The 121,896-nt window shown below is 45.7% G+C and overlaps 6 protein-coding genes and 1 long non-coding RNA gene across 9 annotated transcripts; 4 read left to right on the top strand and 3 right to left on the bottom strand.

Moving 5' to 3' along the window:
* Window positions 1–3,277: 3,277 nt before the first annotated feature.
* LOC139048474 (uncharacterized) lies at window positions 3,278–4,961 on the top strand. Its single transcript, XR_011507724.1, has 3 exons — window positions 3,278–3,483; window positions 4,321–4,432; window positions 4,615–4,961. It is a non-coding gene; the product is annotated as an uncharacterized lncRNA (long non-coding RNA).
* Window positions 4,962–8,640: 3,679 nt separating this feature from the next.
* Window positions 8,641–13,616, top strand: LOC135898656 (nucleolar complex protein 4 homolog B). The gene has a single exon (XM_065427730.2). The coding sequence runs from the start codon at window positions 8,790–8,792 to the stop codon at window positions 10,647–10,649; it is 1,860 nt and encodes a 619-aa protein (XP_065283802.1). The 5' UTR covers window positions 8,641–8,789; the 3' UTR covers window positions 10,650–13,616.
* A 3,493-nt stretch (window positions 13,617–17,109) lies between these two features.
* LOC135898658 (trichohyalin-like) lies at window positions 17,110–50,586 on the bottom strand. Of its 2 annotated transcripts, none has more exons than XM_065427732.2 (11): window positions 50,162–50,586; window positions 45,179–45,310; window positions 44,374–44,643; window positions 42,439–42,905; window positions 41,286–41,340; window positions 34,847–34,930; window positions 31,805–32,031; window positions 26,776–26,928; window positions 21,857–21,990; window positions 20,112–20,196; window positions 17,110–17,459 (listed from the first exon to the last, which is right to left on the bottom strand). In XM_065427732.2, exons 1-11 carry the CDS (start codon window positions 50,184–50,186, stop codon window positions 17,316–17,318), a joined length of 1,776 nt encoding a protein of 591 aa, XP_065283804.1. In that variant the 5' UTR covers window positions 50,187–50,586; the 3' UTR covers window positions 17,110–17,315. The 2 variants fall into 2 exon arrangements, with proteins under 2 accessions (XP_065283804.1, XP_065283803.1); XM_065427731.2 differs by having other exon boundaries at window positions 31,805–32,034; window positions 50,162–50,585.
* A 269-nt stretch (window positions 50,587–50,855) lies between these two features.
* Amun (protein amun) lies at window positions 50,856–67,805 on the top strand. The gene is made up of 4 exons (XM_065427733.2): window positions 50,856–51,091; window positions 58,087–58,180; window positions 59,335–59,650; window positions 64,749–67,805. The coding sequence occupies exons 1-4, from the start codon at window positions 50,934–50,936 to the stop codon at window positions 65,234–65,236; spliced, it is 1,056 nt and encodes a 351-aa protein (XP_065283805.1). The 5' UTR covers window positions 50,856–50,933; the 3' UTR covers window positions 65,237–67,805.
* A 5,718-nt stretch (window positions 67,806–73,523) lies between these two features.
* Window positions 73,524–80,740, bottom strand: Lamtor2 (Late endosomal/lysosomal adaptor, MAPK and MTOR activator 2). 2 transcript variants are annotated; one of them, XM_065427734.2, is made up of 3 exons: window positions 80,531–80,740; window positions 78,535–78,697; window positions 73,524–76,947 (listed from the first exon to the last, which is right to left on the bottom strand). In XM_065427734.2, exons 1-3 carry the CDS (start codon window positions 80,596–80,598, stop codon window positions 76,798–76,800), a joined length of 381 nt encoding a protein of 126 aa, XP_065283806.1. In that variant the 5' UTR covers window positions 80,599–80,740; the 3' UTR covers window positions 73,524–76,797. The 2 variants fall into 2 exon arrangements, with proteins under 2 accessions (XP_065283806.1, XP_065283807.1); XM_065427735.2 differs by having other exon boundaries at window positions 73,524–76,944; window positions 80,531–80,737.
* A 194-nt stretch (window positions 80,741–80,934) lies between these two features.
* ecd (ecdysoneless cell cycle regulator) lies at window positions 80,935–111,946 on the top strand. The gene is made up of 13 exons (XM_065427736.2): window positions 80,935–81,152; window positions 81,244–81,361; window positions 83,304–83,391; window positions 84,862–84,986; window positions 86,874–87,077; window positions 90,259–90,421; window positions 95,855–95,989; window positions 96,307–96,514; window positions 98,311–98,407; window positions 100,461–100,675; window positions 101,300–101,374; window positions 106,824–107,062; window positions 109,750–111,946. Exons 1-13 carry the CDS (start codon window positions 80,960–80,962, stop codon window positions 109,969–109,971), a joined length of 2,082 nt encoding a protein of 693 aa, XP_065283808.1. The 5' UTR covers window positions 80,935–80,959; the 3' UTR covers window positions 109,972–111,946.
* A 3,575-nt stretch (window positions 111,947–115,521) lies between these two features.
* On the bottom strand, window positions 115,522–118,237 carry LOC135898662 (ankyrin repeat and LEM domain-containing protein 1-like). Its single transcript, XM_065427737.1, has one exon. It carries the CDS (start codon window positions 118,045–118,047, stop codon window positions 116,023–116,025), a length of 2,025 nt encoding a protein of 674 aa, XP_065283809.1. The 5' UTR covers window positions 118,048–118,237; the 3' UTR covers window positions 115,522–116,022.
* Window positions 118,238–121,896: the final 3,659 nt, after the last annotated feature.

Genomic DNA, 121,896 nt, shown 5'->3' with positions numbered 1-121,896 from the left:
TCCGTGTAGCGCAAAGGTGTCACTGAACTAATCGAATTTTTCAAAGTAAATTAAGTAGGAAAAATTGTGAATACGGCTTACACAGAACCTACCGACATGATGGCGTCGGATTGTAATTTGAATATACGAGAAAACATAACTCTGTTACGCGGAAACTCAAACACGAACCCCCTTTTCCAGCGTTTGTACCATTCACACAGCTTCGCGCCCGGTTCCTTGCAACAGCATCCAGATGGCGCTCGTCTCCGCTCATCCGCGGCCCAAGCAAGAGGCCGCGTTTCTACCAGAAAGCTCGCCTTCTTGCATAGCGTTTGCAGCCAGCGTTTCCCGGTAAACATTACGTTTACATAAGCTGCAGTTGGCGCGAATCGTGAAAAGAATACACAGATATATTTTAATGCTATCGCGTTGCACTCTTAAAGGCGAAGCTTAAGCGTCCTCCAAATTTTTACTCTTAATTGTTGCGAACAGCCTTGCATATACGTCTGTGTGGCTTGCTGGCGCACAAAAAAAAAAAAACTCGCAGTTCACGCTTCACACGTGACAGCGACCTTGAAGCATTATGAGATCCTATCGTTTAATGACTATGCCTATATCGATGTCGGCGTGACTTCTACCTCGTCGCCATCTTGCGAATGTGACATCATGATCTTAGGGCACATTCACATCGGCGACTTGAGGAGGTCGCGCGACCAAGTTGGTCGCTTTGCGACCAGTCGCAAATGGTCGCACACGGTCGCCTTTCTCGAAAAGCGACCATTTTGGGCGAGTCGCTCTCTGCGCGATTTTTCAGTCGCGCGACCGTGGTCGCAAAACTGATAAACCAATCAGCGGCGCACCGGAAGTGATCTTTCGTGTGTCTACATACGACCTCCTCCGGCGTCGCATTCAAATTCCGCGTAGATTCCGAGAGTTCTCGCTGAGAATGATAATCTCCGGGATTGCGACTTGCGGGTCGCGCTCAGCCGGGCTTTTCAGTCGCCTTCGGTCGCTTCTTGATTGCGAGTCGCAAATGGTCGCGCGACCTCCTCAAGTCGCCGGTGTGAATGTGCCCTTACTCTTACTCAAGATCTTACTCTTACTCTTATCTACCAGCCTACAACGTGACCTATCACCAGCATAAGCAATACGGCAATAAAGGCTATTTTTTATTGTCCCTAAACATAATACATATAGGCCACAGCTACCGCTATATTTCAGAATCACCATGCACTAGCCATACACATCGTTAAGTAACCACGCACATTTGCATTTGGAACAAGCAGCGAGAATGCCACGTCCATGTGGTGTGGGATGCGCGAACGGGCCGCCGAACTTGTCCAATGGCTGTTGCAGTGGCGAATCCAACGTTACTTATCACTGTGTGCCAACGAGTGAACCTCTCCGTTCGAAGTGGTTAAGTGCCGTACCTCTGCCACAGAGCGTTGGCAAAGAGCCGAAAAATCGCATAGTGTGCTCGCTGCACTTTCGTCCACAGGATTACGTTCAACGCCGACTTAATGAAGTCGTGTGGAGTGCCTTTCAAAGCAATGCTTTCCCGTAGCGCTGTTCCGTCGGTCTTGCCTGCATTCTCCGAGGCGCAAGAACAACTGCAAGTCGAAGACGGGGCGGTGAGTGCGGCATTTGGTTTCCACGAAGGGAAAGCTACAAATGTGCAAATATGTACAGCCATGATATACAGTTGCCGTCGTAGTAGTACGCGACGACGCCGGCAGCGCGAGCCCTCAGCAGCAGGTCACGTTCATCAGTGCTTAAACCGCAGAAGTCGAACCTAACATCGCGAGCCAATGTATCGTTGTCAGGGTCGTCCATTGCAACGAGCGTCAAAGTTGGCGTCATAAAATAAAGAACCAGCTTATCGTCGCACGCTTTCCTTTCCGCTAGCCACCATAGTTCCGCTTTCGCGCTGCTGTCGACTCTGTTTCTGGCCGCGCGTTTGCGTTTTGCGCAGAAAAGCCGTAGCGCCGTCTGCGGGCGCCGTTTTGCTCACCGACGGCTCAACGTCACTATGATACCATGACGTCACCACTCCTCGATCGGAAGGCGGGCGACTTGAACTGCGCTAGAGGTACGCGGACGCTTCAGAAAGCATTTTCTCTTAAAATAAGTCTCTTCGCACGAAACAAGCGTTTCGAGGTTTCTGGGATGGTTTTTCAACAGTCCACGTTGACCTAATGTTAACCGTTAGTGTCCCTTTAACGAACCCCAGGTGGCCAAAAATTAATCCGGAGTCCCCCACTGCGTCGTGCCTCATAATCAGATCGTGGTTTTGGCACGTAAAACCCCGTAATTAATATGCTTTAAATGTGCCTGAATGAGTTGGATCACCCGAGGTTTTTCAAGGCCCATGCAAAATTTGATAAAAGTGCGCTTTTAGATTCCATCGCCATCGCGATGCGGCCGCCGCCGCTAGGAATCTAATCCGCGACTTTGTAACCTTGTGCTCACCAGCAGAACGGCCGTAGTCACTCCGGCAACGGAGCTGGGGCACATAACGCATGGTTACGTTTCCTTACTCCATGCAATGTGCAAAAGTTTGCAGAAACACACTTGTCCGCACTAGTCTTTTGTTCCTCTTCAACGAAACGCTGCTGAAAGTGCTGCCATGGTGCGGCTAGCCCACGGAGCGAGGGCGAGCGTCACCGGCCCCATTGAGAGCAGACGACAAGTGCGAAACCAGTGAAACAACATGACGTAGCGTCACAAAAGCGGCGTTGCAGCGCAATAAGCTACCCACTAAAGTATAATTATCAAATCAAATTTAATAAATGTATTAACCTTTAGATGGTTAGTGTTGCGTTAATTTTTTGCTTTTGGTTATTTCAAAAAACAAAAGTTGAAAAACTCGAGTTTGTTTTACGCACTAGAGGACGCCACGCAAGCAACAAACATGGCTGCCTCCACCAGGCCCCGTACACTCTCAAGTTCAACTAATGGCCACAGAGGGCGAAAAAATCGACCGCGCGTCGCTGCTAACAAAGCCGACCTAGTAGCATCACCTCGGGATTCGTTCGTTAGTTCCAACATTTCCCGGTAGAGGCGTCGTAATAAGCGCAATTTTATCTTACAAACTTTCTCTTACAATTACCGAAGCATTTTCTTTTACATAAAAACAGGGCAAAATTATCATTGCTAATTAGATATTGTACTCTTTGTTAGTAAGTTTATTGTTTCTTCGCCATTATGAACGCAAATAGCGTTCAGCATCATCGATCTTTCACGTGACCTCTGGCCTGGATTTAAAATTTTTACCGGTATTTCCGAGTGCACGGCGGCACGGATTCATTCGTTCGTACACTCAAGACTGGTTGCTTCTTTGTTTCTAAAACTAGTTTCTTGCGCTTCTATGTAACTTGGGGTGAAGTTACGTGTTTGCAAGCGGACATGTAAGCCCGGCAGTTGGTTTTCGGTCGTGAGCCATTCGGAACAGGTCTGCATCGAAACGGGAGCTGGATTTTGCTGCGGCTGACAACGGCAATAACGGTGAGTCGTTTAACACCGCTGCTTCAATCGTTATATAATATCTGTCTCATTACCTTCCAGGCGGGCACAAGTTAACGAACTAGATCCTGCATTACATATGGGCAGTGAGGATCTCAGTTGCTGTTTCCTAAATAAACCTTTACTTGCGAGGCTGTCGTTTGGTTTACACACACAACCAGGAAAGAAAGAGCGATATCGGAACGCGCGTCTCATTTTTCATGTTATTGTAGCCGTGGTTGTAGGTGACTGAGTAGCCTTATCAATATACAGATTAAACTTTTTTTCGAGTCGGCCGGCAACGTCTTTCGTCCACAAAACCGAATAATCCTTTGGTAAAATGAAGTGAAAGTACAGAATTTAATGTATTAAGCAGTTGCAAGCATGATACCCATATTTCGTACTTGTTGGTTCCAAATGTTCTTGCTGTTCAGATTGGTTTACCGTAGGGCATTTATTTTTGCAGTAGTGAAGCGGTGCATCACGTTCGTGGAGAAAAATAATGCATCAGTTCTAATAGCTTCATGACTTTCATGCATTTGCTTGAGTAACTAGCAGTGTGATCACTTCTAGAGCATAAATGAACCCACAAATGTTCTCATTTGTGATCTTAATAGTACTTGCGCTGTTGACATGCATTGTAGTTAGGCAGACATCAATTTTATGGGCAATAGCAATATTTATTTAACATGCTGCTTAAGCACCCTAGAATAGACAGTGTACATTTGCATGTGTTCTGTAGTCGCAAATCATTACAACATATATGTCACACCTTTTTTCATTTCATATTGCAAAACTTTGCTTTTTCAATTTCTGATTCAGTCAAAATTTCTGTTCCAGACATGCAGTAATGACGACGGCACCAGTATAAAGCAACACACTCCACGCACTAAACAGAAGCTGCTGCCTGCTACGACAAGGTCATTGTGTGGACATTGGCTACTACTACAAGGTAAACAACATATGGTTCAGAAATAAATATGTTTGATCTATGCTGTATTGGCTTGCCGTTTGCAGCAGATATGAATGTTTGTTCATATATATGGTTCAGTATAATTGGTTCGAACATATAAAACCCACATAAATTTGGCTAATCTGTGCTATATCTCACGTGTCACCGTTTTGCCCCAACAGAGTCTATGCCAAGCACATCTTGGTCATCACAGGAGCTCCTATCTGCACCAACAGGAAGGGGCTGGAGCCGAATTTGCAAGGCTTTTACACCAAGAACAAAGAAGAACATGCACAAGAATATGGATGAGATATCAAGTCTGCAAAGGACTGTGTTAAGACTGCAAAGAGCTTCAGCCACCATTCCACCAGCACGGACATTTGGCTGAGTCATCCAAGTAACTCAAAAAGGACTTTCTAGAAATTCTTCGTCTTCAGATGCACCTGCAACATCTGACCAAGCACGGACGACGCTGGCCAAAAGATTGAGTTTCATCAGTTCGTCCTTAATCAGCTTCCAAGCCATGTTAATTCCGTTTGTGCGAAGTGTAATTTTTCTTCTATAAATGCAAGCTTTCTCATTGCCCATTTTTGTTAGAGGTTATTCATCCTCATCCAAATATAAAGGTCAACCTTTATATTTGGATATTTCGCTGATACTTAATACCAGTCACTGTCTAGCAGCCTAACATATCTGTAGCAGTATCTTCTAGTGTATGTTGTCATGCGCAATTACTCTCCTGAAATAGCTGATGCAGCATCGGCATGCGTCTTGCATTAACCTATGCACATGTGCTATGCACCATTTTACTTTTCTTGGTGTTTTTAGCCTTCAATGCTTGCAGAGCAGAGTGGCTTCTCTCTTGAATGCAAGCTTTCTCATTTTCCATATTCCTAGTCTCGTTGATGATTGCTCCTCTTCCTTGATAGCCTGGGTCTTTGTGCAAGCTACAGTGAAGTGATTGATTGCAGAATCTGGTTTTGCTGCCACACTTGGTTGTGGTAACTGTGTTACAGATGTGGGGGCCTGGTCAGTTGCATTGGTAAGCAGTCCCTCGAGGTAAGCATTTGCTCCTGCAGTCCGCAAAGCGACATAGACTCCCAGTATACACACACCGTAACTGGTGCGCCCCGTTCGTTCTGGCCTGCTGCAGCCATGGGCAAATTGTGCTTGTGGCCTACCTCGGCCATGATTTGCTCAAAACGGAGACCAGCATATGTGCTTACATGGTTCGAAGTGTATGAAGTTGATAGCCGTATGGGTGGAAAGGCCCGCAAGAATGGCTGCCGAAGGTGATGCCCACAAAAGCGACTTGTCCACATTGCGACAAAGTGGGACACAAAGTGTGAGCCACACATAGCGGCCCCCGAAAGAAAATAAATGTGCAGGTTGGAAAGGAGTTAACGCTAAAATGCCGGGTAGTCCATGTCGCTGTGTTGGTTGCGGCAGCAGATGCCTGCGTCACCTGATTGCTTCGCAATGGAAGTTGCTCATCTTCAACGGCAACTGTTGGTTCAAACAGGTGCAAGGCTCTGTCCAATCTGTTTGTACCGCAGGTTGTCGCTCGTTACCAGACCACCACATGTGACAAAGGCAAGCATTATGCCTGTAAGATGGTTCGTAGCCAATGTATAATGTATTGTCAACCTCAAGCGGTGACTGATTGCCGTTTAATTTTGCTGTTATGTCACTTGGTTACGGTCGCAGTTTTATGTTTTTCGAATATTGCTGCCTGGTCGGTTGCACTGGGAAGCAGCCTCTCGAAGTAAGAATTTGGTCCTGCAGTCTGCACAGCGACATAGACTCCCAATTTACGCACACCGTGATTCGTGCTCCCCGTTCACCCTTTCCTGCTGCAGCCATGGGCAAATTGTGCCTCTGGCCTTTCTCGGCCGCGATTAGGCATGAACGGAGACCAGCATAAGTGCTTACATGGTCGGACGTGTATGAAGTTGGGTGGAAAGGCCCGCAAAAGTGGCCGATGAAGGTGATGCCCACGAAAGCGACTTGTCCATATTGAGACAATGTGGGACACCAAGTGTGAGCCACACATTAGCGGCCTCCAAAAGAAAAGAAACATGCAGGCTGGAAAGGAGTCAATGCTAAAATGATGGGTAGTCCATGTCGCTGTGTAGGCTGCGGCAGCAGATGCCTGCGTCACCCGACTGCTTTGCACTGCAAGTTGCTCATCTTTAACAGCGACTGTCGCCGCAAACAGGTGGGACACTCTGTCCAATCTGTTTCTGCTGCTGGTTGTTGCTCGTTAGTAGACCACCACGTGCGACGAAGTCGGGCACTACGCCTGTAGGTAGGCAGCTCAATGTACCCTAAGAGACCCGTGTATGTGAATGCTCACTGTTGCCATATGGTTCGTCACCAATGTATGATGTATTGTCTGAACCTCATGCGGTGACTGATTGCTGTTTAATTTTGCTGTTATGTCACTTGGTTATGGTCGCAGTGTTATGTTTTTCGAATATTGCGGCCTGGTCGGTTGAACTGGGAAGCAGCCTCTCGAAGTAAGAATTTGATCCTGCAGTCTGCACAGCGACATAGACTCCCAATTTACGCACACCGTGATTCGTGCTCCCCATTCACCCTTTCCTGCTGCAGCCATGGGCAAATTGTGCCTCTGGCCTTTCTCGGCCGCGATTAGGCATGAACGGAGACCAGCATAAGTGCTTACATGGTTGGACCTGTATGAAGTTGGGTGGAAAGGCCCGCAAAAGTGGCTGATGAAGGTGATGCCCACGAAAGCGACTTGTCCATGTTGAGACAATGTGGGACACCAAGTGTGAGCCACACATTAGCGGCCTCCAAAAGAAAGAAACATGCAGGCTGGAAAGGTGTCAATGGTAAAATGATGGGTAGTCCATGTCACTGTGTAGGCTGCGGCAGCAGATGCCTGCGTCACCCGACTGCTTTGCACTGCAAATTGCTCATCTTTAACAGCGACTGTCGCCGCAAACAGGTGGGACACTCTGTCCAATCTGTTTCTGCTGCTGGTTGTTGCTCGTTAGTAGACCACCACGTGCGACGAAGTCGGGCACTACGCCTGTAGGTAGGCAGCTCAATGTACCCTAAGAGACCCGTGTATGTGAATGCTCACTGTTGCCATATAGTTCGTCGCCAATGTATAACGTATTGTCTGAACCTCATGCGGTGACTGATTGCTGTTTAATTTTGCTGTTATGTCACTTGGTTATGGTCGCACTGTTATGTTTTTAGAATATTGCGGCCTGGTCGGTTGCACTGGGAAGCAGTTTCTCGAAGTAAGCATTCGCTCCTGCAGCCTGCACAGCGACATAGACTCCCAATTTTCATGCACCGTGATTCGTGCTCCCCGTTCGCGCTTTCCTGCTGCAGCAATGGGCATATTGTGCCTCTGGCCTTTCTCGGCCGCGATTAGGCATGAACGGAGACCAGCATACGTGCTTACATAGTCCGATGCGTATGAAGTTGATAGCTACATGGGTGGAAAGGCCCGCAAAAGTAGCTGATGGAGGCGATGCCCACGAAAGCGACTTGTCCATAGCGAGACAATGTGAGACACCAAGTGTGAGCCACACATTAGCGGCCCCCGAAAGAAAAGAAACGTGCAGGTTGGAAAGGAGTGAACGGCTAAAATCTGGGGTAGCCCATGTCGCTGTGTAGGCTGCGGCAGCAGATGCCTGCGTCTCCCGATTGCTTCGCAATGCAATTTGGGCATTTTTAACGGCGACTGTCGCTGCAAATAAGTGGCACACTCTGTCCAATATGTTTCCGCTGCTGGTTCTTGCTCGTTAACCTGACCACCACGTGCGACGACGACGGTGAGCCGTTTACGAGCTCGCGTCAATGATTCCAGCGTATCTCGACATGCAAGTTTTATTTCTGCTATTGCACGAGGATGTACACTGCTTGTCTTCTGCCAATAAAGTCGCGCGTTCTGTTCACTCACTTGTGGCTTGTTTGTATGGGCGTCAGTAGAGGCTCTTGGCAATTAGAACGCACCAGCTAAGCGGCAGCGAAGGCATTGAGGCATGCCGCATAGCCTGCAGGGCAAGCACGGCACGTACCAGCGTACGCGACCGGCAAAAAACGGCCATATTGAATTTTGCGCTAAAAAAAAAAGTTTGCACTTCCGCTTCCGGATTGAGCAACGTCATCTGGCGTCCCCGAAAGTTAGTTCCATGCGCTGCCGCTGCTTATTTTCGAACCACTGCCAAAGGTACAGTTTCCCTTCTCTAAAGTTGTTCTTTATTCTATGCCTCCACTCGAAAACCAAAACGGCGTGCAGTTCCGCGTGTGCTTTCCCGTTAGTGGTTCATTAGCCTGTTTTTGTGCTCTCAAATAGCCTCCACTGAGCTGAGGGACCATGGCTAGGCGGAAGAGAGGCAAGAATAGTCGGAGTGCGGCCAGCAAGGTCAATAATGGCTCCTATACCGAAGATGCATACATTTCCGATGCTGTCGAACATCCGTCACGAAGTGAAGATACGTTAGCAGACTGTAAGACGATGGATGACTCGGTCGGCAAAACTGACCTAAACAGTGTCGTCGAAGACGAGAGAAATTCGGACGCACCTGAGCAACCGCGAATCGTTCAACAAACCGTGGCGAACCGCAAGCGTGCGGATCTGTCGGCCAGCGAAATCAAGAAAAACGCCGCGCTGATCGTCCAAGACAGAAAGAACGTCAACCTCCTCCTCGACGTCGTCGACTGCCTGTCTTCCGAATCTGAGGACGTCGTGGTCGCTGCCGCCCAGGCGGCCAACAAGGTGTTCTGTCACTTCCTCAAGACGAGCGCGGCCCTGTACGAGAGCGAAGCCGCAAAACCCGCCGAATCGCAAAACGCGCTCGAAAAGTTCAACGCTTGGCTTCGGCAGCGGTACGCCGACGCGTGGCGTAGCGTCGTCGCGACGATTTCGGGCGCCTCGTCCTCCGGCCGCGTGCAGAGCCTCGCGCTCCAGGTCGCCATGAAGTGGATCGAGGTGGAGACGCTGCACAAGAAGCAGGGAGAGCACCACGTCCCCAGCGCCAAAGTAGCAGCCGTCGTCGAAGCGCTGCTGGACCCCGAGCGCGACATGAAAAGCGTCATCTCCAAGTTCAACCAGTTCCTCGACCTGGCCGACGTCAAGACGTACGCGCTCCGCGCGCTGGGCAAAGTGGCTCGGACCTGGAGGAGGATCGACGCGCAGACGGCTACGAAACAAGATGGCGATGAGGACAAGGCGACGTCGAAAGAGGAAGAAGAGGAGGAGGTGAAAGAGTCGCAGTCGACGAAGAAGCCGGAAATGACCGATCGATACCTGTCGAACCTCTACCACCTTCTCCTGGGTTTCGACATGACTGCGGAACCGCACAAGCCGGGAGAGCCCGTTCCCGTTTTGGGAGGCGAGAGCACGAACTACATCGTCAACCGCGAACAAGAGGTCAAGCGCCTGTCGGCGGTGTGGATCACTTTCTTGCGACAGAAGCTTCCCGTGAAGCTGTACCGCGAGCTGCTCATCCTGCTCCCCGAGAAAGTGGTGCCGTACATGCACAACCCTCTCCTGGTCACCGACTTCTTCATCGAGTCGTACAACCGGGGCGGCTCCTACAGTCTGCTGGCCCTTAATGGTCTCTTCCTACTCATCCACCGGTACCACCTGGACTACCCCAACTTCTACGAGAAGCTGTACGCCCTGCTGGAGCCGAGCGTCTTCTACGAGAAGTACCGGGCCCGGTTCTTCTTCCTCACTGATCTGTTCTTGTCGTCGTCCCACCTTCCAGCATACCTTGTAGCCTCGTTTGCCAAGAAGCTGGCCCGCATGGCTCTAGCAGCGCCCCCTTACGCCCTTCTTTATGTCATCCCGTTCATCGGCAACCTCCTGATAAGGCATCGCAGTCTAGTCACCATGATCAACGACTCCTCGGACCGCGACGCTTCTATAGACCCGTATGAAGCGGAACAGACAGACCCAAGCAAGTCGCAGGCTGTGGACAGCTCCCTCTGGGAGCTGAAGACGCTGCAGAGTCATTGGTACCCCACTGTGGCTAAGAAGGCAAAGTTCATCGACGACAACCTGCCACGAATGGAGTGGGACTTCTCCGAACGACTCGAGGAGGGATATGCTGAAATGATGAAGCGCGCCAAGTCTGCTAAGCACAAGGAGGCACCGACAAACTTCCACAAGGTTGAAGGACTCTTGAAGCAAAAGGAAGAGCTTCTGAGTGAGTTGTGGACTTTGGAGTGAGAACAATCCTCAGGCTTTCATGAACTTGGCATGAGGAAGACCATTCCATTGTGCGTAGATGACAATGTTGGCACAGTGTGTGTCCAAAATCTGTCCTCGCATGTGTCCTTGAAGAGTGGTGGTGCCTATGGGCCATCGCTGTGCCTTTTCATCCTGTGAAACCATGGATGTCTCGGGACATTTTGTCATGTAACATTATTTGGAGATCTGGAATGTTTCACTGTTCCTGCAACTCAAATACACCTGCACATCAGGAGGTCTGCTGTACCTACTCAGCTACAAAGTGCTTGCATTAAACATTACAGAAAAAATTGCCAAATTACAAAATTTCTTGTGCTAGAAATACCCTCAAGCTGCGTTAGAAATTACTCAAGTGGAAGTGATGTTTGTAAAAATCCTGCAAACATTATCAGTAGGCTACAAGGAACTGTAACCTGCTCAGTCATTCTGACACATTGAATTTAGTATGGATAGTTACTGAAATAATGCAACTGTGTGCTCATCTAAGGTTATTGCATATCAGCGCAGCAACACAAGTAAATTTCCTTGCTATGCAATGACATTAGCTGATCATTTTTTTTAGTGCTTAAGTGGCACTACGAAGGTGTGGCAAGATGAAACCTGCAAGAGCATGTTCTTTGGTCATTATTGTTCACTTATTCTCAAAACAAACTTTGCTTTGTGTCTTGCACATTTGGGGTGAAGTTGAAGTTTTGCTCAATGACCAAGTCAAACATGAAAAAGTAGAGAGATTTCAAAGCCTGTACGGGTCCTCGCTGAAAATTTTGTCAAACCCTTGATCCAACCTTTATAGTGCCTTGAGACCACCAGTTGAAGAGGCCATAAGCGTGTGACTTATGGCATCTTTGAGAGCAACGCTATAGCTAATTAGTGGAACTTATGCACAATATAGATATTCTCCTAATTTCGGATATGATTTTAGTTTCTAAATATCTTATTCGCCAATTTTTCTGTGCTCCCTGGAAGTAGGAAAAGTAGGGTCTCTTGTACAAGTTTTGAGCTTCATACCAGCCATGGGAAAATAGCCTGTGCTGCTCCTCATAGACAAATAATTGCGAATAAGTTCAAAAAGTATTTCTTTTACTTTACCATTTAAAAAATACATTGTAATCTCATTTATATTTATTAAGGACACTGGTGATTAGTTTCCTAAAACACATATGACCAGAATTGCTGCAGATTACAATAACGCCTGCATACTTTCATTCTACACATCCTTGTACAAACAAAGTTCCCCTACTAGCTGTTCATGATGTCATAGATTCGGACAGCACCTGCTCCAGGCTAAGTGATGCTTTGTCGACAAACAAAAAAGTTCAACATTTCAATAATAAGTTCAACATTGCACTCAACCTAAGGGGTTCTGAGAAATTTGCACGCACAGAAATGAAAGACATAATGCAGATGTACCAGTGCTTTGGTTTGCCCATAAAATTCAGAGGAACTGTCACGATCAACCCGGGCTCGTGAACGACGGGGGGGGCTGCGTTTTCCCCACTAAGAAGCAATGTTTCCTCGCCACATAAATGAAAACAGTTGTGATAGAATACTTCACGATTCTAAACTGTTTTAGCGCTGCTCTTTAGTATCCCTTTAAAGAATTACCTCTAAAAACTTAGCAAAAATGCAAGCAAGCTTCGGAGCACCCTGAATAATTTACTGAGCTGCTTATTGCTACAAACCAGTTTCGGTTGCGGTACACGGGAAGTGGATGTGTCACAACCATATGTCAGCACACTCACTCGCAAGTACGCCGACTTAACTCACTCCAAACTCATTTCGCAAGCCTGAGTGAGTGCTAGTGACCTTGAGTGGACGCGAAACACGTAGGAGTGAGTACCGATTGGCGCGGCTTCAAACGAAAGTCACTGACTTTCATGGAAGCTTGAGTGAACGTTATGTAGCAATGGGGGGGACTGTCAGTGGGCATGGCGGAATTTTTCCTTGGCAAAAATTTCCAGGGTCGCACATCGCATTCAGAGTGGAACGCACCAGCTCCCACGATACATACAAGCCGCGTGGACTCCGGGGCACAAGTCCTTACATGGCAATCAACAGGCACACGCCTACATCCGAGCGCACCCACACTAGGAACCGCAAGAGGGTTATGCCGAACAATTCCACGCCGAGCGCATACCATTAACCTACTTGCACACCCTACAACACTATTGCCTTTCACGAAGAACACTACTGCCGCCTCGTAATGCTCCAACACGAGAGGAAACCGTAATGTGGCGGAAACTCCAAAGAAACATAACCACACTTGAGTCTCTACCATGCCATACACTCCGTGCTGTATTCCTATAAATGCCCGCACTGCGATTAATGCGCGGCACTTTACCACATGGTATCAGCTTACGCAAGCACGCGAGACCTCACCGCATGGCAATGGGAGGCCGTGCGGTGAGGTCACTGCACTGTCCAGCTCCAACTCAACGAACCAGCTCAACCTGGTCAACCAAGCAGGAAGGGCAGTAACTCTGTAGTAAAACTGTAGTAACTCTGCAGTATCTCAGTAACTCTGCAGTATCTCTGTAGTAAAAAAAAGAGGAGGGGGGAATAACCACGTGATTTCGAATGCTGGCACAGTAGCCATCTAAGAATTAAAACTATGCGGCAGTGCCGAGTTCATCCAAGTCGCTTTGAAAACTGGTTCATTGCCATTGATGAGCTGTGCTCGTCCAAAGCCAAATTAACCAGGATCACGTTGACGAGCTAACCTCCTCCAAAACATTTACGGTGTTAAAGTGCTACTTGAGCTACTTGCTCATAATGTCAGACAAGTGGTTGTCTTAAAACTGCCTTCTTTCATGTACACGCTATGTGCCATGTTTTCAGTACTGCTCTGCAGTACAAACTCTGAAGTTTCTCTTGTGTGCATTCTGCTTTGTTTCGTGTAAATTTGGCACCAGTAAATCATGTTCCCCAATACCTGCAACTCACTGACCCATGCTTCTTTCTGTCTGATACTCTTGCTGAATCCTGAAAACTGTATGTTTGTGAAAAGTAGTTTGCGCAACTCAACTAGCAAGTACTACCATAGACAAACGTGAGATACGAAAAAGTTGAAACTAGCTACAATGTGACCCGCCGTGGTTGCTCAGTGGCTATGGTGTTGGGCTGCTGAGCACGAGGTCGCGGGATCGAATCCTGGCCACGGCGGCCGCATTTCGATGGGGGCGAAATGCGAAAACACCCGTGTGCTTAGATTTAGGTGCACGTTAAAGAACCCCAGGTGGTCAAAATTTCCGGAGTCCTCCACTACGGCGTGCCTCATAATCAGAAAGTGGTTTTGGCACGTAAAACCCCAAATATAATAAAAATAATAATAATAGCTACAATGTGTTCGTGTATGCTTGTATGCTCAACCCGGTGCCTACACTGACTTTGGCCCAAACTGGATGCACGGCTGTCCAAACTCCTACATTCAATTTTTCTATTTGTATCTAGTCAACTAGGACAACACCACAGGAAACAAGACCCGTTAGCAAAAAAAAAGAAGAGATCTTCTTATAAGCACAATACAATTTGTAAAGTATGAACCAGCTAGCTTAGCAACGCGAATCATGAAGTCACCAACCCCAAGATAAATTTTGTATACATTTCCATTCAAATTTTATTTGTCCACAACTGCATGTTGTTTTATGGTGTTCTTGTAGAAATCTGGAGCTACAGTCTACAAAAGTTTCTTCAACAGGAATGACAGCAAGCACATGTATATGCCTAAACTTCATCGTTCTGACTTCAAGTTATCTTGTGCGTTCCTATTGGCCATTTTCGCGGAGCAGTTTGTTCAAGTGCAACGAGATGGCACTTTCGGCAGTGGGCCGCATGTCACCTCAGCAACAGCACACAAAAACAAAACCATTACCACTAATGCACTGTGCTCCAATCATGCTGGATTGAAGACGTGTGCAGTAATTGGCTGCAAAAATAGTAACTGGCATATTAAGGAAGGAAATGAATCTGTGTAGCCAGGTTCATGGACTGTTGCTGCAACAGTCCATACGTGTTACCGAATTTTCGAGATGTACGGCTTTCTTCGAGGATACAGAAATTTGCTCATTTGCCATCGTTGTATCGCTAACCTTCAAAGAAAGTGCTTCAGTGTTGGAACGTCGGCAAGAGTGAGTACCGCTCATTTAACCATGACAAAGGAAGGAGCGCCACTTCCTGTCATAGCAGGTTTCGTGCACAGTAGAGACTTTCTAATATCTACACAAATGTGCCCCAACTGGCACGAAATTTTATGCCTACTCTATCCCCAATGTGTCAATAAGTGAATGGGCGTACATTTGAATATATGCGCACCATAAACGCACAGTAAATGACTGTCTATAGCAATAGCTCATGGCGGCCACATATAGATGGGGGCAAAATGCGAAAACGCCCATGTACTTGTGTTTAGGTGCACGTTAAGGAACCCCAGGTGGTCCAAATTTCTGGAGTACCCCATTACAGCGTGCCTCATAATCAGATCGTGGGGTTGGCACGTAAAACCCCATAACTTTTTACACCAATAGCGCACGAATGGTTGAAGCTGAATGTTTCGTGACGGTCAACAAGAGTGAGTGAATTACTAGCGACAATACATCTTTGCTACAAGGTATTACAATGTACAAAATGGCTACGTTTCAAGCCTTCCACGCAGCAAGAACAATTCTCTCGGAGCTGAGCGCACCCAAGAGTGATTAGGCAGCAATTATCAGACAGTGATCGCACCAAGGAAATTTACTGAGTCGGAAATGTGACAAGCCGCTGCATCAAAATATTTGCCAAATAAAGAACAAAGAGCAAAGCACACTAATCCTGATTCAATTCATGAGCAGAAAGTTTAGATAGCTTGGTATACATATTTACCCTCGCTTTTAAAACGAGCACCATATACGCTGCTTGCGCCATTTGGACATAGCTTAATAAGCCTCCAAGTGCTTTTGCATGTTCTCTGAAGTTGTGGCCAAAGCTTCATGTCGTCCACCCAGTCACTGTCTACAATATCTCCGAAAACAGGTTTGCTAAGCCGCACCAGCACCATACACACCCAATGTACACACGGAGGCAGTTGAGGCAAACAATGGACGCATTACCAAGTGATCAAGCATGGCAACGCCCACGGGATCACCGCAAAAAGGGTCAATATTAAGCTTGTTACACTAGCTCATTTCTCATTACAAGATCATCTTATGACAATAACTAGAGTCACTTAGCCTCTAATTTCTACCATCTGGCAGGACTTTACAAACAAGAACAGTTATTTAGAACATAAAAAGAAAATCGGCAGGCATGGTGAGAGACTTGCCAAACATCAGCTACATCTTCGCGACACACATGGCTAAAAGTGCTGAATTTCATTTGTGCCAGAAATAATGCACAAAGGATGTCTATCATCAACGTAAAATATTTAACTGCTCTAAAGGCCCGGCCACATGATGCTCATTGTACGCATCTGTGAGGCTGTACATGCCTGCTCTACACATCTCACGAGGGGAGACATGCGGGCAGCACGAATATCGGGCCATGCCAAATATGAATGCATGCGCCTAAAGTGTCAAGCAGTGCACCGACGTCACGTGGCCAGCACGTAAACTACCGGCACGGGTGCTGAAACAAGTCAGTTTTGGTTTTGAGGACCTGCGCATACAAACAATGTGTGATGCTCAATTTGGAAACAATGTAGTACCTCTAATATTAATAAATAGAAAAAAAAGTGGAAAAATGAACTTTAGAATAACGTTTTCTCAACCACGAACGATTCTGCTGACGGTGATCTAGCAGCATTGTGCAATGTGCAGTGAAGCATGCATGATGGCTGAGTTATCGCACTCTAGTAATGAAACTCTGCAGTGTCAGGAAAAAACAAAAGATTCCAACTAAGCCTCCTATAGGGCAAGCCAGTCACTTTATCCCCTTCATGTGCTGTCTCCTTGCACGCCAAGATAGTGCGTCAAAAGCAAAAGCAATGATGAAAATAATATTTAAGTGTTATCGCAAACATCTTGAAGCGCTTCCTATTGGACCTGTACTGTAAGTTTGAGTACTATATGTGGGTGTTTCAGTAAAATGAGTTGAAAGGTCTTGGTGTTTGCTCTCAGTGTCAGTACATCATCATGGGACAGGTTCACTTCTTTCGTTTTTTTTTAACAATTTTACATCAGGCGTACACTACTTCAAGTAGCTGGACCGGTACTTTCCAGGTGTGCTAGACATGAAATAGTTGATGTTCTTACACCTGACATTTCTTTCAAAAGTTCCCGCATGGAGTCCACATTCTGTAAACTTGACAAAACCCACTGAAGAATGAAAGTTTCATGTGTTGTGCAGCAGGATGCCTTTCATGACTCTAAAAATGCAGAATATGTGGCGAACTTTCAAAGGCCAGAATTAAATAGTGCCTGAAGGGGTTGTTCAAAGGTAGCCTATGTAGAAGATGACAAACCAACAGAAATTAAATACCTTTATTTTCCTAAGTTTGGTCGAGTGATAAAAGCCGCGGAACTCAAGTTGAAAAAATTTTCTGACTGACGTCAACAGGGCCTGTTCAAGGCCAAGAATTGTGTAATGATGGCAGTGATGATGGCAGTGATGATGGCAGCAAAAGATGACTCGGAATGGAAAGAAGGGTCATGTAGTCTGGTGCTGTAAGCTTCAGACACGTCTGCTTCGCTTCTGGCTTGGCACGGCTTGGTTCGTGGACACCCAGCCCTCCTGTGGCTGGGCCACAAGACGGTACAGGTTTTGTGTCTCGGCTTCCAACTGTTCTTTGAAGTCGCGCCGCATTCTCTCGAGTACCTGGGATGAGATAAATGGAAAAGCTGTAAGAAAACTAGCTGCACCCAATAGTTTTGCAACGACTGCATCTTTTCCATACTGATGACAAGCTAAGGAAACATGGTTGACAGAAACAGCAGATAAGTACAGCAAGTGAACGGTGGGTAATTAAAGCAAAAAAGAAACTGCCAGACTCCAACGAACCCTCTGGCTATGAACTTGTTTACTGTGGTAGCAGAGGACTCTCACAGCGTACATTGCTATATTGTCAAGAACAACTTCTCTGCAATGCAGACATTCTCGTCTGCTACAGTACTGCCTGCTGTGGCTTCCAAGGTATGTGCACAATCGCCACCACCCTTAGAGTCTGCATGGAACACAAGTACTCGCACAAAGTGCCAGGGCTGTGAGGTAGCACAGTGGTTAGCACACCCAGCTACCAAGTGCACACTGCCGCAGAGCCAATCATCCAATCGTTGCCAATCATCATTGGCAGTGGCTGGCAAGGATCCACTTTTCTTCAATGTATGCTGAAAAAATTATCAGGCTTCACGTGCCAAAATCACAACCTGGTTATGAAGCACGCTATAGCAGACTAATTGGACCCCCTGGGGTTCCTTCAAATGCACCCAAATCCAAGTACAGGAGCATGTTTACATTTTTTCCCCATCAAAATGCGGCCAGCACTGAACCCACGACCTCAAGCCCAGGAGCACAACGCCATAGGCACAGGGTTAACACAGCAGGTCTTCGCATGATGAGGGTGAAGCTCAAGATGAGAAGGTGGCCTGACGAGAACTGCACAATGAAAAGGATGCATGGGCGGAAATGGCAAGCAGTTTCAAGCTTATAATGGTTGCCGCAGCAGAAAACGCCTCAAAACAACTTTGAACACATGTGACCAGCACTAAAGCATGACAGATGTAGCCAAATGCTCCACAGACACCTCTCTCTTTCTTTCCCGTCTTGTTTCAGCACCAGTCACTTGAATCCTAAATGAGATATCCAATTAAGCTGCAGCTGTATCTTATTATACGGCTGCCCATTAAAGCCCATCAAACAGAGACAACCACTTTTGCAACAAAATCCTTGGGACCTTCAAAATCTTTTGTTCCAAGGACAATTCACTGTAAAGATCAAGCACCATAACCAGGGCTTAAAGTCAGGGGGACTCGAAGGGGGAGGGGATGGCAGGCCCCCCAGCCCACAAGGAAAGTTTAATGGAGGGCCCAGCCATACCTTACACAGTGATCAGTAACATATGCACACGTACACACCCCTCTCCCGCCTACACACAAATACACATACGAGCATCCCATGTATAGCGTGGGAGACCCCCCCTCGAGCAAAGAGAAACTTTATGCACTCACTGCAACACCTCGCAATAAAGCTGTTGCACATTAACAGCAAAATAAAACTTTAATTCAACAGTGAAATATGTCACTAATTTACTTCTACACATTTCATCTGGCAAAACCTACAACTGCAGCCAACCTCATGACACAGAGGGTCATGTGCTATAGGTTTTGGTTCCAGTTTCAGTAGCAAGGCAGCTTCTATGCTTCTTTGACGCAGGTTTGACGAAACTTTCCACTAATATGGCATTTTGGAGCACAATGGCGCAAAGGTCTGCTCTTGGAACAACCTTCACTAGCTGTTCCACCACAGCAGTCTATAAGCACATTCAACACAAGAAAACCTTTATTTAACATGAATTAAGGTGAGACTAAGTGAATTAAGTCACTAATTTCTGAGCACAAACTTTGTCTGATGGAATTTGCTACTACAACCAACTTTATTGCATCAAAGTTCACAGCATCCTCTGCAGCAAAATGCAGGAGCTTCGCAAAGTAAAGCGGTAGGTTGGCGAATGCTGCTATCGCCTCTCTTGCCATCAAAATACTACACTTGGTTTGTTTACAGGATCTTTACCAATGTTGCCTTTGGACACATTCGCATTGTCTCTGCCATAGACGGCTTTGGAGATGTTGTCGGTCGTCAATTACGACTTCTTCACGTCATCTTCAACTGCATCGTATTCGTTGGCCTCCGCACCCGCGGATGCATCACAACAAGCAGCACACGAGTTTGGGAATTCCTGGAGCAGTGCAGCAGGGCTAGTTCTGTCATCGGTGCGTTCATCAAGTGTGTTGCCAGTGCTGCCGTTAGTACTAGTGCAGAACGTGCCTTGGTGATTTCTGCAGAGGGCAGCGGCAGCACAACCACATGTCGTTCGTTGTAAAGCAACAAATCAGCCATCGGGGACGCCTAAATTCCTTGAAGGTAAATTTGTTGTAGTGGTCTTCAGTGTAGAGGCATCAGGAAACTGAGCTGATGCATAACAGTATGCTCCGACGGAGAGAGTATTTGTGATGCACAGTCACTGCAGTTGGCCTCCCCCCAGCATTCATCGGTAGTGCAACAAGCTTTCACTGCCATGCGATCTGAGTATTGCATTTGAATCGCTGAGCATCGTACACATAAAACAAATATTGCATACTATAACGATGGTATTTTTGTGTTGGATGCAACCTCCTTTATGACAATGTTTGAACTATGAGTCCTTCGCAATTAGCCCCAAATCAACACACTACCAAACTTCAGTACACGCTGTCCAAGCAACAGTCCCCGATGCCAACCTTTCAGGCAAGGCGTTCCGTCAGTCTTACTCACCCTGCTCTGAGCTGCGGCTCGCTGCTTCATCTCCACCTTCTCCTTGGCCAGCGACTCCGTGAGCAGAGAGAGCTGCGTCTGGTAGCTATGGTGTGCGTGACATTACAGGTCAAGGAGGCACTCAATACATCGGCAACATCCTGTGGAGACCCCCAACAATATGCACATCTAATGAATACTTTAATTAATCCTACATAGGATTATAAAGGACAGTCACCGATCTTTGTTCTTGTTGCCCACACAGAACTTCCAGCAGGTTGATCCTGCAGGTGCAAACTCAGTGACAACTTTCACTGCCAATGAAGGGACATGTATTACTGTATTACTGTATCACTGCACATGTACTACTGCGCCAAGAACGCCGGAAGAGTTTTAAAGCGCTTTGAATTTCTTGAAACAGATACTGAGTCAGTGCAGCTTCCACAAGCAACGGTTTTGCATTTGCCCAAATGCAAAAAAAAAGAAGCAGAACAAGTAATATTTACCACTGAGTAGTGTGATTTGTCTTATTTTGTTCCTGTAAATGAGATGTTTATGTTTTCTCTTCCCCAGCTCAAGCTAACACGGACAGAACATGGGATTTCTTTTTAAGAGTTGTCTTACTTGTACGCGTTTTCTCTCCGTAGCTTTCCCTTCAATACCATGGAAAGTCGTCTGCAAGTATAGTTCACCGTACCTCTTCTCGTAAGTTTCAGTGCAACAGTAATATTGGATAGCTTGACAAGAGAATGAGCATTCGGGATAGGCAGTCGACCTTTAAAATCTGTGCAAGCATGCGTTTATCTAAGCCAATTGCTCAAAGGGAACCGGCACTATGAGGATGAGATTGGGTAGGAAATATGGGTTGGAGCACATATGGCAGGCCTGCCCAGGAAATGACCAGTGCCTTACTGCTGTCCTTGAAAAGTGTACAAACATTGCATTCCACCGGTGCCAACAGATGGGGCAGAAAACTCGGGGAGGTTTAACAAAGGAGCATTTGAAGAAGTTAAGGGCCGTGCCACGAACGATGGAACGAAAAATGTTAGGCATGACATTAGGAGACAGGAAGACTACACAGCAAAAAGTGGTAGCCAATATTCCAGTGGACACTAAGAGGAAGAAATGAAGCTGGACAGGCCATGTAATGCCTGAGGTTAGATAAATGCTGGTTCATTAGATTCGCAGAGTGGGTGCCAAGGGAAGGGAAGCGCAGTTGAGGAAGGCAGAGAGCTATGTGGTGTGATGAAATGAGGAAATCTGCAGGAACAACTTAGAATCACTCAGCACAAGACAAGGGTTGATGATCATCAAGTTTTAATGCAACGTACTGTGAACGACATCGTGTGGATATCGCCAATGATGCCCACACCTGATAAGCATTCTTAATTCAATAGAATTTCACAAGACAGCCCTCACTGGCCATATTCACGCAAAGCTCCCTATGAGCCAGTCCCAAAGGAAGTTTAATCAAAGGCATGGCTGAGGCTGATTCCGATACTGGTGCACAAAGTGTTTCCTCGAAGGGTTTTAATGCAACAGAGACACGAAGAAAAACAAAGTCTGGCATTTAATTGTGTACCATGCCCGTCAAACTGCAGTTGCCAAGCTGCTTTACACATTCAGCTGCCCAATATTTGCAGATTTCTAGGGAAAAAATATATATATATATATATATATATATATATATATATATATATATATAGAGAGAGAGAGAGAATGAATAAACTAACAAGCAAGCAAACACTTCACTGCACCAAGGATACAAGTTTTCGAGTGAAGCCAGGTAGACTTGGTGCCTGTCCTGCTCCCGGACCTGTCGCTCACGCACGGTGGCTTGGATGTCAACAAGGTCCTGTTTCCGTGCACGGATGCTCTCCTTGAACGTTTCTTGCAGCATCTACGAAACAGACAAGAAACAAAACAGGTGGGCAAGACAAAGCATCCGCTTTTATTAATGCTCTCCCAAAGTGCTCATCCTTGGTAAGTCAACACAAATGTCAACCAAAGTGCAGCACTGCAATCCATAATTGAAAGTTTATTACTCCCCGCAAAACACAGGAGGGGAAGAGACCTCAGAGCAAAAAGTTACAGATGCACTGAAGTCTCCTTAAGTGCACTGAATGCAAAAGCAGTATGACTCTGCAGTGCAAAACTTTTCATTCGGTCATGTGCTTGAATTGGGCATAGTCAATTTTCTGGGTGGGCTGCCCAAATTTTGGGGATGGACCAGCTCAATTTTGGGAGTGGACCAGGTCAGTAATGAACGTGGCTCAACTCAATTTTAGAATTGGGCAAGGTCTGCTTAGGAGGTGGGCCACCACAATTTCGGGAGTGGGTCAATTCAATTTTGGGAGTGGGCTGGGTGGTTTTTAATGTGGGTCAACTCAATTTTCAAATTGGGCAAAGGCAACTTTAGGGATGGGCCGCCGAAGTTTCAGGGGTGGGCCAGGTCTGTTTTGAACGTGATGCAACTCAATTTTCAAATTGGGCAAAGCAATTTTTTCGGTTGTGGGCCATGGCGTCTCTCCGACGCCGTGGCTGTTCACCATGGGATTTCGCAGTGCGAGCCGCAGCAGGTCCAGCGCCGGGAACGTGACGGCATCACTTGGTCACATGGATTTTGGTATCATCGGAAGTTTACGCCGGACGGACACCTGATTTTCTTCTTCATGAGGCATACATAATGCTTTCACATGAAAATGCTACAAAGCGTAAGCTTGAGAAGTGTTTGAGGACACTACTGAGGCTTCTACATGGTGACAGGTTTTGCGCACAGTCTAGGTGACAACATGCAATGACACAGAAGCATGAAATGTCTCTTTACACGTTATTGTTCCCTAGTTTATGCGCAATGCCTGCCGTCACAGAATACAGATACAAACTCTCTCAAACCAGTATACCCTATTTAGTCCTGCAAACACACATACATAGCAGTTGAGGGAGCAGGGCGTACTGTCTGGAGGCCATGCAACAGCTTTCAGCTCTGATCAGTTACTTTCTTGGAGTTCGAAAGTGGTTGCTTAAATTTTTTTGCAAGGGGCTCCTGAAGGACTCTAACGCAGACAGAAAAAAACTGTCAGAAGGCAAAAAGAGGACAGTGGTGTTGACTGCAGATGGATCTAGTCCAGCAAAGGCGTGCTAGCACTTGCATGACTGCCAACCCGCAAACATTAAGATTAATAAAAGTCCTGCAGGTACTACACCAAGATAACAGAAGAGGAATAGCACACATTTTTTTTTTGTAGTTTGCCCCTTTAATGGTCACTGCCATACATGTAAAATGACGGAAACAAATCGTATGCGCTCACAACATTGTTTATCTATGTACATATTCAACAATAAACTGCATAAAACTGCACACTTTAAAAAAAGTTTTGTCGCCTTATTGTCACATAAAGAAATTTCAGCTTTCTTTTTTTTTTTCTCAAAGTAGGTCACTGAAGAATTTCTATCTGCCATTAAAAAATGTGGCTCCTGGATGATGCATTTCTTGAAAAGAACATAACCCTCAAAGGGTTAACTGATGTGGGGCTGTGCGCAATGTCATAGAAATAAATGTGACGTAAGCATGTTGCAAATTGCTAAAGCTGCCAAAAGTGATAAACAAGGGGAAGAGAGAGAGCAACGGCAGGATGCCTACATTTAACGAGTGGTCCAACTGCATTAACTGTTTCCCTACTGTGTCCATTCAGCATTATCAGCCAGCTGACTATGCTTTCGAGCTCCATTTTCAAGACCTTCCGTGGCCCTCCCGATCCCATTGCGCCATCTAGCTTGTCGTATAAAAACTACAGTTTCGTTTTCGATACAGTTAGCTTTCTTTTCGCATGATGGCGATTTCCGAACACGCTTGAGAGACGTCGGAGTTTATCGAAAGTGCGAAGCCCTGCAAACAATGTGCACGCTCAGAGAAATTGCGAATCTTGCGCTTTTGCAGTGTCTGCAGTTGACTGGTTTTTTTTTTTTCAACGGCCTGAGCAGCAGCGAGTCAGAGGATGCTGCCATTTTATTTTGAATGAATTCAAAGCGCAATGACGTTGCACTGCAAGTTTGGGCTCTCCCACCATTTCAAGTTATTTAACATCGGCCAGTTAAATGAGCACTTACCAGAATTTCAAAAAATGCCAAGTCAATGAAACCATGCAAAAAATAACATTTACTGTAAGACCTGCAATGTTCCACTGTGCTTTACATTAAGGAACCACTTTGCAACATGGCACGCACAACTACAGGGCTTTCAGCAAATTTTTTGTAGCGAGAGTACTGTTCATGACGAAAATTTTGATTTCTTCACAGATACTGGCAATTGGATGGTGAAACATTTTGTGTATTTCACAATCTTTATAGCATTTTTTCTCTTTTCACGTACAAGCGTATTTTAAATTTTAGTCAACAATATTGTTTTTGGCAATTAATATATTATGTTACTGCATAGAACTCGTAAATAAAATTTCTATGCCTGGAAAGAACATTCTGCTTTCCATTCCTGTATTGCACACAATTTCGAGTTGAATAGTTCCTTCAGAAAAAAAAGAAATCTAGCCTAACGTTGAACAAGAGGTCATTTTCTCCACGGTAGGGAAACAGTTAAGCAAGTGACACAGATTATCAATTGGTGGTGTGAAGAAAACTGATGCAAAACAGGGGTAACTGGAAATCACTGGGCATGCAGAATGTTGTAAAAAACTTACTACAGGGAACTCTAGCAGTGCAATCGTCCAGCTACCATGGGAATAACAGCTGACATGCATGCATTTGCCTAACATTTGTGTTTATGGCATCGGAAGCTCTCGTGGAATTGCGCATTATACATTATCTTCCTTAATTTTCAAGCAAACACATTTTCCTAAATGTACGAAGGCAACGAGTTTCTGCGTGCATGTGTAATCCTTCCAAATTCTTGCTTTTGTAACACATATTGTTCAATGTGGACAACCTGAAAATTCGCAAAGTGGTTTGAAGTCAGTAGGATGAACTTTACACAAATCCAAGCACAGTAAAATATACATTTTGGGAAAAGCAACAAGAAAAATGTACTAACCGGGAAAACATACTATCCGAAGTAACTAAAAGAATTTGACAGACTCAACTATTGTTGACATCTATGTAATGCAAAGCGGCAAAAGACACCGACACACATGGAGCCAGTGGTGCTCCGACAGCCCGAGACACATTTTGTTGTTTACCTATTGCATGGTGTTTTGAGAGGGCGACAGGACACCGATCCAAAATCGAGCTGATGGGCAATGTCGGATACCGCCGAAGCGGAACTTGATGGCCACATCACCCAGCCTACAGCAGGAAACGGCAGCGCATTTGGATTATCGCCTACTGAAAGCGTGTAGCACGTAGCCAATGGCACTATGCACCACGCGCTGTAAAACAAACCAATGAAGATGCGTATCGCAACAGGTTCGGCGGCGATAGTTGTGAATGTGGTGCGCGACATCCCGGGTGGAGATTTGCTGGTACCGGAATAAGAAACTGTGCACGCCGTCATGTTCACAAGAGATGGGAGGCTATACACTGCTCTAAATCGCACGCGCCTCGCGCCTTTCCTTGTTCACATGGGATCTAGTGGCTGGAAAACATATATGATTGCAGTCTGCAGCAGAGAAGGGCAGCGCGTTTCAGTTATCACCTATTAAAAGTGTGCACTATACTTCTGATGGCATCATGCGCTGAGAAACAGATAGGTGAAGATGCTTATCGCAATAGAATTGGCGGTGATGGCTGTGAATGCTGCATGCGACGATCCCGGAGAAGATTTGCTGGTAACAAAATGAGAAACTGATTGCACGCCAGCGTTTTCACATGAGACGGGCGGGCGAATATTTTGAGGTGAAGCTGCCGTGGTGGGCAGCTATATACTGTTCTCGATCGCGCACGCCTCACGCAATGTCTTGTTTACATGGGATCTAGCAGACAGAAAACATATCATACGATCGCAGTTTGGTGAGGTACTGAACGTTGGTACCGAAAAATTGTGTTTTCCGGCAACGTATGAACCGGTTAATAATGAGCGTAACTTTATTGGGTCATTTTCTTCTTTTTTGATCGCTAACGTTGGCGCCAGGTAAACGTACGTATCAGGAAGGTACCAACGAGGTTCTACTGTACTAACCATAATGCTTGCAACTCCCATAGCTGCTGGCACACATTTCCCTCTAGCGATTTTTATTGGAAACTCCAAGACTGACAGAGGCATTTTTTTCCCGCAGTAGATGTAAGTAGGTCGAAGATGATGACGACCGGAACCTAGCCCTGGTTACCTCTCATTAAGAAAAAAAGAACTAGGAGGGAGCATGATGTCAGGCAGCTAACCTCGGGAAGCCAGCTTCCTCTGATGCCCCTTTCGAGGCCTACCAGCATCTTGGCTTTTAAGAAGTAGGCCCCCAAGGTTGCCGGACCTTTCAAGGCATTGTTTGGTTCGTACCAACTTCCAGTGACGCCCTCGTCCCGATCTGGATCTGGCCTTGCCACCCGCTCTCCAGTCAACTCTCTCCCATACTCTCCCTGCACTCGGCAGCCAGAAATTTCTGCTTGCCTATCACAAGGTCAGGGCCTATTTCCCATGAGCCTGTCATTTATGCTTCTCGTGACAAGGGTTCCACATTGTCACGTGACATTTTTTCTTCCTTCCCCTGTGGCATCCCGACCCACAAGCAGCAGGCTGACTAACCTGCTGCTGCCGGTGCTTGTAGGAGAGCCGCCGCGAGCGCATGATCCGGTTGCGCTCATCGTGGTGCCGCTTGAGCCGTGCCGCCTGCTGCCGCCGGTCGTTCTCCAGGGCATCGATGGCCTGGTGCAGTTGTCTCTGTGCGTCTAGCTCATTCTGAAAAATAAAAAATGTTGCGATGTGTAGAAAGTGTGCATTTATTTGACCCAGGGTAGGTCATCAAGGTAAAGTAATTTCTTTCGACTGATTGCACTGACTGTCAGACTGCCTGAAGGGAAAAAAAAATAAAGGAAGGATCATAGCTGATTTGGGCAGTGCAGCAAAACAAGGAAAATGAAAAAGGTAACTTACAGGACAGGCGCTGTCCTCGCAAATGAAATTGTAAAATTTATTTTTATGAAGTGCTTTAGTAAAATGAAGACCAGTAAAAGAAAGACAGGGGAGGAGGCATGTGACTAAAGTGGGGCATGCAGCTCACTGAAATGCAACGTCGCACAGCTCAGGCATCAGCAGATCCACTTCGGTCCCAAAACTTGTCCTGGACAAGTGTCGCACCTTCCGATAGTCATAACAGTGATGTTCTGTGTTCTGTATAGTTAAAAGTTACGAAGAACACCCTGCCTTCGAAGAGGGAAAACTAATGCCAATGCATTACTGTCACATTAATCATACCAATAGTCCTCATTCTGCTTCTGCAGACAGCTGCTGAATGCAACGCCAGTCCTGCTAGCATTACCTACTTACCTTACAACTGAAAACCAACATTGAGCTTTATTATAGTTTAAGAGTGAGAGTGCTGAAACAGCTTTTGGAGCAATTTTCGAAGCATTGAAGTCTTGTATTTGGACTACAGAAGGGCAACGGATTGGGCGAGTTGGTGTTCCATGGTAAGAATAAAATTCAAACAGCGCTAGACGACAGGACCAGAAAGAGGAGGAGAAAAACACAGCACTGTGTTTGTCTCCTCCTCCTTCTGGTCCTGTCATGTAGCGCTGTTTGAATTTTATTGTTTTTGGAGCACACTACGTAAAATTAATTTGGAGTGGGTTAAGGGTGGGGAAAAAAAGTCATTTTCAGAGCTTCAAATTTCACACTGCAACTCTCACACTAGTCCTTCTTTTTTGTATTAATTCCTGCAGTGCAGCAGACTTCCATTAATTCGACTGGAGTTAATTTGATTTTTTGGTTAATTAGATCACGGGCGAAGGTTCCCGCTAGCACCCATGCATTTCTATAGGCCCAAATTTTCGTTATCTCTATCGTAACATTGGCATTCATTGGGTAATACGAACTAGACTTGTCAGCATGCACGCACATGACCCTTGTGGGGACGCCAATAGTGACCCCTTTACTGGCACTGCCTGTCTTGGAGGAGCTTAGGGCTTTGAGCACACATCATCTCTTGTCAAAAATGCCTATTTTTGGCCCACCTTAGGAAGATTTTCAAACAATAACTGTAGCACACAATGTTTGATTACAGTATTGAGCCTATTCTAAAGCACACCTTTTTTAAAAAAGAATATTGGGCCGAGAATTGCCTGGGCGGTGCAGTCGGACACAAAACCAAAACCATCTTCGCAACGTTTGCATGCTTTCCCGCGTAACAAGTGTGCACTGTGGCGAAGCTGTCTTCTTAAAATAAATAACATGTGGCGAAGCTGACTTTATGAAACTGGCCACCATTCTGCAACATTTTCCTTGCTAAAGAATAGGGTCATAGAAATGTCATTTCTATGTTAGTTTACTACTTTGGACCCATAAAATGTGGGCGCATGTTTTATTTGGCAACGTGTTATAATTATGAAAATATTGCCAAATGAATGGTATTTTTACTGCATCTCGTTTAATTCGACCTGCCGGATAACTCGATCAATTTTGTCAGTCCCAACAGGGTCGAATTAACGGAAGTTGACTGCATCTTTAAAAACTGCCTACAACTGCCACTGACCCGACTTCAAAGGCTGATCGATGTGCTTTGCGCTTTTTAGCTATTGCCAGATACAGCTAGTCAAGCCCTAACTGTTGAAACTAGCAAATTCGAACTAATGTATAACTCAAACTGAATTTTGGTTATGTAGCACTCTTGCACAGCTGTACCACCCACGCTTTTCGAGGTTTTATTTTTACTTGTTTGCACAACATAAACATTAGTAAATGTTTCTGGAACGTAAACTGCATGTTCTGTTCATTTTTAGATTCAGTGCCACTTTAATTTTTAGCTGTAAGCATATTTTCGAATTACTTGTTTTTGCTTGTTATTACCATTTACAAACTAGGACTGATACGTAATTTTCATTTTGCCAACTTGTATTGTTTTTTTTATACATACATATACTGTTTTGATTACATCTGCATCAATGAAAATTATTGTAACCTGCCCACCATCATATAAAACCCCCCTCGTTCGGGATTCCAAGGTACTGTTAATAAATATTTGTGTTCGCTATATATTGAGGCTCGACTGTACAGCTCCACTTATAACATGAATAACCACTTACGGTGTAGGATCACATATGATGCGGTCTTTCACAACTCCCATTTCTCTTCCAAAAGAACTCAATGTATACACAAACACTTATAGTGCAGCTGTGCAAGATCAAATACCAATTATAATGCAGTTGCTGAAAGATCCCGCAGACAAGTAAGGCAGCGAGCGCACTTCTCAACAAGGCGTGCCAGCCGAGGGGAGAGTGACGAGGGCAATGCGGAAGAGGAGTAGGAGTAGACGAGGAGCGAGCGAACAAGGAACGGAGAGAAAAGAAGAAATGTGGCGGCAGCGTGCTGGATCAGCAGGTGTGCAAGGGTTGCCTAGGCAACGGTGAAGCCTTTGGCTTTGACCATTTGTCAATGGTGTGTAGTCTGCACTGAACTCGTGCACACTGCTTCTCTCTGGCTCTTCATTTTGTGTGCAGAAAATAAATACAGTTGCTGACTGATGTTTTTGCACATGAACAGGGTCTCAAAAAAGTCTGAATTATCAAGCAGGCCGGAAAACAAATTTTGACGATAAAATCAACTGGCTGTTTTGTTCCCACGGTGCTGGAATACGACTGCAGCACCACGGGAAAAAGTGTAAAGGCCATGAGTGCATTTCGCATTGGCCCATCAGCATGTGCGTCGTCGAAGTGCGACCTTGACTCCATGACGCTGTCAGCGCAAACTGTGTTCCACAAATTCCTGTCTTGAACATTGTCCCCACACTGCTATAGAGTATGTGCACGTATACCAAAATTTTTTGGCGATACGCATTCAGGCTAGTTGCCAGCCAATCAGCCGCGAACTCTGATTCATGTGCGCTGCCGTTAATATAGCCAATGCACATGCCAGATCAATGTGTATACTTCTACGGGTGCAGACATAATGACACCATGCTACCTGTGGCTGATAATAGCCTGACCACGTGGAAGAGTTCGTACAAAGAGCTGAAGACGCACGCTAGCTTGCTTGGCATCGTATCTGGAGCCAAAGCGTACAGATACCCTTCGATACAACAAGGGTCGACGCGATGTCCATTACAATCCCGGAGACTGCATGTGGGTCTGGATGCCCATTCGTCACCGGGAACTCTTGGAAAAGTTGCTGCGCCAGTATTTTGGTCTCTGCAAGGTTACACGCAGTCTCAGTGACATAACCTACAAAGTCGTGCCCTATAGTTCTGCCCCGGTTCACTCCGCCGTTGTCCTCGTGCTAAAGTTGTTCATGTAGTGCACATGAAGCTGTATTATGCGCATACATGAATGTTGCACCTCAGGAGCTCCATTTCTTGCCATCAACTTTGTTGAAATAACTTTTTGACGCGGCTGAGACGGTTGCTTTTCGCATGGGGGGCAATTGAAACATTGACATGGGGCCTCCGCACTGAAGGAAGACGCATGCAAAGGTCGACGCCAGGAAAGATGATGAAGTGCTTTATCTGCCCGTTCTTCTTCTGGCCCGCCATTAAAGAGATGGTGTTTATTTTTCCAGCCTCTGTCTTCAACCTATGTTACAATATATCAAGGGCATGCTTCCCATGAAGGCATGCCACCCGACGCCTAACCATGGGCCTAACCAGCCCATCTCGTCAGGAGTTGACGGTCAAAGTTGTGGTTTGGTCCAGAGCCAATAAAACACTTTGCAGTGGCAGTACAGCACTTGGAAAATGGAGGAACGATCACACTAACGAAAGTGAGGGCACATTCCAGTCATACGCTACGATTCACGGACAGAAGTGGCTGTTTGGTCTACATGTTTTGCACATACATGCCTTTAAAAATGTTGTTTTAATTATAGTGCGGCACTGCTTGTAGTGCAGAAATTCGTGACTGTGGCAACTTGCACTATAAGCAGTCTATGCTGCATTGATTTTGCCACTCTGTGTATTTTATATGCAATGTATTATGTTTTGGTCACAAGCGCAAGGGGTGAATTGTGGCCGCTCGTCACAGAAACATCTCACTACACTCATTTGGTGGCAAACAGGCTTAGATCTATGATGCCATTCACATAATAATTATATCATATTTAGCTATACAAAAGTATGAAACTTTATGTTCACTAAATTATATGACGCATACGTATTCTATATATTCAATTCATATATTCATTCACGCTGCTTGCACTGTTTTTGGTGCAAGTGCAAGCAGTGAGAGAAGTCCCTCTAGCATTCATAGGGTTGCCTCCTATGTTTGAAACTAAGTATATATCATTTTAATGAACATTAGTGAACTTTTCCATTCTGACCTTTGCCTCATAGAACTGGTAGCAACTTTTTGAACCCCTCCCTTTTCCCATCATATGCAGCCGCTGGGCTCGGCTCGGTATTGAGAATCCGATGCAGGCCCAGACTAGGCATAGGTAGAGCCACTTTTTAGAAGGTCAGGCCTGGGATGAGTCACCAGTCAGGCCTGGGCTTTAAAACCTTAAACCTTAGACCTTAAAATGTTGGCCTGCACAGTGATCCAGATTCTGCAGCAGATGTACTATGAGCTGGATCAAACAAAAGCAATGGGGGTATTAATTTGTGACAACAGGCAATCGCAGCATTTCTCACCAGGCGGCGGGAGCGAGCCAGGTCCTTCTGTAGTGCATCCATCATGCGGGCATGCCTCTCTTGAAGCTCCTCATACTTCCGCTGCAGCCGCTCTGCATCCACAGCCACATCTGAAGCCGACGAGCTAGACTGCACGGCGAATCGCACATGCTGCTCGTGCAAGCGCCGAAGCACGCGTTCAGCATGCGGTGACATGTTGACATCGGGTGAAGACTCATCTTCTGGGACTACTGAAAAGAGTTCACAACATTTCTGCTCAAGCAGCTCAATGCAAATTATCAAAATTATCACAGAAAGTACACATACGAAAAAACACTTGTTATTTTGAACTGATCAATCAGCAGGTTGTCCAATTCTGTTTAATGCATAAGCAATCTTTGGCGAGTACCCTGGCGAAGTCGTGTCTGTCCTGTAGCCCCTTGTAACTGAGAAATAAATGCATAACTGGTCAAGTTAAGGCATTTAATCATTATAATAGTGTAACTGTAGATGAAGAGTAGCTTTAGAACTGATTTTTGAAAAATGATCAAGTCGCCTTCACCTCGACATAATCATTTGATGCAATAGAAGAGTATAATATGATAACAATAACTGACTGGTAGATGTGGTTTGGCAAAGATGCATTGTAATAGTGGCTAGGCTCAGTTTATACAACTGCCTTGAAGGGGTCGGATATGCAGAGACATGTTCTTACAATGGCACCAAAGAAACGTAAGCTTGGCGAAATGGAGAAGCAGCAAAGGAACGCTGAACGACAACAGGAATATCATAGTCGGCAGAAGGAACACAGAGAACAACGACAGGAACTAGGAGATAGTCAACAGAAGGAAGAGCAAAGGAGGTGTTCAGAAGCGCATTGGAAACACTTTATAGGGCAGCATTCGATAAAAAAAATACTGCTACAGAAATTTTAAGAATTGTTTACTAATGCATATGCATTCTCTGGCTCCAAAAAAAGCAATGGGTAGACATGCATAAGCAAATAACATAAGTTAGCAAAAGCAAAGTAACAGCCGAGCCAAAGAATGCTTACGCATTAGTAGACAATCCTCAGAATCTCTGTAGCATTTTTTTGCTTGCCAAAGTACCACAAGTAGCCCGTGAATGTGGGGGCTGGTGCCTGTAAGTCCAAATTGGATGTACCCAGATATTGTGCCCAACACTTGACGCGCTCCTGCAGAAAGTGTGCTTCAGAAAAACAAAAGAACCAGGTTGCCAAACCAAACCCGAACTAGAATTCGAATTCTATCCAGAAATGAACCCAAACCCAAACCACACCTTAAATGAAAAAAATAATGGTTATGGTTATCGATTCGCATGGAATGTTTCGAGCATATAGGGAGCAAATAAGTGCTCAATACACAAGCTATTCTTCAAAATACAATAGAACCTCACGATACGATCCAGTTACGTACAATTTCCCAGTGTCAACGTTCACAATCGAGAACATGAAAAATGACCCAATACAGTTACTCTTCTTTTTCACCGGTTCGTACATTCTCAGAAAACACTACCGTATTTACTCGCCTAATGATCACACTTTTTTGTCCAAAAATTTGACGAAAATTCAGGGTTGCGATCATTACGCGGGTTAAATTTCCCATGAAAAAAAACATTTTCTTTTGTTATTCCACATTTGTTGCGGTATGACAAGCAGGTGGCTGCTGCTGTCAGTGCGGGACACCAAAACAATAATGGCGGCCGGCAGAGCAAGCCGAATGCGCCAAACACAATTATTTTTCTACTTGTGATTACATTAGGCGCATTGAAATAGTTTCTTCCATACAAGCGATGAATTCGCCGACTATTCCTCCGACTCAAGTTTCAAGTTTGATTTCTTGGCATATCCCCCCCCTTCTTTTTTTTCTCCCCTTTCCTTTCTCTCTCTCTCTCTCTCCTCTTTTTTTTTTTTTTTTTTTTTTTTTGTCAGCCGGCATGTCAGACGCCCTTGACACGCCGGCTAACGCGCGTGTGTTGACAGACCGGGGTGGGGGCCCTGGCTTTGACCTTGTACACAGCGTTTCTTTACTCTCAATTCGACACGCTAACAAATTTTCCCTCGCTTCCACGTCCTCCCGCCTCACACCCTTCCCCTTTAGAAGAACCCCACCTATATATGCTGTGGCGAGGAAAGCATATGTCGCCTTGAAGAAGACAAGTCCACTTGTCGAAACGTTGGCTCCTGCATTCACCTTGTTCACGTTTTGCTCATCGTCTTGAATTTCCATCTCCCGCATTCCCCGTCTTTTCTCCAAATGAATTAGTGGAGTTTCAGCGTTTTTTCTGCCTTTTGTTCTATTCAGCCCACCGGATAATTCGACCAGTTTCGTCAATCCCATCAGGATCGAATTAACGGAAATCGACTATACATTCATCTGGGACCTCCTGTTGCTTTCTTTTTTTAATTTTCAATGTCATCGTGCACCAGACGTGATAGTACTCTATCATGGTGGATATGTATCAAATAATGTAAACACGCCTTTGTTGCTGAACAGGCTATGCGAAATTCTTAATTTCACGTTTTTAGAAATGAGAACGATTCAAAATTCTATTCAATATTCGTTTTTCTCGAATACTCGTATTCGATTCGAAAACGTTTCCCACTGCTCAATATGGATGACAACAAAAGGAAACGTCGTAAAGGGGGAGGATGCGTCAGGGCACCTCATTGCGTGCTGCACACTTTTGCAACGACACTGCCTAAGATGACTGTCCTTATGTGCATGGCTGCTGTACAGCTGTACAACATTAAAACTTCATAGATATTCATGTAAGAACATGGGTTTCTGCTTCCCACATTTAAGTTTTCCCATTTCTTGCATCTCCTGGCAAAGACTGCAAATGCGCCATGCAGACAAGTCAATAGCACTGAAGAGGATTTCACAATATAGGGCAGGATAAGGTTACTGCGCTGAACCATTTCGCAAACCATTATAAATAGTTATTTCTTTGAATTGGAAGTGACCTGGAACAAAATCGGAGTGAGCTCAACCCGAACCAAACCGGTATTTTTTTTGGTTCGATACCATGGAAAGAACTTACCTTCAGTTTCGGATCGAAGCCGCTTTCTGGAGGTACCACTGCTGCCAGCACGCTTGAGGCCACGAACACCAGGCGACAGGAGCACTGGAGCAGGAAACAAGAAAAATAATGATGCAACCAAGAAATAAATGCATAGAAACAGCAACGAGTGGAGCCAAAGCTCTGATAACATCTACTTCCACACAGATCTTGTGCTGGTCTGTGCTGATAATGAATAAGTACAGTGTTGCTCCTTTTCATATCCCTGGCTGACGGGCTAATTTAATGTCCCTTTTGGCAAGTGAACTTCGTCACTTGTGTCATTCACAGGCTGTCACACTGAAGGGATCAGTGACACTCACTGTAGAACACACTTGCCAGATACAGTGAACTCTCACTTGAGTGAGAGTCCAAAGATCCAAAGACTTGGCTGAAAGTTCACTAAACTGAATATTCACTAGAGTATGGAACAGCATACGGCACAGCAGACATGAAGTGAAAAGTGTGAAATACAATTTGTGTGGTTATGTACATCAATATATACATAGTGCATAACAGTTGCATTGCTGCCTATCTCATTTTGAAAAAAAATCTGTAATTTTCATTTACACTGGTACCCTTAAAGCACAAGCAGTAACAGAGCTGTCCAGAGAGTCTATGTTTCTGTGCACTTCCTCTGGCACAGCTTGTTGCTGAGACACAAAGTCTCGCAACTTTCCAAGGCATCCTACAGCCTCGGCTAGAATGACAGGATTTGAATCTGCCTCTGCCACTGCATCTTCCTCGTCGCACTCTTCTTTGGGACGATCACTGGAAGCAATTTCCAGATCTGATAGTTCAGCACAGGTAACAAGCACCCTGTCACACTGCACATAGCCACTGTTGGAGGGGCGATTTGGGGGTGGGGGCTATCAGCTATGCCAGTGCTGAAGAGCAGAAAACTTCGTTGAGCTTATTTCAAAATTGATCCCGGATCCACTGATCAAGTTCAATCAAATGAAATATTCACTCTTCAGAAATTCATTTCACTGAAATATTTTTGCATTGAATGCATAGAAAAACTTCCAGGATTTTCTAAAAGCTTGTTATTCTGAGTTACTCGTTAAACCAATGTTCATACAACTGAGTTTACTGTAGTGGGCTCATCAAACTCACTTCATTGTATTGAAGTGTGTAGCCTTGATAGCAGTGTTTCAAAAATAGTAGAATATGCAATGCAGGGTCAGCATTACTTCAGGAACCACCTTTTTTGAGATTTCACATCTCATAAGCACTCCTGTGCCATCTGCAATGAAAACTTCCATTCTTCCTCTGCTTAGCTTGAATGCTTTGCACAGTATTAATTCACTAACACTAAAATTCATGCTATAATCTGATCATAACTACAACACAATGTTAATTTGTAGGCATTGGCTCAAATATGTATTGTGTCTACTGATTTGCCCATCAACACTGCCATTAATTCCACATGACACTCTTCTTCCCCACGAATAAATGCACAGCCAAGGTGAGGTTTGCTGTGGCAACATTCAGTTGTTCTAAGTGTCATTAAATTTGCCCGTGTGACCAAGGTACAAGGCCTCACTGATCCAGCCATCCTCCACACCGTGTACCACTGTCACAGCAACTGATTTCCGTCAGGGGAGAGCATTTCCTCGAAGGTCTCTCCTCAACAGTAGGATGCCAGTGACGCTGGTCAGTGCTCTAGTACATCACCGGCACTGGTAGGGTAACGAAGCACCGCCGCGTACAACACCGACCAATCAGAAAATCAAAAGCAGTTGCTAAATTTGGTGATTATCCAAATCGGGTGCTGGTAACCACCGTGGCTGGCACAATGGCTGTGCACAGCTGTCACATTTCAAAGATGTAGAAGTTTTGTCCTGAACATTACATTCCATTATTTTTATCCCATACTAAGGTTTCATCAAGAAAGCATTATTTAACCGTCATACCACAAAAGCTACATGACTTTAGTTAAGTTTTACAAGAATGTGGTGCTAGTCAGTCAGCACTGTACCAAGATGTGCCACAGACAGCACCAGCACAGTCATAACCTGTTTAAAAACTGCCCTGTCACATCTCTGGCATGCTTGTTGGACGTGACAGTGATGTGACCATTTGCTTGGGGTTAGTTAACATTCCTTTTTTATAAATTCAGGGCCGCAATTTTGTAGCGGTGCCTTTTCCCGATGCTAATGCCTTTCGGCACTTTTTGCATTCATTAGTGGTCAAGTTAGACGCTCCACCCGGGGCAGAGCGTCTCTTGACCACTCACAAACGTGAAAAGCGCCGAAAAGCATTAGCATCAAAAAAAGGCCTGGCTACAAAATTGTGGCCCTGGTAGATCTGGGACCATATTCTGTAATTATTTTTTTCAAATTCCCCATTTGTTTCACCCATTTTCATTGGCTTGCATGTAGCTGCATCTCCGCTATCGCTGCCATCATCCACTCAACAGGGCAGGTGATAACAAATGACTACAGAACCAGACAAATATAAGTTACAAAATGTGTCCTCTGCACAATTTTCAGCAACTTTGCTCTATTTCATATATAGCGAGCAGTACTACAAAGGCTAGGGAGGCTCCTCGCACTGGTTGCACTTGCGACCAAGAAACAGTGCACCACATGAAAGAAGCTTAGATATAGGTATGCGTCATGTGATTTTACTTAACATTAACAGTGGTAGAACAAGGAACGCTGCCAAGGCAAATGGTTTACAAGGAGACTTGCTGACAAGTCTCCTTGTCGAAATGCTGGTTCCAGCAACCTTTCTCATTGTACCACTGCTAATCACTTTAGGCCCCATTTTTCTGTAAGCTGCTCTCTTGTTTCAGATGTAACATCAAGGCTGTGGGGTATCAGGCGCTTGCAATAGTTGTGTGACGCTGCTCCGTTGCGTTTCTGAGAGCTCCATGTCCTCTCCTGGACGGGATGGCATGTTCTGGATAGGATTGGCAGCAGGTCATAAAACACTGTCACTGAGCTGACATCCCGCCCATGGGAAGGTCAATGGGCTTCCCCCATCGGCCGAGTTTTTGGCGGGATTCAGGCCCCTGCTTGCATGCAGTCCGGGTATGCGTGCGCAAGGCGAGGTCTGAGGAGACCACACCGGGGCATCAGAAGGTGCGTACGTGTTCCTCTCTGCCGGCAGCGACCCTTTCGTCCGCTGCCGGCCGATGGTTACTTCAGCTAGCCGGGTCCCGGCCTCAGCGGGTGCACGCACACTTCCGTCATCTCGATGTCCTGCAGCAGCGCCTTCCGATCGTGCCCCCATCTGTCTTCTGTTTTAATTTTCTCTGCCATGGGGATGTGCGATGGCAGGTGCTGGCTGAACAATAGGTGGCCTGTCTTTGCTGTGTTCTTTGTTTTCTCTGTCGCGGTGCACCATTAGAAGTCACCGGCAACCACTTGGCCATGTATTGTGCCGCAGTTAGATGTAGATTTGGACATGTTGTTTAAACCATGCCGTATCGCATTCCGGCTTAACAAATGTTATTTGTTCTTTCCAGAGAGCTTCGCCTAGGGTCTCCCTTGCCGAGCAGGTGGTCTTGCCTTCCCCTAGCTGGGACTGGTGTGGACCGTGCATGCGCAGCGGCGCATTAGCACACGGAACAGGTCGAAGCTGGTGTGGATGTGGTGCCCAGGATACATGACGGCTCGGAGTGCTCAAGCCCGCCGCTGTGGCCATCCGGCACGTGCAGTCAGAGCATGTAAGCTCCCCACTCTGCACACTGTGCTCCACGATCAGGACAGTTCTGCATTTTGTGTTCGTATTGGCCTACCCTTGTACAGCTAAACCTCGATACAACGAAGTAGGTAAAATCGACAATTTGCTTTGTTATGTCAAAATTTTGTTGTATTGAAATTCAAGCTTTTATACAAATAAGTACAGTCACCAATAAATTTTTCTTACACTAAAAGGGGCCGCAGAACTTTCCGAATTAATGGGCAATCAAAAAAAACAACTTTGAATGAGAAAACAATTCATTTTGATGAATTTGGGAGTTGACGACGTATGATACAGTTTCATGCCATGTTGACAATATCTTCACATAGGCGGTAAGAATGAAGCAAAGCCAGTCACACTTTCGCATGCACTTCGCCCCCCCGACCGATAGCATCGCCTGCACTGGGACGACCCTATCATAAAAAGTGCCAGCAGCGGGGAGCGAATGCTTCATCTGCCTCTCACTCCCAATGAGTCACCGAAACTTGAGATTACGCGACCTTCAATACTAAATGCACGGGAAGACAGCTTACATGATGCCACGCCCTCTGGGCACACCCGCTCTTTGCACATGCGACAGATTACCTCTAAAGCAGGGTGCGCGGCTGTGCATGCGCTCAACTGCGCTTACAGCCATGTGCAGCCATGGCCGATACGCGCGCCAACTTACCCAGCTCCTTGAGTGCGCTTGATCGTGTTACTACGAGCTCGTTCCCCTCCCCCTCTTTCCCCTAGCTCGCATGAGGAGGCAGCACTCACGAAGCCACCATCTTTCTCACCCTTGCACACTTTCCCTCGCACCTAAAGCACAAAGGGCGTGGGGTGTGATAAGATCTTATCATACTTTATACGGAACATGTTGCGGCTTCACTTCAGTGGTCACTCTTGTCATGCCCCTTGCGATTTAAGAGGTGCATTTGCAAGCAGCCTTTTGTAATTCAATCATTTGACTATCTGTGTCCACGGAAGTTTCCATTTATTGTCTCAGCATTCCTTTGCTGCAGAAGAGAGATTTCGTAATATTGAAATTGGATACAAACACACTTCGTTTTAATGAGGTTCTAACTACATGGTGTTCCATGGACAGGAGATTATGAAAACTTAAATACTTCGTTATATCGAGAATTTCATTATATTGAAGTTCTTTAAATTGAGGTTCAACTGTATAATGTAATTGTTCATTTCATTTAGTTTGTTTATATTGCCCATAATAGTGCTACTCTGTTTATATTTTGCATGACAGCATTTAACGGTAATAATTAACGATTAGCTTGGGCTGAGCAAGCGCTCCACTAGTCTGCCCACGTCAGAATGGTAGGAAAGTATTTTAGGAAGGGAGAGTGTGGGGATTGCGTTTGTCCATTTTGTCGCGGCGTCATAACACAGCACGTTTTGGGCATAGGGGCCGCAGTGCGGCGAAGTCACTTTCAAACTTCACGCAAGCGGGCCGACGCTTTCCCTCTCTCTTTCCTCTGAGGGCACTATACAGCAGTGGGACCATAAAGCACTTGCTGCTGTTCACCCCCAAATGGACCAGGGGCTCACTCGACTGGTCTGTTTGGGTGGGAACCCATGTCCCCTCTCTACTGGTGGCTCTAGCCATCCAGGGAGCGGAGGCACAGGGAAAAGCTCTCGGACAGCAAAATGGTGCGTATTGAATTCCGACTCTCCCGGTCACCCCTTTTGTTGGTCAGCCTTGCCGAAGGTCCTCAACCCGAGGTGGGTGCACACCTATTCGCTGCTCTTGTTCTGGAGGCTACGCCAGAGATGCAGCTCACATGGGCGGCTGTACTGTGCCGGGTCACCCTCAGAGGCTATACCGAGCTGAAGGTACGTTGCCCTGGTAGCACGGTTGTTGGGAGCTATCTTCCCGTATAGCAGCTTGTTACAGCATTCTCTAATACTGAACTGGCACCCTTGACTTGCGGGAGCATCGGCTCATGCGCCCGGTGCAGATGGGGTGTAATAGTTAGTCAATGCCAAACTAGTCATAAATAAACGCCTTCTTTGTACTCTGGGCATTCTCCCTGCAGTGCTCTGCCTTGCTCCCAGTGGAGCCTGAACGAGCGTCCACTTTTCGACACACCCAACACATGCGGCTGAATTTGAGGGGCTCGTATCCTCGGAACAGTGCGGTGGTCTAGGTGACTCATGGTGGAGCACTGCGAGATGGCAACCACGAGGCAAACATTTGCCAGGGACACAAAAGATGCCGCAGGTCCTAAACTATTTACCGCAGTACAAGCAACGTGACAGGTTTCTGCAACCAGCAGCTGCAGTGCACCAATCGCACTCACAACCAGAACGTGGTGTACCCCAAACTGGATGCCCACAAAGTGCACGTATAAATGTGCAATTTGATGCAACCTTACCTTCACAAGTTTTCGTTGCAATACATGAAACAGTTCTTCCATAGAAAGCATTGCAGACAGGAAACCTTCCTTGCTTGGATACTTAAGCTGTCCCCATCATTACTATTATCATCATTAGGTCCGTGATGATGATGAACAGCATCTGTTACTTGATAATCAATCAACACTCTTTTTCATGTTCCCCTTACCTTGGTGTGGAAACTATCCCCACTCGTGCTGCATGCATCAACCAAAACACATAACGAAAGATGACGTTCTTGCCTTATCGCATCTTGTCTACTGCTAACTGCATGTTCAAGGTAATGGCACCATCCTGAAGGATGTAAAGCACTGAGGAAGTAGCAAAAGAACTGTACCTGACTTCTTTACCGGACGTGATCGCTTGCGTAGTGGCCTGTCGTCGTCAGCACGCTAGTAAAGAGAAAAAGAAAAACAAATAGAGGAAATCTCATTGCAACAAATCAAGAGTTATACTCCAGTATACCTTGAATTCCTGTTCATACCCACCACTCGCAGACACACACACACACAGAAAATGGGTGTTCTAGCAACTGCCTCATATTGGTAAAAGCAGAGAGCTTTAAATAAAATTATTTTTGCTGGCCTAAAGTGGCAGTGGCAGAGAGCTGAAATTGCAGGAGAGTTTCCAATGTGCTCCTTAATTACGAAGTTATACTAATTATTCTTTTGATTCATACCTTTAACGTGCATATGGAAATACTGCTACCTTAGCTGGTCATGCAAGAATGCGGAACAAAACTTGGCTCGCATGTTCGTGGCAACATTGTCTAGAGATTGAAAACGTTTTCTTACCGTGCTCAAAAGTTTATGCAGTGCCCCTTTAAATCATCAAGTCTGCATCATCGTGGGACTGACCTTTTTGTTGACAGATCATTGATTCACGGGGCTTTACATCCCAGGCAAAATTTTGATCGCCCAGAGTCCTCTAACATGTGCCTAAATTTGAGCACACAAACACTCTTGCATTCTGCCCCCAACAAAATATGGCTGCGAATCGCACTCGTAACTTTGTGACCAGCAGGACATCACAGTCACCAAACGCCATAGTCCGTAACCCCTTTGTCATGCAAGCACAAAGTCTTTCCTGAAATGCACAATTTCAAATAACAGTAGAAGCATGGTGAAGAGAGTAAACTAAAGGTTATGCATTTTAAGCAGCATACAAACAAACGAGAACGACTTAAGTAAAACACGAAAACTTGTGTCCAAGCCAGGCTTCAACAATGCCAAGCTTTGATTTCTATGAAAGAACTGATTTTCATTGGATGGCACTTGAGCCTTTTATTTTTTTATATATATTTTTGTTCATATCACCTTAGGAGGCCTTTTATTTATTTGTTCTAAGTTTGCCATTTGTATATTAGCATGTTTTTCTAAATAAACTTTCACTTGAAAGACAGTGCTTCTTTTATGTTCTCTCTACATTGTCCTCTTCCATTGGTGTGCTTCTTACATTAAATAATTTCAACTGAAGAAAAAAAAACACACCTTGTCGACTTCCGCCAACCGCCGCCTCAGCTCTGCCAGAGTAGCCTTCAGCCTCTCCTCCACGCTGGTGTCGGATTCGGTCGACTCCGAGTTTTCCAGCTTTGGCGTGCCACGAAGCCAGTACGGACTTCCCTGCCTCCTACCCTCCAACGCGGTCTTCGACCTAACGTAACCCGAGGCACCGTCTGCAAACCTCTTCGCGTCGACGTCATCTAGACTGGATTCCGTCGTCACATAGCTCAATAGGGGAGATGGCGTATCTGAGCTGGGCAGGTTTCGCGGCGGGCACTCGGGAAAGGCACGTGACGTGGAACGAGCAGCCGCACTGCATGCTTTGGCAGCGACGTAGTCGCAGAGGAAGCAGGAGGCCTCACTGTACAGGGACTCTGAATCCTCCGAGTATGACTCTCGAGGTGTCGAGTGGCTCGTCACGGTGCCGTTGGCACCGCAATGGTGGCAAGCTTTACCTGGATAGAAAAGGTAGAGCAGAGGCAAGGTTGGAGACATATGCGAAAGCAAGCTTGCACCAGAACATCCGGCGTCAGATGCATTTTTTGCTGCCGTAGGGAGCATGCTGCACTCATTTCTCCCAGCCCACAGCACCAGCGGGAAGCATGGGGGGGGGGGTGTACCTTGTCGCTCCCTCCTACAATGGTGCTAGTGTCTACTAAAACAATATGTACAATGCTGTTTTATTCCGTATTACTATGTAAGAAAGCTTTTCTCAGAACTTGAGGCACTCGTGTCTGGTTGTGCAGCTACACGACTACACAGCGCCAGTGGGCTGCTGGAGCTGGAGGAAAGCTGACAAAGTGCGCATTCGATATGCGTCAGTTTCAATAGCATGTATTTGTTGTCATCGCTAGTACTGTACAAAAGTAAACATTAAACATTAATTGAAGATGTATTACAGGTTGTGTGAATTTTTCCTGAAGTTTCATTCTAAGAAAACTTTATTTGCACAGTCATGACTATGCTTTAGCCCCAAGTCACCTTCAAGACAAGCCAAACCACCCACACCCCAGCATTCCTATGGCGACACAGTGCCCACTGAGAAACTCAGCTAGACAGTGGCACCAGATATTCCTGTGTGTGATAATTGAAAAAAAACGTACGCCGGCAAAAAAGCAAAGTGGCGCCCTCTGGACGAGAAGTACAACACAACTCTGGTGACCCTTAAACAACCTACAAGGACGAGTGCAGCTGGCCAGAAAGGTTTACGGGACGTGGGTTGAATTTCATCATCATCATCAGCAGCAGCAGCAGCCTGGTTGTGCCCACTGCAGGGCAAAGGCCTCTCCCATACTTCTCCAAGTATGGGAGAGGCCTTTGCCCTGCAGTGGGCGTAACCAGTGCTTCTAATTTACTTGCTAAAAAGCAGAAATGACTGGCCACATGCACAGGGGCCAAGCCAGCCGTTGCACTGTTACATAAAATAAGAGAATAAAAAACTGTCACCAAAGCTGTCTCAATAAAAGCGAGAATCGGTACAAGATCAGCATTGAAAAACATAATTATAGTGAGTGAGTATAGTGAACAATAGTGAATGAGTAATAACAAGTACATAGTAATGAAGCCAAAATGAGACAGTGGGGGAAAAAAACAGGAGAAAGACAACAATCAAAAAGCAATGATCGTCACTGTATCTGCTATCATGAATACATACATTGAATTCTAGACTTAAATGTGCCCACAATACCCATGTTTACTACCTCAACAGGCATCCGATTTCATTCGACTCACTGATGGATAACTGGGCAGATGACAAAAGTTACTACAGATCGAGACGTTTAAGTTCGAGGCTATGCCTCCCCGCTCCACGGGAATTCAGCTTTTTCACAAACCCCACGTCCCACACACTTTTGTAGCATGCTGTATGCGTCAGGCTTGGGAGCTAAAAGGACAAAGCAAAAATTGGAGGAGAAGAAAACGTACGGCGTACACCCCGTTCCGAGGAGGATGCGGGAAGTGACGAGTCCGGTGACGAAAGCATCGAAGACATAGACGATGAGGAGGCTCCCTGCATGTCGAGACACCCAACGAGAATCTCGAGCAGGTCCAACACGACGTGCGGGTTGCACGCGACGACATCGTGGCCGTCGATGTGTGGCAGAGATGTCAGCAGCACGCGATCCACAAGTACGTTGAGAGCTGCCTGCACGTTCAACGCTTCTTCCTCACGAGTCCGTGGGTTCTCGATGAGGCCTGCAAAAATATTTCGTCGCCACAACTGACTGGCCCGGCTTGATTTTGCTGGTGTTTCACCACTCTTGATTAGTGACCGAGGACCACTACTGTGAACAACCTTTTTCAGAGTACTATACTGTTTGGTTTGGTTTCAGGAAAGCAGCTACTTTTTCTTAGCCTTTCTTTGAAACAGTTATTGTTGCCGCTGCATGTACGTGCACGAAGCTTCTTGGACCTGCCCCTTTTGTTATTGTTATTTGTACTCAAGCGCACATAAAAAGGTGCTTTCAGGTGGTGAAAAACATGACGTGCTCAGATACGTGTTTTAAGGAGACATACGTGCAACTACTTCCTGACACAATCACCTTGCTCCAGTGGTGTTCTATTTTAATATTCGTCTTACGCTGCAAATGCAAGTCACCTCGGCTTAGAACAAACACAGCACAGTTTCTAGGAATGTAACCTAGCAATCCAGGTTAACTCAGCCTTTTCTTTCAGAGTCCCTTTAATCTACCAGCCAACCCTTCCGGCTTTCACTGGCATGCATTCCCACCTGGTACTTCGAGGCCGCAGCAGGCCCTGAACAGCATGAGGACCAGCTGATGGGAGAGGGCCGAGAGCTTGCCAATCCGAGGGTGGGGTAGCTGGCATTGTACGATGATCTTGTTGACAAGTTCCAGGCACGCTGCATTTTGAAGAATGAGGAACGTGAGTGCAAAAAAGGGGCTTCAGCAACTCAGGTAAAAAAAAATTTATTGAATAACTCCACCCAATAACTGGGAGGAGTTATTGCACACCTAAACTGCAATCTGATTATGAAGCCCACCGTAGTACTACTGTTGTCATGGTGTCGCATGGCACAAGACTTGCCTACAGTGAGAGAAATTTCTGGAACGTTTTTACCCATTCTCCAGCTGAGGAATGCCCGATCAGATTGTGCACACATCGCGATTAGTGCTTTGCATTCTCTAACATATGCGAGCTGCAATGATTAGTCGGCAACATGGGGCAAGACATGCGAACTGCAGACAAACTCAACCTGCAGGATTAGATTCTGTGACTGGAAACTTAGGCGTGTTGCTAATGTTGTGATTTGAGCATTGCTTGTCTTTCTGGGCCCTAAGTTCGCCCAATAAAAGCAGGAGAGCAAAAGCGCTGATAATAATGACGCTTAAAAAGTGCCACATACATCTAGAGACACTTTTGATTGGACCTCTGCTGCCAATGTGCAGTTTTAGTGAAGATGTATGGATGTTTGCTGTCGGTGACAGTATAATCGTCATGTAGCAGGTTCACTCCTTTCATTGTTCTTCACAATGTTTCACAATACGTGTATTATTCAAGTTGCTGTACAGCTGCTCTCTGAACGCAACAGACCTGAAATAGCTGACCTTTTTATATTTTATGTTTCTGTTAAGCGTTCTTATGTGGAGTCCACATTCTGTAAACAGCCTTTAAAAAGGACCATGGCAGACGGCACCGTGCACCAGGTGGTTAGTGTATGTGGCATAACTCCCAGCACACCTTAATGCAACACGGGTGCCACCTAATCTCAGAGGTCATCTGGTTCTCAATGTTCCAAGTTCTGTGCTCCTTTCGGCGAGTGATTTTCTTTGCTTCAGGTGTCAAAAAACGTTTACTTTCGCTAGCTTTTCGTGACGCATACAATCGTGTTTTGAATGTAAAATTTTTCGTGGAGGCTGCTATATGTCTACACTATCTGAAAGTAAGCTTTTTAAGCATCCATTATTTCATTGCAGAAGGACTTTAGGTGTGAGTGCGATTTATTGTTTACACAACAGAATCCAATCTTGACAACACAGAGGCTGAAGAAAAATAAAGCAATGTGCAGAGGCCAACAAAGTGCAACAGTGTGTGGCAATTTGTTAAGACACAGATTGGCAAAGTGCTCAATGTTTTGGAGAAAGTGCATAAAAGAAAGGACAAGTCTTTTGGTGTCGAATATTACTGGGCCAAATGAGTCCCTGCCTTAACACTAGGCTGCATGAGCATAGTAACAGTTTCAAATGATCCTGCCTTGTTAACATTGCAGATGTACTTTGAAGCTGACAGAAATTCAACTTATTTGGTGTAACCATAATCACAAAACATGAGCCTGAGGTGTATCGTATTCAACCACCGCATTTATTCAAATATAGGTCAACTTCTTTCTTTCATAAATGTTACACAAGATTAGCCATCTGCTTATACTCATGACCAAAGCTAGCAAAGTTGCCACCTTAACAAAATTCTTCCTTCGTGCCTGCATAAAGCCAGTCTGGCTTTATGCAAAGCTGCATATTCAATGCACTTGACAGCACCAATGACGACCCCGTTTCGGGTGGCAAGGACGCCTGCAAACATCCGATGACGACTTCTCTGGCAGTTCCGACAAGGATGCAGCTTGTGGCGTCAACTAGCGAGATTTAAGTAGCTGAGCTTACGGCAGATAAATGGGCACCTAGTTCAAAGTTTTTCTAAAGAAATATGGGTCGACCTATATTCACATTACAGTCAAACCCGGATATATTGTACAGAACAAACAGCTGCAAAGTCCTCTTGAAAATTTCTGTATAATATTTTTACTTGATATATCGAATTACCTATATATCAAACATTCTTGTGATCCCCTTCAGATTCGATATATCTGGGTTCGACTGTATAATTTTTCAACATATAGGGGTCAACCTATATTTGTGTTTAAGCTACTTTCGAGTAGCTATGGTAGCGTAAGGTAACTTGTATGCTAGGCATGCCTTTCTAGTGCAGCATGACAGTGAATTGAAGCTGTAAACCACATTCACCACAGTCATGTTGCTTTCATGGTTCATAAGCGCTTTCTAAGGGTGATAGAGTGGGAACGTCCAAGGCCATGATATTGTAGTGATGCCTTTTCTCTATGCTAATGCCTTTCGGCGCTTTTCGCATTAGTGGGTGACAGCATTCAACATTCTGCCCTGGGCGAAGCATCTCCTGACCACTCACTAACGCGAAAAGCGCCGGAAGACAGCATTGGAAAAGGCATCACTACAAAATCGTGGCCCACCTGACACAGGTGTGATTTTCAATGTCCCACAACTGTTTTTTTCTCTTTGCGTACAAGTTTCAGTAAATGTTCAGCTGTAGTCCTTTGTATTGTGTGCCTTTTGTAATATGAACAGGGTATCATGGCAAGAGGGCTCATTTCCTCACATGCGCAGCAACCAACTGATTATACCATCTTTTAACACAACCTGTTCCAAACGTGTACCAAACGGAGAACGACCTCGAGCATACTGAGCAATACTCCACCATACATAACGAAAACCAGAGGTCTTGGTCATAGGGTGTCACAAGCCAGTCACGCAGAGATCAAGTCCACCAAAATCCGAGCACATTAGGTACCCACCAAGAAAGTAGGCGAGCGAAGGTAAGAAAGGTGCACTGCTATTTGAGAGAAGCGACAGCACAGCAGAACTCAAACATATTTGCATCACAATCAGCGCTCGATATCTGAGACACCCGGTGAAAACTGATAACATAGTCGCTCTTGAAACAAGCAGGAAACTTGCCCGAGTTAAATTTCTTTCATAACTACAGCACCGTGCCCTCCGGCTCAATCCCACTGCTCATCTGCAACCGTTCTCAACTTAGAATACCAGGCATCGACATTTGCAAATTTTAGTGCCTATGTTCGCATGCATAAATAATTGCAAGCACTTTTCTTTCCCAGAACAGTAACAGATTGGAATGATTTACCACACATTTTTATCAAAGAGTGTATGGGCATTGCTTGATATTCTTTTTACCTGTTGCATTTATTGCTTAAGCGACCACCGGTTGTCTTCACACATTAATCTGCCTATGAGCATACATGTGTGCTTTGACTCTTTTCCCCTGAGTATTATGTATAATAGTACTATGTGGGTATTATTTACCGTTAACAAGCACTATATCTTGTTTGCCTGGATACAATGCTCCCTCCCAGTCCTGATTTGCCCATGCAAAAATGGCTAGCAGTATTTTGTAAATAAAATATCAAATAAACAAGTTATCCTGTGCGAATGCAGAGACGTGCAAGGTAAAGGACGAAAAAATGGTTGATGTGGTGCGTGCCTGACATTCAGCACAACAGTCATGGTGAGGCTTGAAACAACTGTAGCAGGCTGACTGACATGCAACCACCACTTCAGATTTTCGTGATCTAGAGAGAAGTTTGGCACAGAACAACCTATGCCGCAAAGCCAAGCGCATGTCTTGAACTGTTCATATCAAAATATAATTAGTCATTCTGTGCACATTAGAGAAACTGAGGTACTGTACCGTGGTTACGAGGTCAGCAGCTATCTGCTAAAGCAAGCAAGAAATTTCCGTGTCTGTGCCCCTTCAAGCAGAAGCATAGTCTAAAATTTTATGCTAGAGAAATGAGAAACATTACATTCCCACAGATTCTGTGACATGAATGCCTAGCAGTGACATTTTAGTAAACCTTGGCGTCGACAATCTTTATGTTAGCAGACAGGCAATTTCATGATGTACTCATAATGCAGCACAAAGCAAAGGTACCAAAAAGCCTTCGTAGAGGGGTACTCAATGAATTTTAACCACCAGGGTTCCTCTAAAGTACCACTAAAACTGAGTACACAAGTGTCTTTGCGTTACGCCCCCATTTTAATGTGGCTGCGAATTGAACCCTCAACCTTATGCGCAGCAGCAGAATGCTATAGACACTCAGCCACAATGATGGGTCGATAAAGAATGAAGCTATGTCGACCTATACAACAGCATGCCAGCTTATGTCCCAAAAGTTAAAGTACATTGCTGAAATGTCGATGCTGGCGGCCTACATGCTCAAGTCAGAACTTGCTAGTGCATGTGAAGGACAGGTTTGTCTACACATGAAAAACTATGCTGAGCAAACGCTTTACATCTGACCACAGGCACAGAACTGCATTCAAAACCAAAGCTTGCATACAGTTACAAATAAAGGTTGGATGTTATGCATGTTCTCAAGACAAAGTGGATTATTTAATCTCACCGTAAGGATGAAAAGAATCAATCCTATACGAAAAAAAAGATGTGTTTGATGCCTTGCAGTAAACTGAGAAAACTGCCAGCCATGTCGGCTGATCTGCGAAGTATGACGATCGCGCACCTTGCAGGTGGAAGGAACCGCAATCTAAGCAGTGGACCTTTTCTCATTAACGGAAGTACAATACAAGATGGCACAAATGATCACACGAAGCAACGGGAGGTGACTATGGGGAAGTGGCACGAAGCAAAAAAAAAAAAACATTCCTGGCGTTATCTTCGCATTTTCACTGTCGCTCTGTTTGAAAGTGAAATGAATTCTGAAACTGCGAGCACGCGCGCTTTCCAAACTGTAAACACGCCGTCGTTCAATACACCATTCATCAGACGGACCGCGGAGGCATGTCGCAGCTGGCAAAATGTCACGGCCAAGCACAACGCAAACACACGTAGGCGTCGTTTGATGACGCTTTCAACGCACGGACGTAGAAGGACCGCAAGAAAAATGCAAAGCAACCAATCGCACCTATTTCCGCCTTCAAGTCACTCATACCGCTGAAGCGATCGGCGACGACTGGCGTGCCAGCTCGAAGCAATGCAGGGATCCACGGCTAACTAAGGTGAAGAATAAATTCGCTAGGTCGTCGCTAGCGATTTCAAGCTTCCCTCCACGATCGCCGAGCCATTGCGAGCTGCCGTGGCCTGTCGACCGCTCCGCCCTCTCGGCGTTGACGTAATCCCACGCTGCGGTGCTTTTCCACTGCACGTTTCGGCGTCTACGGGCGTTTCCACGTCCCGTACTTCGCTGCGGAGGCGATGTACCCGAGCCGAAACGTGAGTTTCGGCGTAAACTACGACTTTTGAGCTCTGCACGGGCCCAACACAGCGCACCTACCGAACACGCACAAGGGTCACGCAGGGGCTGGCCTGGCCTGACGCGAGCTTCGCTTTCCGGCCACCGCATACCTGGGCGCTGCGTGTCTCCAACTAAAAATAAACCGAAACCATTTTTCCGGTTGCCAAACGGCGCAAATGTTCCGTTTGTCTACGCCACGTGAGACGTTCGCGGCGAGTGCTGACGTAGATCTACGTCACGGATATGAGAAACCAGGCTGCGTGTGTTTGCGCCCTTTGGAGAACTGACGCCATGCACCAAGTTGGCCAATGGAACGCATCAGAAAGTATGGTGGCGCCATCTGTTGTTGGGCCACGAAAACCGAGGCGCGCCGACTGCCTCATTGTTCCCGGAAAGGCCGCAGCCAAGTCACAGAGAAGTGTACGTGTTCAAGCTACACACCATGGCCGAACCGAGCGACACGACTTTAACTTTCTTCACCAAGGCGACGCCGAGTCAATGGAGTTATGTCCTGTCCCTGTACAAAGAAGTCCTCAAGCAGAAGGCCGCGCTGCGCACCAAGAAGGGAGGCCCCGAGGAACTCATCAAGCTCGACGCCTGGCAAGTGGAAAAAAACTTTTTATTCGCTTTCCTCCCTCCCCTTGTTGTCGCGATGGTGCAGAAAAAAAGCCAGCACCAAGGCCGTCCGGGGCAAAGAAGCTCTTCTTTGTTGGCAAAAGGCGAACGCGTGTCGCGCGTTTGCGAGCCGGCGCACGGTGTCCGGCGATGTTTTAATTCCCTGCTCGAACAGTATACGTGTGCGCGTTGCCGTGTCCGATGCCAGCGTCGAGCCGTGGCTTGCCTCTTCCGCCGAAGCGAGCGAGCGAACGAAACGGCGCCCGCGATCTCGCACGCACGGTCTGCCCGCCGCGGCTTTTGACAGCGGGGCGAGCGGACGCCGTTCCGAACCCACTGCTCGCGCGAAACCGTCTCTACTGCTGGCCCGTTCGTCGCGTGCGGCGAACAGCCTCTTGCCCAACGCGCGGCGCTTCGTTTTTATTTTATTTTTTTCTTAGCGGCCGCTGTGCGCGTTTTGTTTTGTTCAAGTGTGCGGCGGCGGCGGCGGACGGATTGCCCTGTTCGCCCCCCCTCCTTTCTTCGTTCTTTCCCCCTTCCCCATCTTCGACGTTGTCGTCGTCGACACTTCCTTTCCACCAATCGCTTCCGAATCGCCCCGTCTCAACCCGCTTTTGTTTTGGGACGCAATCCCGCGCGCGTTTCTTGCTTTATTTGCTCCCGGCACTGTATTCTACGCTTTTCCTTTTCTTGTTTGCCTGCTTCGCTGGCGTCGAGCCGCGTCCAGAGCGAGAAGGAAATACGTGGGTGGCGTGTGAGGCGAGGGAAAGAGGAAACGGGCACGGGCATGCCACCCTGCGTGCCTGCTGCACGGCACATCGATTCGCGCTGGGACTGCGCTAGGCCTAGCCCGCAGCAGCAGCAGCAGGAACGCTGGGTTCACGCGGCCGCCGCCGCAGGGAAAGAAAGAGATCGAGGCTGGGGAAAAAGAAATGAATACGAACCGGCGAAGGGAGAGCTTTCCCCGCGCCGGGAACGCGTTAAAGAAGAGGCAGTCGGCAAAGGAAGAAAGACAAAAATCGACGCTGCGTGCGTCACGAAAAAGCCAGCAGCGTCTCTCCTCCTCCTCTATTTTCCTCTCGCTCCCCTGCCGTCTCTGCTGGCTCGGAACGTTCGCCGCTCGCTGGCAGTTCGCGCGGCCGGTGTTTCATGCAGCTCGACCCGGCTGGTGTGTGCGTGTGGATGATAGCGCGCCTGCCAGCGGGAGGGGGAAAGAGGCGAGGGTGCGTGCAGTCTGTATGCAGGCGGGCCGCGTGCGGTGACCGTGGCGGAGAGGGCGAGGGTAACGAGGAGAGCGAGGAGGGACCGGGCTTGTGACAAGGAAGAAAACCGAAGCAACAAAGTCGCAGCAGCAGCGGCGGCGGGCACGGTGGAGCTGCTGAAGAACGTGCAAAACAGCGCGCCCGCACTCACTACTCCAGAGAGCGCGCCCAGCGCCGCCTGTCCTCTGAAAGCCGAGGCTGGCACGGGCAGAGCCGGCTTTGCCCGAAGGTTTTTTCCCCCGCTCGATGCTGCTGCTGCTGCTGCTTCAACATTTTTGTTGTTGTTGTGGAAATTTTTTTCTTTTTCAACATCCGGCGCAGCTGAAGCGAGGCGCTCGCCGGCGAAGGGGGAGGGGGGAGATTTCGCTCCGGGGCTGCTGCCGCGGTGCGAGGTTCGATGGGGACGCTGTTTCTTTCCACCCGCCTCTTTCTCATTTTCACCGGCGCGGCCGTAGTTCGCTTTGAGCGGGCCGGCGCGCTGTGCTGCTGGGTCGGCGGATAAAAAGCGATTCGCTGCCGGTTCAAGCGAGCCCCCTCCTCTCAGTGGCTCTCTCTCTCCTTTTTTTTACGGCACATGCTTTCCTTTCTTTTCTGTCATGCCTCTTAATCTCGTTCAGTCCTGTCCACTCGTCGCCCGGCGCGCTGCCTGGCGATTTTCGTTTTCTTTTCGCCGCACGGGCGAAAAAAAATCGCTCGCCGTCCGGCGAATTTTCTTTTCCGTGCCCGCGGTATCCCTGCGGCCAAAAAATAAGACAAGTACGTCGACGCCGCACTAAGCCTAAAAATGTCTCGATTTGCCGTTTAGCTTTTATTTTTCTTGCAGTTACACCGTACTGTCACGCGCTGTCTGCGAATCTGAGGGGGAAAAAAATCGATGCGATCGTTTTCCGAGCGCTAACGAACGGATCGTTACGAAATCGAGTCGGGGAGAAAAATGTGCTTTCTTTTTATCAAGGACCCCAGATTCACCGCATTTAATATTGCTTTTCAATTGGTTGGGAAGGCAGTTTGAAATTGTAAATTTGACTTGTGGTGGGAAAAAAACGGCCGCAGCAGCAGGCATTGCAGGAGATTCTTCCTGATTCAGAAATATGTTAGCCAGTTTTAGATGTAAAGGAGCTGACAGGAAAAGCATCTGGTGAGAGGTTGATCTATCTTAAAGCTTTCCATGTAAATAGAGCCTCTGACGTTCATTTCTGTAATCTTTTACTACACAGCAAGAAGATGAAATGCAGAAAAAAGACTCGTGTTTTCGGTGCACTCTATAAAGAAGTTCCACAGGCAGATAGATGTCAGCCAACTAGCCTGCTTGTCCATCTTGCACCGTGTGACGGTTTAAATGCAATGGTGGGACTGCTGCATTGCCTGAAAACTGCTACAAAGGGCTACGATATCTGCTACGTGCTGCTACAAAAGGTGTTCAGGAGGGTTCTATGTATGTCTAGCAGTAGCAATTGTGAAAACAAAACTGCAGCTTGTGTTCCATGTTCTTGCACATGTGGGTGTACCTCTATATATCTGGTTACGAATCCGCATCTATTATGCTTGCTGGACCTGGTTAGGCAAAACAAACGAACACAGCGGGCTGTCGCTTTGTTCGTCTGTCTGAGAAAGACATTTGGGTTAAGCGCGACATGTTCAAACATATCTGCTACTCAGTGTGTGCTGCCTAGACTTCCGCTGGATAACTCCGTACTCAAAGACCTCCGGAATCTCCACCCATGTTTTTGTCGGCATGTTTAGATTGATTTGTGCTTCATAGGATCTAGCGCTTAACCACTTTTGTCTCGTCAAATGATGAAATTTGAGGCCTTCTGGTGCACACAGAACAATGAGAAAGGCATCAAAATGAAGCTTAGTATAATCAAGATGCACCGAATTAACGAAGAACTATGTGCAGAGCAGTAATAATGTGTAATTAGTGCAAGAAAGCCAAAATGAATCCCAATGCACTTTATACCAAGTTGGAACAGAATGCGTGTCTATTCAGCAAAACATGCTGGGCGATATCGGACAGTGCAGCCTAAAAAAAAAGGCAGTAAAGGAATGGTTAAGTAAAAGGGACATATATGCATGTAAGATGATCCTGTGAAGCAGGGTAAGGTGACATAGTGAAGATAACATGACTCAACAGTGGTTGACATAGAAGGAAGAAAGAACGTATTCATGGGCATCCTCTCTTCCCTCCCAAATAAACAAAATGGAAAAACATTGAGCATGAAACCACCCGGAAGGCCCTGTCCTTTTTTATGTCAACTGCTGTTACATCGCCTTTTCTCATTTTTGGAAGACAAAAGTTCGGTGGCGTCTGAGGACCTAGGCCAAACAAATGACTGTGGCCATTCCACCTTGTAAAGTGTTCTCCCTGATGGAGAAGTGACTTAAAGTGCGGATGCTGCCCTTGGGAAAAGACTGGATAACTTCTAGCAGATATTTTGACTAATGTTGGCTGATGGGTGCAGGGTGTGCATTTGTGAATACTCTTCTGAGCCAATCACACAAAGGCGAATTTAGTGGGGGGCTTTAGTGAAAATATATTACTGATGCAAGAGCGAGCCAGCTTTTGATTATTTAGCATCAGCAGACTCTGCTCCATATTGTCGCATTCAGAAAGGTCCTAGGACATGATCAAAGCAGGGAAGAATTTGCACAAACAACAGCTTTAATGACTGGAAAAGAGGCAAGTTTGGGGAAGTTGTGTTGTGCGCTAATATCCGTGACAGTTTCCTGCAAAAATCACCAGAGGGAAATGTGGCGCTATTGTCTATGGGAGCTGCAAGTACAGGTGCAGACAAAAGTAACTGGAACACTTGATCTGTGGTTGAACTGCATCCAAATGCCCTCTAGCGGCCTCAAGGGGAATCGAGAAGTTATACTATGCATCCACGTATGGCGGCAGTTGTAGGCGTTCTATCCCAGTGAGCTCTAGTGGCCTCAAGCATGGGACACTGTAGCAACGCTGCTAGAGGGCATGGGAATGCAATTTTGCCACTGCCTCCAGTGTCTTAATTACTTTCAGTTACCACACCTCTACATTGATTTGCCTAATGTTTGGCCTTCTTGCTTCTAACGCAATGGGACTTTGCGAACCGATCATTTTCTGCAACATATTGCGTTAAATGCAACAGTTCGTAGTGATTATGCATGTATGCAGTCTCATTGCCATCCAACTTTAGAAAAGTGTCTTTTTGCAATTTGGGCCAGTAAAGGCAAATGCGGTTTAGAAAAGTTAAGCCGCAACCACAAAGATCCCACATATGTACTAACAATCATTCCTTTGCAAGCTTAACTATTACAGCGCCATAGTTCCCTATAGTAAATTTAGTGGGGAGTATCTATGCTAAAGTAATGTTCCTTAAAGCAGTAAGTACATCACACTTAGAGTTCATTTCATATTTAATTTACAGTGTATAAATTGCACCGGTTTCAGCTGTGTTGCTAAATCTAGCTGAAATTTTAGTAATATACTTGCCACAGATACTGATATTCTAAATAATTGCTCTCATTCTTAATAACCTGAAAACCATCTGGCAAGTACAAAAAGTGCTTAATTTTTAGTCTGGTGGCTGCATTTGTTGCTGGCAGTTGTGCCACACTGCATACATGCGCTGTGCATAAACAAACGAAAAATGAGGTGTGTCAAGTTGTCTTAAAGTGATTAAAAGCTTCGAGCCCCGCTTCGGCATTCTCACGTAACAGTGGGTTAAATATTCTGGGGAACTTGCGCACAACTTGCCGAGTACATTATGTGATTGTGAAAACGAATTGAATGGAAATTTGCGTACACAGCATGTGTGTGTAACAAGGGCTCGCACCGCATTTGTATGCTGCAAGTATTTTCACAGCTTTTCTTTGCCTTTTGTTGAGACGGTTGACGTGCGGGAACTTCGGGCAAGCAGTGTAAAGAGGGAAACACAGCACCTGTCCTTTCAGTCATTTCGCAACGCTTATTGCAAGCAGCTGTTGCAGCAGTGATTATTGTTAGAAAGAAAAGCTTGTGAGCATATTCCTTTTTTTTTTCTGCCATGTTTTGAAGCATTCTGTGTGTAACTTTGTTAGAAGTAGTTAGTGGCTTACAGTTTTCTCCTCACCTTTTGTCGTATCGCACAGCTGCTGCGTCAGTGTGCCTTGCTAAGAGCAGTGTGTAGCGTAAATACGGAAGTGGCATTTATGCCACGTCTTGATTTACACGGCCGCTCATGCTTTCATTGGTTCATTGTGCACTTTAGGGTTCGTAGCCCATTCACTTGCATCAAAAGAAGTGTGCAGCTGTATGCAAGACTCAATGTTTGAAAGCAGAATGCGAAAAAATGCACCTTTGGCTTGAATGTTTTGCCTCCTGTCTGAGCAAGTACTCTACACTGCATGCTGGGTTGTGCATAAAATTGTGTTTATAACCAAGTGAAAATTGACATTTCTCATGTTTTGTTCACAGCACCAATATCAGGGGAATTTTACATTTCAGCATGTGATGAAGTGATGACAACCCTTCAGTTAAAAAAAAAGAGAGAACAGATTCAGAGGCCCTTAAGGCTCCTTAAAAATAAACGCGCTCCTTAAAATTCTTGAAAACTGTGGGGGGGGGGGCTTTCAAACATTCATTACAAACTCCACATAAGGGCTATGCCATGGACACTGTCTCTCGGTAAACAATCTTTTATATTTATTTTGAATGTTGCTTAACTATTGCATTGTGGCATATTTCTACAGCCACTAACAACAGGCTTGTTTTAATCATCATCGCGGAGATAGGCAAAGCCAAATCAAGGAACCAAGCCGTGCCACCATGCTGTTGATCAAGGAACCAAGCCGTGCCACCATGTTGTTGTTTAGTCAGATTGTTTATGCTGCACCTATCCTGGGTCCACTTTTCAGCCTTAGGCAGTACGTAGAAGTACCTGGTTGAAAGTAAGTTGAAGCAATTTGGCTTTAGCAAGAGTATGTCAAGTTTAGCTACTAGCCATCATGCCAAAAGACAATCGACATCATGACAATGGAAAAGTCAGCTTAGAAAAGCTTGAAGCATGTGTCAAACTCGGCACCTGCTTAGCTGCAAAAAATTGCAGCTAAGAAGTCATAAGTTTCACTACTTTTCAGTGCATGTGTATAGATAACGCTTGTTTTCCCCTCCTTGTATTTTCTCTTTTGGCATCCTTGAAATCTCTTAATTGTCCTTTACTTTTGAGTCGAATGTACTGCACAAACCCTGCGTAAGCACCGTTTAATGCCCCCATCGTCCTCCGAACAAGGGCTCTGTTTGAAGAACTCGTGTCACACCTTCATTTTGGCTGTCAATGAGTTTTGTGCTTAACATGGTTTTTACCTTACCAGAAGGGATTCCATTGCTCTTGTACGGACTACATCAACTTCACGGGATTAATGTATTTTGTGGCAATGCATTTATTGAAGTCAACCTATTTCTTGCCTCGAAAAAATATTTCGCCAAATTAAGCATATTTAGTCTCTCTAACGTGTATCTTTAGGCTCCTTGGAGGAGTGGAGTGCATTCCAGTAGGCACGGAATGCCAAAGGGCTTGTGCGTATAAATTTATGTGCATGTCAAGCAACCCCAAGTGATCAAATCTCATCACCAACTGAAATAGCTCCACAGTCTATGCATCACTTTGGGATGTTGAACCTTGTGATTTGATTTGCATAGTCATTCTGGTTAATGGAAGCATCATGTTTAACTTTTCTCGTTCCTCGGCTGCTGTGCAGGTACCAGGAGCAGCTTCCTAAAACCATACAGGCACGCAAAGACAAGCATCTCGTTCACGAAGAGCTTGTTAAAATAATGAAATGGAAACTAATGGTGAGTTTGGCATGCCTGCGGATTTTACAAATTCATTGTAACATGCTCGATTTTTAGTGCTTGTTTGCAAAATAATGCAAATGCAGTTGCTGACCTTTTTTTTTTTTCCGAGAAAGATATCTCAAACCTGCTCAATTCGATCTTATCCACAGCACCACCACCTGCTCCTTTGGAGTAACATAGAATGGTGATTGACATTTCAACTGCCGTTAAGTAAATATTTCATGAACTTAACGAACATGTCCATTTGTCTGTGGAGCATGTCATTTAATCTATCAGCAACTATAAAGCAAGGTGTTTGTGCGCAGAGTCCCCACAGAGCAGTCTGGATATTTTGCACCAAACATTGGTCATTTTTGTCCTTGGCTGTAGTAATTTTTTCTCACTTTAGGGTTTGTAGGTCTCATGAACACCAGCTTCCCGAATCACTGAGGATGTAACAGTGTTGGCCAAACTTAACGTGAACACAGAACCAGTGCTGTCAAACCCCTTTATAAATATTTTCTTACCCAACAAATGTGATTGGATCACATTTGTTGGGTAAGGTAAGCCATGATAACTTGCTGATATAACACTTTTCACGTTAACATCACAGTTGTCATGAGTTCGAGTGCTTTCAACCACTTAATACTGCTCGGGTAATATTAAAGGCCCTGCCATTAGAACATTCTTTGACGGAAGATTGCTTGACAGATAATGCTGGTCACTTTTTCTCCAGTGAAGTAAGTGTGAAGGAACTTCCATTTAAATTCTAAAGGGGTGTTTTCTCTGTAGCCTATGCTGTACAGACATTGCCTCTTGCCTAGAGCACTCAAGCACTGCGACGTGAAGGTGATATTCTTGAGTTGGAAAGACGTTTGTGACGGAAGATGTTTGTGTACAATGGTGGTCACCCTGACCAAGTAAGCTTCACAACTTTGTGCACGGTATCCTGAACCTACAGGTTCCTTGGTATTAGTACTTCTATTTGCTCTGCAGCCCAGTACTCGGGGGCACTAAGCATGATTGTTAACATGTGCACATCACAATGACTGGGGTTCTAATACATTACAACACACATCATGTTGCAGCCTCGTGACACGAAAATTTCAGTCGCTGCAGGTGCCTGCTCTGCTCTTGATGGCTCACAAACTGCCATCTCTGTTCTGTTATAGCGGGGCAAGTACCGGCCACAACTGCTGGACCTGGTGCGCATCAACACAGAGCTGGCAGTGAAATCTACGAGCAAGAAGGCATTCCGCAAGTTGCCCAACCTGTCGGGCGCCATCACAGCACTGACCAACCTGAAGGGCATCGGGCCGGCCACGGCATCGGCCATCCTCGCCGCAGCCTTCCCTGAGCAGGCGCCCTACATGGCTGACGAGAGCATGCTGAGCACACCGGGCGTCGAGGCCACTGACTACACCCTGGCCGAGTACCTCAACTATGCCGAGCGCATCAAGACCTGCACCGAGCAGCTAGCAGAGAAAGGTCAGTTGTGTGCATCTGCTGTTGCAATGCAATGGTTGCCAAGGAAAGGCAAGCACAGTACAAGACGCCGGAGAAGTAGGGGATGTGATGAAATTGGGAAATTTTGCAGGTAATATAGTACGGTCTCTGCTGGTGCAAGATGGGTAATTGGAGGTCTAAGATGGGGACTAGTTGGTTGTGCGTGTTAAAGGTAACTGTACTACTGAGCTACAAGAATGAGCAGCGGAAAGGATGTACCACACCTGGACAAGCGTGTAAGTGGTGATCACCGGCAGAGGCCTTCAAACTGCAATAGACATAAATTAGGCTGACAGTGGTAATGGCTGTTGTGATGGAGTGTAAAGTGATACTTGTAACACAATGTGAAGAGAGACAAAGACTGCAGCTTAGATTGGAGAGCGAAGTTGCGTAGCTGGTGTACTAGCTGAGGAATAAGCGTGATTGGAATTAGGAAGTTATGTAATGGATGGAGCCAGGTAATGAGTTGTCTATTAAGATAACGTAATCATTGCCAAGTAGAGGGAACTCGGTCGAGGATGGCAGATGATTAGCTGAAGTGATCAGGAAATTTGGGGGGATAGGATGGCGTCAGATGGCACAAGACAAGCATAACTGAAGATAGCTGAGACAGGCCTTTATTCTGCACTTGACGTAACTAGTCTGATGTAACTTTTGCGACCAGGCAGCTGACTGTTGAATTCTACCCTGGTGGGACTCGCAAAATAAGTTTTAACTTGACACTTCAAATTGAAAGAAGCATTTGTAATGTGCATTGGGGCCTTTCAGCACATTCAAGCACAGCCAAATTAAAAGCTGGGTCAGTTTGAGTGGTAATAACCAAAGATGGTGCTCGATGCTGCCAATGCAATGCAGGAGCCCTGCATTACACTGGCAACCTCTTGAAGCCGTGAAATGCATGGATGATGCATTGATGTGTGGATGGTACCGTATTTACATGGTTTAACGCCCCCAAATCTAATGTGCACCTGAATGTAACATATGCCCAACTTACAAAAGAAAAATATACAGCCGACTCATTACAACAAACCCTGGTAATTCGACAAAACATGTCTGTTTTGTCCGAACTCCGTAATATATGAAACGCCTCATTTCCGAAACTTTGGTCACAATGTGTAACAGCGTTATTGCAAAGAGTGATTGACGGACATCCAAAGTAAAAACTGTTGCAGTTTCGCCCTAGAGGCGAGGCGTCGATTGCAATAGCAAATTAGTACACAGCTATGCGAAGTAATGATAGTAGTTTTAATGGCCATATAAAGTTGTAAACATTCGCTTACTAACTAAATTGGCAAGCGCAGTGTCATGCAGGTTAACATGAGCATATCTTGCTCAATGACCATGGAAAGTTGCTGTCAAAACGTTGGAGTGAGGTAGCGTGGTAGCAACAGCATGCCAATTGACTTTCGTACTGTCTCTCTAATGCGAACTAAACGTCGAAAGCACAGCCCATACGAAGCTACCAGCACTGGGTGCACTTTTTCCACATCACAGATTGCTTTCAAGATGCCGCCCGTGCAGCCACGCCATAAGCAGCAGCCGCCAGAGTAGAACTCTCACTCCCTCGCCCTGCCTTCCTCTTGCGCACGCACAATATTGAGCCCTGATCGTCAGCTGCCTCTCTCAAGTCGGTTATCAGTCTGTGTCGACACAGCAAAAGTCCGTTTTATATGCCCAATTTTGATTAAAATTGCCGATAATTTTGTCCGTTGTATCGCAGTCCGTTAAAAGTGAACTTCATTGCATTAACAAAATAGGTAGAGCAAACTAAATATGCTCCGTTATATCCGAAAGTCCGTTGTAGGCAGGTCCGTTGTACTGAGCATAGACAGTAGTTTGTCCCCACATTCACAATCAGAAAAACATGAGACAGAATTTTCAAAGAGGAACTGTTTTTTGTGAACTTTCATACTAAAGGCAGTTTGGTGTCACCGCCATTTGCGCTTTTAGCCACAGATTCCAAGCACACAGTGGCAGTATTCTTGAGCGATCACTTTTAGAGATGCTGCTATCACTATGATGAGAGTCGACGTGACTCAGCCTCAGATTAGTCCAAATGTGCAGCCTAGAGTGTGTGGCACTCTGCACAGATAGTGAGCTTAGCACAGTGCCAGAAACACTAGTGGTCGTATACAGCGACGCATCTGTTGCAGAGTCGTGCGAAATCTCATGAAATGGATAGTATCTCCAATGTGATCGTAGTCGAGTACAAAATAAACCCATAGCTACCTTCAAGAAAACAATCTCTGCCGCCATCTCATCATGGCGAAGATGCTGCATATGACAGCTTTAACAACAGGCTGTTGTCAACACCATGAACACAGTTTTGGTTTGTTACCTAGTGCTAATGTGCAGACAACTTTCGGACCTTCTGTTTTCTTTAAAAATAGAATGGTGCATGTTATATTCGTGCAAATACGGTATTGAGAGTGTTCCAGTTATAGAAGCCAGGCTGCAACAGTATTCAGCTAAGTCTGACTAGTGTCCATTACTGGTATGTACTGTTTAAGTAGTCCTGTGTAATCCACTGTGCTGGTAAATGCATTGTTCTTTAATAGCATTAAAGAGCCCATTAGCAGATAATGCAAGCAGCCTGCAGTGTGTAGTACAAAGCAAATACAATGGGGAGAGTAGGTCCTGCCGCTGCAGAAGCAACATTTATCCACTAGGGAGTTAAATTAGCACTTTTAGTCACTGGAAAAGCATTGAGCAGTAATCATATTGCTGAATATGTGAAGTACATTGTGGGGTCTCAAACTTTCTCTAGGGACAAAGAAACCACAACACAGTAGTGCAAACAATGAAAAGTGCATTTATTGCACCTTTCATACACTGATGTCTGCTGGCCGAATTACTACCCATAGAACATGTCAATGGGCACACAACAAATCGAGGTCGTCAGACTCACCGCGACCAGATGGCAAGCGACTATGTTCACCCCCATGCTGTATGCCAATGCCTAATCATTCGCATGTTCGAACAGTTGTGTTCGTCCATTCCAAAGCCCTGCTCCTAAGCCTTTCGCAGGATGGTTCCGCGAATGGTGTACGAGTGCGTTAAATGTCCGTGCAGCTCCCAAGCTAAAGAGGGAGAGCCCACTCCCTTTCGCACCCCAGTAACCCCTCCATTAGGAGGTAGTGTTAGCAGCGCAACACTTGCGCCATCTCGTAAAATGCTGCAACCACGCTGACTGCCGTCAGTGTTAGCTATGCGGAGAAGCTGGATTACAGGAGGCACAAGAGTCATGCGAGGAAAACGATACTGGGGGACGCGTGAGATGTGAGCATCCCTACAACATTTACACTGTCCATGATGGCATATGTTCAGATTTTGAGAATGGAGGAGCTTGAGCTAGAGGTTTGCAAAATTGTCAGAATGATCAGATAGCCAGAGAAAAAAAAATCCTTTCTCATTTCACTTTTAACTAATGTTGTGCTTCATTAAAATGTCTACTGAAGCTTTCGTGATGGTGGAGGCCTTGGATACGTTTTGCACTCCGTCCTGATGCAGCCTGATGCGTGTCGTGATAAAGTGAAACTACCACATATGTGACACTGTCAGGTCAGGCTGTGGGTTGTGCAAAAGTAGTTTCAAGCTCTATTGGCTTTGTGTCCACATGGCGAGCTTATGCTGTTCCATCTAGTAAGTGCACACACGAGCTTGGTAGGTATTCACAGTACAGTGCAGTCCACTTGTAATGCTGTCAAGAAAAACGAAAAATCCAGTCGTTATAACCTATCATCACTATACAGTTGGCGACCAATAATTCAGACTCCACAGGGAATGTAAATAAGTCCGAACTATCGGATGTCCGAAAAAATGAATGTAAAAAAAAAATACCATTTCCTTCACATTTTAAGGCCCCTGTGCAAGGAATAAGTCTATTCGTTGCCGCATGCACTTCCGCTTACGTGCAACCAAGCACACCTGTATTTCTCGGTCGGCGACTGTATGTGGACTGCCATAAAGAAAAGCTACCCAACCTACTTTTGTAGCTCCAAAGCCAAATTTGCCACTTGCGGTAAAAAAATAGATGTAAAAGGTAGGCTGTGAGGTTTATGGTTTATTTATATGAAGGCGAATCAGAAAGTCTTTGCCCCTTTTTTTTAGCCAAATTATGGCTGTAAATGCAGTGTGAATGCAATTCCCAACAGTGGGCATTTCTTGGACCAGCCCAGCCTTATCGACCGGTAGCTCCACGGCATACGAGCATCAAAGTGCGATTCGTTTTCTATAGAGCAAGTGACGAACGCCCATCAATATTCACAGCCGACATGTGGGAAAGGGTGTTTTCGGTCCGCTGAAGCAAGTTCCTGGCAGGACAGCGATTCACGTGCAACGATGAAGCCAAGACAGCAGTCAGCCGGACAAATTTTACCACAGGGGCATACCAAATTTAGTGCTTCGATGGGACAAATTTTTGGATCGGTGTGGGTACTGTGTGCAAAAATGGCGTAAGGTGCATAGAATAGTATGTATATCTGTATTTACCTGTGTGTACCTTATTTTGGCTAATAAAAAAATAGGGGCAAAGATTTTTCTAACTTGCCCTCGTACCTAAACAGCATGCCAAGCACTGAGCACACCGAAAATTTTTAATCTGTACTTGCTTTTGCAGCAGGCATACGTCATGCTGAATGGTGGCAACTTTGTTTATGGCCACCATGTCTGGGACCCACCTTATGGCATCTGAAGCTTTGGTTGCTGTTATATATTGGTCCTATGTGATGAGTGGCAGTGCCACAGGCTCAACAATTGAGAAGGTGCAAAAGAATAAGCTGGCGACTGCATACTTGTCTTTCTTATGTGTTCAACACCCCTACAGGTGTGCTTGTTCACCTTGTTGGTTGTGGTGAACATCTTGCATTACAAAAATACGTAGGACAAAGTGGGCAAAGAGGGTAAAGCACACGAGTGCTGACACTACTAATGCGTGCTTTCTTGTCCAACTTGTCCTTCATTGTTTCGTGCTGTAAAATTGTCTCTGTGTTCCTACGCCCCACAAAAAGGCACGCTCTTTTGCAGGGTCGAGGATTGCTTTGTCACTCAAACCCTGCTTTTGTCTTGCTCTCTTCTGCAGACCCTAACAGCACGTGGACACCGCACAAGGTAGAGTTGGTTCTCTGGGCACACTATGTGGCACGGGAGCTGAAGCCATCACTTCTAGATGACCTTTCCAAGTACAAAGAGGCCCAGCCATCCGCCAACGGCAATGGGCCCTCGGCCACCACCACCTCGAGTGACGCAGCAGATGAACACCACAATGTTGCCTCCAATGGCGCAGCTGAGGACGCACCCTTGTCATCGCCGTCAGACTCGCGGTCCAGCGCAGACCTGGGCCAGGTCACGAATGATGAAAGCTGTAGCCAGGACGGGCCAGTGGAGAACAATGGGACAGTGACAACAGAGCGAGCTGGCGAATCGGCAGAAGATGACAGTTCCTCGTCAGCCATCATCGCCACAGATGACGCAGTCGTGCCAGATGTGACAGGGAAAGGCGCTAAGCGGGACCTTGAAGAAGAAGAGGAGGAGTCTGCCGAGAGCGACAAGAAAAAGGCGCGAGCGTGAGACTTCGCCATCGTGCCCCGTCCCACCCACCTCCTCGCCGACACCATCTTTCGATGAAGAGAGAAAGAGGACTTGTTTATTTCTCACCTCCCACACTTCCCTTTCCCCATGTCACTCCTTATGTGCGTTCTTTTTCTTCATTTTGTTTTCTAACTCTGACTTCTTCACCGTTTTTCCTTTTCGTTTTGTTAAACTTACGTGTAATTGTGATTAGGTGTGTTCTACCGACTCTGTATTTACCGTCTAGTTACCTCATTACTTCAGTCTTCTTCCCCTCATTCTGGCAAGAAGCTCACTTTCATTTATTCTTTCCTTCGCCCTTCATTCACCCTTGCCCCCTTTTCCCCTTTTTTTTTTCTTTCCATCACCGCTTTTAGAACATGTCCTGACCTCGCCATGTGAAAAGTTTGCCACAGGCATCGGGATGCCCCACACAGCTGCGCCGCGTCTGTTTTATCGCCGGGATGTCAACCCTAGGGACCTTAGTCCTCCGCCCAGGCTCTTCCTTGTTCAGAACTGTCGAGCACTGTGCAGATGGCTTTTTTCCTTGTTGTATGTCACTACCATCTCGAAGAGTTGGTCAATATAAAAAAAATGAAATTGGGAAACCAGCAATGCTCTTGGCTCATTACTACCTCTGGTGCAATGTCTGCAGACTTTGGGGACATGTAGTTTCTTACTATGCCTCCTAGAGGGAAATGTTATGCTGCTGCCAGAGAGCTTTATTTAAAGGGCACCGTTGCAGTATGAGAATGCTGCGATGTGGAATGTTCAACTATATCTTGGAATGTCACTTGGCTTAAAATGCGGTAACGCCTACAAAAAAATGCTTTCTCGGAATGAAGTCTTCATAACAAGTCGTAGTTCTACTTACTGCATGTATGCCTGCTGACTTCCAATATAAGTAAAGGAAGAAAATGAAAACAGTTTATATTGCCACACAATGATCACAAACCTCAGCCTTGGTTCTGCTGGCATTTTATATAAACAAATTCTTTACAAACGAGTCCAAGTAGTCGCGGGAAGATGGATCAAGATTTGAATTGAGAACTGATCAACACTTGTGGAAGATAAAAGCCTCGGCCTAAAGCCGTTTCGACAAGGACACTTGTATGACCTGACAAAAGACAAGTCCCCTTTTTGAAACGGTTGGCTCTGACTTTATACTTTCTTTGTTCAATTGTAACGAGTTCTTGTGTAGTCCATCGTGGCCACAAGATGCATCTACGATGTGTGTTTACTGTCTTGGAAAGATGTCTTTCCAAGCCCTCCACACACCAGCATTCACTTTCATGCAATGAATTGCCACTTTGTGTAATTATAAGGAGCTCTTGGGGAAGAGAGCCCTCCTACAAACTTGTTTGGGCAGTCTTTTTTTTTTTTTATTGCAGTGGTGCAACAAGTGCTGCATTCCATTGAGAAAACGGGTAGTTGAAGTTGGGTTGCAGTGCCTTTACCTAGCTAGTGAATTAAGCGATGTTCCCTAAAGCTTGTGGCATTCCGCAGTTTTGCCTAAGTGGGAGGGCTGGTATCTGCGGCCGGTTATGTTGCTACGCACAAGACTGATGTGACCAAACTGTTAAAAACCTAGTCGCGTGTGTGATGGTAGCATAATAATGCCAGTATCATGAAACTGCTTCTAGGCTCCGTTTGATCCAAGAAAATTGCCCTTTTGTGCCTCCCTGTTGTATTCGCCCATTGTAACTTCATTAGGTGGCACATAGGAGGTCTGCATTTGTTGCTTGGCAAACTGGCAGATCGTCAGATTTGGTAGTGTTGATGTTACGCTTCTTCATAGGGTTTTTTTTTTTAGCACTTATGACAGTAGGCGCTGTAAAGTTATTTCCATTTTGACCCTGCGATAAAATTGGCCAGATTTATGTACATGGTCCAGAGGCATAGAAAATAACGCACCACCGGATTGGTTAAGGCTATCTTGGCACTGTTTACTCAGCTAGGCTTCTTCCTGCTTTCTTCGAGGTAGCTGGAAGGGCTCGCCACCTGAAAAGTGCACAGTACTTTCTTAACGCTTTGGCTTACTATAAAAAGGCGTGGGCCATGCATCAACTCGGGTCCCTAGGCTGCTGACGTCTGCGGCTGCGGCTCTCCTAGAGCAGCAGTGAGGCATTGAAGCCCGGTCACATGACGTAAACGTCTTTGTCTTTCTCTTGTAATCCCGACTGCCACGTCCCTTGCGTCAGCTTGGGCAGCTTGTTCGGGCGCAACAGTTTCCTGTTACTCCGGGGTAACCCACACACCAGTTCCCGATATTTCCCTATTGCTGTAAAATTGTGGGTGCGTGATCTTGCCTTAGGGCCCTAGTGTTGTTGAAAAGGACTTTTTTTGCAAGCTGGCAGGGAATGAATTGTCCACATGATTTTTTTCCCTCCCCAGGACTGTATTCTCTAGCACACATTTTTACACACTTCCAACTGTTCTTTTGAAACTCCTCCCCTCCCAATTTACAAGTGTATTGATAACTACATTCAGGTTGGAGTGATTACTTTTTTTTTGCTCACTTTTTACAATAAATGAAAAGCAGGCAGGAAGTGTGCATTCTGCATCTTCAGTCTTCCTTTGTCAATCTTTGTATTGCAAGCAGCTCGACGTCCTCAAGTTAGTGTCTACCACGTAAGTGGGCCAAATTGCAAGTAGTCCAAACAGGAATAAGCAACATGCAGCTGGGTTTACTTGCCATCTAAGGAAGACGTACACCAATGTGCCAGATGCGCATGCACCTGCATGGTTTCTTGTCACGAATGCTTATGCCAAATCCATATTCATTAAGTCCTTATGCTATACTTGGAGTGTGACAAATGCATCGGGAGAGGGAACCTCCCTATCCCATGACTGTCTGCCCCTACTGTGGGTCCTCCCCCATGTCAGTTCCCTCCCTCCCCTGTGCTGACTGCACATTAACGTGACCCTGACATGACTACAATGATAGTCCACCAAGCTCACCCCCTTTCATGCGACCTTGATTTCACTACCTCGCTGGTAGCCCACCTTGTACGGCTTTCCCTTTTGACATTAATGCACCACGACAATGGTTTGCCATCTGATGTCACTCTCGCATCAGGAGCTTACCTTCTCACCTGCTGCTCAAAACTCAACATGTTCAATTTTGGATCCCTTCAATGATCAGAGAAAAACTGCCTTTTGGAGACTTTACAAAGTCTCGCATATGCAGACAAACTGGCGCTATGCTAGTCAAACATGCTATGTAGAATCTGCTTTTTCGCACATGTCGAGCTACAATACGTTGCATTTCTTGGCAACCATAAGAATTCAACATGGATTCATGATGAAAGTTGATCATGGCTAGCTGTGTTATGGGAGGCCTTGACGCACATTTTCAACATTGATGATATACAGGGTGTCCCAGCTAACTTTAGCCAGAGTTTAAAAATATGCAAATGCCATGTAGATGGACAACCAAGATAATGTTTGCTGTCGCTTGGAGATACTCCGGATTATTTTTTTCTTTCTACGTAATTGCATTAGTGCTAATTAATCAACTTCTCAAATGTAAGATGAAAAGCGTAAAAAAACTAGACCAACATAAACTCCCGATACAGCTTTCTCGCTCAATACACGCTACATAGAGCGTGTTTCTAAGCGTGAAAGAAGCCTGCGAATACACGCAAAGTGCCTCGAGCGGTCAGTCGCACGGCAATTTTGCGTGCATTTGCGGGTTTATTTCATGCTCTGAAAAAGATTTTATGTAGCACATATCGGGTGACAGAAAGCTGTATCCGGAGTTTTTCATGTCGCTCCATAACTTTCTCATTGACACTTTTCAACCAATTATGATTGAGAAGTTGATTAATTAAGACTAATTACCCAATCAGGCGAAATGGAAAAAAACCGTCTTCAAGCGACGGTAAACATTACCTTGGTTCTGTCCAGCTGTATGACATTCCCAAATCAAGGTATTGTTGCAATAGATGCATGTTGTAGTGGACTTGCGTTAATTCGAACTTGATGGGATAGTAAAAAGTTATGGAGTTATCCCGCGGGTCGAATTAAGCAAAAAAAAAAAACGGCAGATAAAGAAAAACGCCAGGACACCGCCAATTCATTTGGCGCTCTTTGCCAGACTAACGCGGCCCCAAATCGAACATGCATCCACTCTTTCTGGGATCAAACCAGAAAATTAACATAGAAATGACATTATAGTGCTCCTGAACGAAGCAGCACTTAAAAGGGAGTGAAAAAGGAGTCGCGACTACCTCGACTCTTCTTTTTCCAATGGTAGTCCTAAAAGGAGGTCAGCGCTCACGTACGAAATAAAGGACTCCCATGCTGCTTATTGACTCCCTTCATTAGGATATTAACACTCTAAAAAAGTTTACACCCCCTGGGTTGTATTTTGTCCCCAAACAATAATCGCCATCTGTCTTAGCCGCACTTCCTTTCTTGCTTGCGCGTTATCAGCTTGACGCAGCATTCTCGGCAGAAAAATATAGAGCGCCGAGTTTTCAAGAGAAAAAGCACAAGCAAGGCAGATGACGATTATCGTTTATGGATAAGCCCCAAAAGGTGTAAACTTTTTTTAGAGCAGTTTAGCGCGCTCCCGGCATTTCAGCGAGAACAGTCGGCATGCGGAAGCCCCCGACTCTCGCAACAAGAGAAACGAAATTGCGTGGGAACCTTCGAGAATAGTCGTCAAACGTAAGCGAATATAGCCGAACGCTTCAAAAAAGCTAGTAGCCTTATTAAAGGAATGGTGCGTTGAACGACATACATATATTTGTTGCAGAGAGGATATCGTTAAGCAACGTTTCTTCTTTCATTGCGCAATGCCGCAGAGAACAGAACTGTTTTAACCAGGCACATCTCTATCGGCAGTATATAGCGCTAGGCATCATTTGCATCTCAACTTGAAGGCCGTTGGCAGTCGTCAACGAACGCATGCTTGTCCTGCGGCGAAATGCACCTTTGTTCCAACTGCAGCGAACCTGATAAACGGGCGAACGAGCCAAAACAAGCTCTTCGCTTTAAAAGATGAAACCACCGAATCTTGCGTTCACAGAAAGAAAATTTATTGACGCTTAAAGGGCAGCTCCGGCAATTTTTCGATGTCCACTGATCTAGCTTATATGTTCTCTTTTGCACTCTGATTACCTGTGCGAAACTATATATGGCTGAAAGTCATTTAGTTTTTCTGAAAACGAATTTTAGAGATTGGTTGCGTTCCCGACTCATGACTTTCTAGTGGCCACCCTGTGTTTGTGCCATCCATGGAGGTGCCATCAGAGACTACACCGCCACTGATATCGTCACTTAAATCGCCGCTGTCTAATTCGGAAACTCTGTAAAAGGTCCTTGTGTCGTCAGGAGACATATCATCTGCTTCGCTTCTTTGGCGTTTGCGCCAAGTGTCTGCGTGTTTAGCACGCGTTCTGTGCGTTTACATTATGGTAGTGTAGGGTCTGACGTCATCGACTCATGAGCTACCCGTTTCGGTATCTCGTTTATTGGCTATTTAAAATTATTGATGAATATTTAAGCAAATTGAATCAGGTCCCTACCGGTGACAGGACTGTCAATGTCATTTGCAAATGACACTATCCTAATATGGTTTTTAAAAAAAAAAACGCCGGAGTTGCCCTTTAATGGACATCGTCGACCCAGATCTCAGACAGCACTTCATCGCCGTCTCTGTACCACAACATATATCGTTCTCCGGACGGTCCACTGCGCGTTCAATAAACACGATGGTGGCCTAGTGGTGTCGCGGTAGACCGCGCCATTTGCGCTGCAGAGCTCGAGTTGCGGGTCGAATGCCGGCCCCAGGCGGCTGCATTCCGATGGGGGCGAAATGAAAAAACGCTCATGTGCCGTGTATTGTGTTAAAGAACCTTTAGGTGGTCAACAGTAATCCAGATCTGTCGACCACTATGGTGCGTTTCGTAATCAGATCGTGGTTTTGGTGTTAAAATCCCATAGTTTATTTATCATGGCCTAAGGCTTCCCTACCAGAAAAAAAAAAGGGGGGTAAGCGAAGCTTGTCCTGCGTGCATCGTATACCTTCGTCACGGTTAAATAACCCACGAGTAACGGTGCCGGATTGCTTCGGTCTCCTGCTCCCTCAGCTCAGAATCCTCTTCTCGTTGCTGTCGGATTGCCTGGGCTCGGGCGGGTCTAAAGGCGCCTATAAAGTCCGACGTTATCGGCGCGCGGGCGAGCGTGGTTAGACGCTGGGCGCGTCCGGTTACGCTGGCAAAGCCAGTGCATGCGTCGAACCATCGGTTGAGCTATATGTAGACGCTGTTCTCGCCAACGTGACGTAACGTGTGCGCGCACTCACGTTATGTCGGACTATATTTAAGCCTTAACGGTTGGATCGGCGCGCCCTTTCACGGGCGCGAGTTCTCGCCGCCGCTCGTCAGAGGCTGCCAGTTCCTCGGGGGAACGCGCAACGCGTGGCCGTCCCATCCGTTTTTCGAGAATGAACTGAACGGAAACGAAACCGGCGCAGCGCGCGTGGCGTGAGCGCGCGCCTATGCAGCTGGAATCCTTGCTAAGGACTCACGTTCCGGAGCCGGCGCAGCTGTGAACTCGTATCAAACCGCCCTTTCCCGCAGCTGCTCTAGGTGCAACTGGGTATTTGCGTGAATACATCGCTACCGAAACTTGCGAGCCAATCCAAGCTTCACTTGAAAAAGGAAAAGTAGCAATTGACGTGTGTGTCAATGAAATGAGTTTTACGGAATTAAAAAAATGGCTGTGGCTTAGGTAAGGTTAAGCCCAGGATGCGAAGCATACTAGCCTTTATTTTAGTTGTTGAACCACTGTTTAGCCTGGTGAACTGCTGTTGCTTGGCTATATTTGGTTCGGCTAGACGAAGAAACAACTCATGCATTGCTTCTTCGCCTTCAAGAGTGGAACGCGACAGCGTTCCCGTCGACCCGCCAAGGGGTGTAAGACAATGGGCTACAGGGCAGCGACTACGCGCCCCGCATTGGACGCGGTGAGCGTCGAGCAAAGCAGCGTTCGGCGCGGCAACGAAATGTGCGCCTGAGCAAGAGACGCACGCCTTAGAAACAGCGCGTTTCTAAGGCAACACCGCATTCACTAGAGGCGCTTTTGTACCGCTTTGAAGCGTTGTACTCGTGGCTCAGTGGTAGCGTCTCCGTCCCACACTCCGGAGACCCTGGTTCGATTCCCACCCAGCCCGTCTTGCAAGAGTTGAGCCAAAGCCACTTCTCCTCTGTCGTGACGTCACGGTGTCACGTGATTTCATGGTCACCGCCGCGCCTGAGGAGCTGGGTTGAGCCCTCGTAATATGCTTCGCATAAAAAAAAAGTCGTCGATGGCAGCCCTAGAACTGTATTATTCAGAGCCGGACATTACTCGCACAAGAAGTGGTGGTCCAACAGAAACGGTGACGAACAGAAATTCACTAATAACTTCGTTCCTTTATGGCACATATTGCAATTTATGAATTGCAGTTGGTGAGATTGCCAGACATATTCATTTGAAATTAATTTCCAGGAAGACACCAGTTTTGAGATATTTCACCAAGTGTGCGACGAAATACATGGGCATCCTAGTTGCTTTTGTGCTTAAATGCATAAAAGAGAGCATTTTGTTGAAAAAAGTAAGCAGAACAACAGTGTACATTTAGGGAGAGTTTGACAGCGCATATCTCCAAACCAGTGTCATTCTGCAAATTTATTTCAAGTGGATACGCTTTGCGAGCTCACTGGCTACAATTCGTAAATTGCGACGTGCCGTAATGTAATTAATGAGCAAGTTAATTAGTTAAAAATGAGTTTAGATTTCTCTAGCAAGTAATTTCTGCCGCTGGAATTATTTGCTACAATTTTCAGTATAAAATCTCGTCCAGTGTTTTCTGCAGGCTAACTGTAATCTGTGCAGTTAGCCTGCAGAAATAAATAAAGCAAATAAATACATACACTTGTTTTACATTCGCTTTTCGTACAACTGTTTTCGCCGTATACACACGTGGCATAGGTATACGCACACATGGTCTCGGTAGAACTTTGATGGGACATAAGAAATGTTTTCAAGTTTTGAATAATCCAGCTCAAGTACTAGAATTATGTTGTCTGCAATAGGCAAATTTTAAAAATTCCATAAGACTGAAATATGATTACCCCATGTATAGCCTGCAAGAATATTGGTGAGTGAGAGCTCACTTATTCTGCCGGACCTATGCAACACAAACTCTACATGTGCACTCATATATCACAACATAGATAAGAATGTCTCGCACAGCAAGGTTCTGCATCCAAGCTACACAAACAGTAAACAGAAGTCAAGACAATGTAAACTTTATTCCTAACATTCAAAGCAACATCTTGCTTCAGCAAAACACTTCTGTACACACTCAGTGGCAGCCAGCCACATGCAACCTCGCAAGCATGCCTGTCCGTGGCAGTAATTTGAGGTTGCTCCTTTCGTTGGGGCACCGATGGACAGCATTCCAGCAGCAGTCTTGTGTTCAGGCAAAACACTTGCAAGGTTGCGCTCTCGATCCATTGGGTATTAGGCATTAGTACTTCTAGTGCAGGATGCCAAAGCATGAGTATCGTATCAAGGCACCTCAGACATGGAATTCAATACCAAGATTACGGATGTGAAATGTGGTGTCGCAGTTACCGCAGGGTTTGTAGCAGTATATTGTGCAAAAAAATTCAAGAATTCGCAAGGACTTCAAAGGACCTGGCACAGCATTTTGGAGGACTAAAAAAGATGTTTGATGGGCTGAACACAAAACACCATTGTAAACAATGAGCAAACCTTCCTGTATTGTGCACAAGGCAGGCACATCGAAAAGGCTTAGTGACTGAACTACCGCTTCGACCAACCATAAAACTGCTAAGTGGATTGCAGATGACAGCAATCATGTGGCGAGATGCTGAAACAGAATTTACAAAGCATAATGTTCTAGCCTGTATCACCAAATTTAAAACAGGTGTACAAACAGGCTACCATCTCTATCTGCCTCGAACAGTGACCTCTTCTAAGCTCAACCGGCAGCAGCAAGTACGCGACATACACTCTCGGGAACACGCGACTTTCATGTTCAGCCACACACACAAAGAGGATACTATTCTATGCTATTGCACTTTCCATGCGATTCTACATTTTTCCTTAATTAATCATTCCCTACACGTCTTCATTTCATTTCTAACTGCTTCCACAACTTACTTTCGAATACGCATTCATTCAAAGAGTGTGACAAATATGCATATGCCAGCCCACCGGACGACTGAATTGCCACATGCAACCACAAGCTTCTAAGCTTTCTGGCTTCATTGTCTTTGGTTCAGATAGAAACATCCCCAACAGGGGGTGTCATTTAGGAAAAGGGAAAGTTGAAACAAGCACAGAGAAGTCCTGAAACGTGGGCATTGCAGACAGCAACACAAACGTCTCTAAGTATCGGCACACTATTCCGTGCATCACGCCACTGAAACTGAAATGCCTGCCCCGTGGCCACCTTTGATTCTCACTGAAGTTGATCTGCATTGAAATTTTTTCAGTGCGATCGAAGCCAGAAGTGGGTGTGGGCACAGCAGCATCGAGCAAAGCGCAATTGAAAGTGGCACGTCACAGCAATCGGTTAGAATCGAGTTTTGATTTGAAAAGACTTGGGTGTGCTTGAGAGTTCCCATGCAACAGCAGTACAGTCCAACCTGAATATAATTCAGTAAGCTTAAACTGTTTCTTGCTAATATTAACTTGCAACTAATACATCCGCATAACAAATATTGGATATAAAAAAATATTTTTGTCTGATGTTTCGTTGTAACAAAGGCTTGACAGTACAATTATGCCCTGCTTTGTTTTGGTTTCTAGACAACCTCACCCTAATGCTAGCCTATCTTCTATATCCAGGAACACCAAGGCAAAACACTACATCAGGTTAGACTGCTAAAGCACTCAGAAAATTGTACAGTTAAACTTTAATGGAACGTAATCCTCAACATAATGAATTGTACTGTCCATAGAAGACCATGTATATTTAGCCTCAAACAACAAAATGTATTTGTATTTGGAAGTTAGCTGTAACAAAATTTCAACAATGTTGCAGAGAAAGACAGGCATCTAAATCGCCAATTGTCAAGTGGTTCAACAATGCACACTTTTTTCTGCAGGATGCACCCCATTTGTTGCTCCTACACAAGGATCTATGGCACTTCAAAATAATGAAACAATTTTTCCCAACTTCATCATATCGAGCCTGAACTTTTGTTTGGCTGTGAAGGGTTCATTATTAGCGGAAGCAAGGACACTCCCGTTTTTTAGATGTACGCCAAAATCATGTCCCGTGGCCTCACTGACATGACACATTTTTTTAGTATGTACATTTGCATTTTTCTGGCTGCTTTGGTGCAATAAAAGCTTCCTCAAACTACAAAGTCCAGTCTGTGCTATTTGCAAACACAATGCCATCTTTATTGTTCAGTAAAGTATTACCTAGACCCAAGCAAATGCCATCATAATCTCAAATGTCATGAATGGGTGGGGGCTGGTATAAGAATTAGCAGATGGTGTCTCTACACGTCTCCTATATCGTATAATCTTTAGCTTACATTGCATCAGCTCATGAAATGGCCGATCTCAGATATTCCAGAAGCAACTTACCGATAATCTGGCTTAACACTTATCTATTGAGCCAACTTGTCACTTTTCTCTCAGAACACCACCTTTCAGAACAAATAATTCACAGCTGACAGGATGAGTTGGAATGCAATGTGATCAAGACAAGATCATGCAGGGCGTCTACAGTCAACTGAAACCTTTGGGAATGACACATTTTTCATTTCATTTAACCTAACTTGAACTGCCTCAAGCTGAGTGAGATATGGTTCAGAAAAGAATTATGACTTCCTTTAGGAACAGACATACACAAGCACACACAATATGCAGATAGAAACAATTTTATGCAAAAGTAAAGGAGTTGAGTGACTGGCGTCTTCTGTGTTCTGTGGCAAGGAAACGACAAAATTTATGTAAACCATCACGGCACATAATTTCCCGTGTTTTAGCATTGCAATTTAGCAGATAGTTGGATTGATAGTTAACTTGGATCCACATGATGAACTGACTTGTTTATTCAGTTCGCGCAAGCACTGCTAGCACTGCAACTTGTTGCAGTTCAGCCACTTCACACCCATCTGCGATCTGAATGAACAATTTGATCCGCCGTGTGAATCCAGCTTCATAAGCATTGCAATTTATTACTTAATGGTGGTAGAAACAGATGAGATGCTGCAGAAGATGCACAGGGGATGGGTGTTTGCTTCGTCTGCAACCTCTCTGCATTCCATCTGCTTTTAGCACCGTTGAAAAATTAATTGTGATGAAGCAGTGGAACTACACCCGCCTTCCTTCACAGCTATCACTGTGCCTTCTGAACAAGTTCTCATGTCTTCTATCTTCGTACTCTGAAACAATGGCTCACTCTCCTCCGTTGCCCCGGCAACCAACGTAAATTTGACAGTCACACAATGTGAAAAGTTCTCTACACAAGGGGCCCGCTTCATTGCTGACAGGCAAAGACTCAGGACGGCTCTTCTTGGCTATGAGACGGCAACTTGGAGCAGGGGGCCCTCGAGGTACTCGACAAGGGCACGTGCCTTGGCCCTGAGCAGACCCTGTCCCACGCTGGTCTTGGCATGTAGGCACAGAAGCAGGTTGGCAACCTGGGTGATGGCCACCTGGCCATCCTGCTTAGAGCGGAGAAGAAAAAAAAAAGGCTTCTAGTAACCTATTGAGATCTGATTACTCTGAGCAGCAGCATGAAACTTACGATATGTATGCAGACTATACATTCGATCCCTGAGAGGCAGAGAACCGATAGCCTACACTTCCCCAACATATGACGTTTTATGACGAAGGAAACAGTCGCAAAACTGTGAATGACAAAGCTAACTTTTTTAGTGGGCCAACCTGTTCCCACAAAAGCAGGTTACACACAAAGCACAATGATAGCGCCAAACACAGTCGGCGATCGGCGAAATCTGATCTGTGGGGCAAGCACATCGGTTTTTATACGTGAGTCATCTAAGGTTCCAGAATAATCACCGGTGCCCACGCATCTTCCAGAAAGTACTACACAATTCGTGGTGTGCATACAATCAGATTACACAAGATTTGGTGCCAACAGACAACAGATACAACCATTGATAACATTTGAGAAGCTTCTGTTGCATGCAGGCATGTCCTGCGCTGAGCAATAAAGTTTTACTTTTGTTAGTCAGTGAAGAAGCGGTCACCCGAGAAAGATAAACAAGTACATGTGTCAATATGAGCATAGTTACCTGCCTGCCTGTACATACGACTAGGAAGCAAGCAAAGTTTTTTAAGGCACAGGGATGAAATCACACATTATTTAATAGGAGCATTTTACATCCGTAAGCTAGGGCCAACGCGCATAAGTAAGACATACAAAGCACTTCATGAGGACGACATACAGGCACTGTGGCCACTTCTATAATCACCTTGTTTCCACATGTCATGGTAATTCAAGGTTATCTAGGCCACGTGTGCAATTCTGTTTTTATATTACTGCTTATTGCCTTTGTGTCTGTTACCTGCCTTGTCTTGTTTGTGAAGCCCTGTCTTCCACAAATGAAGTCAGAACATGGCCTCTAGTGTTCAAAACAAATGCTAGAATGCTCTGCTAAAGCCTTTCACATAAAGAAACAAGGCAATTCCTGCATTAGCATTTCATTGATTTCACTTCACAAAAGCGAATTAAACATTTTAGTTTCCGTTTGCGCATGCTTGCCTGCCTTGTGATAGCTGCCTGGCGATTTCAGCTATTTTGTCAGCATTCATGCAAGTGCGGCGAACGTAATGGTTGTATGCACATGTATGTTCTCTGCCTATATATTGGGTGCTTCCTGGAACAAAATTAGTTGGGAAGTTTGGAGCTCTTTTTGCCTCCTCCTATTTCTTCTGTTCATTTTAACCTTGTGCCACACACCCTTCTTAAACAGTGAATGCAATGCTGCAAGTGACATGCTAAATTAAGGATTCTGAGGTTTTACCAGCCAAAACCACGGTCTGATTATGAGGCACGCTGTAGTGTGGGACTCCAGATTAATTTTGTCTACCTGGGTTTCTTTACCGTGCACCCAACGCACGGCAAACAGGAGGCGTTTTTGCGTTTCACCCCCATCGAAATGCAGCTGCAGTGGCCGAGATTTCATCGCGCGACCTCACGCTTAGCAGCACAATGCCAAAGCCACTATGCAACCGCAGTGGATGCGAGACATGCTTTTTGGGGCTACCAGAGGAGGCAAAATCGTTACCTCGCACTCAACAATGACGAGCCGGAGCTGCCCCTCGTTGATGGCAGCATGTGCATTCTTTTCATTGGCGAGCCAAATACTGCTGGCAATGGCTGCCGTCATCTTGGCATCCTTGTCTGCGTAACCAGAGTAGGCCAGCAGGGTGCCCTCGCGGTTCAGCAGCCTGCAGGGAAGACACATTTGAATGAGGTTGGAAATTAAATACTGAATGTTTTGTGGGCTCAAAAAGACCACTTATTCTTATTTCCGGGATGCCAGTGCGAATTTTGATGCAAGTGTGTCAACCGGTCCACTGAGCAAAAAAGCTGGCGTCTGTCATCTGCAGCAGCGAAACGGCAGGTAATAAATTTCCACTGGCTGCGGCGCCACATCACAAGTGTGCCTCAATGTAGCAGAGCGGGCGAAAGGGAACACTTTCTGCCCTGGTAGTGCGCCAGCTGTTGCGTGAGGGGACAGGTATCGCTGCGACAGCCTCTCGCCCTCACGCTCGAAAGCCTGAGTTATCCCCCCGTTCCTTGTCCGCGCAAGCTCTTGCCTGCGCTCTAATTGCACTTTGGTAAGGTCAAATCAAAACGTGTTAAATATCTCAACGTGCTCCTTGCCCGCGAAGAGCTCAACTCGAAGGACCACTCAGCGGCATCCAATTCGACATTAATGTTTTCGCATTCACAACTCGTAATAAGCGCTTGGGTGCCCTCAGATTTCGTGCAATCATTATGCAACGCAAATTTCACAGCGGCCAACAAAATGCATCCTCCAAGCTAAAGTATGAAATCTTAGTATTTTTTTTATGGTGTTTGATATTCCAAAGCAACACAGGGTCTACGATGGACGCTATAGTGGAGGAAGGCTCTGGATTAGTTCTGACATGGCCACCTTTGATGTGCACCTAAACATAGGGAAACAAGTGCCTTTTGCATTCCACCCTCATGAGAATGTATCCATGGCGGCCAGGAATTGAATTCATGGCCTCCTGCTCAGTGGCAGAATGCCATAACTACTGAGGTGTCGTGACGGGCGCTGCGACAATGCATATTTGGGCACAGCGAATGCATGAGGCTTTTGTCGAGTGCAAAGCCTGCTCTCCCTCTAAAGAAGTGCCATGTACAGCTACTTCCTCGTAGCACTCCACAGTGTAAACGTTTTACGTTTTTCAGTGACTTTTGCTTGCATGACGTTGTGATACGCTCTCAATAATAAGTAAGTTTCAGACTTTACACCCTCGGGCCTCTTAATAATTGCCCCTAAATCATCTAGCCTGACAGCAGTTTGTAGAGCTTTGATGCACGACCTCGTGGGGGCAGGCAATGCAGTATGTATAGAGGGTTTTGCAAGTATTGTGTTGACGGTTGCTGCCACACAACGTCCTTAAAGAGTTGCGAAATGTAGCTTATATTTACAAGTGACAGTTCTTGAAATGCAATATGTATTAGCTCTGGCAAAACTACTAGGGTCCTTTTTTTTAGTTAAAATAGCTAAGCTCTAACAGCGCAGCAATCAATGTTCAGAATGTTCTTACCAACGATTGCGAATGCGTATCAAGTGGAACGGTCAAGACTGAGCCAACCCATGTGTTCAGTTGTTGCGAAGTGGCACGCGTGTATTTGAACACCAGATTAGCTGATAGTTGTGGCTGATATATTTGTGCGTGACAATACCGCTTATAAGTAATCGGCAGCTAAGCACAGCTGGATGTTCGCACGCTATGTGCACAGAAAGACTACATCTGTCACCATGTGCACATCCGGTCGAACATAAAGAAATGAGCGTACATCGGGGCAGAGGAAATGGCTACGGTGACCAAAATACTTCGCGCGCGGTGAAGACAATATCTCCGACGCCCAAAAAAGTAACATTTGAACAAAGCCGAACACACGATGTGCTGTCAAGCGAGCCACATCAGAAGATTCCAGCGCATCAATCGCAAAAGACGCCCGTAAGAACATTAGCTCCACCACTGGAAAGGCAAGCACAACACAACCACCCACAAGCTTACAAGGTGCAAAGCACGCCACTTGTGTTGGCCTGCGACAAGACTTGAGTCAGCGCCCGTGGCTTGAGCATTTTCTTCGCACGACTTCACGACACTCGGAAAGTCGCAGATGCTACGAACCGCCGAGAACCGTAAAAATGTCAAAGGCCGTCAGAGAGAGGAGGCAAAGGTGTCAACACAAAATCATATGACGAGTGAACGAGCGACCTCTGTGAAGAGTGACTGATTCAGCCTCTTATCACTCGCAACTTTCAAAAACACTGTAAAAGTAATAAAAAACTAACTAACAAGGTCCCTACAACCATCTGGTGGCCAAAACAATTGATTCTAAATTTAACGCACAGAAAACTGTGTGGGAGAGGACAATTATTTATTTATTTTTGTTTTGTGCAAACGCGCGAGAGCAGCCGAGTAACGGTTTCGCATTCAAACATGGCGGCGGCCAGGCGAGTTGCGGACGACACGGTCCGCTATTATTTGTTTCCAAAGCTCGAAAACCCCGCAAAGGCGAGACTTGAGCTCGAAAAGAGGGCCGAGCTGTACACAGCCAAGCTCCTCCCGCTCATCACCAGCTACATCTGGCAGGACGAGCAGTTCAACCTGTGCGTCGTTGACGCACAAAGAGGTGAGCAGAGCGTTCCCGCGGGGCGCGTCAGTTTCGATCGAAGTCATCGAAGGGCGTTTCTTTGTTTTCTTCTCTTGTCATGCATGTGCAGACAGTGTTCCACCCCATCTGGAAGGTAGCACGTACTTCGGCGACAACGTCGAGGACGAGTGGTTTATCGTGTATCTGCTGTACGAGCTCACCAAGGATGACAAGGACTTGGTCGTCAAGTAAGCTGGAGCACTCTTATTTATCGCACAGTCGAGAGCCTTTTTTTGATGTCCTCAAGCTGTGCACCGGTACGAATGTGATCATTTGTAGTCCACGCAGCGAGTCGGCATCCTGTGGCGCACTGTCATCGATTAGGCGTGGCTGACTCACCTGGTGGAATGACGTCGTTGCCATAGCAACAGATGAAGAGCGACCGAACAAACGCGTTTCCCTGCACAGCTCTTCATCATTTAACTAGACGGGAGCTGGCGGCAAGTTGAATAATCTCCGTGGGGATAATCTCCGAGTAAATAACTTCGTGAAATTAAGTTGCCGTCCGTTGATGCTCTTTGACAGCAGACATGTAACCGATCCAGCTATAAGCTTGCGTCAGCACGTTTAATTGAGCCCACTCCGTTCCGCTCCCGCGAGTCCAAGTCTGCGCATGTGCTACCTAGAAGGGGCGTAGTGCTGAAATGAGTTGAACGTATTCAACCTCTTTTAAAAGGTTGCTCACAATTAGGTATAGACCGACATTCTTGCATCGATGCTGGAAGTCGTTAAATGATCGGATGTACACTTCAACGTTCGAATTATTGCACTGCTTTACTGTATTTAACTGAACTCGGGTTGCACTTTTGTTTAGTCTCAAGAACACAATGTTTGATAAGTAATGAGGAATGATGACGCACACTCGCATACACAGACCATTTTGAACAAGCACATACGAGTACAATTTTCAGCAGAGATACACGAGGCACTCACTGCACTTAATGCACAACGTAATAGGAAGAATTCACACTGAGTCAATAGTTTGTGAAAATGTACAAGAAAATTGAACCAGTTTGCACAGACAAGAAACACTCATCACGGCGGGAGATAAACAAGGGCGACGTTTCATGTGGCAACTGCTTAGATTAACGCAGCATCAATGTTATTGACGTAGTGGCGATGAGCAGCCTATGGCAATTAGAAGTGGGAGGATTGGCCAGTTGAGCTGTGGGCCGAGATGTTACAGGAGGTTTCCATCCACCGTAGACACCTTTCATAATTTGTCACTGCATCCGATAGCTGGCATGCATTGTTATAGCAATCAGCTAAGATGCGACTGCACTTGAAACTCCTTGCGTGAGATTTCGGTCGGTGTCTGCATGAAGATAGGCATATTTTATTTTCTAAAGTGAAGCTTTCTATGCGAACCCTCCAAGACTTTGCTGACAATGGCTGCTGCTGCTGCTGCTATCCTGCTGAGTAGCTTATACACAGGACAGCACTTGTATAACGATCCAAATTATAAGTACTGCCCCTACAGATGTGCTAGTGGCCTGCTCTATTCCCTACAGAACTCTGCCATGAAACAACAAACAGTGCATAACCATCCTCAGTACAACAAATGTACCCCTTGAAGTGCATAATTCCTTTATTAAAGTGGTGCTTTTCATGCCTTTTTTCTTATTAGGTTTTTAAGTGTCTACTCGGTCGGCTTCTTGCTATGTGGGCTGGCCCTGCGGGGAGGTCAGTCGTAAACTGGGCTGATCCCGGAGATGGCGTGATGAAAAGTGGTCATATCTTGGAGTTCGTGTAATCCACGGTCACGTGGGTTGTGTGGCAGGAGTTTGTTGTGTGATTGTTGTTCTTGTGTCTTGCAGGTTTGGGAGTAAAGCACATAATCGCTCTGCTGCAAAATGCATCACAGAAGATGAGCAGTTTTGCAGCATTTAACTAACTGCCTCACAAAAGCTGCACTTTTACATGGGTTCCAAAATGTGCACTGGATCTGCGTAATTTCAATGCGTAATTGTAAACTGTGTGGCCACATCTCACATTTGTTGTTCGTATGAGAAGAATTTCCAGATGCGGTCACATTGTATGTAAACTGGCTGCAGAATAAAGGGTTAAGAAACGTCGCAGTGAAAATGGCTTTGAGTGTAAGCCCATGACTTTTTCACTGTCTGCGCCCAGGGTCGAGGACACGGACGGAGAGTTCCTGCTCATAGAGGCCGCCGAGCACCTTCCGAAGTGGTTGAACCCGGAGACCAGTGAAAACCGAGTGAGTGCGTGGAGCCTGTGGCCCAGGCATGTTGGTTAGCATGCCCTCAAGAGATGGGGAACACTTTGTAAGATGAACATCAGCAGCTGGTGCTGAGTCACGATCAAGTCAAATGGGTACGCATAGTGGACAGCAGTTGATGCAGCATTGCATTATTCATTTGTCCCTTTGCATACTCAGCGTGAGATTTTGAGCAGTGGTTGGGCTTGAACTTAAACTGCTTCTTAAAAGGGCTAGTTTGTGTTGTTCTCCTTGAGATTGTTGTCATGTTGCTGTTGTAGTCACCAGCCGCAAGGCATTCTCGATCACTTTCATCGCCTTCTTGATTTATCTGTAGAGGGTCTGTTTTCCATATTCACGCAGGAAGCAAGAATGGATAGGGGCTTAATAGTTGTAACCGCATGCACGTGATACAGTATTATTCAGGGAAAGGGGTGTGTGAGTAATTTAACCACGCAGAAAGGAGAGGACGTCCTGTGACTTTGATGCAACATCTTTAACGAGGAGTGACTTGTCGGTGGCACAGCAGTGAAGCAGAAGTATAATTGAGGTATGTTTGTGTGGCTCAGACATCCAGTTGGAAGGAAAGCAAGTGGTAGTGAGATGTGGCGTCCCAATCTTCAGCCGCAATGCTGGCCGAACGCCAGGTGTGATCTTCTGTGCCGGATGACCAACAGAAGGCTGGCTGCTTTTGCCACAAAAACGTGGAACACAGGCTTACAGTTGCACTACTTGCAAGCGGGCACATGCTCTTATTTACTGCAAATGAGGTATCCACACCATAATAGAAAGTGCTGGAATATTCACACTGGCGGCCACAGACTGCCCAGAAGTATGAAGCAAAATAAAGCAGTGCTCTATTATTGCGACAGCAGTTAAACGCTAGAAAATGGCTTAGCTATGTTCATTTAGCTGCTGTTTACTGTTTCTTTAAAGTGAAGCTTTCTCTGCCTACCCCACTGTAATTTGGCATGTCATCGCCAGCTGCCTCGGCGACTAGAAGCTGTCACTGTCAGCGATACAATCACTTTTGCAAGGTTTAGCACGACTTGGCACTGGACGCATCAGCATATATGGCTGGCAGCCTATCTGGGGCAGTGCCAAACTCTCTATCTTCATCCAGTGCCAGAAATGCTTTCGGCCGTCTACTTCATTGCATCTGGTGCTGAGTCACGCTCACCGTTGTGAAGGTGATGGTATGACTGAAAAGGATTGCTCGAGGCTATCACCCTCTGCATAAAATTTCGCTTTGCTCTTCAAGGTTGGCCACTGTGGCTGATGACATTATGGAACGTATTTGTCGCCAAGATCTCATGCACATTTCTTATCGTGGTGCACCGTGTCATCTTGCTGGCTCATTGAAACTTTGCTTATGCTTCCTACAGTGCACGAGATCTGCATGATCTTTTAAATGTTGTCTGTTAACATGCTGTTACATTAGCCTGACCCCACTTTTTTTTTTTTTTGCAGGTGTACATTTATCGTAACAGCCTGCACGTGGTCCCCCTGGAGAATGGCAAGGCCTCAGAATGTGTCCCAGCACCTAGAATCGATGATGCCATTGCACAGATCAGGTCTCCAATTACAAAGACGAAGTTAGTGGCCTGTTTTCGTTTTGTATATATTGTGGGGTCTCCAACATGCTCTTAGGACAAAGGAGCAACAATGCAGTAGTTTGAAGTTTGAAGTTTGAAGTTTATTTCCTTTCTTCATACTGAAAGAGGAAACAAGAGCTAAAGGCCATTCGGCCTGACAGGGGTTCTTGCTCCTAAGTGCGTTCGGCTTGCATGATGAACCGTTGTACAAACGAAAAAGCAAATATAACAGGAAAACAAGCAAGTACGATATACAACAGACAAATAAACAAGATAATGTGTACATTATACAATGACTATGTGTAAAAGATATTTATGCTTCAGTTTTTGTTTGTGCAATCACATTACTGCGCAGATGAAGGAATACATGTATAGTGCATTATTAAAAAAAATTAGTGCGAGAGCAATTTATGTGTAATTAATTTGATAGTGTATGAGTAGGTTTTTTATACCTTGCTTAAAATTAGGCGCACAGAAATCAATTTTTTGTTCAACAATGTTTAGTAGCCTAGGTATTTGATAGTTTATATCCTGACGTCCGTAGTTAGTACGCGTGAATGGTATTTTCTTGATTTCATAATAGTGCAGACAATCAGAAGGGCATTTATTGCACCTCTCATACACGAATGCCAGATAGCCAATAAAACATGCTGATGGGCGCTGACGAACCGAGAAAGTCCAACTCACCGCGACAAGATATCGACTCAGTATGTTCGCCCTCATGCTGGACGCTAATGTCTTATCATTTGCATGTACACGAACTGTAGCACATTCAAACAATCATGTTTGTCCATCCTGGTGGCCTGCTCTGAAGCCCTCTCGTGAGGCGGTCCCACAGAGCGTGCCGACAGGCATGCAACAAATCCACACGCTCTGCCGAACCCAAGCCAAAGAGGAAGCGGCGACTTCCTCTTGCGCTGAGTAATCCTGCCAATAAGTAGCATTAGCAAGGCGATGCTTGCGCCCTCTCTAGTTCTATGACCGCTGGTGGCGCTTGGCTATGTGGCAAAGCCTGATTACAGGGGATTCGAGAGCCATGCAGAAAAAACAACATCAGGGGACGCATGAGAGTCGAGTGTCCCCACGATATATAGTGTTTTCGTGAAGACTGCCAAATATTCCTGATAAAAAGATCTGTTTCATAAATCATCAAGTGCTTCATGCAGTCGATTGCCCTTGCTTCTTGTTTGCTAAACTATACAGTCTGACCTTGATTGGACGAACATGGATATGATTTATCTAATGCAACAAGGTAAGTCAAAATGTTTATTGCTGATATCAGTGTAACATTCACTATAATTCATTATTGTGAATGTTGGATATAATGAAGGTATTTTAATGTCAGATGCAACTCTGCTATAATGAGGTTTGACTATGTAATGTACTTGCAAACAAATTTCTATGACAGTGAAGAGGAAACTACAGGGGTACAGCTTTTGCATGTGTGTTATTGGAGCAAATAGTCCAGCTCAGTTCCTCAGCACCATCTGTTTTATTACACTTTCAGTTTCTTGGAGCGAAAAAGCGAGTCGAACATTCTTAGATATTTTCAGTAGTTTCACATTTGCCAAATCGTGGTAGAGCGAAGCAATGAAATATAAATTCAAATTTAATACTTATTGGTGTGTTTTATGCGTTATATTACTATAAGTGCTGTAATAGTAAATAAGATGTTTGTGTTTTCTTTTTCCCTGCTTAAACATGAGTAATACTGTTGGGCTATTACTATCAGGAGCACCGTCACACATGTGCTTTGCCTCATAGCTCTGCCTTCATTGCATCACCTGTAACAAAGGTGAGCCGTGACATTTCACAAGAAGATCTGATTTCCCTTGTCTTCGTGGATTTCATTCTTGAATGAAATGGTGCCCTTTTTGTTGCTTGCAGGGCAGCACCGGGAGTGCAGAAGTCGCTAGCGGCCCGCTTCCATGATGCACCAGCCCGGCACCGGATGACCCATCACCGGGCACACTGCTACCTTCCGGCGGCGGCCGTGGCCTTGCTCCAACGGGACCCCGCCCTGCTGGGACCTGCGGTGGGGGCGTTTGTGTCACGTGACCCCCTCGACCTGAGGGCACTCAGAGCCATGAGGTGCGTGGAGTTTGTTTCTCCTTGGAAAGCACTTGCTTGTGATGAAAAAGTAAATGCCCCCTTGGGCAGACAAAAGATGCACCAATTGCTCGCAACGGGGTGTGAATCAAAGCGTATTGCATTATTACGTATATATAAGGGGTGTAAATCTACAGCCTTTCCCATTCTACAAACAGGTTACACGTCTTGGGACCTCGTCTCACCACAATAATCGTCATGTTCACTGCTTGTGCTTCCTTTTTCAAAAACTTTGTGCTCGTTACTTGCCTGTCAAGAATGCTATGTTACGCTGATAACACGCATGCCATTTGTGATCCGGAAGGAGCAGATGCGCATTGTTACACATAATTACACCAACTCTAGAGGGAAAGCTGGGCAAAAAATCTGGCAACCGCAATGCAACTGCACTCCGGATGGACACCGCTTTACAAGAAACGATCCTGGCCTGCCCTGCAATGCTCGCTTTCACAGCCAATTAGAATTTCCTGCTTTTCCTGCTCATTTGTGGCTAATTGAGATTTGGGCCATCGTTTTTCCTGTGTTTTCCCCACGTGTTATTTTTTTCTTTTGCGTGATTTCTAGCACGAAGCTGGAGAGCCTACCATTCACCATGAAGTTGGAGATTATCGAGTCGAACATGCAAAAACTAAATCTGACGTCGCCCCAGCATCTGGGCTGACAGTAACAAGGAAACAATTCAAAATTGATTCCGTCGTGCAGCTTTCCACGAAGCTTTGGAGCAAGTCAGCATTTCCAGAAGCTGTTGACAGGTCCACGGTCAACAAGTTTGTATTCGCGGACGAAGGTGCAGAACGAGCACTTCATCGCGGAAGTTGTGTGTCAGGACACAAATGAAGGGAACAGTTGGCACAAATCAGATCCTGTGCCCACCTGCTACTTCATGATGCATGCGCTCGTCCTATACTGGTGCTTCTGTTTGAATGTGGAAGGCTGCGGCCTAGCTGCTCAGAGTCCTTGGACAATGTGGAAAAATCGCTGTTCTTCCTGGCAACGAAGACAGTTAGGTAGGGGCGTGCAAATATATGACAATTTTGAATATTATCGAATATTACGTTATTTGTATTCTATTTGAAAACTCGGCATTTGAAAATTTTTGAATAATTGATTGGGTACAAATACAGTATTTGAAATGTGGAAAAATCAGTGTTCTTCCTGGCAACGAAGATTCGAATAACGATGGCAACAAAATCGAATATGTTGCTGGCCATGTGGGAGCAAACATGGTTCCTAGAATTTATTTCTATCTAATCTAAGAAAGCGTGTCTGATTTTGTTCTGAATTTTGCAATAATTTCATGCTGCTTTCGAAATTGTGCCTGTAAAACACACTTAGCCACTGGACATCATGCTATGCAGGAAAGCCAGCCTCTCAGTAGGAAGGGGCGCGGGTTTGTGAACAATGAGGGCGCACTCATCGCAGGTTCCATCTCCACTCTGGAGCTTATTGCTTGACAGAAAATACGATGAGTGATGGCTGGTATAGGTTCAAATGCCTCTGAGTTTGCGGGAAATTTATGTAGCATAATAAGGCACAGGTTGGTGAGAAGAGACAACCAGCAGAAATTCAATTTTCCAAAGCTGACATGAGTCAAAAACTTAATCTTTTAGTATAATGCCTTACTAGTTCAATTTTTTCTACCAATGACAATGTAATTGCAATGTTCCAGCATGTTAAAATAAACTGACTTGCTAATAAAGGCATGTGCGTGTCATTAAACAATAGTTGATTCTATATTCAATGCTAAGTATTCGTATTCTATTCATATTAGAAAATTTTGATCTGCGGCGCTGATCTTATGTTTGATATTTTGTGCGCATTCAGCACCACTGGTTGTTTAGAGCTACTGCCATCTATGGAGTTCCCCAAAGTCATTTGAAACTGTTTCCACTCACCGGTGTGCACAACTTTATTTATTTGTTACCAAGCGGTTCATTTAAGCACGAGGTGTGTAATCTCGCTGATTATGTGAGTGCGCCAGTAGGAGGCATGGATGGTAGCCCTGGCCACGCACTCGCAAGTTGTCAACAGATCTGGGGTCTACTGAACTGGCGTTCCGATGGGATGAAAACACTGCAGCACGTACACAGTATAGGTCTGGTCGCTGCGACGGAAACGTCCCACAACACACCCAGCGGTGCGTCGGCACTGCAGAGCTGATAAAAAATGGTGCAGCTTATCTTGCTTGCTCAACCTTTGCGACTGGCAAGTTTCCCGATGGGCCACATTGGTCACATGCTTGATGTCACACTGTCGGTGTCGGTGCATTTGAAAAAAATGAACGCAAGAACATGGTGGACACGAAGTGATTTCGCCTCCTCTTCTGGTGCATGCAGTCCATGAAAGCATAACCTTTCTGAGATTTGGGGGCACTGTCTCTGCGGTGTGGATTAATGACGACGGTGATAAGCATGTTGCACTGCCTGTTGCTGAGCTGGTAAAGTGACCACCAGCATGAGCCAGGAGCCAGCCACGGTGGCGCACAGTTATTTGTGGCAGACCCGATATGCGTGTGAATCATCCAAAACATCAAATTAATGACATGTGAATTAACAAGCTTTTAAGTGTACTTGAAAGTAGCATAAAGCAACACAAATTGTATACAAGATTTGCATTGATATTCTGTTTCAGTGTTTTCTGTTAATGTGGAAAAAAAATGTGCCTATAATGTGGCCGTGCCTCATTAGTCATTCCCACCTTTTGCTCTCCCTTCGCAAGTGTGTCCAAGCACATTTAAATGAAGGATTTGTTATTAATCATTCCATTCCCCCGCATTCCTTGAATTGGTTTACAGGGTACCCTTTGCAGTGGTTCTGTGGCCATTCCGCTCACCATGAATTTGTGGATTTGATTCACAGCTGCACTGGTTGTGTAACAATGGTAATGGAATTGAAAAATGCTGGTCTACTCGGATGCTTGAAATTATTCCGAAGACCCCCTCCCCTCCTTCCCCTTGGCTACTCATAGTGCATCCTTCTAGGATGCCACACCCCCAGTTTGAACTGATCTGGCAGCACTGCGGAGATGCGCAACATCACTGCCCAGATTTGGAGGCTGTGACACACTGCGTTGCTCTCAAAACATCAGTATCCACTGACTGACACCGCAATCGCTTGCATGGAGGAGAAGCTTCATCTTTTCCGTTTTCTCATCCGCAATGCAGGCACTTCCCACCCGAGACTCGTGTCATGGCGGAGGTGCGCTTCACCCGGTGCCTGTATGCGCAGCTGAGGCAGCAGCGCTTCATGCCTGATCGACGTGTTGGCTGGAACATGCCACCCCCTCACGCTCCCGAATTCGTCGCCCACGACCTTGGGCTTAAACTGGTGAGTGGTTACCGTGATTGGCAACACTTGTTGTTTTGAGTTTTCACCTACAGACAAGCTGGAGAGCATGATGTTGGAGAGGCACAGTGGTGCTGCTGTCACATTCCATGCTAGGAAAAATTTTTTTTGCCAGAATCTACTAGGGCGGATTTTATTGGAAGGGAACAGTAATGGATGTGACCATGCTTTAAAAGATTCATTGATATAAATTGTTGAAAGTGACAAAGAGCGAAGAAAAGAAGTGTCTGCGCGATTGTCTGCTCTTTTTTCCTGCGCAACAACTCTGTTCAAAAACATGCAGCTTACCAATGACTTTGTTCTGACACTTTTGGGCAGTAAGCAACCTTGTATGCAGGTGAAAACAAAACGAGTGTGGTATGCCTTTGTCATTTCTTTCGTCTTAGTTATAGCAGCTGCTGTAATGCCTCTTCTTGCAGTGTAGCAGTGTAGGCTGATAAATAAATAGATTGGTAACCAAATCAGTGGCCTAGTGAAAGAGCATTGATGGCCTAGTGGTAGAGCATCTGCCTCGTATGTGGGATGTACTGGGTTCAAATCCTGGTGCTGCCAGAAACCCACTGGTTTTTCTAATTGGTAGAGATGTCCCCCGATATGGGGCTTGGGTACTCGTGGGAGTTTGCATCTCGCAAGGGGCCTACAGGGTTTACGGGCACGGTCTTTGGGTGGACCCTTGTGCAACCAGAGGTGGTGGCCTTGGTGTAGAGAAGCTGCTGGGTTTGTGGGAGACAGACTAGAGCTGTTGCTGGAAAAATAGGTGCAAGCGGTAAAATACCGGTAAAATAGGTGCAAGAGTGCTCCCGTTCAGGTGCTCGACCATTATCGGACTTCGGCGCCTACAAATGGGTGTTTGTCATCAACCTCAGTGTGTCCCCACCTAATGGCCACCGTGGGAAATGGCCACCATGAGAGCGACCCAAACTTGAAGTTTGAATTTATGGTCCTGATAATTTATTGTGAGCGTTTATGCTTTATATTTTCACACTCCTTTCTAAACTCTGGCAGTCTTCTAATCAGTGTTATTACATGGTTTATGTGTTGCGTGAAGACACTGTAATATTCTAGGTTTGCATATCGAAGGCAGTGGTGTTTCATTGTATCTCTTTCAATTAAATATGAGATTAGGAATAACAAATGTTAAGTTCTTTATGAACTTCACTAATAAATTGGAGGCTCTCAATGTAACCCAGAATGCAGAATTGGGGAACTTGTTTGTTCCCATTCATTTTATCGATATCCATGGCAAGTTTTGCATTGCATTTTGGATTTAACGAAGCCACTACGCCACGTCCGCACTTCAATAGTCTGCAAGATATTGACATGCATGCTTATTTATTTTTTACGGTGACCATTTCTCATCATCTAACAAATGTTAAAAGTTATCGCTGAGCACAAGAAATGCCTTTCCATATCCGAACTTTCGCGAATGTTGTTGCAGGTTTCATCTGTTGTCTATGTTGTTGGCAAACCTTGTGTATTCAGAGTGCATGCACTATGCGATATTGTTGTAAATTCTAGAATGCACGCGAGCACCACCGATAATGCTGGAATCTGTGGCGAGTCATGTATGAATAGTCGACATGTCTAACTCTTGGATCAGATTTTGACGATCGATGACTGCGCTCACTGCTTTCGTTGCCCTTGAGTTGCACTTATGTTAATTCGACTCCAGTTAATTCGATCCGGACCGAAGGTTCTGGCCAGCACCCATACATTTCTGTGGACCCAAAGCTTAGTTATTTTGGTCCTGAACGTGGCCTTTGCCGAAAGGTTCGAACTTGACCAGTCAGCACGCACGTGCGTGACCCCTAGGCGATTGTAACTGGGTGACCGTGCATGCTGAATACTGTGAGAACCATAGCTCACAATCTCTAATTATGGTACTTGCCCGATCCTAACCTGCACCTTTTTTATTCAAGAAAGTTGGGCCGAATATTTCTTGCACGGTGCCAATCGGACATTATACCGGAACTGGATTTGTGGCATGTAATTACTTTACTGCATGACAAGCGTGCATTGCGGCAAAGCTGACTTTTGGAAACCGGCCGCCATTGCGCAACACATGGTAGACCCTTGCCCAATTTTCTTGTTCTTGCAAAAAGATTGGGTGCGCGTTAGATTTCTGCCTTGTTCTATAGAGATTTATACAGTACCAGTGGCACCCACGACGATAATGGAAGAGAAAATAGTCTAGAGGAATTCGAAATCCCAAAGGTAACGGCGGAAGAAGTAAAGAAAGCCTTAGGAGATATGCAAAAGGGGAACGCAGCTGGGGAGGATCAGGTAACAGCAGATTTGTTGAAGGATGGTGGGCAGATTGTTCTAGAGAAACTGGCCACCCTGTGTACGCAATGCCTCATGACCTCGAGCGTACCGGAATCTTGGAAGAACGCTAACGTAATCCTAATCCATAAGAAAGGGGACGCCAAAGACTTGAAAAATTATAGACCGATCAGCTTACTGTCCGTTGCCTACAAACTATTTACTAAGGTAATCGCAAATAGAATCAAGAACACCTTAGACTTCTGTCAACCAAAGGACCAGGCAGGATTCCGTAAAGGCTACTCAACAATAGATCATATTCACACTATCAATCAGGTGATAGAGAAATGTGCGGAATATAACCAACCCTTATATGTAGCTTTCATTGATTACGAGAAAGTGTTTGATTCTGTCGAAACCTCAGCAGTCATGGAGGCATTACGGAATCAGGGTGTAGACGAGCCGTATGTAAAAATACTGCAAGATATCTATAGCGGCTCCACAGCCACCGTAGTCCTCCATAAAGAAAGCAACAAAATCCCAATAAAGAAAGGCGTCAGACAGGGAGATACAGTCAAACCTCGATATAGCGAACACGTATATAACGAATTATTGAATATATCGAACTCTTCCGAAATATTTTTGTCAAACACATGTATTTTCAACTTCCTATAGCGAACGCGGTTTGGCATAAAACGGATATAACGAACTTCGCGACGCCAAGCCCTACCTCACTTTAATAGCAGGCGGCAGGCTTCGTTGCACTACAAGTGTGTTGTGCGGCGCAGCAAACGTTCAGGACTACCTCACAGGCGCTGACAGCGCCACAGATGCCCCGTCGTCATCGAGAGTTGACAGCCAAAGAAATCGTCCGCACCTCACAACCACTGACAGCGCCGCTTCAGCAGCGGCGGCAGCGGCGTGATCGAAGGCTGACCCTGTAGACGATGAGAACATTTCGACTTCACAAGAAGCACTTGCTGCGTTGGATTTACTGCGCCGCCACTGCAGTGCTATTGAGGGCAGTGGGTTTGCCTTTGTTGAGTGCTTGCAAACTGTGGAACAGGGCATGATACTGAATGCGATCAACACCAAGAAGCAGGCCGCGATAACGCAGTTCTTTGTGCGTAAATAAATGAACGTGACCCAAGTAAGCGTCGTTCGAGTTGCTGTGCCTTCTCTGATTGAATTTTGCTCCTCTTGCATGTATTTTTTACGAAATTTTATATTACGAATTATGGATATAGCGAACTAATTTCCGAATTTTTAACTGTTCGTTATAACGAGGTTTCACTGTACCATCTCTCCAATGCTATTCACAGCGTGTTTACAGGAGGTATTCAGAGACCTGGATTGGGAAGAATTGGGGATAAAAGTTAATGGAGAATACCTTAGTAACTTGCGATTCGCTGATGATATTGCCTTGCTTAGTAACTCAGGGGACCAATTGCAATGCATGCTCACTGACCTGGAGAGGAAAAGCAGAAGAGTGGGTCTAAAAATTAATCTGCAGAAAACTAAAGTAATGTTTAACAGTCTCGGAAGAGAACAGCAATTTACAATAGGCAGCGAGACACTGGAAGTAGTAAGGGAATACATCTACTTAGGGCAGGTAGTGACAGCAAATCCGGATCATGAGACAGAAATAATCAGAAGAATAAGAATGGGCTGGGGTGTGTTTGGCAGGAATTCTCAGATCATGAACAGCAGGTTGCCATTATCCCTCAAGAGGAAAGTGTATAATAGCTGCGTCTTACCAGTACTCACCTACGGGGCAGAAACTTGGAGGCTTACGAAAAGGGTTCTACTCAAATTGAGGACGACGCAACGAGCTATGGAAAGAAGAATTATAGGTGTAACGTTAAGGGATAAGAAAAGAGCAGATTGGGTGAGGGAACAAACGCGAGTTAATGACATCTTAGTTGAAATCAAGAAAAAGAAATGGGCATGGGCAGGGCATGTAATGAGGAGGGAGGATAACCGATGGTCATTAAGGGTAACGGACTGGATCCCAAGGGAAGGGAAGCGTAGCAGGGGACGGCAGAAAGTTAGGTGGGCGGATGAGATTAACAAGTTTGCAGGGACGGCATGGCCACAATTAGTACATGACCGGTGTTCTTGGAGAAGTATGGGAGAGGCCTTTGCCCTGCAGTGGGCGTAACCAGGCTGATGATGATGATGATGATGAAGGAGGTTTAATATCATTTCTGCGTTAGTTTTCTGCTTTGGCTGTGTAGAAAAAAATATCAGTTTAACATTTTTTCTGCGTCTTGTTTAATTTGACCTGCTGGATAATTTGATCTATTTTGTCAATCCCATCAGGGTCGAACTTACAGAAGTTGACACTTGCTTTTCTGGGCACAGGTTTGCCCGATAGTGACTCGATAATGAGTACATCACCAACTTGCAGTTGTGCCGCTGTGATTCTTCCTCGTCACTACAATGTGACAATATCCATGCATCAGCGGCACGCAAGATTTGTCAATGTGCAATTGTTGGCTCCATGGTGTCTGCACTTTGTCATCGCCACCATCATTGTGATATTGCTTCTTGCTGGTGACGATCATCATGCCACCACCTCTGTGATAGTTGTGGTGTCAGTGTTGGGTAGATTGGAGGAGTTGACGTGGAACTGCAGGGGTTTTGCACAAACTTGGGTGCATCAGAGGAAGTTGGACAAATAACTGTTGTTGCAGTAAATACGGGATCAGAGCAGTGCAGAGGCATTGCTTAGGTTTAGCGGATGTCGTTTGGACTTGCGTTGAGAGGGTTGGTGTGGTTGAAAAGTGAAATCTAAGTTAGGCAGCATTGTGGTGATTGTTGCAGGTGTGCACACTAAGTCTTTCTTATGTACCTTTTCGTTTGCTTTGTGTTCAATAAAACAAACATTTGCTTGCGTACGAAGACAGTGCCTTATTCTCAAGCTGTCAAACATGACGTTGCTAGTGCCCTTGGAAAGTGCTTTGTCACATCCTTGCCAATCCTTAAAAAGCTCTTGCATTCTTTTTGCAAGACGATTGCTACGAACCCTGCTACCTGTACATTACATCTTTACCTGCCTTGTGACCAACGGTCTCACGACTTGATAAGTCTTTATCTAATTGAAGAGGATTTACAGATGTCTGTGCTGGGTGCTTTCCTTTGCCTTGTTAGGCTTGTGGCCTGGAGATTCTGGCCGCCGGGTCGGACAAGATGGCCTCCAATGGTGAACCTGACCTTGCTGAGCTTGGGAATGATGTTCGGTGGAAGCGCTTCCTCAAGAGCCTCAGCACCAAGGGCTACTTTCAGGTAATTCATTGTCATCATTGTCATTATTATTGTCGTCATCGTCACCAGCATTGTCGCCACCATTATTATCACCAGCTTCTTTGCCCCCTTAGCAAGAGATACAGTGGCTGATCAATAATACCTTTTAGGCTATACATAGTAACTTTCAGAATTATCGATCGGTGGCTGTATCTCCACTGGCAGGTTGTATGGGCACCAAAATCATTTGCACCGTTCTCTCTCTGAGCTGTTACACTTGCTGTGAATGTAGCTAGCCTCGTGCTCAAGAAGCCTGAATGGTTACCGAACAACTTTGACAGGATCACTTTCCTTTGCAGGGCGAACTGGAAGGGTCCAAGTTGTACCACAGCCTGATTCAGCGTGCACGCGAGTACTTTGCCCTGACGGTCAGTGCGGGGGCTGACGGCGAGAGCGAGCGCCAGGGAAGGTGCTCAGCCCGCGCACGGGTGTCGCGCCTTCTGCGGCAGCTCGATGTCAACATTGAGAAACTCCGGGAAGAGGGCGAGAAGCTGGGAGAGCCAGACGGTGAGCCTTTGCATCTTGCATGGCCGCAAGTGTGCTTGAATGTGTGACCTTGAACTCCTACGAATACCCACCCACTGCAGTTGCAGTGGCACAGTAGGGCACCATGGCATTCTTCCAGGCGGAGTGAGGTCAAAGGTTCATTTTCCGGTCAAGGTGGCCCATACAGGCTTATGTAGCAAGCTTCGAGTGCATGCTAAAGATTTACCAGGGGGTCAAAATTAATCTCCTCCCCCCCTTCCTCCCTTTTCTGCACTATGGTGTCTTTTACTATCCTACAATTGCATCGGCGTACAGCTGAGGGGAGCATTGGCTGTCACCAAAATCATCTGGCTCGTTGCACCTGGCAGCTTTTTGCAGGAGTCGTGGCTGCTACCCTGTTTTCGGTGAAATGGATGGTTTTCCAAGGTATCCCGTGAGAATTAGCAGAGGCCTTGCATATTAAGAAGAGAGGGGATGCTTGCATCAGGCAAGCCCTGGAAAGGCGTTGGTCTCAGGTTCAAATTCCAGACCAGGATGAATTTTTCCTTAGCTGCAAAGCGTTCTGTCAGTGAAACCTGTATGCGTTTCCTTTGTAGTTTCGTGCAACCTTCAGGTGGATGACAATTTCCCCTTTTACCATCCTCCTGTCACGTTGCATCATAAGCAATTTCAGTTTCTCGATTGTTAGTACATGTGTGTGTTTGGCTTTCTAAGTTTTGGGGTTTCTTCACGAGTATGTAACAATATACCATTCTGGTTTTTATCCCTAGCTTTGCTCCGCACTTGGGTCACTTATTCGGGGTGATTGGTCTTAAGGTTTACAGAATTTTTCAAGATCGCCTTTGGCAGATAGCATCATTCTAGTCCTTGAGCGATGTGATTCAGAGGCAGACATTACTTGCATGAGAAATCAAGACACATATTCAACTAATTAACAAAAATGCTAATTAAGTTCTTATTTAATTACTTTGCAGCACATATTTCAATCTACAAATTGTATCCAGTGAGCTTGCATGGCGTGTTCACTTGGAATGAATTTACAGCATGACACCAGCTTCGAGAAACGCGCCATCAGGCTCGCCATAGAAGTTTACTGTTATTCCACTTACCTTTTTAACGAAATGCTCTTTTGCACATTGAAGTGCAAAAGTAACTGGAACGTTCAAGATTTTTGTCCCGCACTTTGCCAATTAACATCCCGAAACTGGTCGCATCCTGAAATTTCCTTTCATGGGTATTGCCTTTGTCCGTTATCCTCGCTCGTCCCTATCAATATTGTCTTTGTTCCCACCCTCTAAAATATGTGCCAACCCGTCTAACACCGTACGTCGCTAAGATACATTTCTCAACCAGTGGGGCCCTGTTATGTGTTCTCCCACATCAGTGCCTCAGCCTTCGCTTCTTCTCAGTCTTATTGCCATCATTTCCCGTCTTGCACGATTCCTTGGACTATATGTGTGAGAAAGTGAGTGCCTGTCCGGTGTCCTTTCTCGTCCCTGTTCTTTTTACGCTCGTTTCCACCGCCTGCAGAGATGTGGCCTCGTTATGAGAACCACCAGGCACGGAGCAAAAGGCATTTAGGAGTGGAACTCTTGCTTTCCAGTGGCAGTCATATAATGTAGCAAAATGCCCCCTGGTGGGCTGCAAGAGCATGACACGCTGTAATTGCTTCGGGAAGTGTGCATCTTGTGCACGTCAGCCAGGCTGTTTTAGGCGACCTCTGATGAAGACTTGCCTGATAAAATACTTGTCATGCAATTCGTGGAGTGTGTAGGATTGAGCGGAAATTTCTCGAATGCCTCGTTTCTCGGGGGCAGATGAAAAGTGGATGGAGGTTACGCCGCAGGATTTGGACCGCCTGCTCGAGGACTACTCGTCGCGGGGTCCCGGCGAGCAGAAGCACAAAGACACAGGGTGAGTCCTCATTTTCAAATGGTCGGTTGTGGGATGTCGATTCCGGTAACAAAGCATCATACAAAGATTATTACAAATTTCTAATACAAATAGAATACCGTGAAAACCGGAATGTAGGTCGAACTTTTTTTCAAAATACCATTGCGAAAAGTCGACCCTCGTCTTATATACAGGACAGTGGCGGAAAAGCTACGGAAGTCTTGCAACAATGGGCGGACGAAGTAAACAGCTGCCATCGCCATCAGCAGCAGCGCGGCATTCTTTATTCTGTGACGGCGTGGCGACACTGTGGCACCGCTATTTTGCGTTTCCATTGTCACAAAGTTATATTGGTTAAAGGCTGCTTTTTCACATTTTGTTTCAAAATGAGCGGAAGTCGGCGGCAATTCACCGTCGCCTTCAAGAAAAAGGCGATGAGTATGTGGAAGCCCACGGCAATGTGGTGGAACAGCGCGAATTTGGAGTATCCGAAAAGAGCATTCAGTACTGGGGGAGGCAGAAGCAGCCTATTACAACTTGCAGTAACCAAAAAAATATGTCATTTCGTGGGCGTTCCACAGCGGACCGCAGAAGTGGAAGACAAAGTTTCGGAGTTCGTCCGGGAGCTGCATGTAAGATCCCTGCCTGTGACTGCCGAATGCAGCCGTGTGAAAGCGGTAGAGATTGCATCTGATCATCCGACTCTAGTTCGGACGACTCTGATCAAAGGCATTGCTCTGATTCAGAGTAGCGCTTGCGCACTTTGTGCCCTTCTGTGTACTGTACACCCGGCCAGTTTTTAACAGTATCGCACGACCGTCGACTCGCGTGTTTTTCAGCACCTTATCATCACGGTACGGAGCGGCGAAATATCGAAAGTAAGTGCATGTGTACACATGCATGTATCTTGTTTGTTTTGCCGCTCAGCACCGTTAATAAGGTGCTGACAAGCACGCGGGTCGATGGTCGCGCAATACTGTTAAAAACTTGGCTAGGTGCACATGTGAGCAGCGTTTAAATAAATACTGTCATCATTGTGCAACCGGCTGAGTCGCATTTGTTTCAAGGTAGGGGTGTCTTTCGGTACTTTTGCCATTGAAAAAGATTTTTTTTTTTCATTTTTAGAATTGGTAAGTTGGGGGGTCAACCTATGTTCCTGTCCGGCCTATAGTCCAGTTTTTACGGTTGTACTTCCTGTACGATTTGTATTTGGCTAAAAAATTGACTATTTTAAATTGTTGAATATCCGTTTCTGTTCACTTGGTATGTCGCAAAGGTAGTGTGGTGTCATACAAGTAATGTAAAGCAAATGCAATCTACTACTGTGGTTCACATATTACAAGGACTATCTTAAGAAGCTGCAAATGAAGCCATAGGGGGGCTGTATTGAAGTGTGCTACTGTTGAAGCTCACCATAGGTGTGTTTACCCTATTACTGAAAAACTGAAAGTTCATAAACAAAATATTTCTTCTATTTGAATGTGCTTATTCTTGGTGTATTTTTCACATTTAGATGGGAAATAAACGTCTTTTTTGCGTGTCTACAGTAGAACCTTGTTGATACAATCCCGTTACGTATAATTTGCAGTCACGATAGGCAGAGCGGATGGATGAAGCCGCATTGCTGGGTTTCCCCGCCGCCACGAAGAAAAGCCAATTTCTGGGAGCACTTTTGCGCCGCTTGACGTTTGATATTTTGGAAGTCGCTCCTATTTTTCTTTTATGTATGCATAATTTTTGCTATATATACTCATTTTAACTGTGCCGTGTTTAGAAATTGTTCGGTATACAGGACAATTTGATGTAAACAGGTTTGATTAGACGGGTTAGACTGTAGTGTCAAAACACTTGGACGCTTTTCGAATGAAACCAGTGTTCGTAATCTTTTCGTTCTTCGCTTAAATGAAACTTCGGATAAACAGAACACATTTTTCTGTCCCTTTGAGTTCACTTTAAGCCAGGTCTCACTGTATATGCCTCTTCCTTTAAGGGGTTAAAGTTGGGCCTTTAGTGTCATTATTTATGTTGACACCTTGACACTTTTCTTAAAGTTGGCAATTTTAACACTTGCCAGAGCCATGCACAAGGATGAAGAAACCCTTGGCAAGACCATTGCAGAGAGCCTGGATCGGTTTGTGCGTCACGTCTCGGACTATGAAGGAGCAGAAGTGCCATCGAATGCAGCGCCCAAAGTGAAGTCGCAGCCGAGTGAAGCCAATAGTCAAGCCAAAGGCGACGGAATTGACTTTGATCCTGACCGTTTTGTCGAGGCACTGGGGGCCATTCTTGGTGAGTTTGGTTGCCCGCCATTGTGACTCGGTGACTGTGTGTCGTACTGTTACTGTGCCTGGTTTCGATGCCCGGCTAGAGTGGCCACGTACCGGAGGGGGCCACAATGCAATAACATTCATGTGCTGTACTTTTGGCGCATGTTAAAGTTCAGGTGGTCAAAATAATCTTGAGGCCCTCCAACTAAGGCCACGTACAATGCAATTAAGCCTGCATTGTGATGTTAATCCCGTAATTTTTTTTGTTGAACAAAAAATGTTTCTCACGGAAACAGACATGTACAGTTAAGCGGTGCAAAGTTTCAAACAGTACAGTTGAACCTCGTTATAATGGGAGTTATGTCTGAAGCCAAAATAACTTCATTATATCGAATGTCATTGTGATAGTAATTACATGGCAGCTTAGGCATATTTTCATTGCCAGCGTTGCTGTCACCTTGAGGTTCCGTATAAAGTGCAAGTGCGATAAGATCTTATTGTGCACTGCGCACTGTGTGCTGTGGGTGCGAGGGGAAGTGTGCGAGGGTGAGCTGGAAAGGATGGTGGCTTGATGTGCGCCCAATGTTAGAGGTCAAGCAATAATTGTGGCTCATTCACTTGCTCCGTTTGTTCTCTTTTTTCTTAGATTTCAAGCTTCCGACATCAGATGATGAGTCAAGCTCGTCGATGAGCAGCTATGGTGATGAAGTTGACTCTCACGGTGAGTTGAATCCAAAGGAAGCAGGAAGTAGGCAGCGCGTGGTAGTTTGACCCGCTGGATAAATTGACAAAATTTCGTCGGTACCACAAGGGTGGAAATAACTGAAGTTGACTGTACGTGGGAAAGGAGAAATAGTTTTTCTCGGCAACTACTACACTAAGATGTGGTTTGTTGCATTTAAAAAGAAAAGTTCTATAGTGTTGCACTGCACTGCTGTCGTGGGATCAAATCCCGGGCACAGCAGCCGCATTTTGATGGGGGCAAAATGCAGACACCTGCGTACTTAGATTTCATCATCATCATCATCAGCCTGGCTATGCCCACTGTAGGGCAAATGCCTCTCCCACACTTCTCCAACAACCCCGGTCATGTACTAATTGTGGCCATGTTGTCCCTGCAAACTTCTTATTCTCATCCGCCCACCTAACTTTCTGCCGCCCCCTGCTATGCTTCCCTTCCCTTGGAATCCAGTCCGTAACCCTTAATGACCATCGGTTATCTTCCCTCCTCATTACATGTCCTGCCCATACCCATTTCTTTTTCTTGATTTCAACTAAGATGTCATTAACTCGCGTTTGTTCCCTCACCCAATCTGCTATCTTCTTATCCCTTAACGTTACACCCATCATTCTTCTTTCCATAGCTCGTTGTGTCGTTCTCAATTTAAGTAGAACCCTTTTCGTAAGCCTCTAAAGGGCCGTTTATAGTCCGACGTAACGCACGCGCGCGCGCACGCTACGTTACGTTGGCGAAAACGACACCACTATAGTCGGGCGCACCGGCGCAGCTAACGTAACCGGCGGCTTCCAACGCGCCCCGACGGGCCCGGCGCCGATTTGGCTCCGGAGCCATTCGCACGTCAAAGTCGGCGGAACTCTCGCACCACAATGCATTGCGCGCGAAGAAAAAGGCGCCAACACAACTCCGCAGACGGCTTTTGCGGACGGCGCGCGACTTGGCGAACCTTCTGCGCATGCTCCGAAGATAGCAGCCTACGGCGCGCGCGTTGAAGTATAGAGGGGATGGCATCTCGGCTGGCGCAGCGCAACCGACGTAGCGTGACTGACCGCGAACGACGCTCGCCCGCGCGCCGATAACGTCGGACTATAAACGGGCCTTAAGTTTCTGCCCCGTAGGTGGGTACTGGTCAGACACGGCTGTTATACACTTTTCTCTTGAGGGAAAATGGCATCCTGCTGTTCATGATCTGAGAATGCCAGCCAAATGCACCCCAGCCCATTTTTATTCTTCAGATTATTTCAGCCTCATGATCCGGATCCGCGGTCACTACCTGCCCTAAGTAGATGTATTCCGGGCCCTTACCACTTCCAGTGCCTCGCTATCTATCGTAAACTGCTGTTCTCTTTCGAGACTGTTAAACTTTGCTTTAGTTTTCTGCAGAATAATTTTTAGACCCACCCTTCTGCTTTGCCTCTCCAGGTCAGTGAGCATGCATTGCAATTGGTCCCCTGAGTTACTAAGCAAGGCAATATCATCAGCGAATCGCAAGTTACTAAAGTATTCTCCATTAACTTTTATCCCCAATTCTTCCCAATCCAAGTCTCTGGATACCTTAGATTTAGAATACTTAACATTTAGGTGCACATTAAAGAGCACCGGGTGGTCATCAAGACTAATCAGGAGTCCTCCACTATGGCATACCTCATAATTAGATCTGGTTTTGGCATGTGAAACCCCATAATTTAGTGTCAATTGAAAAAGTTAAAATGTAGCAACAGTTGCAGGTATACTTTGAATATTTTTTGTCAATTATTTTTGAAAGATTCTTGAATATTGTAAAATTTGAATCAGCCCAGCAATTTACAGTTCAGCTATAAAATACGAAATCACAATTCTCTAAACAGCACCTAATAATGCATCAAAAGGTGGCAAAATTGATGTATTATACACAGCTCTGAAATACAATCAATGCCCGATTTTTCAGTCACCATGCAAACAAAATCGAGTAGTCTGAAAGAACAAATGCATGCCTTTTACATGTTGACTCTCATTACAACGTACCGTGATAATGTGGCAAAAAAAACTTCCATTTTACCCGAAGTCTGTAATATCCAAAACGCCTCACTTCCGAAATTTTCATCGCGACGTATAAGAACTTCATTGCAAAAAATGAGTAAAGAACGACCAAAGTAAAAAAATGGCTGTGGCTTAGGTAAGGTTAAGCCCAGGATGCGAAGCATACTAGCCTTTATTTTAGTTGTTGAACCACTGTTTAGCCTGGTGAACTGCTGTTGCTTGGCTATATTTGGTTCGGCTAGACGAAGAAACAACTCATGCATTACTTCTTCGCCTTCAAGAGTGGAACGCGACAGCGTTCCCGTCGACCCGCCAAGGGGTGTAAGACAATGGGCTACAGGGCAGCGACTACGCGCCCCGCATTGGACGCGGTGAGCGTCGAGCAAAGCAGCGTTCGGCGCGGCAACGAAATGTGCGCCTGAGCAAGAGACGCACGCCTTAGAAACAGCGCGTTTCTAAGGCAACACCGCATTCACTAGAGGCGCTTTTGTACCGCTTTGAAGCGTTGTACTCGTGGCTCAGTGGTAGCGTCTCCGTCCCACACTCCGGAGACCCTGGTTCGATTCCCACCCAGCCCGTCTCGCAAGAGTTGAGCCAAAGCCACTTCTCCTCTGTCGTGACGTCACGGTGTCACGTGATTTGATGGTCACCGCCGCGCCTGAGGAGCTGGGTTGAGCCCTCGTAATATGCTTCGCATAAAAACAAATTAAAGAAGTCACAGTTTTGCCTGAAAGGTGAAGCATCGATTGTGATGGCAAATTACGCAAGATAGGCGCAGCCGCAGCAGCGAGCAAATCGACCTTCGTGCTGTCTCTCACCAGTACAACACAACCACACGCACAGTGCATACGAAGCTACCGGCAGTGGGTTCACGTTGTCCACATCACAGATTGCTTTGAAGATATGGCGGCCACGCCGTAAGCAGCAGCCGCCAGAGTAGAACCCCCTTTCTCTCACCGCCGCCTCGCGTGAGAAGGAAGATGGCGCGTTTCTGTCCCTCTTTCCTCCCTTGCGCGTGCGATATGGAGCCGCAATCGTCGGCTGACCCTCGCAAGTCAGTTGTCCGCCCGTATTGACACGGCAAATTTTACACGCCCGCTTTAGAAAAGCTGCCGCGAATTATTTCCGCTGTAGCCGATAGTCTGTTGTAGCGGGGTCCATTAAAAGTGAATTTCGTTGCATTAATAAAATAGGTAGAACCAACTAAGGCTGAAATGTGGTCTGTTGTATCCGAAAGTCTGTTGTTTGTGGGTCCGTTGTGACAAGTGTAGGCTGTACTGCTCTCAAGGACTCAAATTGGCACAGCCACGTATTAAACAGCTCTGAAGGCCGACCAGTACAATCATTAAGCGCTCCGGTGCTCTCACTGTGACAGGAGACAGCAGGTATGTGCCTGTACAATTGAGGAACACATACTATGTCCTGTGACAGTGCTCCCTTTGCACTCTTGCTGTGCTTCACCGCAATACATTGTGTATGCTTGACTGCGTAACACCACTGTACTGTGGCGAGGCTGACTTTTGGGAATTGGGCACTGTGCAACACTTTTTAGACCCTTGACATGCTTTCTGTGCGTCGAAGTGCTCGGCGAGGATGATGAAGTCAGCACCATTGCTGACAGTGGCGAATCCTTTCAATGAAAAACACGGCACTGAACATCAGGAAGCTTGATAGTGAATGTCAGAGCACCTAGGCCTAGTGTTGCAGAATGCACGATGGCACAAACGACTGCGCAAGGAACAACATGTGGCCAAACACAAATGGCTACGGTGATTGCGGTGGCTATGGCTGGCTACGGCTGCCAGTGGATTGGTGTGCAAGGATGTTGGTTTGAGGCCGTTAAATAATCAAAATGGCGGCAGCGCTGGCTTTGATTAATGCTATTCCAGACCTGCAGTAATGACAGAAAGTCAGAGAAATTGGGACGGCAAAAGGTTTAAGCATCTGAAATTTCAGACGACCTTATACAGTGACTATCGGGTGCGTGGTGGTGCCTTGAAGGTGTCCGAATTATCAGGCCTGTCTGAAGGATCAGTCTATGACCATGTATATCGCTAAATTGTAAGACCTGTGCAAAGCTCTTGTAAACACTGTAGCAAATTCATGTAAACTGTAAATCCATATTCGTCCATTTGAGATGATCTGCTAGATGCACTTCAAAGAACTTTGACTTGTGTCTGGTTTTGGTGCAGACTTATGAAGTTGCATGCTTTATGCTTTTATTTTTTTTACTTTCAAATTTATGGAAACCTTTGTAAAAAAATTCAAGGTCCTAAATGAAGATTCTGCTTTTTAGAATTGCTGGAATTCGACTTTCTTTCTCAAATGCAACAAATTTCATTCATTGCATTTTTGGGTGGAGCGGGGGTCCGAACGGAAGTTTCCTAAAGGAATGGAGCTGGGCGAGCCGTGTAATATGTAGGGCAGATAGATAACATTCTATTAGGAGTTGTTGAATGCGGGCCAAGACAAGAAGAGTGTAATTTGGGATGGCAGCAAGCTAGGTGGTGTGGTGAAATGAGGAAATTTGCAGGCATGATATGGTGTCAGCTGGCTCAAGAAACAAAGAGAGTCCTTTCTCGTGCAGTGTACATAAATAGGCTGATGTTGACGATGGTGACCATATTATATGAGGCAGCATATGTGCCCACATTCCTTTTTTGCTCGAAGCTTCCGGGCCTCTGTATTCTCCGTGCTCAGTTCTTGACAGCATGGAATTGTGCATAAGTTGGCACACACGTGCAAATGTTTAGTTTCCATTGCGTCATCACATCGGCTATGGCATAACATTTATTTGCTGTCTGCGATGTGCAGCTGCTGAAATGTGCACAGGGGCTGTATTTTGTGAGGATTGTCTTTGTGGAATTCTATTCACTCCTTATCAGCTGTCCTGCCAAGTGGCCGACCCCAGCGATAGTGGAGGCACAACTTTGTGCGAGCCGATGACAAAGGGCAAAAAGAATCATTTTCATAACATGTAACCTCAGATCTCCCGGCATTCTTTTCCTTTTAAAGCGAAGCTTTATTTGCCTACTTACTCGTGGTTCAGCATGGGTCAGTCGAATGGTTGCGTTCCTGTCAATGAGGCTCTCTGGGGTAAGCTGTCACGCAATAAAAGCATTGCATGCCTGATGATGTTTGAACCAGGGTCTCCAGGTGCTGTATAGTATGCCGACACTCTAACCATTAGACCATAGGTGTAGGCTCTTAATGCCACTCTTGGTTCCCGGCTTTAACACTTTTCACTTGTGGCAGCTAATGCTGAGACGATTGAAATGCGCATTAGCATTAGTAACGCAGTAAGCAGCAACAAGTTTAGTGGTACCGTGGGATGAAACAATGCTTCAGTAACACCGATTTGCACAGTGCGTGGAATCTACACGATTTTTTTTCTGCAACTTGTCTCTGTCAGATCGCCTGGCTGACGTCATCAATGGTGGCACCGACAGCTTTGGCAGTGATGATGACGATTTGGACGGGCCCGGGGTGGACCTGTCGCGCCTGGCCTTAGACATGAAGAGCTACATGGAGCTGATGGATCAGGAGCTGGCAGGTACCAATGTTGGGCTGAGCTTTGAACGGCAGCCAGCAGCCAAGTCGACGGTGGCCAAAAAGGAAGCCAGTCCAGATGCCACATCGTCACCGTCCAAGGTGAGGGGACTAGTACTCGTTGCTGTTGTAAGAAATGATTTAATACGAATGCACAATGGGCTACCTGATCGTGTTGGTATGGCCTCTGATCATGCTCATGTCAAGGCTTATTGGTGGCATTTCACTGGTAGCTTCTTGTTGTTCTTATTGCTGTGCCTTGTCTCATTCAGTTTTCAAGGGCCAACTGCAGTGAAATGTTGCCATGGATAATAAGTTGTTTCAGATAGCGCAGATAGAGCAGCCTTTATGCAAAATTTTACGTTTCAACTATGAGTGGATGCATTGCGGGAAGTTGGCAAAAGCAGACGTTTTTTAATATCGAAACTAAAGCAAAAGCCACCATTGCCACTCGCCAGAAATGACACAGGATCTAAAACGTTAAAAACCAATGCAGTGGTGCCTAGGCATGACCTCCGTGATTAGGGGCCGTGTTCTGAAACAATGCACTTCAGTAATACTGTCGCCTTGGCAATAGTATGGCCAAAGTGGATAGTTTTTCTTTTTTTCACAGACTCTTTTTAGAATCTAACAGGCCAGATATTTCTAAATATTCATCCCATTAGCCCTCTTAAGATATGTCACGTACTTTCCAGTGTTTGTGCCGGTATGTAACCTTTTTCCTGTTGTGGCAATTTCGGTCACGTGGTATGTGCGACTTGAGTATGTGCCACTCTTCACTGACGAAAAATTCCTTTAACATTTCTTTGATGGGTATGAGTATGGGTATTAGAGAACAGTTTGGCAATACGACGTGTTGCGTTGCTTCAATGCTAATCGCACTAATGTCAACGTTCATTGTGAAATGGTTTCTACCAAAATTTTTATTATGACAAGATTCAAAATAGAGTTTCCTAAAGACCTAGAAAGAAGTTCTTCCCTTCAAGAGCTTTCTGTTCTCTAACACTAGTCCAAATTGGCCTAAAACTCCCATTTTTGCTTCAGCACACCCTCTGTAAATTCCAAGTCACTCACACATCCTGATTATGTTTATGCCACTTACAACTCGCTAACTAAGTCAGCTAAAAACTAAGGATATAAAAGTCCTAATTCCTAATTCTCAAGTTTCTGCGCCAGCTACTCCTGATGCCATGGGATTTGGACAACATCTGTTAGGGGGGCTAGTTTATAGAATAGTAGTTTATCAATGAACAAAGATTACATTGCATTCTGAAGGAACCGGTGGCTTAATGTCATTGAGCTTTGAATACCTTTAAAAAAAATTTTAAATGTGTGAAAATACTATAGATTCATCATGTCGTAGTAACATACTAGAGCTGTGGTTTTGGCGGGAAATTCAGAATGCCCAACATATCATGAATGCTACACTGAGCTTGATGTCTCGAAATGTCTATTTATGCATAGTGAACCTAATGCAAAGCTCGCAGTTGCGTTTTTAATATGCTGTAGTGAAGTCTCAGCTGTGGATACTCCGTGAAACCACCCAATAGTAATTGTAATTGATATACTAATTAAGTTGTAGCATAAACGAGATCTAAGTGTTTTTCTTTTGTACAAATGTACAAAGATGAACAATTTGTTTCAGCTTTTCTTGATCACTGTTTGGGCATTGCAGGGCACCCGTCGTGATGGATTAGCAGCTTTGGTGTTGCGCTGCTAAGCACGAGGTCGTGGGATCGAATCCCAGCCCCGGCGGCCGCATTTCAATCGGGGCGAAATGCAAAAACGCCTGTGTATCGTGTGTTGAGGGCACCTTAACCCTTTGAGGGTTTTAGCCGTACATGTACGGCTGCGGTTTTCTGTCCCGCAAGGTCTTTGCCGTACGGGTACGGTTTCGACCCTCCGTTTGAAATTTCGCGCCATAATGACGATGCACGCTTACTGGGAGGTGCTGCCACCTCTTAGGTCTTACAAGAAGCGTTTGAAATTTGTGCTACCTCCTTGGGGAGATAAACAGAACTGACTTCAAGCTTCAGCGCGTCGCGCAGACTGCGGCCACACCCCTTTTGCGGTTTCGGTTTTGCCGCGTGATCGCAACGGAGGCGCGCGAAACGTCATTTTTCTCTTTGTCGGCACTCTCTTGCAAATACTGTGGAAGTTGATTTCTATCTTGATTGGCACTGCTCTTAGCTTGTTTATAACCGCCGCTCGCGGGGTATTCTCGCTCTCAGTGGCAACGCGGTTTCGGTTCCGCCGCAACGGAGGCGCGCGAAACGTGATTTTTATCTTTGTCGGCACGCTATCGCAGGGGCGGCGGAAGTTGATTTCTATCTTGATTGGCACGGCTCTTAGCTCGTTTATCACCACCGCTCATGAGGTATTCTCGCTCTCTGCGGCTGCGCGGAGACTCGTGTTTCAAGGAGTACCACACTCTAAAATACTATTGAACATATTGCAGTTCTGAGTGATGCCGACACCAAAATACTGTTCCCTAATTTTTTTTACTATTTATTCCCGACTTTATACATCTTGTACATTCAATATCTGCAATAAAATAATTTGACCCTCCGGGAAAGTTTTCTTCAAAATAATTCGACCCTCAAAGGGTTAAAGATCCCAAGGTAGTCAAAATTAATCTGAAGCCCCCCACTACTGCAGCGCCTCATGATGAAATCGTGGTTTTGGCACGTAAAACCCGAGAATTAATTAATTCATTACAGGGTTGAGTTTGACACCACTGCCACTCATAAGTAGCCTGCAGAAGTAATAGAGTATATTCGCTTTTTCAGGCAAAAGAAGCACCACGAGCCACAGCCGAGAGCCTCGATGAACTCGACTCCGACGACGATGAGGCAGCAGGTGGCGATGGGTACCGGCCGGTCGACGTCAACTTGAAGGCACTCAAGAACATTCTCGAGTCGTACAGCTCCCAGGAAGGGCTGCCGGGTCCTGCCGGTAACCTGCTATCAGCTATGGGGATCAGTGTTCCACGCAACGAGGACGATCAGTGAACATTGCATCGTTGTGACTTATCAGTGACTATTTGTGCTACGTGTCACATGCTACAAGTGGTCCAGCTGCTACGACCTACGCGAGATGTACAGGGCGTTTCAAATGGGAAGAGCCAAAGTTTTTTTTGGAAGATGTTGAAGTGGACAGATTATACCCCTGTCAAGCGGGCAAGTTAAGTGCACCTGCAGGGAGTGCACTTCGGGACCTTGAGTGACACTTTAAGTTCGCGGTGCTAAACGGGAAAACAGAGCACATTTGCACAAAAAAAAATAGTGACAGACTAAAACAATGTTTTTTGAAGATGTAGATTAAAATAAAAAAACCTTCTAAAACGCGATTGCTTTAGTTGTATCATAAATAAAAAACAATCTTAATCTATGTTTACTCAACAAAAAACAACAATAATTTTATCATTACAAGTCATTACAAGTTAAGGCCGGCCAAGACGAATGCCTAGCCAATCCACAACAAGATGGTGGCGTGCGACTAGGCGGCACTTGATCCTACTAGAACAGAATATCAGTGAGTTCTGTTCTGATTATTTTGTTAAAAGGTGTTCGACAGCTAGAATGAACTTCAGTGTCCCTTTTTCTATGCATTACATTTTGCACCGCTGAAACCCCTGGCAGTGAGGCTATGCACTCGACCAGCAAAGTGTGTTCCGTGAATGCACTCTGACCGGAGTGCAGTCTGCTGCGAGTACACTCCGCTTGCGACGTTTAATTTGGGAAAGTGCACTTAAAACTAATTGCACTCTCCGTAAGTGCACTTAACTTGCCCGTTTGACAGGGGTATTAAATAGAGAGTTCTTCTTTGTTCATCTATGCATTACTGTTAACAGAATACCCGGTTTTTGAAACGTAGACGTGAGTACAGTAGTTGCATTGGTGGTGCCATCTTGTGGTTAAGAGCTTAACCGGAGTGAACGTGTAGCTAATATTTTACCGACCATGCGCATTCTACTTAGTGGCTGGCGTAAAGTGTCAGCAGTGACAAAAGTAATTAACGTGCAGTTCTTCCATTATGAAAAAAAAAATTCGATCAGTGAGAATATCCATGCACACAAAACAAGTGTAATGCATTGTGGTCGGACAAAGCTGTATTACGTGTTACTGCTGTCTGCTAACACGGTACTCCATGAAGGGTAATACATGTGCATCATCAAATGTAAGAGAGTCACAAGTTCTATCAGTTTTAAGAAAATGTTTTACTCATGTTCTTGTTTAATTATTTTTGTTAGGGCACAAGGCATGTCCACTTAGTTGGAACTCTTTGAGTTGAACCTGGCAACGATTCTTTTAGATAGTCGTCCTCAAACTCTCACAAAACATGTTGCTGTCCTGCTTAGCTTGGCCCTGCTTTGCATGCAAGATGCTTTAGAAAATAATGTTAACTGGAATGTCAGTGTTCTTTTTTCAGAAGTTTTGGGAAGGACATCTTGAAATTAATGCTAGCCTTGGGATTCCTACTAAGTTGTACACTTTGCTCTCTGACTGGCTTCAATTCTGCCAATACATGTGTTCTGATGTAATGTTTTTATTTATTTATTTCACGTACTTTCAAGGCCCGAAGGCGTTACAGAAAGGAGTGGAGTCAAAACAAGAAGTAATGCAGTAAAAACGTCAAAATATACGTGGTCTTTTAAGATGCTGCTTGTCACCTATTAAGTAATTAGGTAATCGAGGATTGTCACACATTATTAACATTCGTTGCTGGTAGTAAATTCGTTGGTGGAGAGAAGACATTATTATTTCTGCTGCACCGTCTTACAAATTTTGGCTCTTCCCATTCAAGATGTTTTGTATAAGGTTATGCGATTCCGAAGAGAACAGAAGGAACTGTCAATATTTGTTTTACATCAAGCGGCTGTGTTATTATGTGCAGTGATCACCAGATCTGTCTCAACCCAAGTGTGTGTTGGCACACGGGGATAATAGGGCTTTTTCCTGTCTGAATAAAAACATGACACAGTAGTATGTGCGTGCGAGTTCTCTCTTGGGCGACTGGTTCATCTACACAAAAAGAGTGCAATTTGTGCACATGGAGGGGGCCATAAGGTATTCCGAATGAATGGTCAATCAGAAATAAACAAAAGAAATTGGAATGAGAAAAAAATTTTGTAGAATAGTCGGCGATGCAAACGATGTTATGCCGTTAAGCGAAGCCGGCCATGCATTTGCGTCTGCTCCGCCACCGCAGCTGATAGTGTCGCCTGCAGTGGGACAACGCTGTCATGAAAATCGGCGGTAGCAGGGAGCGAATGCTTCTTCTCCCTCTCGCTTAAACGCTTCTCCAAAACTCAAGATTGCGTGCGTGATCGCCGTTACCATGGCCACGCTCCCCTCCCCTTCTTGCTCACGCGGGAAGACGTCACTCGTCAAGCCATCATCCTTCTCGGCTCACCCTCGCTCCCTTTCACTCGCACCTAAAGCACACAGCTAGCAGGGTGCAATAAGTTCTTATTGTGCTTGGACTAAATACGGACATATGCTGCTCCGCTCTTGCTTGTGCGGCACGCCATTTGAGAGGTGCGTTCGCAAACAGCCGCATGCAATTCAACTGTTTGCTCATCTGTGTACGAGGAAGTTCCCATTTGTTGTCTCGGTATTCCTCCATGGCAGCAGTGAAATTTTGTTACATTGAAATTGTGTGGAAATGCACTTCGTTACATTGAGCTTCAAAATATACATGGTCTTCTATGGACAAAAAGTGATTAAAAGGCAATACTTCGTTATATGGAGAATTTTATTATATTGAAGTTCATTATATCGAGGTTTAACTGTATAATTTTTGTAATGTTCTATTTGTGTGTTATATTGACTGCTCATTCAATGAACCATGTGGTAGTGTCCTCAAAGAAGCACTAGTGTTGCTGTGCAGATGTGACTTGTATGGTATTTTTTCTGATCTCGCGCACTTTCTTAGACCCCAAAAGCAATTAAACCTGCAATAGCTATCTTCATAGAAACAAGTAAGTTGGAACTTTTCTCAATAAGCTATATAACTGTAGGTTTTTGCATTTAAGTTGGCACCGAAATAAAGTTGGGTAAATAATCTGTGTTACATTGTCCAACTATAGAAATGGACCGCATCGCTCAAGAGGACTGTGTGCAATACCAAGTGGTCGTATTTTTGCAATACTTGGCACGAATTCGCTGAAACAATGTATCGACCACTGCTTTTTGAAACTGACCTAGTTGTAACAGCCTGTGCTTTTTAATGCAGAACTTTCTGTGGCTCTTTCTCCACTTTGCTCGAACGGATGTCTGGCTGATTAAACTGGGCCAATCTAGAAGACACTGTAATCGAGCTGGGCGGACCCTGGGAAAACAGTAATCAGATGTGACGACTTGATCCTCGTACCACTGCGCAAAATCTGCTCTTGCGAGGCTCTTAATGTGGTTCGTAATGCAAGCCAACCTTGTGGGTATAGTGCAACATCACAGCACCCGCACGCCTCGTAGCATGTTTCTATCAGGTTTACTGAACATGGACACCCTTTACACCAGCATCATCTTTCAAGGATTCTCATTATCGCAACAGTTATCAGAAATCAGGTGCTATATAGCAAGCATCGAAGGCTCTGTATTTCTCATAAGCAGCGCTATGTTGTGTGTGTGTGTGTGAGGCTGATAAATGGACAATCTATTATTGGTGGGTGTGGGCCTGGCAAATTCGGATGCCTAGCCTTGCCAAAAATCATAAAAGCACACTACTTCCACGGAAATATGTCTTACAAGTATTTTGCTCCAGAGTCCACATTTATCACGGTGGTGGCTTGAAGGAAGTTGAAAGAAATAAGGAAAGACAGCAATAAAGGAAGTAAACAATCGTAGCAACCATTCCACCTTGTTGATAAATATAAAACTAAAAGGAAAAGCTTTCTGATGAAGTCTCCAAGCGAAGATACAAAGAAAAGGTCAGTTGTAGTCGTTATATTTTACCATTACCACACAATGAAGGTGCCATGAAAAGTGAAGCTGATATGTCCCGCTGAACATAGAAGGGTTGAAAGGCATTGAGGAGATGCAGCTTCTTTTTTATGAACAAATATAAGGCTTTAGACTAGGAAGAAGGCGATGGCATATAGATAACATACGAGTACTTCGTGAAAACAATCTCTGAAGGCTCAACTGCAATTGGAAGTAAAGCATCAAGAAAAAAAATGTGGCAAGTTCTCCCGAGCAAGAAAGGTGCCCCCTCCCCAAATTTTGTATTTTCTGCTTAACAAAGCCTCCTCTTGCCTACTATCTGCTGTTTTGCTATTATATAAGCGCAATTTACTAATACAGTTGAACTTAGCATTCCGTATGAATGTCCCACTAAGCATAGAGTTACGTGCTACAAGATCTGGTGCCAGGGGTCATTCAGCTGCTGGGGGAACGGCAGGTAGGAAATGAATTTGCGCAACATTCACACCTGCGGCTTCAGACATTCCCAAGTTCCTTATTATGTTTTATCTTTCTAAATTTCGAAGAAACCATGGTTTTCCAAACATAGCAAGGCAACAAGTCTCTGTGCTCATGCATAGTCATTGTGAATTGTTTGTTGAAAATTCTCACAATTCATAAAGCCGCAAAATTAATTTGAAGCCAGAAGGATGATGTTAAGGCAAATCCATGCAATACTACCCTTTATTCCCATTATGGTTAGTGCTTATTCTTTGCTGCAACCTTGTGTGTGCCCAACCTGTATGCTTTGTACTTATCCATATAGTTTTTTAATTAATCTGTGCATTTTCTGCATATGCCATAGTATTAATCCTGTACCACCCTGCTAATATTACCGCACGGTGGTTGCAACATTTTTAAAATAAAATATAAAATAAGTGCCACAGTTATGGCTACCCATAGACAATAGCACCAAGTTTCCTCCCGGCAATTTTGTAGGAAACAATGTCTTTAGGGTCTCACCTCATTCATTGAGGACAAGTATTAAAACATTTAGAGTAGGTGTGCGAACATTCAAAGATTTCAAATGATGAGCGAAGTATTGTGCCAAGTATTGAGCCAAGTATTCTATTGAGTCCCCCAAATGGATAGCCGCTATTTTAGCGTCCCAAATACTCCTGTATATCTGTGCAGACTTTCAGCAGATATGAAACAAATGGAAGTTTTCTTGATGTTAAATCGGAGATTGCTTGTTGTAGACTAGTTGCTGTAATTGCATAAATCTTAGATTTCCATTATGAACTCGTCTGAAAGCAGATACGGTGCAACCACTGTTTGATACGCATTTGACTTCAACATGGTTCCGAAAATTACTAACTCCGTATTAAGGTTAGTGCTGCAACTCATATTTAGCAATACAATGAACCGGTAACATGTAAAATGAAATTCTTTAATGTACAATCACTGTGCAAAGCGCAACCTTTGTGTCTTGGTCATTAAATAAAAGCGAAACAATAAAAAAAATGCATAACTCTCACAGCAGCTCCTGGGAGACACCACAAACGACTAGCAGCTAATTTGATCAGTACTTTCACCTGCCAAGTTTGAGACTAAAAGAATCTAGCGCTGTAACTCATACTTAGCAATACAATGCACCGGTAACATGTAAAATGAATCTTTAATGTGTGTTGGCCACAGTAAAACACTTGATGGCAACTGACTTGCAGAAACAGCCATGAAACATTCATGGTAGGATGATCAAATTACAGCGTGCACATCTATGGGGTTCAAAAATCCCACAACAGCGATAAAAAAGCTGTACAATGGACGGCATGAAGATATTTTGCGCTGATGTGACTACAACAGCCAGAATTTGCACATTCTAGTAGCAAACCATGTTAAAATCAGTATAAAAATCTAAAACAATTATAAAGCTTAAATATTTTTCTTCACAACTATGCCAGGGTAAAATCGCAAAGCAACAAAAAAAAACTATGCCAAGACAGCAGCTTGCTTCGTGCTGTTGCACACAATCACGTCCAACACAAAGTTATACGTCATGTTGTTTTCAAGTCACATGAGAATTTAAAAGGCACTGGTGTTCTCAGCTTGGTACTGGAGCCTGCATCCGAACCCCAGCTGATTGCCAAAAAGTACGCATCACAGGTCCAGCGGTCCGAGATGCCGCTCACCTTCGCTAAGGAATATGTTCAGTGCCTTGTACACAAGGTACGCTCCTAGCTTTCGCCGCTTCTTCTCGTGCCACGATTGAACGACGCCGTACACGTCTCCTTTCTTTTGATTTGTCAGCCGGCGTAGGCCAATTGCGTCGATCATGCAAGCTTCCCTCGTGTACGCTTCGACGGCCAGTGTGTTCTGGAAGACGTGCAGCGAGACCACGCCGTGCCTGGAGTCCCAGATCTGCAGGATCTTGCGGGTCTTCTCAGCCTCCTTCTTCTGCAATGACTTGTCCAGACCCTTACGGACGAGCAATGCCTCACAGAGGTGACTGAACGGCCTAGACCTCTTGCCCTTACCGACGTAAAAGACTGCCTTCAGGAAGTCGGACATGCGCTCTGCCAGTGTCAAGCCGGGGGCCCTCAGAGGCAGGTTTCGAGTTACTCTGGTGTCCAAGAGGAGATACGTGAAGGAACCCTTTGTGTTGCCCTCTCTCCAGTAGCTGTTGGGACGGGGAGTGTCGAAGTCGCTCATCATGGCGACCTCCAAGTCCCTGTAGGCATCCAAGTTGCCCGCGTTGAGCACCAGGGTGTGGACGTCCGGCGACAAGACGTCGCGGGACTTGTGGAGGGTCACCAGGCCCAAGTGCAGTCTGGCGAGCCGGTTCAGATATACCAATCGCGTACCGTCGGTCACCGGTCCAGGCGCGTCGCCCAGGCTCCTCAGCTTCGCGAGTATCTGTTCGTTCGTGAGGCATCCGAGTTCCGGCGGAACGTCAACGGTGTCGTTCTCGGGACCGCTGCTGCTCACTCCCGTGGTGGCGCTCGAATCGGCCTCCGAGGACGAGTGGTAGTGCTCCTCCTTGAGCACGACGCCGGACTCGGGGTCCCTGTGGAGCACCTCGCAGAAGTCGCAAGTCTGCACTAAGACGGCCTTGTTTCCTTTCGTCGCGGAGCCGTACGACGAGTCGGTCGACGCGAGCTTGACGCGCGCACGGGCGCCGAGACGGTAGTGGGCCAGCGCGTGCCGGTGGACGTTGCGGTTAGAGTCGAGCACCGGCCCGACGTCGTGACCGCAGTAGGCGGCGAGCTGCTCCCGCAGTTCCTCGTCGCTAAGTCGCAACAGCTCCTGCGACAAGTTGGAAGACGCCCACGAGGAATCGGTGGGGGCGACGTCGGCGTAGCTCCTGCTACCGCCATCAAAGGAGGATTCGGACGTCCGCGGCCACGCTGACTCGTCCGTGTGGCTGGCCTCGCAGCCGTCTGCTGCACTACCAGAGCCGTCTGCTGCACTATTAGAGCCGTCGCTGCCTCTCTGATGTCTTCTGGCCCGGGCCCGCTTGTCGTCGACGTACACGGGGGACAGGTAAGGGTGCGGGAACACGTAAGCTGTGTTCAGAAGGCACTCAGAATCGCTGCTTCCGTCGGACGGAGTAGAGAGGCGCGGCGAAACGTCCACATCATCGCCGGCAGCCGCCACGTCGGAAATAATGGAAGCATTCGAGTCGTGCGCGGGATGCGGCGACCCGTTCACCTGAGTAGCCCCCTCCGGATGGTCGCGGTCATCGGCGGTGGGGCCGAGCAGCTTCCTCACTCTCCTGAGGCAGTCCCAGTGCTCGCTCTCGACGAGGATTTCGAACACGTCCTTGCCGGTGGGGTCGCGACGTGAAGGATCGCCACCTCGCTCGACGAGCCGTTCCAGGGCGTGCACGTTGCCCGACGCCGCGGCGATGTGCAGGGCGGTTACACCGTCCGCGTTCGCCGCGTTCGGGTCGGCCCCGCTGTTCAGCAGCTTGTCGAGAAACTCCAACGAGAACTCGTCCACGCTCACGACGAGGTGCAGCAGGGTCATGTTGTCGTCCGAGTCGGGCAGCACGAAGCCGGAAAGCGAGCCATGTCGCACCAGCTTGTCGAACAGCACCGAATCTTTCCGTTGCAGGGCTTTGAAGACGATGTCGCTCCGCAGCAAGATGCAACCTTCGCCGGCGCCTGGTCTTGGCGGGCTCATGGCAGGACGCTAATCATGGACGCTAATCCTCACACGGAATGTATGCGGCGGTCACTGTGAAATCCGCAAACATCGCGAACGGTTGTCACTTGTTTACGAGTCCACACGCGGCCGTAACTTTTCGTAAACGGCGGCTTCTTTCACGGGCGTTGCAAGTTCCAATTTGGAGTCACGTGACCAGTCTGACTACTTATGTTGACCGCATGGTGCCGCGCCAGTCGGGGCCAAAATAATGTGATTTCGGTTTCGGTTCTTTTTCAAGCGTTAACCTTGCCTCCCAACTCACTTTAAATGTATGGGAGCAAAACCAACAGAACAGACCAGAGTCCACGTAAGCAGCCGAGACGGAAACGCGGCTTTTTCGAAGTTTGCAGGCAAGTACGGAGCTGCCGGTGTTTACCTGTGAGTATTTTGTGCGACGTTAAATTTGGTCTCATTGTCCAATCGCCAGCGCTACTTCAAAGCTCTCGGTGACAGTACGATTGACTGCACAATTGAATAAAACATTGGAAGCGCACCTACAAACCTACTGTGACTCTTGTTGACGGGCTCAAATGATGATTCGAAAAAGATATCAAGCGCAATGCGCTATTTAGATCTCTAACGGAAAACAAATAGCTTGGTCTAAACAGGTAACTGATACAAAATTGGGTAATAAGAGTTTTAAAGGAGCACTGACATACTATTTTTGACAATTAATATTTGTTGATCTTATATAGAGGTCATAAAGCTCTAAATCTTAGAAGGAATAGTGACAAGCGTCAGAGCGCCGTAAATAATTTAAAGAAGTATAGTGAGACAAAATTCCTCGGGTTCTTTTTTTTTGTTTGTTTATTCACAGGCATACTCAACGTTACTAGACTGGCACACTTACCGGGTAGGGGTGGATGGGCAGGGGAGCACTTACCCTCCCTTACTGCCTAATGTGTGTTTGAGGGGGGTGTGAGTCAGAGTATTTTTTTTTTTCAGAAGGCATGTGTCACTTCTGACATCGTCCATTTAATTTTCAGGCTATTTCTAAATAAGATTTACACCATAACTTGTTTTCTGGCCGGTTGCTCAGTGGCTATGGCGTTGGGCTGCTAAGAACGAGGTCGCGGAATCGAATCCCGGCCCCGCGGCGACCGCATTTCGACGGGGGCGAAATGCGAAAACACCCGCTGTACTTAGATTTAGGTGCACGTTAAAGAACCCCTGGTGGTCCAAAATTTCCGGAGTCACCCCCACTGATCGCGGTTTTGGCACGTAAAACCCGATGATATAATAAAGAAAAAGTTTTCTGGCAGGAGCGAAAACAGCAGATATTTTACATTTTGAAGAAATTGTTGGTGGTCTCGTAATCTCAAGTGTCGAAGACGTGTCGAAGCTAGACGCCGCACGAATCGTTGGTTAGCCGTGGTTGCGGCTCTTCGCGCCACTGTTCTGACCAACGTTACTAGATTATCTAGTAGTATTTTTTAGTATTTAGTAGTATTTAGTAGTAGTAGTAGTAGTAGTAATAGTAGTAGAATTAGATTATTTAGTAGTATCTAGTAGCGATGGTTCTGACAGCGCGCGTGCGCGCGTGGCACCATGCTCGTTATTCAGTTAGCAAACGAATGTTTACCGCAATTTATACAAGCGATAAAACCACCAACCTTACTTCGTACAGCTGTCAAATGGTGAGCTATCGCAATCAGTGCTTGGCTTTTCGGGCGAAACCGCGATTATATATTTAGCCCGACATTTTTTTTTAATAAAAAATTTTCGGAAAATTGCAAAAGTCAGGAAACGAAACTATTAAGTTTACTCTAACTCGGCAATGAAAAATGACGTGGGACTTCATTAAAACGCACTAATTACCACATGGTTTGTAGTGTTTAGCGCTCAAAAGTGAGACAAAAGGGACATACGTTGAGACACACACTAGAGCAGTGCACGTGTGTTTCTTCAGTTTCTTGGGGTCCGGGCCCAGCCCGGCCCGGCATTTCAAACCTGGCCCGTACTCGGCCCGTTTCGGTTCGATCCATTAGCCCTTGAGCCTGTAAGAAGCCAAGTTCTGGGTTATTGTGAAAAATACTGTCATGTGGTCAACTGTCGTTGGGCCGCCTCCAAACTGCGCCGAGCAGATTTTTTTTCTTTTTGTCTTGTTTTCGCTCTGCGTCCCCTCTGCCTGGCTACTCTGACTTTGAGAGAAAAAAAACAAAAAAAAACATCTAATTTAATTTCATTTCATGACTAGCCAAACACGCACCGATTATTATTCGATTATTCGATGCGCAAACACACATGCATATGCAATGGAGGGTGAGCAAAACAGGGAGAGATCAGGGCTGGCAACCGCCACCGATAGCGGCACAACGCTTGCTTATCCTTTAGGAAGGACGATATACGGGACCGCTGAAAATAAATTCCGCCTTAGCATCGCTGCACCCTCTTTTATTTTCATTCGCACCCCCCCTCCCCCCTCCGCGCGCATGCTTCTTGGCAAGAGATATGGCGGAGCGGCAATATATGTAAACATCAGTTTTATTTGTTTCTATGTTTCTAAAGTCAAGCGAATATGCTAAGAATGACCGCATCGTTCTTAAGATAGCAAGTAAATAGATGAAGAAAGACACTGAAAATAACGTAAGCTCTTGGTACACGTTCATAACGCCCTTATAGTCAAAATGAGAGAAAAAAAACCGGGGAACACGAACATTTCCTCAGCAGGCTAACAATTCAAATATTACAGACTCATTACAAATCCTTCGTCTGTAAGAATAACTGCATTATACAAACGTTCCCACAATAAACTATCAACGCAAAAATTAAAAAGATATTTTAAACTCTTCGCTTATAATAAACACTGGGCACTACAAACATTTCCAGAATAAGCTAACGATATAAAACCTAAACACAGATCATAAACTATTCGCCTTTCAATAAAGGTAAATGAATTGCCAAGCTTGATACAATACAAAAAGGCAACAACAGTAGTCAAAGGGCAAACTTGAAATTTGGACTTGTTCCAACTTAAATTCGGGCGTGGGTCAACCTAACGTTTGGGGGAGGGGGACCAACTAAAGCTTGGGGGTGGGCCAACTGGAAATCTAGAGGTACGCTAATTTAAATTTGAGGTTACGCTTACGCGTATTTAGAAAAGTCCAGCGCAGCTTCTGCATTATCTTTAATTCCTTGAATTTGCATTGAATTGGTCTGCCACGCAAGCATGAGTGGGTGAGGGTCATTATTTGTTTTTCCCACGTATACAGGTAGGCAATGTGCGGGCGGTGTTCACGTGATCACGCACACTTGCACACACTGAAATCGCGCAGCCGTCCTATTCAGTTTATAGCCCACAGCGCAAGAGCCACTTTCACACTGAGAAGACAAACACATGGATGGAGGACGCATTCGCGACTAATCCATTATAAGAAGGCACGCTGAATATAACACCTGCGGTACACATGCGTGGACAGGCAAAAAAAAAAGAAAGAAAGCCAAACACAGGGGATCAGATGTACAAAGTAAAGCATCTTATCATGTGGCAGAAATAATGTTTGGAGTATGGAACTCTCCTCTGAGCTCCTTTTACATCAGTACGTCCCATTCGTACGGCTTGAAGAAGAAACCAACCTCCTCATAGACGTTACCTTCAGCATTCCCGATGCTGTTATCACCGTTTTTAAAATCTTTCTGCGCCACTGGGGCGCGCAACTGGCCCCAAATCAATCGCGTCCATCGAGTACTTTGGCCCATCCGCGGATGCCAAGGAGAAATACCGTGCCGGGCGCAGCAGGCGCGAGGGGAATAGAGGAGGAAAGTGCCGCGGGGGGGAGAGTGTCGCTGCTTTCAAATTATGAAGGGGTTTTACCTAGATCTAGA

This window comes from Dermacentor albipictus, chromosome 8 (genome assembly GCF_038994185.2).
Source record: "Dermacentor albipictus isolate Rhodes 1998 colony chromosome 8, USDA_Dalb.pri_finalv2, whole genome shotgun sequence".
NCBI classification, from domain to species: domain Eukaryota; kingdom Metazoa; phylum Arthropoda; class Arachnida; order Ixodida; family Ixodidae; genus Dermacentor; species Dermacentor albipictus.
Note: the sequence above shows the minus strand (reverse complement) of the source record. Positions and strands in the feature narration are given on the sequence as shown.

Bases quoted from the DNA above. Each gene is read 5' to 3' on its own strand.
- LOC135898656 (XM_065427730.2), top strand. From the start codon at position 8,790: ATGGCTAGGCGGAAGAGAGGCAAGAATAGTCGGAGTGCGGCCAGCAAG.
- LOC135898658 (XM_065427731.2), bottom strand. From the start codon at position 50,186: ATGAGTGACTTGAAGGCGGAAATAG. The intron at 26,929-31,804 runs GTGAGAAATGCT...TTTATTTTTCAG, and splicing joins TGGCTCGCTCCCGCCGCCTG to AATGAGCTAGACGCACAGAG. The intron at 17,460-20,111 runs GTGAGTAAGACT...ATCTCATCCCAG, and splicing joins GAGCCGCAGCTCAGAGCAGG to GTACTCGAGAGAATGCGGCG.
- Amun (XM_065427733.2), top strand. From the start codon at position 50,934: ATGGCCGAACCGAGCGACACGACTTTAACTTTCTTCACCAAGGCGACG. The intron at 58,181-59,334 runs GTGAGTTTGGCA...GTTCTGTTATAG, and splicing joins TAATGAAATGGAAACTAATG to CGGGGCAAGTACCGGCCACA. The intron at 59,651-64,748 runs GTCAGTTGTGTG...TCTCTTCTGCAG, and splicing joins CGAGCAGCTAGCAGAGAAAG to ACCCTAACAGCACGTGGACA.
- Lamtor2 (XM_065427734.2), bottom strand. From the start codon at position 80,598: ATGCTCAAGCCACGGGCGCTGACTCAAGTCTTGTCGCAGGCCAACACA. The intron at 78,698-80,530 runs GTAAGCTTGTGG...TCTTCCCTGCAG, and splicing joins AGTGGCGTGCTTTGCACCTT to GCTGCTGAACCGCGAGGGCA. The intron at 76,948-78,534 runs GTAACGATTTTG...CTCCGCTCTAAG, and splicing joins TCGTCATTGTTGAGTGCGAG to CAGGATGGCCAGGTGGCCAT.
- ecd (XM_065427736.2), top strand. From the start codon at position 80,960: ATGGCGGCGGCCAGGCGAGTTGCGGACGACACGGTCCGCTATTATTTG. The intron at 83,392-84,861 runs GTGAGTGCGTGG...TTTTTTTTGCAG, and splicing joins CGGAGACCAGTGAAAACCGA to GTGTACATTTATCGTAACAG. The intron at 100,676-101,299 runs GTGAGTTTGGTT...CTTTTTTCTTAG, and splicing joins GGCACTGGGGGCCATTCTTG to ATTTCAAGCTTCCGACATCA.
- LOC135898662 (XM_065427737.1), bottom strand. From the start codon at position 118,047: ATGAGCCCGCCAAGACCAGGCGCCGGCGAAGGTTGCATCTTGCTGCGG.